General features: G+C 47.9%; 1 protein-coding gene across 1 annotated transcript; it reads right to left on the bottom strand.

Moving 5' to 3' along the window:
- Positions 1-32,484: 32,484 nt before the first annotated feature.
- Positions 32,485-119,961, bottom strand: LOC130106647 (protein-serine O-palmitoleoyltransferase porcupine-like). The gene is made up of 13 exons (XM_056272830.1): positions 119,399-119,961; positions 117,346-117,520; positions 116,247-116,439; positions 112,713-112,756; positions 109,895-110,076; positions 107,237-107,367; positions 101,033-101,158; positions 95,609-95,709; positions 70,837-70,913; positions 59,534-59,597; positions 56,947-57,032; positions 55,212-55,322; positions 32,485-33,165 (listed from the first exon to the last, which is right to left on the bottom strand). Exons 2-13 carry the CDS (start codon positions 117,479-117,481, stop codon positions 33,064-33,066), a joined length of 1,353 nt encoding a protein of 450 aa, XP_056128805.1. The 5' UTR covers positions 117,482-117,520; positions 119,399-119,961; the 3' UTR covers positions 32,485-33,063.
- Positions 119,962-129,604: the final 9,643 nt, after the last annotated feature.

Below are 129,604 nucleotides of genomic sequence, written 5' to 3' on the forward strand. Positions count from 1 at the left end.
TAAGACTTGGCCAACCTTTTATCCAAAAAGTGAAAATTGTCATTACCATCACGTGTCATGACCATCACACAACCGGCAGTCATGGTAATGACAATTAACTATGGTAATGACAACTTATCTGTTTATCACCTTAAAACTATAACTTACATAATTGATAAATAACTGAACAGTGGCCAACACCATCCATCCATCCACCCATCCACCCAAGCCACTTATCCCAATTGGGGTCGCAGGGGTGCTTGGAGCCTATCCTAGCAGTCATTGCCTATCACAGCAGTTGGGGAGACACCTTGGACAGGCTGCCAGTCCACCCCAGGGCCGAGAGACACACACACACACACACACACACACACACACACACACACACACACACACACACACAAACACACACAAACACACACACACAAACACACACAAACACACACACACAAACACACACACACAAACACACACACACACACACACACACACATACACACACACACACATACACACACACACACCTAGGGACAATTTAGTACGGCCGGTTCACCTGACCTACATGTCTTTGGGAGGAAACCGAAGCCCCCGGAGGAAACCCACACAGACATGGGGAGAACATGCAAACTCCACAGAGGATGACCCAGGACAACCCCCAATGTTGGATTACCCTGGGGCTCAAACCCAGGACCTTCTTGCTGTGAGGCGACTGCGCTAACCACTGAGCCACCGTGCCGCCTAATTGGCCAACACCAATTTACATTATTTTTGTTTGAAGTTGTCAACATGGTCCCAACAAAATCAGCTCAACAGTCAAAAAAATATAGAGACAACATCAAGGAAGACCCTGAGAAATATCAGCGGTATCTTGAAGGAGAAAAAGATGGATACAAAAAAAGAAAAAAGACAGGAAAACTTGAAGCCACCTCACAATTATCAAAGCGGGAACTAAGATGCAGAAGATGACAGTAGAGAGTCAACCAAAGAAACAAGAGGGCCAGAGATAAGAACAGAGAGACAGTACAGAGTTATACAGTTGGAAACACACCTCCAGAACCACCTGTAGGCAAGGAACCACATGAGCCTTCTGACAGTTCTCACTGCCAAACACCAAACATTCATATGAGAGGACGCACAGCAGTTAGTGACCAGAACCAAAGCTTACCGTGACCTTGCTGAGTCCCGTCTGAAGCTTGAAGATGCACTGAGAATGGTGGAGAAGTATGAAAAAGATAGCAAGAGGCTCACTGAGAAGGTGAATGCTTTAGAATCCCCCCAAATTAAAGTAAAGCAACAAAGGCCGTTCGAAGAACACTACTGTCTCACAACGTAGTGCTCTCTGAGTTGTGAAACAAGTATCAGGATTCTGGCACAAAAGAAAAACAAGTAGTGTCAAAGATTCTGGCTGGGTGGATTCTAAAGTACCGCTTGGTGAAAGAAACGCAAAACCAACTTGGCTTCTCAGCCAAGATGGTGCAGAAAAACTGAACGGCCTGCTGGTCTTCAGTTTCATAGGAAACTCTACAAACAGTCATTGTGGAAACCAGTAAGAAAATCAAGACATTGTTGGAACGAGACGATAACAGTAGAGCGACAACAGGGAAAAGGGAGGCACTCACCCGAAAGAAGGTGAAAAAGCAGAAGTCTTTTCTAAATGACACACTTTATAACCTTTACCTGAAGTTCAAGAGGGAAAGTGAAAGTTCTTTTTTTTTTTATTATTGGCCTGGGTGAGGCCTACCCTGCCTCCCCTGCCTCCCCTGACTGCACATCACCATTGAAAACAATATGAAACTCTCAGAGACAAAAGCACAATGAACCAAAGCTCGGTTGACTGATAACCTTCAAATGGCGCAACTGGCACAGTTCCAGACTCGCCAGAGCACCAACAGAGGCAGAGGGAGAAGCAGGACCCCGCAGTGCAGGCCTCCGAGACGAGGGGTGTTGGAACTGTGGGGCCCCTGCTCATGGGGCAAAAGACTGTACCGAACCAAGAAAGAGACTGGAGCCCACTGGCCACACGCGGTGTGTACACCGAAGATGACGCGTGGCTGGCGGCAGGGACGGGGGAGATTCCGAAGTCTGGTGAATGCACCCCGACATCACACCACACACACACACACACACAAACACATTAACACATGACAGCCAAAGCATATTCAATATGACAAAGGTGAGCACAGTTGAGAATTTACCTGAAATGATTTTAGAAATGGCAGAGAGGGGGAAAAACACTTACGTTTTGGTTGACTCTGACGCAGGTACAGTCTGCTCCACGCCTGCTGCTTGCTGCTGGGACGGTTCCAGCGATCTGCCATGCTCTAGCAGTTCATCCAGGCTGCTACCAGGTTCCCTGAGCACTCGTCTGTGTGGCCTCCTTGAAGAGCAGCTATGAATCAGTTGCCCTTTAATCTCCTTGTCGACGTCGTTAAACTCACATTTCCTCGCTAGCATGCGTAGTCTTGTACAGTGTGTGTCTAAATGTTCACCTGGCTATTGCACTGCCTTTCTAAACATGTACACGTGGTATTGCGCGAAGTACTTTCCTAGCTTCTGCTTTACCTCAGCAAACATGTCTGCCTCTGCTGGTAGCGTGTGTAACCCACTCAAAAATAACCTATAAGCAGGGTTGGGTTATTTACAGTCTAATTTCTCATTTCTATGTATATTTTAATTATATGTTTCACCTGCATATTATTTTAGCCCAGCAGAGGGAATAGTGGTGCTGCAGATAGAGAAATCTACCGCTGTGGGAGTGCAGGAATGAGGAGACGGAGAGATCGAGTCAAGTCAATTCCGTTTACTCGCCACACAAAACAACCCCGATACAGCACAATCTCTCCTGGCAACCAGCTAACCACTAGACTGCTGCAAACATGGCTCCACCCCGGAAACTCTAAGCAGTGCCTATGTCAGCACTCTAAAATGTCTGCCTTAAAGGAGCAGCAGCCCCTGGTGGATCTACCCTCAAATGTGTATCTGCACACAGGCCCCCCCCAGAATTCACCATCACGAAAACACGCAAAACAGTAATGCAACACAAAAGCACTCAGTGAAACAGTCAACGTCTCGGGGGGCGGACCAGGCGGCCAAAACGGCTGCGCTGAATGGGTATGGGGGCGGGGGCAGGGGCAGGGGACAGAGCCGGAGCCCGGGCAGGGGCCGAGGCTTGGCCAGGGGCCTGAGAAGGGGGGCGCCCACGCCGCGAGGGCAGGGCCAGTTCGACCGGCCCACCCAGGTCCAAAAGGGCAGGCTTGAGACGGTCCACCAAGACCCGCTCTGGCTTGCCCCCCCATGTCCACCACAAACTTCTTAGGCCCCGCTTCCAGGACGCGGAAGGGCCCGTCATAGGGGGGCTGCAGGGGGGTATGGTGGCTGTCATGGCGGATGAAGACGTACCTGGCCGACAGCAGATTCTTGGGGACGTAGGACTGAGGGAGGCAGTGGTGAGATGTAGGGATCGGAGCGAAAGCATTGGCACTCTCCCGGGCCACAGCCCGATGAGAAGCTGCTGACCAGGGGGCCACAGCGTCCGGGAGAAACTCACCCGGGACACGCAGCGGCTGGCCGTAAACCAGCTCGGCAGACGAGGACTGGAGGTCTTCCTTGGGGGCAGAGCGAAGGCCGAGCATGACCCACGGAAGGTGATCAAACCAGTTGCTGTCCATGAGGCTGGCACGAAGAGCAGCCTTCATAGACCGATGAAACCGCTCACAAAGTCCGCTGCCCTGCGGGTTGTACGCTGTGGTGCGGTGGAGCTTCACCCCCTCCGCGACTGCAGTCCAGAGCTCCGACGTGAACTGCAGGCCCCTGTCAGAGGTGAGGTCAGCCGGCATGCCAAAACGGGCCACCAAGGACACGATGAACGCCCGGGCCACCTCAGTAGACGTGGTCGATGACAGGGGAACAGCTTCTGGCCACCTGGTGGTCCTGTCCACCATGGTGAGAAGGTGAGTGAACCCGTGGGAGGGGGTTCAGGGGGCCCACCAGGTCCACATTCACATGGTCAAAACGCCTATCGGGCACCAGAAATGGCGCCAAGGCGGCTTTGGTATGACAGTGTACTTTGACTTTGGAACACTGGTACGCCATGCAGGAGTCAGCCCAGGCCTTGACGTCCTTCCTGAGAATGGGCCAGATGAACTTGGCCCCCACCAGCTTAGTGGACGCCTTCACACCCGGGTGGGAAAGGCCATGTATAACGTCAAAAACACGGCGCCGCCAGAAGGTGGGCACCATGGGGCGGGGCTGGCCTGTGGAAACAGGTGTGGTGTTTCCTCAGGAGAGCATGGCGTTGGCACTGTCAAACACCACATCCTCCAACCGCAGCCCCATAGCGGCCGTCCGATAGGCCTGGACGTCCGCGTCAGCGGCTTGGTCTGCAGCCATGGCAGCGTAATCGAGTCCCAAGTGAACGGACCCTGCCAGCACCTGGGTGAGGCAGTCAGCGACCAAGTTGTCCTTGCCAGCCACGTGCCGGATGTCCGTGGTAAACTCCGAGATGGCAGAGAGCTGACACTGTTGGCACCCGGACCACGGCTCGGAGGTCTTGGCCATGGCAAAAGTCAGCGGCTTGTGGTCGACGAAGGCAGTGAAACGGCGGCCTTCCAACAGGAACCTGAAGTGTCGGGAGGCGAGGAAGAGACCCAGGAGCTCCCGGTCAAAGCTGCTGTACTTCCACTCGTTGTCCTTAAGCTGTTTGCTAAAGAAGGCAAGGGGCTGCCAGGCGCCGCCCACCCACTGCTCGCACACCGCCCCGACCGCATAATCAGAGGCGTCGGTCATGAGGGCAATCGGGGCAGTGGGGGACGGGTGCGCCAGCAAAGCGGCATTGGCCAGCGCAGCCTTGGCGTCGTTGAAAGCTACGTCCATCCCTGGGGACCAGTCTACCTCGCCCTTGGCTTCCTTGCCCCGCAGGGCCTCATACAAGGGCCGCATGCGGTGAGCTGCTTGGGGAATTAACCTGTTATAAAAGTTCACCATGCCCAAGAACTCCTGCAGGGACTTCACAGTGCGGAGGCGTGGAAAACTGGCAACGGCGTTCACTCTGGCAGGAAGCGGAACGGCTCCCTGCGGGGAGATGTGGTGGCCGAGGAAGTCGATGGACGACAGGCCAAACTGGCACTTGGCTGGGTTGACTATGAGTCCATGCGCACTGAGCCGCTCGAACAACTGCCAGAGGTGCATCAGGTGCTCCTCCGCGGATGTGCTGGCCACGAGAATGTCATCCAAGTAAACAAACAAGAACGGCATATCCCGTAGCAGAGTCCATCAGCCGCTGGAACGTCTGCGCTGCCCCCTTGAGACCGAAGGGCATCCGCAGGAACTCGAAGAGTCCAAATGGCGTGATGACCGCTGTCTTGGACACGTCCCGAGGGTGGACCAGTACCTGGTGGTAGCCCCGCACCAATCTACTTTGGAAAAGATGGTGGCCCCCAGTGCGGGACGGGGTACCGGTCAGGGGTTGTGGTGTGGTTCAGGCGACGAAAATCGCCGCAGGGACGCCAACCGCCGTCGGCCTTAGAAACCATGTGCAGGGGGGAGGCCCACGGGCTGTCCGAGTGGTGGCAAACTCCTCCCTAGCGATCGCGAGCTTAGCAGAGTCGAGGCGCCGAGCACGTGCGTAGACCGGGGGCCATCGGTGGCAATATGGTGCTCCACCCCGTGCTTGGCCACCGCTGACGAGAACGTGGGTGTGGTGAGGTCAGGGAACTCTGCGAGCAGTCGTTGATACGTGTCTCCGGCGGCGAGCATGTTTGACAGGCCGAGCGTCCCTGCACCTCCCAGTGTGCACGGGTATGTAGCGAAAGAGACAGCATCAATCAAGCGACAGTTCGTAACATCCACCAGCAGCCTGAAGGCGCACAGGATGTCCGCGCCCAGGAGGGGAACCGACACCGCGGCCATAACGAAGTCCCAGCCGAAACGCCGCCCGCCGAATCACACCTCCACGTACCTGGTGCCGTAGGTACATATGGGCGTGCCGTTCGCGGCATCCATCCGGGGGCCTTGACCGCCGGCCATGGTGTCCGCAGCTGATGCAGGCAGGATGCTACGCTGAGCGCCCGAATCGACCAGCAGCCGTCGGCCAGATGAGGCGTCCTTGATAAACAACAGCCCGCTGTTCTCGCCGGCGCTCATAGCTGCTATTGAGCGCCGGCCCTGGCACCAGACCTGCTGTGGTAATAACACAACCCGCTGTCACGCTGGCGGCTGGCAGCCACCGCAGCCGCGGTGCCCGCTGCGTCCTCCAGAGGCGGGGGCGAGGTCTGGGTTGGGAGCATCGCATGAGCGAACTGCTGCCGGTTGGCGAGGAAAATCCTGTCCGCTCCCGCACCCAGAGCGCGGTAGTCTTTGGTGGAGGAGAGGGGGGGGGCTGGCTAGCGCTGTGCGTACAGGCGCTGGTAGCTGCCGTAGAAAAATACGGGTGAAAATGAAGGAGAGGTCCGCCGAGCCCAAAATGGCCAACATCTTCTCCAGCAGCTCAGAAGGTTTGCTATCGCCGAGTCCGTTGAGTGACAACAGGCGATCCGCCTTCTCAATCTCCGACAGCTCGAAGAGCTGCAAAAGGAAGCCTTGAGTGCGCCGTATTTCCCCACAGCCGGGGGGCTTCCAGTAGCCCCATAGCTCGGGCCGTCGTCCGGGCATCCAACACCGCCACCACATGGAAATACCTCGTACCGTCCCGCGTTATTCCTCCCAGCTCGAACTGGGCTTCAATGTGCTGAAACCATGGCCGGGGACTGTGCTGCCAAAACTCGGGCAACTTCCCCGTCGCTGCTGAGATGCTAGCGCTAACATGAGCCATACCGTTAGCATCACTCGGAGCCGGAGCGGTGTCGTCATCGCTTTGGGTCGACATGTTCGTTGTCAACGTCCGGGGTCACCAAGGTGGGAGTGCAGGAAAGAGGAGACGGAGCGGTCCAGTCGAGTCAATCCCGTTTACTCGCCACACAAAACAACACCGATACAACACAATCTCTCCTGGCAACCAGCTAACCGCTAGCTGCTGCTAACATGGCCCCACCCCGGAAACTCTAAGCAGTGCCTACGTCAGCACTCTAAAATATCTGCCTTAAAGGAGCAGCAGCCCCTGGTGAAGCTACCCTCAACTGTGTATCTTCGGGGTCCTCCCTATGTTCCCCGGGTCCTATAGTCCCCGGGTCCTATGTTCCCCGCTTTGTATGAGACCGGGGAATATCGGACCTTTTTGTATACAGAGGGCCCTATATTCCCCACTTTTCCCCAAAAGGGTCCTATGTTCCCCGTTTTGTATGTGCAGGGGAACATAGGACCTTTCTTTATAAAAAGGGTCCTATGTTCCCCTAGGGCACCCGGGGAACATAGGACCCTTTTTATAAAGAAAGGTCCTATGTTCCCCGGTCAGCAGGTTTGACGCTGTTTGGCGCAAAAAGTGCATTTTCAATAATGCATTATTTAGGGCAGATTATTAAGAAGACAATGAATCATACGATTTCTATTTTTATATCACAAAAACGAATTCACAAAGTCCAGGTTGGCTAAAGTATGTGGAAACTTTAGACACTACACCAATTTCAATTTATTAGGCTATAGCTTACATTTGGGCGCATAACCCACCGCGGTAGTTCTCTGATATTTATGCGCGAAATGTGTCACTTACCGAGGAAACTGCGCCTCGCCGAGTAGGTGAGCTGGCTCGTCTGTGTCTGAATGTAATACAGTAAGCCTATGTTCCTTGAGCAACTGTACCCGGGCATAGCTCAGTCGGTAGAGCTCTCGCCTATGGATCGCAAGGTCGTGAGTTCGATCCCGGGTGCCGCCAACTCAGCGTATGAGTAGCACATTGTGCGAGAAGTGCTGGGAGCTGAGGATAGGTGTTGTGTTCCGTCCTCAGCAGTCCTAGCGCATTGTACCAGGGATAGACTCCTGCAAAAGCTGGCTGATACCGACAAGAGGCCAATTCCGACCCACTTCTTCTATGTTCCCTAGAAAGCCGTCGTTCCCATTATAACCACACCAGCTTATTGGGAAAAGCATCTGACAGATATTAGATAGAAACCATCTGCTCAGTAAGGCCCTTTAAGCATCATAATTGTAATGATAATAATAATAACATAATAATAACAATAATTGTCATGTACCGGTTCTGCATGTAAGGGCACCCGTATGTATGTGACGTCACCTGTTGACGTGGGAGAAGCGCGAGGAATATTGTTCGGGCAGTCTTGCAATACGGTGGAATAAAGCAAGCCACGTTAGGCATTGTGTAATAACGGTGTGCCTGATCATTTATAATCAATGACACCTAAATAAGCATATAGGTGGGAATAACGGATCAGAACAATAATAATGATAATAATAATAGCGTAATAATAATGATGATGATGATGATAATAATAATAATAAGGATAATAATAACAATATAGCCTTATATTAGAAATGCTAAAAATCGGGTAATTGAAATATTTATAATTATAAAGTAGGCTAATAAGGCATGGTAATAACAATAAAATAATAACAATATCTGCCTGGTCTCTTAAGATTCTAAGATGCTGTATGCTACAGAAATAACGGGACATGGGCCTAGGCTAATGAATACGCCTTTTTGACAAAATATGAATGAAAGGCTAATCAACAACGCTAAAGCTGAATCACAAAACACATATTGCTCGAAAAATAATTTATAAATAGCCAAATGCACACATGATTTCGAGTTTGGAAATATTTAAGACTTGTCGTGGATGTGTGGTCATCTGCACGCAAGTTTCCTGGCGTTCTAAACCACATGATCAAAATTCACCAATGTCTAAACCGCCCGCCAACTTGCAACAATTTGCAACAATCGGTTGTTATCGGTGATAACTCGTGGACTCACTGTCATGTGCTTACTAGCCTACAAGAAGACAAACAATGGCGATAGTTATGGATGGTGATCGAGGGGGCAAAGTGTTGGTACATGAGAACTTCAGATATCAGAAGCACCGCACCAATCAAGACACCATTAGATGGAGGTGCTGGAGGTGGAACTGTAGAGTGCCACTGATCACAAATAGATTTGAAGTGGAGGACGTGGATGCTAACATTATTGTGCACGATGTTGGGGAACACGTGCATCCCCCTGACGGAGAAATGGTGCACCGTGCAGAATTCCGACAGGGGGTGATTGCAGAAGTTGCGAGGGAGCCAACAGTCCCAATAAGAAGGATCTATAATGCGCAAAGGGTCCTGCAGCGTCGGCAATGTCAAATCCAGGGTTTTAGCCCCTCTTTGTTGAGTAGCCTAATGGACTAGGACTACTCATTTTGATTTTTTGAAGAAGAAAAAAGCCTTAACGTTAGGCTAGTTAGGCCTTGGAGATTTTTGTTTTAGACCATGCCTTTTCTGGGGGGCTTCTGCCATAGACCAACCCTTTTTCAGCCAAGCTTTTACTAGAAGCATTTTGTTATTAATAGCCTATTATCAGCATTACTATTGATAGTATTGTGCCTGTAATTGTTATTTGTTATTAGGCCTCTTTTATAATTAGGCTATTATTATTATTATCATTATTAGGCTGTTATTATTATTATTATTATGTATTATTTCTTATTATTATTATTATTGGTATTATTACTATTACTATTATTATTATTATTATTATTAAAGAAGAACATCAAAGGATGTAAGGTAGCACTCATCAAATGAAAAAAAAGACACAATTCTCTATTTTACCATTTCATTGTTTGGCATCAGTCATTAACTTGGCCGGGTGGTCTTCTTCAGAAACCTTAATGACTGATGCCAGACGATAAAATGGTGAAATAGAGGACTGCCTCTGTTATTTTCTTACCATTTGGTGAGTGTTACCTTACATCCTTTGATGTTCGTCTTTGATTCATGTTTTTGGTTTAGCACCTCCACAAGCCTTTAGTTTTTTTGAGAAGCACATATTATTATTATTGGGCAATTAGCCTATTGTGTAAGGTAGGTGGCCCCCGTTGATGGATACTTTGTGCTGGTCCTAAATTTCAAGTCCTGGTCTAAGTTCTCTGCCTAAAAAGTTCATCATTAAAGTCTTTTTGAAAGAAAGTCTGCCACGTGATTTAATATGGAAAACGAACTGCAAAGTAACAAGAAAGTGGCTGAAGTGTCCAGTGCTGTGCAAATTGAACTTTGAGCGAAGGTGGAAATGGCTAGGTTATACTGGTAGGCGGGCCTACTGCAAGACAAACTTGCGTTGGTTGCCGACTGTCCATGCTGAGCCGGAGAGCCAACTAACTAGGCCTACTGCAGTAAATATTGGTAAGAAATAACAATAAAGCAAATTACAGCCTCCTCTATAGGCCGAATTTGGATACACACTCAAGGTGGCCTGCGATATACAACAGCCAACAATGGTAATACGGCCTAATTTAATCAGCGGAGGAATAGATTATCGTAGCCTACATCTCAGCCTTGACCCCAGTTTTTATTATTTTGGACCCGTTAAGGAAATTAATTTGCAAAAAGGGTTCTAAGTTCCCCGGTTTGTTCCTCGATTGGCAATAGCGGGGAATATAGGACCCTTTATTTGGAAAAAGGTCCTATGTTCCCCTGGAAACAGCGGGGAATATAGGACCCTTTTTCCAAAAGAGGGTCCTATGTTCCCCGGTGTCTATTGCAACGGGGATTATAGGACCTTTTTAGGGGAAAACGGGGAATATGGGACCCTTTTTTTTCGAAAGGGTCCTATGTTCCCCGATCGGGGAACATAGGACCCTTTTTATAAAGAAAGGTCCTATGTTCCCCTGCACATACAAAACGGGGAACATAGGACCCTTTTGGGGAAAAGTGGGGAATATAGGGCCCTCTGTATACAAAAAGGTCCGCTATTCCCCGGTCTCATACAAAGCGGGGAACATAGGACCCGGGGACTATAGGGAGGACCCCCAATGGGGGATCATGAGAGCCCCGGATAGTTCCAAACTGTGCGCATAGAATATGTGTCATGTTGGGATATATCTATATCTATATATTGTAGCGAATTCGGGGGAACAACGAAACCACAGGAACTGCCGCGGCCGGGAAGCGAACCTGTATCGCCCACACCGCAGCAGACATCGCTAACCGCTAGACTAAAGGGTCAGATCCACCAGCCAGCGGCCAGCGTGTCTACTTATCCATGCACGTTACAATATCAATGTAGAAATCTGAAAATATTGGTTAGTAGTTACCAGAAATCGCGGCTAAGCAGTTCATTTAAATGACCCGCCAAGCTTCGTTTGGAACTATTCGGCGGCTACATGAACCACGTGACCCTCTCGCGTTCTGACCCCTCATTGACGCAACTCTCTCTTTCGAGGGCTCTGGCCACACTGCAGCGTTTCTCGGGGAGAGGAAGAGCGAAGTGGGGAAAACAGCAGGGAGTAGTAAGATGAAGTTGAAACGCGAGCTCAAAGAAAAAACGGAATTAAAGAAATAGTTAGAGGGTTTTCTCCACAGAACCCACCTCTAAGCAAGTAACAAACAGAACGGGGTAGAAATTCTGACGGGGATTTTCCAGAATTGTATTCTTTTCTCCGGTGAGTGTCTTACTAAGTGTTCGCCATGTGCGTTGCTGGCAAACATAGCATAATGGATTTGTTTCACAAGTAGATGAGATGTTCCAACGTAAGCAAAAAGCCAGTGGGAGTTCATCTCAAGTTAAACTAACGGAAGTGTTATTAGAAGCTGTTTCACATGTGCAGCGATTGAGAGAATCGGATGTATACCAATTGTAAGCTGCTGTATGTTCATGAATATGGATTTTTGAGAGATATTAGTGTCAGATCTAGTCATGTTTAGTTGATAAGTCATTGAGTGTTGCCCTGCTATGCAGGTTGGTGTTTTTCTTGAGACGATTTGGGACAGTCCATTGGACAAATCGCCAACGGACCCGCGGCAGACGAACAGAGGGCGTGCAGAGGAACATCTCACCAGCAACCGGAAGTGTTCTGCTCCACGTGTCTTCATTTCATCGGGCAGATAAGCGCTGAGATCTCGCCACACTTAATACAAAAACATACTACCCGGGGAGACGAACGTTGTTTACTTTTATTTTTGGGGGGTTATTTCATCAGAGCTCTGAAAGGTTTTTTCATTTTCTATTTTTTCCTCAACTCATGTTGTTTAAAGACTAAAAAGAGAAAACATTGATTTTCACAACTAAAAGGATAGTACATCACACAAAAAAAGAGAAAACAGGATAACAATATGTTTAAAGTTACAGTAAAATAAATGCCGGCTGTTTGACTAAAACCTAATAGGTGTTTTGGTGTTTTCATTCCTCTACTCTTCTTTCAAAAGTACCTTAAACAAGTACTTGCAGTTTATAGTATATCTATCAAGTGCCCCCTTATAGGTTTGGCGAGCCAGCCAGGAGGAGTAGGTGGGGGGGGGGGGTTGAGACAGGTTTTTTTTTTAATTTTATATTGTCGGTTGAACCTGTTTATTCACACTGTAGTATTTTTTGTCAACACTTTGTTTACTTTTGTAAATTGGGTGACATTCTATGCAGCCATGGACACTGAACAAGTCTACGGTATAAATTTGAATAAGTCTGTGTATGTTGAGGGTATTAGCACGGCTGATACTGATGAACAGATAACCGAAATCTGTTCAACTTTTGGGGGTGTGAACAAAGTTCTTAGGGTGAGACAGACAGGACAAGAGAATGGTGTTAAAGCTCTAGTGGAATTCTAATCCGAGGAATCAGTCACAAACCTGGCACCTGACCTTCCACAGTATCTTCCTAGTGCTAGACAACCTAACATGTGGCGTGTGGATAAGGCTTATAAAGTGGCTCCTACTCTTAAGAAATCCCCGTCCACAGTGCGGGCAGACCTCTTAAACTCGAGTGACAGTTCAAACTCTGATAGGTAACCAGATTCTGATGATAGTAGGACTCCTTTAGTCCATAAACCACGCACCAAGATTGATCAAACTCAGCATGCTTCCCCCAAATTTACCACTAAAGCCAAAAACAAAAAAAAAACAAAAAAAACAGACAACAGTAACACAGTCAGCTCTAGTAAACGGAGGAGCCTCAGACAATGACATTTTTAATCCACCTGAGGTCCAGAGGATAATTGTGGAACATGTCATTAAAAACGACAACTCTAGCACATCAAGTCAGGGATCCAAACGGCTCCGTCCTTTTTCAGGCAAACTTCCTAAGCCTCCAAATGAAGCGGACTTTCAGACATGGTCTTTCCATGTGGAGCTTATGATCCAGGACAAAACCCCTGTCAGCATTTAGTGGCGTAAAAACCTAGCAAGCCTGTTTCCACCAGCGTCTAATTTAATCAGGCAGCTAGGCCCACATGCAGCTCCTCACGATTATGTGAAACGTCTTGATTCAGCATATGGTTTAGTTGAGGATGGGGAAGAGATCTTTGCAAGGTTCCTTAGCACTCATCAAAATACAGGAGAGAAAGCCTCAGAATACCTGCAGCGATTGCAGGTGCTGCTCGCTACAGCTATAAAGAGGGGTGGCATTGCAAAAGCAGATGCTAATAAGCAGTTATTGCGACAGTTTCAGAGTGGATGCTGGGATCAGTCTCTCATCCTGGAACTGCAGTTAGTAGTCCATGGGCCAGAGCCCAAAATTTCCTATTTCGGTACACTCAAGGTGGCAAAACTTACTTATAATTTTTGAAAGGATCCATGTCTGTAGATGATATTTTGGTATGATAACCATTCCTGAGTGGCAGCTGTATCACAGTTATCAGCTCATGAAGTTAACCACCCCCTAAAGTAAATTGCATTTTAGACGCTGGTGCATATCCTGGTTTAGCCTCATGGTCAGGACATTTTTCAATGTTCTATAATATTGTCTTTGGTATCATTGTAAAGGGGACCTTCTTAGCTTTCATTCAAGCCCTGTTGTGGATATTTCTCACAAATATAGAGGTCACTTGAGCTCTTCAACCCGTCAATAACACACATCTTTCTGCAATGTTCGCCTAAACTATATACTTTCTTTTAGCCCTGTGGCATCTAGGAATATCAGGGACACAAAACTCAAAAACTGGAATACTCACAGGACTGTAAAGATTCAGGAAATGTATAATATACCCATACTATTTCATTGTGTTAGGTGATTGTGAACCTTAAATTAGAAGGGCATTATTACTAAGAAACTAACTAGACCAAAGCCAGTTAGTCCATGGGTCAGACCAGATATCGATATAACCCAAGGTGACACAACTTCACTGGTGCCATTTTATTTGGTACACTAACAGAAGTAAAATAATACATGATAACCTTTCCAAATGAGCAGCTATTTCATTTTTCTTTCAGGAAACCTGTTTCTGTGCCTCTCACGATTGTGTATTTGTCCAGATTTTTACAAATATAGCATTTCAACACCCCTGGTACTGATTAGCCTAGCTTAAACTCTGGGACAGTTCTTAGTTGGCCAACAACCAATGATAACCAGTACTGTGTACTTCCATTCATTGTGCTAAGATAGGCTAACGTGCAGCCAGATAGCTTTCTACTAACCACATATAGAGGAAACTGGTATCTATCTTCTTGTCTCACTCTGGAGAAGATTGTAAGCTAATTTCCCATAATGTTAGCATGTTCTTTTAATGTATATGTTAATATGATTAGTTAAAGTGGCTACGAGGAACTTTCATCTTGTGTTGATTTTAGCGGCCTCATGTGGACAAAATACAGCTGTTGCATAGCAACTAGGTAATGTATCTATTTGTGGCTATGTAAGATAAATAATGATAATATGACGCTGGTGAAGCAAAGTAAACTTTGTTTTAGTAGTGTTCATACACCTAAGTTACATGTATTTGTTTGTATGTGGCAGGTGAAAACTGACTGAATATGGCCACTGGTGAACAAGCAAGTTTTTACCCAATACCAAAGCGCCCACGGGTGGAGTGCATTATCCACTGTTCTGATGATACAGATAAGCTGGTTTCACTACAAAGTGTCGACTCATGGAGAACTCTGCTCAGGGCAGCTCAGATACGAAATCATGCACCAGTTTTGAAACTGGCAAAAGACATTCCTGAGGGACAGATTCCAGCAATCTACTACCACAGAAAGTGTCGCAGTATCTTCACTATGCAGCAAATTCTTGTTGGCCTCCTTGCAAAAGAAAAGAAAAGTTGTGTCTCTGCTGAAGAGAAACAATCTAAGAGAGTAGCTCGACATGCTCCAAGTACATCTAGGACTTATGATGCAGAGTGCATATTTTGTCAGAAAAACAGCAAATATTCCAAGAGACAGAATACGAGAGAAGTACTGGTGCAGTGTCGAGAACTGCGAGCTGATGCAAAGATCAGGAGTGCAGCCACAAAGAAAAGGGACAGCAGAATCCTTGCCATTGTGAGTAGAGACCTTGTAGCAGCTGAAGGGCACTACCACAGGTCATGCTATAGACTTTACACCAAAGAAGAGGTTTCCAAAGGAGAGGTTGCCAGCAATGAAGATGATGATGCTGCAGCCCAGTATGAAGCTGCTGTGAATAAGGCATACAATGAGCTGTTCCTCTTCATCAGGATGGAGCTTTTTGGCAATCCTCAAGTGATGACAATGACTGATCTCTCTTCTAGACTGGTAGCTTCAATGAACTCCCAAGGCATTGCCCAAGTCAAGGAATCAACCAAGAAGCACATAAGGCGAAACCTGGAGAGTGAGTTTGCTGGAGCCTTGCAGATATTCCCTGATGAGAAAGGAAAATTCCTCCTCTATCCCGATAACTTGTCCATGAGGGAACTTGCCAAAGAAAATCAGTCTCTCAAAAGGGAGCTGCAGACCCTGAAAAGTGTCAGTGCACAAGATGTTATAGCCAAAGCAGCCATCAAATTGAGAGCAGACATTAAAAGTCAAGATGTTCCTCAAACCTGGCCGCCTGAAGTCAAACCAGAAGCAGAATGTCCTACCATTCCAGAGTCGCTCATTATCTTCCTGTACTCTCTACTCACAGGCTCAAATGATCCTGATCATGCATCCCAGAGAGTGCAGTGCCTTCTGCAGTCATTTGGCCATGACATAGTATATGCAGTGACATGTGGAAATACCAAGCCTTCCAAGCACATTGTTCTGCCATTCAGTGTCAAATCGTTGACAGGAAATGTAGAGTTGATAAACATCCTCAACCGACTTGGTCACAGTGTGTCCTATTCACAGATGGAAGAGATCAACACTGCCCTGTGTCTCCAGAAACTCTCATCATCAGGGAGTGGCATTGCCCTTCCAGCTAACATCCATCCTGGCATATTCACAACTTTAGCCTGGGACAATATCGACCGTCTTGAAGAAACTGTCAGTGGTGAGGGAACATCTCACAGAGTCAATGGGATTGCTGTGCAAGCAAAGCCAGTCAACCCACTTCCTGTCCAACCCATGCCCACTGTTCCCAAAACAAAGAAGAGAAGCATTGATGGACCCCCACCAATGTTACCAACTTACAATGCTGGACAACGGGTAGGGCCACCACAAAGCAAAAAGTCAGATGCCGATACTGCAGCCAATACTAAGCTTGCCAGAGAGAAAAACCTTCTTTGGGTCCTAGCACGCATGTCACAACAAGAAGAACAGTCAGTCAGCAGCTGGACAGGCTTCAACATCCTGACTCGAGGAGAGATGACGGTCATCCCCGACAATATAGGCTATCTGCCTACCATCAATGCTCCAGCGACACAAATGTCTACTGTCAACGAGGTGCTTAACCAGTCACTGAGCATCATGCAGTGCTTAGGCCTGAGGAAGATTGTCTGTGTCTTTGACCAAGCCCTGTATGCGAAGGCTGTCGAGATCACATGGAAACACCATGACAAGTTCCATGATATCATCGTTAGGCTTGGGGTATTCCACACCATCTGCACACTGCTGGCAATAATAGGAAAGCGTTTCCAAGATGCTGGACTCAAAGACCTCTGCATTGAGTCTGGCATGATTGCAGAAGGCTCAATTGCTGGTGTTATGGATGGCCGCAAGTACAACAGGGCAGTGCGACTACACAAGCTCCTGTATGAGGCTCTCATGCGACTGACCTTGAATGGTTTCCTGTCCTGGTTGGAAGAAACTCACAGGAATGACATGGTTCACCTGAATGAGACACTGAAGACCATTGACAGCCTTGGGAAAGAAGTCTCACAACATGCTTTGAAGGAGGTCCTCGAGAACAGCTCTTGTACACGCATCATGGATCTATTTGAAGTCTACCGTGAGTTCCTTAGAGGTGGAAACGGCAGCCTCTCGAACTTCTGGATGTCCTATTTGGACATGGTTGAAATCTTGTTGGGGCTCATCCGAGCATCCAGAGAGGGAGACTGGATGCTACACTTGGCTAGCATTCGAGCAATGATCCCATGGTGCTTTGCTTATGACAGGATGAATTATGCACGCTACCTCCCCTACTACTACGCCCAGATGTCTGAGCTGCCCATCACACACCCAGATGTGTACACAGAATTCATGGAAGGAGGCTTCTCAGTCAAACTGGGCTCCACCAATCCCTTTGGCCGAATCCCTGTTGACCAAGCTATAGAAGAAACGGTGAACAAAGACACCCAAACAGCTGGAGGGACAAAGGGATTCAGCTTGAAGCCAGGAGCTGTGACCAAATATTATCTCACAGCTGAGTATAGAAGCATGTACCTCAGACAGCTGAGAGACCTGACAGGTCAAGGCAGGTGCAAATGGTCTCATCCAGATCTACAGAGTCCAAGAATCAAGAGAGATGAAGCAGATGTCCAGTCTCTCATGGACCTTATGGAGAATAACTGGCTCAATCCTATGTCCTCTGATGAGATTGATTTGGTTAGCCTCTCCACTGGCAACATGGCTCCACCTGATGTGACCATAGATCTCTTGAGAGCTCTTGAGAAAGGAGAAGAGGCCTACCAAGCATTCCAGCAAACAAGGTTAGATGCAGACCCACCACCTGTGAAATTCCACGACAAGATGACCAAGCAAAGTCTGAAAACATTCTCCAATGTCAGCACAAAACAAGCTCATGGAAAGAAAGCACAGGATGTGGTTCTGAAGGCAGATAGAAACCTTTTCAGTCACATGATCCTGGTGGCTGAAAGCAGGAAGGTGAATCTGAAGGATGTCCTTGCCTACCCATTGGGCCCACTACCATGGGCACTGGCAAATGCTGATGGGTCCTTATGAAAAACAAACAAGGCTGCACTTGCCAGAGAGCTTGAAAAGAATGTATCTCCTGCAGAAGACATCCCAATCCCATCTACTTCCATCATTGATGGGATGAGCCTGGTCCAAAAAATGAATGGCAACAACAAAACCTTTGCACAGGTGGCAGAGTCAGCCTTGACCCAGGTCCTCCATGAGGGAGCACAGAGTGGGAGGATTGATGTTGTTTTTGATGTCTATCACCAGACTTCGATCAAAGATGCTGAACGACTGAACCGGGGTGGAGACATCACTCTCCAGTACAAGAATCTTGCAGGGGGACACCACGTCCAGCAGTGGAGAAAATTTCTGTGCAGTTCCTCCAAAAAGACCAGTCTCATCAAGTTTCTGGTGGAAGAGTGGAAACTCCCACGATACAGAGCTATGCTGCATGGCAAGGTGTTGTACATGACCTGTGAGGAAACCTGCTACAATTTGACAGAAGATGGGTGTGAGGAAGCAGCAGAACTGCACTCCACACATGAAGAAGCTGACACCCGTCTGCTCCTGCATGCATTGCATGCAGCAAATGCGGGCTCAAAGTCAGTTATCATCACAGCTGAGGACACTGGTGTCATGGTGCTTTGTCTTGGCTTCCAGAAGGACATCACCTGTCCCATCTACCAGAAGTGTGGGACTCAGAACCGCACACGGTTTGTCGACATCACCAAACTGGCAAGTTCACTTGGAGACAGCATCTGTGACAGCCTAATTGGCTTACATGCCTTCACAGGCTGCGACACTGTCAGTGCATTCGCTGGTCGAGGGAAGCTGAATGCCCTGAAGATAGTGAGAAAGCACACTTCCTGCCAAGAGACTTTTAGTCAACTGGGACAGACATGGAATGTGAGTGATGAGCTGTTCCAGAAAATTGAGCAGTTCACCTGTCGGATGTATGTTGCTAATAGCAGCACTGCTGAGGTGAACAAACTGCGTTACCAGCTCTTCTGCACCAAAAGGGGAGAGGTTGAGTCCAGCCAGCTGCCACCATGTAGAGACTGTCTGTTTATGCATGTTCAACGAGCCAACTATCAGGCAGCAATATGGAAGTGCTGTCTGCAGGCTAACCCTGTGGTGCCAAGCCCTACTGAGTATGGATGGACAGACGATGAAGGATAGCTGGCCATTTACTGGATGCGCTCCCCACCTGCACCAGATGTGGTCTTGGAAATGCTAACATGCAAGTGTGTGCATTCATGCAAAATGCCAAGCTGCATGTGCCTGTCAAATGGACTTCCATGCACAGACATGTGCAGGTTACAGACCTGCAGTAACCAAAAACAGCAGGATGGTCCAGAACTGGACTTTGAACTTGGGGAGTCAGATGATGAGAGAAACGAACAGTTTGATGAATGACAGTGTGATGATTCTGATGGTATTACTGTGGTAGTAGTCTATTGATGCACAGGATGTTGATTCTGGACTTGGTTACCCAGAGCTTGATAACAATAATGTAACCATATTCACATATTCCCATTACCCTACCCATTACCATTACATATACCCACTAATGATATGGGATTACATGTATCATTGACTAAGTATATGTAAATGTCAATGTTGTTTAAAATATTAAAATAGTTCATTACCTCACTATGGTATTCCTTTGTATCATGTATTTTGATTGTGTATTTAAACAAATGTATAGAGACCAGTTTGTGACCTAACTGGCTTTGGTCTAGTTCTCATTTAAGGCTCACAATCACCTCACACAATGAATAAGTATGGGTATATTATACATTTTCTGAATCTTTACAGTCCTGTGAGCATTCCAGTTTTTGTGTTTTGTGTCCCTGATATTCCTACATGCCACAGGGCTAAAAGAAAATATATAGTTTAGGCGAAAATTGCAGAAAGATGTGTGTTTTTGACGGGTTGAAGAGCTCAAGTGACCTCTATATTTGTGAGAAATATCCACAACAGGGCTTGAATGAAAGCTAAGAAGGTCCCCTTTAAAATGATACCAAAGACAATATTATAGAACATTGAAAAATGTCCTGACCATGAGGCTAAACCAGGATATGCACCAGCGTCTAAAATGCAATTTAGTTTAGCGGGTGGTTAACTTCATGAGCTGATAACTGTGATACAGCTGCCACTCAGGAATGGTTATCATACCAAAATATCATCTACAGAAATGGATCCTTTCAAAAATTATAAGTAAGTTTTGCCACCTTGAGTGTACCGAAATATCGTCTGGCCCATGGACTATAGGGCTTGAATCAGAAACGCCTCCCGATTTCTCTGACTTCTTACTACAGTTGAGGACAGAGGAAGGCATGAGGGCTGCAAAGCAACATCACATGCAGCGTCATTTATGGAGCACAAAGCCCAAATCTGTGAATATGCAACTCGTGCATGAAGTGCCTTTCTCTTACAATGCAAGCACAAATGTGCTCCAAACATACATCACAGAGACCGAGGATTTACGGAAGCAGGTCGCTGAACTAAAAATGCAACTTACCAAAAAGAGAGAGCAAAGGAGGCAGAAACATGCTAACAAAACAAATCCATCCTAAGAAACCCCTTCAGCTAGGGCAGTCGAAATTCAAGCCCAACAAACAGCACGAAAACCCAAGGCCAAAGGCTTGGTTCTGTTTCAAATGTGGTAATGATGGCCATCTAGCAAGGCAGTGTGAAAATCCTCCAAATAAACGTTTGGTGGATCAGAAATATAAGGAACTGAAAGCAAGACAAGGTGAATGGCAAACCAAATATGGACATTTAAACTGGACAGCGTGGCAGTGGAGGGACTAACTGCACCCGGAAGTAAACCAAAACGTCCCACGCAAAGCCAAGAAACCAAACCAGTCATCTGTAAAACTCATTCTCCAGCTGGGTCATTTGATGGTGCTCTCCTAAGAGGGTCATCATTGGGGGAGTTCAGTGTTATAGCCTTCTAGATTCAGGTTCCCAGGTTACCACTATTTCAAAGTCTTTCCATGAGAGTCACCTTTCACATCAGCCAATTTTCCCCATTCAAGACCTTTTAGTGGTGGTCAGGAAGTACCCTATTTGGGTTATATCCAAACCCATATTGATTTTCCAGAAGACATCATGGGAAAACCTGTAAAGATTCACACCCTTGCGCTTGTTGTGCCTGACCATAGAACAAACATGGATGTCCCCTTGTTGATAGGCACCAACACACTGGACCCTCTGTACGAAAAGTGTGCACTCATCCAAGATGGGTGTGTAAGACACATGGCCAAGAGCGGTTATTGTTCTCCACTTGTGAAACATTTGTATCACAGATTCAAAATAAACCAACAAAATGGCAGAGGTGGGACTGTGAAGCTGCAGATAAAAAAGAGTGTCATCATTCCTGCAGGGGAAAGATTGGCTTTAAACGGATATGTAAGAAATATCCCGGTAGCAGCCGATATGACCCTCTTAGTGGAGCCTCCTCAATCAAACCTACCTGCTGGTCTCTTTTTTTTTAGCTACGTTATGATAAGTCCCCCATTTCCATCCTTCAAGGTGCCTGTTTTGGTCAAAAATGAGACTGCCCATGACATCAAAGTATCCAAAGGCCACAACATTTCTAAGCTTTCTTTTCCTAAGGCTGTGTCATCCCTGCCAGCTCATGATGCCAAAGTCATGTCGAGTGAACCACCCCACTTTACCCCATCTTTTGTAGTGTGCAACTCCATGCATGTATCTGATTCTGGTAAGCTCACTTTTGACTTTGCTGAGACTCCCTTGTCTGAGGAGTGGAAGGAAGGAATCACCAGGAAATTAAACTCAGTCTCAGATGTTTTTGCATTAAATAACCTCGACTTTGGTCATACCACTGAAACTAAACACCGAATACGACTGTTGGACCCATCTCCATTTAAACAGAGGCCCAGACCAGTCCATCCTTCTGACTATGAGGCTGTCAGACCTCATCTAAAGGAGCTTCAAGAGGCTAACATCATACGTAAATCAGAAAGCCCCTTTGCCTCTCCAATTGTTGTGGTGAAGAAAAAGAACGGTGACATAAGGTTATGCGTTGATTACCGAAAACCGAACAGACAAACCATCAAAGATGCATATGCCTTACCCAACATTGAAGAATCCTTTCCAGTTTTGACCGGGTCAAAGTGGTTCTCTATTATGGATCTTAAGTCTGGCTATTATCAAGTGGAGATGGAGGAGGAAGACAAATGCAAAACAGCTTTTGTGACACCAATGGGGTTCTGGTAATTTAATAGAATGCCGCAGGGCGTTACAAATGCCCCCAGTACTTTTCAGAGGGTAATGGAGAAGTGCATGGGTGGACTGAATTCGCGTGAAGTCCTGTTTTTTTTTTTACGATGTTATTGTTTTCTCAGCTACACTTGAAGAACATGAAGACCGATCACTCAGAGTTCTCCAGAGATTAAGGAAATTCGGTTTAAAGCTTTCACCTGAGAAATGCCCGTTCTTCAGAACATCTGTTAAATATCTCGGTCATGTTCTGCTAATGGTGTAGAGACTGACCCAGCCAAGATAGCTGCCCGTACAACGTGGCCCAGGCCTAATAATATCAAGGAGCTTAAATCATTTCTGGGATTAGAGGAGGTTCATAAAGGACTACTCCAAAATTGCAAGGCCTCTGAATGATTTAACAGCTGGGTACCTGCCACCGAAGAGGAAGTCGGCCTCCTCACACAGCAGCTCAAAATGTCCCTCAAGTGTAGATTTCAAAAAGCCCTTCAATGACAAATGGACATCAGCCTACAAAGATGCATTCAAGACTCTCGTCCAAAAGCTCACAACAGCTCGGATTCTTGGGTTTGCAGACCCGAAGAAACCCTACGTTGTACATACAGATGCGAGGACCCATGGCCACCCACGGCTCTATATCAAGAGCAGGAAGGCAAATTGAGAGTAATAGCCTATGCGAGCAGGGGACTCAACCGATGTGAACGAAGATACCCTGCACATAAGCATGAATTTCTGTCTCTGAAGTGGGCGGCCACAGAGAAGTTCTTTGATTATCTCTATGGAGCGAAATTCAATTGTGACCGACAACAATCCACTGACATATGTATTGATGTCTGCCAAGGTGGATGCAGCAGGGCACCGCTGGCTGGCTGCCCTTTCCAGCTTTGACTTTAATAACCAGTATAGAGCTGGGAAGAAGAACCAAGATGCAGATGGTGTTGTGGTTACACCGCCCCGAGCTGCCTCCCCGGCACGTTCAAGCCACTCCCCCAGCTCGGACGTGCCGGAAACATCCGAGCGCTCGGCTCGCGCTCTGAGACGAGCGCTGCACTGCACCAGGTGTTTGCCATCATCCATCAGGCACACCTGTGGCAATCAGGCAGCCTTCTACAAAAAAGCCTCCCAGAACGTCTCTCAGTGCTTCGACGTACTGAACCCTGCGGTAAAGTTCTGACAAGCCCTCCAGCGTTCCTTGCTTTCTGTTTATTCCCCAGTGTCTTATCTTCGTGTCTCTGTTTCCTCCCAAGACTCTCCCTCAGCGATTTCCACGGCTCCCCGCGTCTCCCTCGTCCCCAGCGACCTTCACGTTTCTCCCCGGACCTCTCCTGCGATCTCCCCCCTTGTCCCTCTACCTGGACCCCTCCTTTTCGGACTCGACTTCCCGGATCTCGGACCTGGACTTTCTCGGACAACCCCTCTTGGATCACGGACTGGACTTTCTCGCCAGGTGCACGCACATTTCTTCAACACCTCCTGGTCATTTACATACCGCACCACACATTGGCTAAAAACACTCACACATAGTTATACACGCAAACCACGGGACACCACACATAGTTTATTCACACATCCCACTAACAGAACGCCTTTTTTCACCATACATTTCCCTCCCACAATAAAAACCCCCTTTGTAGACTTAGAAGTCATCTCGTGTCTGTCTGTCTTGGGTTTCGCCACACGGGTCAGGTTCTGGTGCGCGAGCATAACTGAACGTCGAAGCCCTTATGGACCCAGGCAAACCCAAGGAGCGGACGGTCCCTGTGACGCCCCTGAGCCCCGTCCCCCTAGAGGCAGTAGTAAGAAGTCACAGTTGCCAACTTGCCTCTCTCTGCTCAGAGCTTACTACTGCCTTCACCCGTGTCACCGGAGAGATCAGCGATCTTCAGTCCGGCTCCCAGGCCGCGACGAGCACGTTAGATGCCCTCACCGCGCAGATCGCTGCACTCTCCACAGCGATCTCCAGGATGAGCGACCACCCTGCCCTGGCCTCGGTCTCTGCCCCCAGCTCGGCCTCCGGTTTCCCCGTTCCTGGTCCCGACGTTCCCCCTCCGAGTCAACCCCCGGTGCGAGCCTAACCTCCCCTGCCCCAAGGCCTTCGGTGGGGAGTTAGAGCTGTGCAGGGGTTTCCTTGGTCAGTGTGAGCTCCTGTTCAAACACCAGCCAGCTAGGTATAGGACAGGAGAGACCAAGGTAGCCCTTGTCATGTCCCTCCTCACCGGCAAAGCCCTCAGCTGGGCCATAGCGGCGGTAGGCCATACCGAGCAGCTCGCCTCGGACTATGGTGCCTTCCGCAGCGAGTTCAATCTGGTGTTCGACCACCCAGCTGACGGGCAGGACGCTGCCGGCCGCCTCCATTCCATCCAACAGGGAGCCAGGTCGGTGGCAGAGTATTCCCTGGAGGTAAGGATACTCGCGGCAGACAGTGGGTGGGATGACACTGCGCTCAAGAGCGCGTACAGGAGGGGGCTGAGCGAGCCCATCAAAGATCTTATCGTTCGGGACCGCCCGGCCTCCTTCAACGAGCTAGTCACCCTCGCCCTCCAGATGGACGAACGGCTGCGGGAGCGGCGCCAGGAACGCGCCCCGCGCGCTGGCCCCTCCCATAGACCAACCCCCGTCCGTCCTACCGGTGCCTTCCCTGGGTCAGCGTCCCGTGGGCTCTCTCCACCCTCACACTCCACCTCGCAACCCTGGGTGGCTTCTGGATCCAGGCCGGAGGAGGAGCCCATGCAGTTGGGTCGGTCACGGCTCCCGCTGGAAGTTAGGGAGCAGAGGATGCATGGCCACCTCTGCCTCTACTGCGGGAGGTCGGGCCACTATATCAAGGCCTGCCCGACTCGCCCAAAAAGACCCGGCTCACTAGTGAGGGGTGTCCTAGTGAGTCTGACGACCCTTCCTCAGCCCCAGCCCAAGAAGGAGCACAACCACCTCTTTCCGGTCACTCTCACCTGGGGTAACCGCTCACTGTCTGTTGGTGCACTCCTGGATTCGGGGGCGGACGAGTGTTTGATGGACACCTGTCTGGCCCGGCAGGCCGGCATTCCACTCGTCCCCCTAGACACACCCCTCACAGCCCAAGCCCTAGATGGACGTTCACTAGGTAAAATCACACACAGCACTGCTTCCCTCACCCTCACTCTTTCGGGTAATCACGTGGAAGCTATCCGTTTCTTGGTTTTGCGCGCCCCTGGTGTTAGGAAGACCGTGGTTGGAACGGCACGATCCCTACATCTCTTGGTCTACTGGGCGGATTTTGGGTTGGAGCGTTGCGTGTCATGCCAACTGCCTTCGCTCCGCCCACTCCCTGTCCAGCGGCCTCAGACCCGTGCCTCCTCCCACGGATCTCACTGGTGTTCCTTCCATTTATCACGATTTAGCCCCTGTATTTAGTAAAGAAAGTGCACTTTCCCTCCCCCCTCACCGTCCCTATGATTGTGCCATAGATCTCTTTCCCGGGGCCGCCCTTCCCACCGGTCGGTTGTATAACCTCTCCGTCCCAGAGAAGGAGGCTATGCGCAATTATATCACAGAGTCCCTGACCTCAGGAATCATAAGGCCCTCGTCTTCCCCGGTGGCGGCGGGCTTCTTTTTTGTGGCAAAGAAGGAGGGCAGCCTGAGGCCTTGCATAGATTATCGAATGTTAAATAATATCACGGTGAAAAATAAATACCCACTCCCCCTTATGAGTTCCACGTTCGAGCCACTCACTCACGCCAAGGTGTTCACGAAGCTGGACCTGCGCAGCGCGTACCACCTGGTGCGCATCCGGGAAGGGGATGAATGGAAGACGGCCTTCAACACCCACCTAGGGCATTTCGAGTACCTCGTTATGCCCTTCGGCCTCACCAACGCCCCGGCCGTCTTCCAGGCATTGGTCAACGACGTGCTCCGGGACATGCTGAACACGTTCGCGGTGGTGTACCTGGATGACATACTCGTGTTCTCCAGGACTGAGGAGGAACACCACCAGCATGTCCGCCTGGTCCTCCAACGGCTGCTGGAGAACAGGCTCTTCGTGAAAGCCGAGAAGTGCGTGTTCCACTCCGCCTCCGTGGAGTTCCTTGGCCACATCGTGGAGAAGGGGCTCGTCCGCACTGACCCCAGGAAGACCCGAGCGGTGGAGGAGTGGGCACGGCCCACCAACAGGACGCAACTCTAGCGCTTCCTGGGGTTTGCAAACTTCTACCGGCGCTTCATCAGGGGGTTCAGCCGTGTGGCCGCCCCCCTCACTGCACTCACCTCCAACCTCCGCCCCTTCTCCTGGAACTCGGAGGCGGAAGCCGCCTTCTTGGCCCTGAAGAGGCTGTTCACAACGGCTCCGGTGCTCGCGCACCCGGACCCGTGCAGACAGTTCATCGCGGAGGTGGACGCATCGGACACGGGCATCGGAGCCGTCCTCTCCCAGCGGTCGGAGGAGGACCAGAAGATCCACCCGTGCGCCTTCTCCCGGCGTTTCAGTCCTGCGGAGAAGAATTATGACATCGGCAACAGGGAGTTGCTGGCCGTCCACGCCGCCCTAGAGGAGTGGAGACACTGGCTGGAGGGAGCAGGGCAGCCGTTCTTCGTATGGTCCGATCACAAAAACCTGACCTACGTACGGACGGCTAAGAGGCTCAACCCCAGGCAGGCGCGCTGGGCTCTCTTCTTCAGCCGGTTCGACTTCACCCTCACCTACCGCCCGGGCACCAAGAACGTCAGGGCAGACGCCCTCTCCCGTCTGTTTCCCGAGGGGTCCCCTGACGCCCCAGACACCATCCTTCCCCCGGCCCGGGTGGTGGGCGCCGTCACCTGGGCCATCGAATCAGTGGTGAGAAGGGCCCAGCGCGCCCATCCCGACCCAGGCAATGGACCCCGGAACCGGCTATTTGTGCCTCCCTCTGTCCGGCCCCAGGTGCTGGAGTGGGGCCACTCCAGCCATCTTGCCTGCCACCCCGGTGTCTACCGAACGGCGGCCTTCATCCGCAGGGGTTTCTGGTGGCCCACCATGGAGGCAGACACCAGAGAGTTCGTGGCAGCCTGCACCACCTGCGCCCGCAGCAAGGCTCTCCATCGCCCTCCAGCAGGTCTCCTGCGCCCCCTTCCTGTCCCCGGCCGACCTTGGTCCCACATTGCCTTGGACTTTGTAACTGGCCTCCCCGTGTCCCAAGGCAATGACACCATCCTGACCATTGTCGACCGGTTTTCCAAGGCCGTCCACTTTGTTGCCCTCACCAAACTCCCCTCTGCAGCCGAGACGGCGGACCTTCTCGTCTCCCACGTCGTCCGACCCCATGGGATTCCCCTGGACATTGTCTCTGACCGTGGTCCCCAGTTCACTTCGAAGGTATGGCAGGCCTTCTGTAAGGGGATTGGGGCCACGGTCAGCCTCTCCTCCGGGTATCACCCCCAGACCAATGGGCAGGCAGAGCGGGCCAATCAAGCCCTGGAGGCGGCTTTGCGTTGCGTTACCACCAGCAACCCCGCCTCCTGGAGCAAGTACCTGCCCTGGGTGGAGTACTCGCTCAACTCCATGGAGAGTTCGACTACCGGTTTGTCCCCCTTCGAGTGTTCCCTGGACTATCAACCCCCTCTGTTCCCCCATCAGGAGTTGGAGGTGGCGGTCCCGTCCACGAGGGCCCATCTCCGCCGATGTCGGCGCGTTTGGAAGACCGCCCGGGCCGTTTTGTTGCGAGCTACAGAGCGGGCCCGGCGCAGCGCCAACCGGCGGAGAGTGCCGGCCCCAGCTTATCGACCTGGCCAGAGGGTATGGCTCCTGGCCCGGGACCTGCCCCTCCCTACCCTCAACCGGAAGCTGGCTCCCCGCTACGTCGGTCCCTACACCATCGACCGCATCGTCAACCCTTCGGCGGTGCGTCTCCATCTCCCTACCTCACTCAAGATCCATCCCGTCTTCCATGTCTCGCGCCTCAAACCGGTAGCCACCAGCCCCCTGTCTCCCCCTGTCCAAGCTCCTCCACCCCCCAGGGTCCTCGACGGTGGTGACATGGTCTGGGATGTCGACCAGCTGCTCGCCGTACGCCGCCGGGGGCGTGGGTACCAATACCTGGTGGACTGGGTTGGCTATGGGCCCGAGGACCGCAAATGGGTTCCCCGGTCCTACCTGACCGACCCAGCACTCCTGGAGGAGTTCTATCGGGCCCACCCCAACGCCATCGGACGGTCGCCCGGTGTCTCCCGTAGGAGGGGGGGGGGTCCTGTTGTGGTTACACCGCCCCGAGCTGCCTCCCCGGCACGTTCAAGCCACTCCCCCAGCTCGGACGTGCCGGAAACATCCGAGCGCTCGGCTCGCGCTCTGAGGAGACGAGCGCTGCACTGCACCAGGTGTTTGCCATCATCCATCAGGCACAAGAGAGGCGAGATTGAGATGGCTTGGACATGTGTGGAGGAGAGATGCTGGGTATAGTATTGGGAGAAGGATGCTGAATATGGAGCTGCCAGGGAAGAGGAGAAGAGGAAGGCCAAAGAGGAGGTTTATGGATGTGGTGAGGGAGGACATGCAGGTGGCTGGTGTGACAGAGGAAGTTGCAAAGGACAGGAAGAGATGGAAACGGATGATCCGCTGTGGCGCCCCCTAACGGGAGCAGCCGAAAGTAGCAGTAGTAAAGTAGTAGTAGTAGTTGTACAGCTAATAACCCAGCCACTGAGGATGCACAAGCCAGTGCATCCTTAGTGCCGGTCCCAAGCCCGGACAAATGGGGAGGGTTGCGTCAGGAAGGGCATCCGGCGTAAAATCTTTGCCAAATCAAATATGCGGATCATAAATAAGACTTGCATACCAGATCGGTCGAGGCCCGGGTTACCAACGACTGCCACCGGTACTGTTAACCAGCAGGGTGTTGGTGGAAACTATGCTACTGTTGGGCGAAGGAGAAGGAGAGGGGGAAAGCATGTCCAGAGGCAGCTAGAGAGGAGGAAGGGTAGGCATGTGGAGGTGAGAGTTGGAACTTTGAATGTTCGCACTATGACTGGTAAAGGGAGAGAGCTGGCTGACATGATGGAAAGAAGAAAGGTAGGCATACTGTGTGTGCAAGAGACCAGGTGGAAGGGGAGTAAGGCCAGGAGTATCGGAGGTGGGTTCAAACTCTTCTACCATGGTGTGAATGGGAGGAGTAATGGGGTAGGGGTCATTCTGAAGGAAGAGTATGTCAAGAGTGTGCTGGAGGTGAAGAGAGTGTCAGACAGAGTGATGAGTATGAAGCTGGAAATTGAAGGTTTATTGCTGAATGTTATCAGCGCATATGCCCCGCAAGTTGGGTGTGAGATGGATGAAAAAGAAGAATTCTGGAGTGAGTTGGACGATATGGTGGAGAGGGTATCCAAGGAGGAGAGAGTGGTGATTGGAGCGGACTTCAATGGACATGTTGGTGAAGGGAACAGAGGTGATGAGGAGGTGATGGGAAGGTATGGAGTCAAGAAGAGAAATGTGGAAGGACAGATGGTGGTCGATTTTGCGAAAAGGATGGAAATGGCTGTGGTGAATACATATTTCAAGAAGAGGGAGGAACACAGGGTGACGTACAAGAGTGGAGGAAAGTGCACACAGGTGGACTATATCTTATGTAGAAGGCGCCATCTAAAAGGGATTGGAGACTTCAAGGTGGTGACAGGGGAGAGCGTAGCTAGGCAGCATCGGATGGTGGTCTGTAGGATGACTTTGGAGACCAAGAAGAGGAAGCGAGTGAAGACACAGCCGAAGATCAAATGGTGGAAGTTGAAGAAGGAAGACTGTTGTGTGGAGTTCAGGCAGGAGTTAAGACAGGCACTGGGTGGTAGTGAAGAGTTGCCAGATGGCTGGACAACCACTGCAGAAATAGTGAGGGAGACAGCTAGGAAGGTACTTGCTGTGTCATCAGGACAGAGGAAGGAAGACAAGGAGACTTGGTTGTGGAATGAGGAAGTACAGAAAATTATACAGAGGAAAAGGTTGGCAAAGAAGAAGTGGGATAGTAAGAGAGATGAAGAAAGTAGACAGGAGTACAAGGAGATGCAGCGTAAAGCAAAAAGAGAGAGATGGCAAAGGCAAAGGAAAAGACGTATGGTGAGTTGTATGACAGGTTAGACACTACTAAGGAAGGAGAAAAGGACTTGTACCGATTAGCTAGACAGAGGGACCAAGCTGCAAAGGATGTGCAGCAAGTTAGGGCGATCAAGGATAGAGATGGAAATGTGCTGACAAGCAAGGAGAGTGTGCTAAGAAGGTGGAAGGAATACTTTGAGGGGCTGATGAATGAAGAAAATGAGAGAGAGAGAAGGTTGGATGATGTAGGGATAGTGAATCAGGAAGTTCAGTGGATTAACAAGGAGGAAGTGAGGGCAGCTATGAAGAGGATGAAGAGTGGAAAGGCAGTTGGTCCTGATGACATACCTGTGGAGGCATGGAGATGTTTAGGAGAGATGGCAGTGGAGTTTTTAACTAGATTGTTTAACACAATCCTGGAAAGTGAGAGGATGCCTGAGGAGTGGAGAAGAAGCATACTGGCACCGATTTTCAAGAACAAGGGCGATGTGCAGAACTGTAACAACTACAGAGGTATAAAGTTGATCAGCCACAGCATGAAGATTTGGGAAAGATTAATAGAAGCTAGGTTAAGAGGAGAGGTGATGATCAGCGAGCAGCAGTATGGTTCCATGCCATGAAAGAGCACCACAGATGCGATGTTTGCTTTGAGAATGTTGATTGAGAAGTATAGAGAAGGCCAGAAAGAGTTGCATTGTGTCTTTGTAGATTTAGAGAAAGCTTATGACAGAGTGCCGAGAGAGGAGGTGTGGTATTGTATGAGGAAGTCAGGAGTTGCAGAGAAGTATGTAGGAGTGGTGCAGGATACGTATGAGGGAAGTGTGACAATGGTGAGGTGTGCGGTTGGAATGACAGATGGGTTCCAGGTGGTGGTCGGATTACATCAAGGACCGGCTCTGAGCCCTTTCTTGTTTGCAATGGTGATGGACAGGTTGACGGACAAGATCAGGCAGGAGTCTCCATGGACGATGATGTTTGCGGATGACATTGTGATCTGTAGCGAGAGTAGGGTGCAGGTTAAGGAGAGCCTGGAGAGGTGGAGGTATGCACTGGAGAGAAGAGGAATGAAAGTCAGTAGGAGCAAGACGGAATACCTATGCGTGAATGAGAGAGAGGACAGTGGAATGGTCAGGATGCAAGGAGTGGAGGTGACAAAGGCATTTGAGTTTAAATACTTGGGGTCAACTGTCCAAAGTAATGGGGAGTGCAGTAGAGAGGTGAAAAAGAGAGTGCAGGCAGGGTGGAGTGGATGGAGAAGAGTGTCAGGAGTGATTTGCAACAGAATGGTACCAGCAAGAGTTAAAGGGAAAGTTTACAAGATGGTTGTGAGATGGTTTGGAGACAGTGATACTGATGAAAAGACAGGAGGCGGGGGCTGGAGGTGGCTGAGTTGAAGATGCTAAGATTTTCACTGGGAGTAACGAAGAAGGACAGGATTAGGACTGATTATATTAGAGGGACCGCTCAGGTTGGACGGTTTGGAGACAAAGCAAGAGAGGCAAGATTGAGATGGCTTGGACATGTGTGGAGGAGAGATGCTGAGTATATTGGGAGAAGGATGCTGAATATGGAGCTGCCAGGGAAGAGGAGAAGAGGAAGGCCAAAGAGGAGGTTTATGGATGTGGTGAGGGAAGACATGCAGGTGGCTGGTGTGACAGAGGAAGACGCAGAAGACAGGAAGAAATGGAAGCGGATGATCCGCTGTGGCGACCCCTAACTGGAGCAGCCGAAAGTAGTAGTAGTAGTAGTAGTAGTTGTACAGCTAATCTACCCAGAACTTGATATGTGCCCTTGTTTGGAGATGATCAGCGTAATTCAGTTACCCTGTGAGTGATCATAATGTTTTGGCTCTTCAGTGTAGCAGAAACAATGCCAGGCAACATAATTGTAGGCATCAAGTGACTTCTGTAATTTCTTCATTTTAAATGTTTGATCACTTGTTTGGAAACCAATACAAGTCCAGCCACTGGGACATGGCCTTTAGTGTGGTCAGTGAATGTTAGAGAACAACACATCCACAAGGTTTAGTTTGTCTGGGTTACATTTCCTCATCTGTAGTTGACAAGTTACCTTCTGGTCAGAAAACTCTTTGCTGTTTGGTACTTAACAGTTCAGAAACGAGTAAATCTTTGTGGAAAAAACAAACAAGGTAATTGAAATTTTTTTTAATGTTGAATAAAAACAAACCCATCACATACAAAAATATAACACTGTCGTGGCACGAGAACACGAGTATACAGTTAAGAACTTTAAAAAAGTATTTCTACATATACAAATGACTTGAAACAATTTTAGTCATCAAAGATAATGGTCAAAGCATACAAAATCAACTCGATATCAATACATAATCCCAACAACCCCTTGTTCAGCTTGCTAAACCCAAAGACCACTGATAGATGAAAACCAAACAAGGGCAGCTGTTGGAGCTCTGGAGAGCTTGATCAGTACCTTAGTCCCTACCAGCTTTACAAAACTATCCTCCACCAGTGAAGATGCAGACACCAGGGATTATACCTCAGTGAAGCTCCTGGCAGGAATTCTGTTCTAGTTTTCCGTATCTCCTTCCCTGTGAACATTTTATAAAAACACTGTCTTCTACCCTTCTATACAAGTGATCAGAGAAAAGCAACAGAGTCAGTCAAAACTAGACCGCTTTCTGATCTGGTCTACGTAACACCTGCTCTTTCAGTAAACTGATCCTGGTCTCTGCCAATCCGCCTCTTCAATTAATAAAATCACTGCATTAAGCGGTAGAAGATCCAACTGAAGAGGACCACCCAGTGACTCGCCCAGTTCAGCTCGGACCACTTCTGGATGGTGTGGCTGGTCACGTAACCCTGTGCATAGAGGACAGTAGACAAAACCTGAACGGAAGACACCCCCATCCCAGACAAATACACAGGCACACCACTAGGGCAAACTTGGAGCTAAATTTGCTGGCAAGTGAAAATAAATGTGTGTGATTTGAACAATGAAGGAGTGAATACAATAGAAATAATGGATACTATTCCCATAACTGTAATCTGAGCTTCCTTCATTTCTTGTCTACTGAAACTGATCATTTAATTATCTTATCAAGGTAATCCACTATCATTTCAAATGATGTAAGGATTATGTATATATCTATTTTTTTGGGGGGGTTCCTCCTTTTTCTCCCAGTTGTACTTGGCCAATTACCCCCAATCTTCCCGAGCCGTCCCGGTCTCTGCTCCATCCCCTCTGCTGATCCGGGGAGGGCTGCAGAGTACCACATGTCTCCTCTGATACATGTGGAGTCACCAGCCGCTTCTTGTCACCTGACAGTGAGGAGTTTCAACAGGAGGACGTAGCGCGTGGGAGGATCACGCTATTCCCCCCAGTTCCCCCTCCTCCCCAACAGGCGCCCCGACCGACCAGAGGAGGCGCTAGTACAGCGACCAGGACACATACCCACATCCGGCTTCCCACCCGCAGACACAGCCAATTGTGTCTGTAGGGACGCCCGATCAAGCCGGAGGTAACACGGGGATTCGAACTGGTGATCCCCGTGTTGGGAGGCAACGGAATAGACCGCTACGCTACCCGGACGCCCCCGTATAAATCTATTTACCAGAAAAAAAATACTGTTCTGCGGGATCCAAAAGTTGGCAAATGTACTAGATTATCACAGCGTTTCTTTCCTCGTTGTGCTGAATATTTCAGAAGTTGCAGTTCATCTGCTAATTGGCGAGGTGTCTTACAATGTTTACAATGTTACAGTTTAATTTAGCAGACACTTTCGCCCAAAGCTGTGTACCCCTGAGAGGTAGCTGGCTCGTACAGCATGCGGAGTGTAAGCCACAGACTCCTACTGGAGACTCATCCCAACCAAGGTTTGAACCGCCGATCTCTGGTGAGAAAGACTTACTTAGCTGTCCAACTGCTACATGAGTTCATACTCAGTCAACAGTTATTAAATCCACATTGTTTTGAACATGTCCTAAGCTGACGTCACATGACCACTTTCTTTGTGTCTGATTGGTGACACCTCATCATGTTCATCCTGCTTATTCATGACGTGGCTTCTGAGGAACGGATGTGAACCGCGTTTTTTTTTCATTTTCCCTTTGCCATTACACGACGTGATCAAAAGGATTTTTTTTCTGCCTTTATTTGATAGTAGAGAAAGACACAGGAGATGACATGCTGCAAAGGTCCCGGGCCGGATTGGAACCCAGGCTGCTGCGGTAAGAACTCAGCTTTGTGTGATACCACTCTACCAGCTGAGCCACCGGGGTGCTCGATCAAAAGCAATTTAATGATATTTTAAAACCACACAACTACCAAAAGACACTTAAAAACACAGCAAGCGGACCAGCAAACAAGAAAAGACCGAGGTTTAAACCAGACAGACGAGACATACATGCAGATAGAAAAGAGACTGACAGGCTGCTACCTCTCCCGCCCGCAGACGCTCACACCTGCTAACCTATAGAAATATCCTGGGAGCATTTTGCAGGATACGCATCCTCATAATACGTCCATCATTATGATGAGGATACTCATCCTCATAATATGTCCACCATTAGGAGGATGAGGATACTCATCCTCATAATACGTCCACCATTAAGAAGATGAGGATACTCATCCTCATAATACGTCCACCATTAGGAAGATGAGGATACTCATCCTCATAATACGTCCATCATTATGATGAGGATACTCATCCTCATAATACGTCCGCCATTAGGAAGATGAGGATACTCATCCTCATAATACGTCCACCATCAGGAAGATGAGGATACTCATCCTCATAATACGTCCATCATTATGATGAGGATACTCATCCTCATAATACGTCCGACATTAGGAAGATGACGATACTCATCCTCATAATACGTCCACCATTAGGAGGATGAGGATACTCATCCTCATAATACGTCCACCATTAGGAAGATGAGGATACTCATCCTCATAATGCGTCCATCATTATGATGAGGATACTCATCCTCATAATACGTCCACCATTAGGAAGATGAGGATACTCATCCTCATAATACGTCCACCATTAGGAGGATGAGGATACTCATCCTCATAATACGTCCACCATTAGGAGGATGAGGATACTCATCCTCATAATACGCCCACCATTAGGAAGATGAGGATACTCATCCTCATAATACGTCCATCATTATGATGAGGATACTCATCCTCATAATACATCCATCATTAGGAAGATGAGGATACTCATCCTCATAATACGTCCATCATTATGATGAGGATACTCATCCTCATACGTAACATGATGTGTACAACTTGAAACGTTTCACCCGTTTGCTGGGAGGTGCAGGTGAAAGTGTGTGGACAGTTGTGTGCACTTCGTTGACATTTATCCATGGTAAATCTTGCAGGCATCGCCATAAACACGCCATTGTCACTAGCACACGCCAACAAACAGGAAACTGGTATGACCGCTGCAGTAGAAACCGGGAGTCAGAGGACTACAGGTATGCACAGAAGCCATTGCAGCCAAGTAGCAGAGGGCCAGTGGAGTGGCGGAGGAGTGATATGCAAAAAGATTTCCATGGGGTGGCAGGTCTGCAAGTGGCTGTCTTAGCTTTCCTCTGCGAACGGCCATACCTTTAAGTGGCTCACTTTCTCAGAGGCAACCACAGTTACGCTGTGTGCTCACAGCACTCAACATTTATTTCTGTGCTGGGTTTTGTTTTTCATCAAGACTGAACGCTTTCACAGTCAGCATTTCTGTTCAATCCCGGCAAATGACGTACAAATAACACTAGAAAATGTCTTCCGCTGAACATGCAACAGCTGATATTCGCCAGGTGATATGCATTATTTCAATGCCCTCATCACAACCCCACAACCCGCCGTGACCAATGCAACGGCAGCGACGGTGATGAAGCTGAATAAGTTGCGACAGTTGTCAGCAGTCAGTACTGCTGAACATGCGAGGCACCAGGACACCTCAGCTGGAGGCACCAGAAGTCACCTGGTCTCTTCTGTGGAGCAGACATGATGTAGTTTCTGTCCACTTATGGCGCTCACATAGTCTGTAAGTACAGGGGGCAGACACTGTGTGGACGGACCACGCCTTTTCATAGTCTTTTCATAGGCCAGGCGTACCAACGCATACCCAAGGCCTACATTTCCCACAATCTTTGCGCGTCGTTTTCCTTTTCCGCCGGAAGTTACAGACTGTAAGCAACACGGCGCTGTCCGAGGATGAGGAAGAAGAGCTGCTCTGTTGCCAGGCTGTGATGGAAAGAAAACTCTCACGGCGGTGGTATGTTGCACCACTTAAGTAGAGAGCGGAGGTAGAGAGGGGGCGTTCAGCATGTTGGGGAGGGATAGCAGAAGGATGGATGAGGAAAAACATCGTCTCCATACTGCATAAAAGTTGTAAAGCCACAAAGAAGAAACTAAAGAAGGTGTCTGGTGCCACACGAAACGCATGTGGATGTGAAACAGTTTCGTGCCGAGCCATGTTTTGTGTGACACCGGTACGTGAGCGTTGGGTACGCGCGGTCACAAAAACGGAGCTTCGCGCTGACATGGGCAGGCAGACGGGCGTACGCTGAGGTCAGCTATTGCGTCATTGTAGTCCGCGCGGACCCCGGCGGGGTAGGGTCCGTGTAGGGTATGTCAAGCCTCTGAACTAGCCTTAACAGTTAGCTGTCAGCATCTTCTCATGCTGGAAGATGCTGACGGAGAAAAAAGGTGGACCTCTTTAACGAAGTCTAAAAGGAGTCCATTCTAAAAGGGGTCTGTTGATTAAAACAACAATAACAGCTCGACAAGACCGTGGACCGTGGAATTAGAGACAGAGGGGGCAGAGGGGGACAGAGAGTTCTTTTAAACAAAAGTTTTTTTTTAGTGAAGCGTTTGCGTCACTGTTCATGTACACATGCAGAACTCGCTGACACAGAAAATTATCTGAACAAGAACTGAAAAATAACCAAACACTCCCAGAGGGAGTCACTACAGAAGGAGGGTACGAAGAGCAACAGCTAGTGGTTTCAAAAATAAATGCAGGCTATGCAATATACTGGTAACTCTCTAGATTACATGTTAAACATATACTATATTGAGAACATGTTTTACAACTTGGGTCTTATGTTGTACTTTTGGCCACCCTGCGTACATCATTTACATAATTTTACTCACTGGCTTCGTTTTGGAGATTTTGGATACGAGATCAGCGCTACACGCAGCTTTACAGCTGCAGCTTATGGGGCAAATGGCCAGCAGCCATACCAACATGTACCCTGGCTCTGCCAAATGACAGAAGCTAAGCAGGTGTGGGCTTGGCTAGTACTTGGATGGGAGACCTCCTGGGAAAATGAGTTGCTGCCGGAAGTGGTGTTGGTGGGCCAGTAGGGGGCAGTCTTCCATCTGGTCCTGAAAAAAAAAATCCCAATATCCCAGTGTGGTGACGGGGACCCTTGTGCTGTAGGAGATGCCGTCCTTCAGGTGAGACGTTAAACCGAGGTCCTGACTCACTGTGGTCATTAAAGATCCCGTGGCACTTATCACAAAGAGTAGGGGTTCCCCGGTGTCCAGGCAACATTCCCAACCTGGCTCTCTCCATCTGGCCACCTAATCTTCCCCCAAGTAAGTGGCTATATGATTCCTCTCTCTCCAGCTCAAGCTGATGTGGGGTGAGCGTTCTGGTGCAAAATGGCTGCTACACATTGGTGGTGGTTGAGGTGACTTACGCCCCCCGGGGAGCGCTGTGGGTGTCTGATAAAGCGCTTTAAAAATTTAATCTATTATTATTATTATTATTATTGTTATTATTATTAATGAACAAGACTTAATCCTGTCCTTTCAACAACAAAGAAAAAACGCGGTGCCTCAGACTATGAATGAACATGAGTTCACATCATCAGTAACTTCTCCATCAGTTCACCAAGTCACTGCCTTCTTCTAACGGTGACTGTGAATGGACTGGCTGGATGTGATCAGTCACCTCCCAACATGACGTCACTATGAGCTAGATTTTGAAATGCTTGCATGGCTTGTTCTCTCTGCACCTGGTGGCAGCACACTAGGTCTAGTTTTTACTCACAGTGTAACACTGGTAGTAAAAAAAATTCTAAAACATTTGGCTTTTGAGAAAGTGATCAGTTGTTTTCAGGCACATGGAGAGCTGGTCACAGCTTCTCTCTCTTCTCCTGTCACAATATTTATTTACAGCTGCTAGTAGAAAGCAACTCCATCACTCATTCCCACAGAAGAGATCACGTGACTTCCAGTCTCGAGGTGTGAGGGGCTTCCAGCTGAGCTGTCATGGCGCCTTGCATGGTCCGCCATACTGACCGCAGCCTGCTAGCATTGTTAGGTAGTGGGAGGTGAGGCTGCCATGCAACTAATCAACTATTTTTGTCCATGTGTTCTCAGAGTGTCCATGGAGACTGTTCCACCAGTGGTCAGCAGAACGTCAAGCCACAGAAGAGAGGAGAAGCCCAGCTTCCTCTGACCTCAGATCAGTTTAACATGAAGCCAGCCATGACATGAACGTTGGTCATTCAACATGAGTAATCACGCCCTCTCGCCATGAAGCTCAGGAAACACATTTTACCAACCCAGCTGTTCAAAACGTCGTGCTGGCACCCATTTACCAAGATATTTTTGAGATCATCGTGTTTATATTTTTATCTGTGAATTGCTATTATGCATGCACTGCATGTTTTGTGAAATAATTCAATAAATATTTTTTTTAACAAAATCAGCGCATTCAGAAATTAGCAAGAATTGTGATCTCAATTCAAAGCTCAAGAGTTGTGATTACCATTTATTCCAGAATTGTGCAGCCCTAAATATGAGTCACTAATTGCAACGGCAGGACATATTGCCCCCACCAGCTCCCAACCCTGGAACCCTGGCAATGTTCTCTTTACTGCCTGCTTCGCCAAGCAGTGCTGGGGGTTGAACTCTGAACCTCAGCATTGGGACACCAGCGTATTAAGTCCATTTACAAGTTTCTAACGAGCCACATTTGATGTTTGTTTTTTTTTGGGGGGGGAGGGTTCCCCCCTTTTCTCCCCAGTTGTACTTGGCCAATTACCCCCAATCTTCCCGAGCCGTCCCGGTCTCTGCTCCATCCCCTCTGCTGATCCGGGGAGGGCTGCAGAGTACCACATGTCTCCTCTGATACATGTGGAGTCACCAGCCGCTTCTTGTCACGTGACAGTGAGGAGTTTCAACAGGAGGACGTAGCGCGTGGGAGGATCACGCTATTCCCCCCCAGTTCCCCCTCCCCCCCGAACAGGCACCCCGACCGAGGCGTTAGTGCAGCGACCAGGACACATACCTACATCTGGCTTCCCACCCGCAGACACGGCCAATTGTGTCTGTAGGGACACCCGACCACGCCAGAGGTAACATGGGGATTCGAACCAGCGATCCCCATGTTGGTAGGCAACGGAATAGACCGCTACGCCACTCAGATGCCCGTAAGTATAGTGTTTAATTTCTACAGATTTTTGCTAGCTAGCACTGAGCTTGACCAACGTTTGTTTCTTTTATGACGGTCTTTGCTGACGTCTTTACTTTTAGCTCCTGTTTTCTACTGATCCCTGTGTTGGTAGGCAACAGAATAGACCGCCACGCCACCTGGACGGCCCTGCCACATTTGATTTTTTACAGAAAGTTTAGGCATCCCACCTGTGGCAAAGCTCGGCCACAGCTGGGGTTCTCCAGCAGTGACACGGACAGAGATTGTCGTTGAGGGCCCAATAGCCCATTTATCAAAAGACAAAAGCTGAAAAACACTGAACTACAAACACGATGCAGAGGGTGTGGTTAGAGAGAGACGATGCAAAGGGTGTTGTTAGGGAGAGATGATGCAGAGGGTGTGATTAGGGAGAGATGATGCAGAGGGTGTGGTTAGAGTGTGGTTAGGGAGAGATGATGCAGAGGGCGTGGTTAGGGTTGTGGTTAGAGATGATGCAGAGGGTGTGGTTAGGGAGAGATGATGCAGAGGGTGTGGTTAGGGTGTGGTTAGGGAGAGATGATGCAGAGGGTGTGGTTAGGGTTGTGGTTAGAGATGATGCAGAGGGTGTGGTTAGGGAGAGATGATGCAGGGGGTGTGGTTAGGGTGTGGTTAGGGAGAGATGATGCAGAGGGTGTGGTTAGGGGTGTGGTTAGGGAGAGATGATGCAGAGGGTGTGGTTAGGGGCGTGGTTAGGGAGAGATGATGCAGAGGGTGTGGTTAGGGAGAGATGATGCAGAGGGGGTGGTTAGGGAGAGATGATGCAGAGGGGTGTGGTTAGGGAGAGATGATGCAGAGGGGGTGGTTAGGGGTGTGGTTAGGGAGAGATGATGCAGAGGGGGTGGTTAGGGAGAGACGATGCAGAGGGTGTGGTTAGGGGTGTGGTTAGGGAGAGATGATGCAGAGGGGGTGGTTAGGGAGAGATGATGCAGAGGCTGTGGTTAGGGATAGATGATACAGAGGGTAGGGAGAGATGATGCAGAGGGTGTGGTTAGGGAGAGATGATACAGAGGGTGTGGTTAGGGAGAGATGATACAGAGGGGGTGGTTAGGGGTGTGGTTAGGGAGAGCTGATGCAGAGGGGATGGTTAGGGAGAGACGATGCAGAGGGGGTGGTTAGGGGTGTGGTTAGGGAGAGATGATGCAGAGGGGGTGGTTAGGGAGAGTTGATGCAGAGGGTGTGGCTAGGGAGAGATGATGCAGAGGGGGTGGTTAGGGAGAGATGATGCAGAGGGTGTGGTTAGGGGTGTGGTTAGGGAGAGATGATGCAGAGGGTGTGGTTAGGGAGAGATGATGCAGAGGGTGTGGTTAGGGATAGATGATACAGAGGGTGTGGTTAGGGAGAGATGATGCAGAGGGGTGGTTAGGGGTGTGGTTAGGGAGAGATGATACAGAGGGTGTGGTTAGGGAGAGATGATGCAGAGGGTGTGGTTAGGGAGAGATGATACAGAGGGTGTGAATAGGGAGAGACGCCACTCAGATGCCCGTAAGTATAGTGTTTAATTTCTACAGATTTTTGCTAGCTGGCACTGAGCTTGACCAACGTTTGTTTCTTTTATGACGGTCTTTGCTGACGTCTTTACTTTTAGCTCCTGTTTTCTACTGATCCCTGTGTTGGTAGGCAACAGAATAGACCGCCACGCCACCTGGACGGCCCTGCCACATTTGATTTTTTACAGAAAGTTTAGGCATCCCACCTGTGGCAAAGCTCGGCCACAGCTGGGGTTCTCCAGCAGTGACACGGACAGAGATTGTCGTTGAGGGCCCAATAGCCCATTTATCAAAAGACAAAAGCTGAAAAACACTGAACTACAAACACGATGCAGAGGGTGTGGTTAGAGAGAGACGATGCAAAGGGTGTTGTTAGGGAGAGATGATGCAGAGGGTGTGATTAGGGAGAGATGATGCAGAGGGTGTGGTTAGAGTGTGGTTAGGGAGAGATGATGCAGAGGGCGTGGTTAGGGTTGTGGTTAGAGATGATGCAGAGGGTGTGGTTAGGGAGAGATGATGCAGAGGGTGCGGATAGGGTTGTGGTTAGGGAGAGATGATGCAGAGGGTGTGGTTAGGGTGTGGTTAGGGAGAGATGATGCAGAGGGTGTGGTTAGGGTTGTGGTTAGAGATGATGCAGAGGGTGTGGTTAGGGAGAGATGATGCAGAGGGTGTGGTTAGGGAGAGATGATGCAGGGGGGGTGGTTAGGGTGTGGTTAGGGAGAGATGATGCAGAGGGTGTGGTTAGGGGTGTGGTTAGGGAGAGATGATGCAGAGGGTGTGGTTAGGGGCGTGGTTAGGGAGAGATGATGCAGAGGGTGTGGTTAGGGAGAGATGATGCAGAGGGGGTGGTTAGGGAGAGATGATGCAGAGGGGTGTGGTTAGGGAGAGATGATGCAGAGGGGGTGGTTAGGGGTGTGGTTAGGGAGAGATGATGCAGAGGGGGTGGTTAGGGAGAGACGATGCAGAGGGTGTGGTTAGGGGTGTGGTTAGGGAGAGATGATGCAGAGGGGGTGGTTAGGGAGAGATGATGCAGAGGCTGTGGTTAGGGATAGATGATACAGAGGGTAGGGAGAGATGATGCAGAGGGTGTGGTTAGGGAGAGATGATACAGAGGGTGTGGTTAGGGAGAGATGATACAGAGGGGGTGGTTAGGGGTGTGGTTAGGGAGAGCTGATGCAGAGGGGATGGTTAGGGAGAGACGATGCAGAGGGGGTGGTTAGGGGTGTGGTTAGGGAGAGATGATGCAGAGGGGGTGGTTAGGGAGAGTTGATGCAGAGGGTGTGGCTAGGGAGAGATGATGCAGAGGGGGTGGTTAGGGAGAGATGATGCAGAGGGTGTGGTTAGGGGTGTGGTTAGGGAGAGATGATGCAGAGGGTGTGGTTAGGGAGAGATGATGCAGAGGGTGTGGTTAGGGATAGATGATACAGAGGGTGTGGTTAGGGAGAGATGATGCAGAGGGGTGGTTAGGGGTGTGGTTAGGGAGAGATGATACAGAGGGTGTGGTTAGGGAGAGATGATGCAGAGGGTGTGGTTAGGGAGAGATAATACAGAGGGTGTGAATAGGGAGAGATGATGCAGACGGTGTGGTTAGGGAGAGATGATGCAGAGGGTGTGGTTAGGGAGAGATGATACAGAGGGTGTGAATAGGGAGAGATGATGCAGAGGGTGTGGTTAGGGAGAGATGATGCAGAGGGTGTGGTTAGGGAGAGATGATGCAGAGGGTGTGAATAGGGAGAGATGATGCAGAGGATGGCGGTCTTTGCTGACGTCTTTACTTTTAGCTCCTGTTTTCTACTGATCCCTGTGTTGGTAGGCAACAGAATAGACCGCCACGCCACCTGGACGGCCCTGCCACATTTGATTTTTTACAGAAAGTTTAGGCATCCCACCTGTGGCAAAGCTCGGCCACAGCTGGGGTTCTCCAGCAGTGACACGGACAGAGATGGTCGTTGAGGGCCCAATAGCCCATTTATCAAAAGACAAAAGCTGAAAAACACTGAACTACAAACACGATGCAGAGGGTGTGGTTAGAGAGAGACGATGCAAAGGGTGTTGTTAGGGAGAGATGATGCAGAGGGTGTGGATAGGGTTGTGGTTAGGGAGAGATGATGCAGAGGGTGTGGTTAGGGTGTGGTTAGGGAGAGATGATGCAGAGGGTGTGGTTAGGGTTGTGGTTAGAGATGATGCAGAGGGGGTGGTTAGGGAGAGATGATGCAGAGGGTGTGGTTAGGGAGAGATGATGCAGGGGGTGTGGTTAGGGTGTGGTTAGGGAGAGATGATGCAGAGGGTGTGGTTAGGGGTGTGGTTAGGGAGAGATGATGCAGAGGGTGTGATTAGGGAGAGATGATGCAGAGGGTGTGGTTAGGGAGAGATGATGCAGAGGGTGTGGTTAGGGTGTGGTTAGGGAGAGATGATGCAGAGGGTGTGGTTAGGGTTGTGGTTAGAGATGATGCAGAGGGTGTGGTTAGGGAGAGATGATGCAGAGGGTGTGGTTAGGGAGAGATGATGCAGGGGGTGTGGTTAGGGTGTGGTTAGGGAGAGATGATGCAGAGGGTGTGGTTAGGGGTGTGGTTAGGGAGAGATGATGCAGAGGGTGTGATTAGGGAGAGATGATGCAGAGGGTGTGGTTAGGGAGATGATGCAGAGGGTGTGGTTAGGGGCCTGGTTAGGGAGAGATGATGCAGAGGGTGTGGTTAGGGAGAGATGATGCAGAGGGGATGGTTAGGGAGAGATGATGCAGAGGGGTGTGGTTAGGGAGAGATGATGCAGAGGGGGTGGTTAGAGAGAGACGATGCAGAGAGGGTGGTTAGGGGTGTGGTTAGGGAGAGATGATGCAGAGGGGGTGGTTAGGGAGAGACGATGCAGATGGTGTGGTTAGGGGTGTGGTTAGGGAGAGATGATGCAGAGGGGGTGGTTAGGGAGAGATGATGCAGAGGCTGTGGTTAGGGATAGATGATACAGAGGGTAGGGAGAGATGATGCAGAGGGTGTGGTTAGGGGTGTGGTTAGGGAGAGACGATGCAGAGGGGGTGGTTAGGGGTGTGGTTAGGGAGAGATGATGCAGAGGGGGTGGTTAGGGAGAGTTGATGCAGAGGGTGTGGCTAGGGAGAGATGATGCAGAGGGGGTGGTTAGGGAGAGATGATGCAGAGGGTGTGGTTAGGGAGAGATGATGCAGAGGGTGTGGTTAGGGATAGATGATACAGAGGGTGTGGTTAGGGAGAGATGATGCAGAGGGGTGGTTAGGGGTGTGGTTAGGGAGAGATGATACAGAGGGTGTGGTTAGGGAGAGATGATGCAGAGGGTGTGGTTAGGGAGAGATGATACAGAGGGTGTGAATAGGGAGAGATGATGCAGACGGTGTGGTTAGGGAGAGATGATGCAGAGGGTGTGGTTAGGGAGAGATGATACAGAGGGTGTGAATAGGGAGAGATGATGCAGAGGGTGTGGTTAGGGAGAGATGATGCAGAGGGTGTGGTTAGGGAGAGATGATGCAGAGGGTGTGAATAGGGAGAGATGATGCAGAGGATGGCGGTCTTTGCTGACGTCTTTACTTTTAGCTCCTGTTTTCTACTGATCCCTGTGTTGGTAGGCAACAGAATAGACCGCCACGCCACCTGGACGGCCCTGCCACATTTGATTTTTTACAGAAAGTTTAGGCATCCCACCTGTGGCAAAGCTCGGCCACAGCTGGGGTTCTCCAGCAGTGACACGGACAGAGATGGTCGTTGAGGGCCCAATAGCCCATTTATCAAAAGACAAAAGCTGAAAAACACTGAATTACAAACACGATGCAGAGGGTGTGGTTAGAGAGAGACGATGCAAAGGGTGTTGTTAGGGAGAGATGATGCAGAGGGTGTGGATAGGGTTGTGGTTAGGGAGAGATGATGCAGAGGGTGTGGTTAGGGAGAGATGATGCAGAGGGTGTGGTTAGGGAGAGATGATGCAGAGGGTGTGGTTAGAGTGTGGTTAGGGAGAGATGATGCAGACGGTGTGGTTAGGGTTGTGGTTAGAGATGATGCAGAGGGTGTGGTTAGGGAGAGATGATGCAGAGGGTGCGGATAGGGTTGTGGTTAGGGAGAGATGATGCAGGGGGTGTGGTTAGGGTGTGGTTAGGGAGAGATGATGCAGAGGGTGTGGTTAGGGGTGTGGTTAGGGAGAGATGATGCAGAGGGTGTGATTAGGGAGAGATGATGCAGAGGGTGTGGTTAGGGAGAGATGATGCAGAGGGTGTGGTTAGGGGCCTGGTTAGGGAGAGATGATGCAGAGGGTGTGGTTAGAGTGTGGTTAGGGAGAGATGATGCAGAGGGCGTGGTTAGGGTTGTGGTTAGAGATGATGCAGAGGGTGTGGTTAGGGAGAGATGATGCAGAGGGTGCGGATAGGGTTGTGGTTAGGGAGAGATGATGCAGAGGGTGTGGTTAGGGTGTGGTTAGGGAGAGATGATGCAGAGGGTGTGGTTAGGGTTGTGGTTAGAGATGATGCAGAGGGTGTGGTTAGGGAGAGATGATGCAGAGGGTGTGGTTAGGGAGAGATGATGCAGGGGGTGTGGTTAGGGTGTGGTTAGGGAGAGATGATGCAGAGGGTGTGGTTAGGGGTGTGGTTAGGGAGAGATGATGCAGAGGGTGTGGTTAGGGGCGTGGTCAGGGAGAGATGATGCAGAGGGTGTGGTTAGGGAGAGATGTTGCAGAGGGGGTGGTTAGGGAGAGATGATGCAGAGGGGTGTGGTTAGGGAGAGATGATGCAGAGGGGGTGGTTAGGGGTGTGGTTAGGGAGAGATGATGCAGAGGGGGTGGTTAGGGAGAGACGATGCAGAGGGTGTGGTTAGGGGTGTGGTTAGGGAGAGATGATGCAGAGGGGGTGGTTAGGGAGAGATGATGCAGAGGCTGTGGTTAGGGATAGATGATACAGAGGGTAGGGAGAGATGATGCAGAGGGTGTGGTTAGGGAGAGATGATACAGAGGGTGTGGTTAGGGAGAGATGATACAGAGGGGGTGGTTAGGGGTGTGGTTAGGGAGAGCTGATGCAGAGGGGATGGTCAGGGAGAGACGATGCAGAGGGGGTGGTTAGGGGTGTGGTTAGGGAGAGATGATGCAGAGGGGGTGGTTAGGGAGAGTTGATGCAGAGGGTGTGGCTAGGGAGAGATGATGCAGAGGGGGTGGTTAGGTAGAGATGATGCAGAGGGTGTGGTTAGGGGTGTGGTTAGGGAGAGATGATGCAGAGGGTGTGGTTAGGGAGAGATGATGCAGAGGGTGTGGTTAGGGATAGATGATACAGAGGGTGTGGTTAGGGAGAGATGATGCAGAGGGGTGGTTAGGGGTGTGGTTAGGGAGAGATGATACAGAGGGTGTGGTTAGGGAGTGATGATGCAGAGGGTGTGGTTAGGGAGAGATGATACAGAGGGTGTGAATAGGGAGAGATGATGCAGACGGTGTGGTTAGGGAGAGATGATGCAGAGGGTGTGGTTAGGGAGAGATGATACAGAGGGTGTGAATAGGGAGAGATGATGCAGAGGGTGTGGTTAGGGAGAGATGATGCAGAGGGTGTGGTTAGGGAGAGATGATGCAGAGGGTGTGAATAGGGAGAGATGATGCAGAGGATGGCGGTCTTTGCTGACGTCTTTACTTTTAGCTCCTGTTTTCTACTGATTCCTGTGTTGGTAGGCAACAGAATAGACCGCCACGCCACCTGGACGGCCCTGCCACATTTAATTTTTTACAGAAAGTTTAGGCATCCCACCTGTGGCAAAGCTCGGCCACAGCTGGGGTTCTCCAGCAGTGACACGGACAGAGATGGTCGTTGAGGGCCCAATAGCCCATTTATCAAAAGACAAAAGCTGAAAAACACTGAACTACAAACACGATGCAGAGGGTGTGGTTAGAGAGAGACGATGCAAAGGGTGTTGTTAGGGAGAGATGATGCAGAGGGTGTGGATAGGGTTGTGGTTAGGGAGAGATGATGCAGAGGGTGTGGTTAGGGTGTGGTTAGGGAGAGATGATGCAGAGGGTGTGGTTAGGGTTGTGGTTAGAGATGATGCAGAGGGGGTGGTTAGGGAGAGATGATGCAGAGGGTGTGGTTAGGGAGAGATGATGCAGGGGGTGTGGTTAGGGTGTGGTTAGGGAGATATGATGCAGAGGGTGTGGTTAGGGGTGTGGTTAGGGAGAGATGATGCAGAGGGTGTGATTAGGGAGAGATGATGCAGAGGGTGTGGTTAGGGAGAGATGATGCAGAGGGTGTGGTTAGGGTGTGGTTAGGGAGAGATGATGCAGAGGGTGTGGTTAGGGTTGTGGATAGAGATGATGCAGAGGGTGTGGTTAGGGAGAGATGATGCAGAGGGTGTGGTTAGGGAGAGATGATGCAGGGGGTGTGGTTAGGGTGTGGTTAGGGAGAGATGATGCAGAGGGTGTGGTTAGGGGTGTGGTTAGGGAGAGATGATGCAGAGGGTGTGATTAGGGAGAGATGATGCAGAGGGTGTGGTTAGGGAGAGATGATGCAGAGGGTGTGGTTAGGGGCCTGGTTAGGGAGAGATGATGCAGAGGGTGTGGTTAGGGAGAGATGATGCAGAGGGGATGGTTAGGGAGAGATGATGCAGAGGGGTGTGGTTAGGGAGAGATGATGCAGAGGGGGTGGTTAGAGAGAGACGATGCAGAGAGGGTGGTTAGGGGTGTGGTTAGGGAGAGATGATGCAGAGGGGGTGGTTAGGGAGAGACGATGCAGATGGTGTGGTTAGGGGTGTGGTTAGGGAGAGATGATGCAGAGGGGGTGGTTAGGGAGAGATGATGCAGAGGCTGTGGTTAGGGATAGATGATACAGAGGGTAGGGAGAGATGATGCAGAGGGTGTGGTTAGGGAGAGATGATACATAGGGTGTGGTTAGGGAGAGATGATACAGAGGGGGTGGTTAGGGGTGTGGTTAGGGAGAGCTGATGCAGAGGGGGTGGTTAGGGAGAGACGATGCAGAGGGGGTGGTTAGGGGTGTGGTTAGGGAGAGATGATGCAGAGGGGGTGGTTAGGGAGAGTTGATGCAGAGGGTGTGGCTAGGGAGAGATGATGCAGAGGGGGTGGTTAGGGAGAGATGATACAGAGGGTGTGGTTAGGGAGAGATGATGCAGAGGGTGTGGTTAGGGAGAGATGATACAGAGGGTGTGAATAGGGAGAGATGATGCAGACGGTGTGGTTAGGGAGAGATGATGCAGAGGGTGTGGTTAGGGAGAGATGATACAGAGGGTGTGAATAGGGAGAGATGATGCAGAGGGTGTGGTTAGGGAGAGATGATGCAGAGGGTGTGGTTAGGGAGAGATGATGCAGAAAGTGTGAATAGGGAGAGATGATGCAGAGGATGGCGGTCTTTGCTGACGTCTTTACTTTTAGCTCCATTTTTCTACTGATCCCTGTGTTGGTAGGCAACAGAATAGACCGCCACGCCACCTGGACGGCCCTGCCACATTTGATTTTTTACAGAAAGTTTAGGCATCCCACCTGTGGCAAAGCTCGGCCACAGCTGGGGTTCTCCAGCAGTGACACGGACAGAGATGGTCGTTGAGGGCCCAATAGCCCATTTATCAAAAGACAAAAGCTGAAAAACACTGAACTACAAACACGATGCAGAGGGTGTGGTTAGAGAGAGACGATGCAAAGGGTGTTGTTAGGGAGAGATGATGCAGAGGGTGTGGATAGGGTTGTGGTTAGGGAGAGATGATGCAGAGGGTGTGGTTAGGGAGAGATGATGCAGAGGGTGTGGTTAGGGAGAGATGATGCAGAGGGTGTGGTTAGAGTGTGGTTAGGGAGAGATGATGCAGGGGGTGTGGTTAGGGTGTGGTTAGGGAGAGATGATGCAGAGGGTGTGGTTAGGGGTGTGGTTAGGGAGAGATGATGCAGAGGGTGTGATTAGGGAGAGATGATGCAGAGGGTGTGGTTAGGGAGAGATGATGCAGAGGGTGTGGTTAGGGGCGTGGTTAGGGAGAGATGATGCAGAGGGTGTGGTTAGGGAGAGATGATGCAGAGGGGGTGGTTAGGGAGAGATGATGCAGAGGGGTGTGGTTAGGGAGAGATGATGCAGAGGGGGTGGTTAGGGAGAGATGATGCAGAGGGTGTGGTTAGGGGTGTGGTTAGGGAGAGATGATGCAGAGGGGGTGGTTAGGGTTGTGGTTAGAGATGATGCAGAGGGTGTGGTTAGGGAGAGATGATGCAGAGGGTGTGGTTAGGGAGAGATGATGCAGGGGGTGTGGTTAGGGTGTGGTTAGGGAGAGATGATGCAGAGGGTGTGGTTAGGGGTGTGGTTAGGGAGAGATGATGCAGACGGTGTGGTTAGGGTTGTGGTTAGAGATGATGCAGAGGGTGTGGTTAGGGAGAGATGATGCAGAGGGTGCGGATAGGGTTGTGGTTAGGGAGAGATGATGCAGGGGGTGTGGTTAGGGTGTGGTTAGGGAGAGATGATGCAGAGGGTGTGGTTAGGGGTGTGGTTAGGGAGAGATGATGCAGAGGGTGTGATTAGGGAGAGATGATGCAGAGGGTGTGGTTAGGGAGAGATGATGCAGAGGGTGTGGTTAGGGGCGTGGTTAGGGAGAGATGATGCAGAGGGTGTGGTTAGGGAGAGATGATGCAGAGGGGGTGGTTAGGGAGAGATGATGCAGAGGGGTGTGGTTAGGGAGAGATGATGCAGAGGGGGTGGTTAGGGAGAGATGATGCAGAGGGTGTGGTTAGGGGTGTGGTTAGGGAGAGATGATGCAGAGGGGGTGGTTAGGGAGAGATGATGCAGAGGCTGTGGTCAGGGATAGATGATACAGAGGGTAGGGAGAGATGATGCAGAGGGTGTGGTTAGGGAGAGATCATACAGAGGGTGTGGTTAGAGAGAGATGATACAGAGGGGATGGTTAGGGGTGTGGTTAGGGAGAGCTGATGCAGAGGGGGTGGTTAGGGAGAGACGATGCAGAGGGGGTGGTTAGGGGTGTGGTTAGGGAGAGATGATGCAGAGGGGGTGGTTAGGGAGAGTTGATGCAGAGGGGTGTGGTTAGGGAGAGATGATGCAGAGGGGGTGGTTAGGGAGAGATGATGCAGAGGGTGTGGTTAGGGGTGTGGTTAGGGAGAGATGATGCAGAGGGTGTGGTTAGGGAGAGATGATGCAGAGGGTGTGGTTAGGGATAGATGATACAGAGGGTGTGGTTAGGGAGAGATGATGCAGAGGGGTGGTTAGGGGTGTGGTTAGGGAGAGATGATACAGAGGGTGTGGTTAGGGAGAGATGATGCAGAGGGTGTGGTTAGGGAGAGATGATACAGAGGGTGTGAATAGGGAGAGATGATGCAGACGGTGTGGTTAGGGAGAGATGATGCAGAGGGTGTGGTTAGGGAGAGATGATACAGAGGGTGTGAATAGGGAGAGATGATGCAGAGGGTGTGGTTAGGGAGAGATGATGCAGAGGGTGTGGTTAGGGAGAGATGATGCAGAGGGTGTGAATAGGGAGAGATGATGCAGAGGATGGCGGTCTTTGCTGACGTCTTTACTTTTAGCTCCTGTTTTCTACTGATCCCTGTGTTGGTAGGCAACAGAATAGACCGCCACGCCACCTGGACGGCCCTGCCACATTTGATTTTTTACAGAAAGTTTAGGCATCCCACCTGTGGCAAAGCTCGGCCACAGCTGGGGTTCTCCAGCAGTGACACGGACAGAGATGGTCGTTGAGGGCCCAATAGCCCATTTATCAAAAGACAAAAGCTGAAAAACACTGAACTACAAACACGATGCAGAGGGTGTGGTTAAAGAGAGACGATGCAAAGGGTGTTGTTAGGGAGAGATGATGCAGAGGGTGTGGATAGGGTTGTGGTTAGGGAGAGATGATGCAGAGGGTGTGGTTAGGGAGAGATGATGCAGAGGGTGTGGTTAGGGAGAGATGATGCAGAGGGTGTGGTTAGAGTGTGGTTAGGGAGAGATGATGCAGACGGTGTGGTTAGGGTTGTGGTTAGAGATGATGCAGAGGGTGTGGTTAGGGAGAGATGATGCAGAGGGTGCGGATAGGGTTGTGGTTAGGGAGAGATGATGCAGGGGGTGTGGTTAGGGTGTGGTTAGGGAGAGATGATGCAGAGGGTGTGGTTAGGGGTGTGGTTAGGGAGAGATGATGCAGAGGGTGTGATTAGGGAGAGATGATGCAGAGGGTGTGGTTAGGGAGAGATGATGCAGAGGGTGTGGTTAGGGGCGTGGTTAGGGAGAGATGATGCAGAGGGTGTGGTTAGGGAGAGATGATGCAGAGGGGGTGGTTAGGGAGAGATGATGCAGAGGGGTGTGGTTAGGGAGAGATGATGCAGAGGGGGTGGTTAGGGAGAGATGATGCAGAGGGTGTGGTTAGGGGTGTGGTTAGGGAGAGATGATGCAGAGGGGGTGGTTAGGGAGAGATGATGCAGAGGCTGTGGTCAGGGATAGATGATACAGAGGGTAGGGAGAGATGATGCAGAGGGTGTGGTTAGGGAGAGATGATACAGAGGGTGTGGTTAGAGAGAGATGATACAGAGGGGATGGTTAGGGGTGTGGTTAGGGAGAGCTGATGCAGAGGGGGTGGTTAGGGAGAGACGATGCAGAGGGGGTGGTTAGGGGTGTGGTTAGGGAGAGATGATGCAGAGGGGGTGGTTAGGGAGAGTTGATGCAGAGGGGTGTGGTTAGGGAGAGATGATGCAGAGGGGGTGGTTAGGGAGAGATGATGCAGAGGGTGTGGTTAGGGGTGTGGTTAGGGAGAGATGATGCAGAGGGTGTGGTTAGGGAGAGATGATGCAGAGGGTGTGGTTAGGGATAGATGATACAGAGGGTGTGGTTAGGGAGAGATGATGCAGAGGGGTGGTTAGGGGTGTGGTTAGGGAGAGATGATACAGAGGGTGTGGTTAGGGAGAGATGATGCAGAGGGTGTGGTTAGGGAGAGATGATACAGAGGGTGTGAATAGGGAGAGATGATGCAGACGGTGTGGTTAGGGAGAGATGATGCAGAGGGTGTGGTTAGGGAGAGATGATACAGAGGGTGTGAATAGGGAGAGATGATGCAGAGGGTGTGGTTAGGGAGAGATGATGCAGAGGGTGTGGTTAGGGAGAGATGATGCAGAGGGTGTGAATAGGGAGAGATGATGCAGAGGATGGCGGTCTTTGCTGACGTCTTTACTTTTAGCTCCTGTTTTCTACTGATCCCTGTGTTGATAGGCAACAGAATAGACCGCCACGCCACCTGGACGGCCCTGCCACATTTGATTTTTTACAGAAAGTTTAGGCATCCCACCTGTTGCAAAGCTCGGCCACAGCTGGGGTTCTCCAGCAGTGACACGGACAGAGATGGTCGTTGAGGGCCCAATAGCCCATTTATCAAAAGACAAAAGCTGAAAAACACTGAACTACAAACACGATGCAGAGGGTGTGGTTAGAGAGAGACGATGCAAAGGGTGTTGTTAGGGAGAGATGATGCAGAGGGTGTGGATAGGGTTGTGGTTAGGGAGAGATGATGCAGAGGGTGTGGTTAGGGAGAGATGATGCAGAGGGTGTGGTTAGGGAGAGATGATGCAGAGGGTGTGGTTAGAGTGTGGTTAGGGAGAGATGATGCAGAGGGTGTGGTTAGGGTTGTGGTTAGAGATGATGCAGAGGGTGTGGTTAGGGAGAGATGATGCAGAGGGTGCGGATAGGGTTGTGGTTAGGGAGAGATGATGCAGAGGGTGTGGTTAGGGTGTGGTTAGGGAGAGATGATGCAGAGGGTGTGGTTAGGGTTGTGGTTAGAGATGATCCAGAGGGTGTGGTTAGGGAGAGATGATGCAGAGGGTGTGGTTAGGGAGAGATGATGCGGGGGGTGTGGTTAGGGTGTGGTTAGGGAGAGATGATGCAGAGGGTGTGGTTAGGGGTGTGGTTAGGGAGAGATGATGCAGAGGGTGTGATTAGGGAGAGATGATGCAGAGGGTGTGGTTAGGGAGAGATGATGCAGAGGGTGTGGTTAGGGAGAGATGATGCAGAGTGGGTGGTTAGGGAGAGATGATGCAGAGGGGTGTGGTTAGCGAGAGATGATGCAGAGGGGGTGGTTAGGGAGAGACGATGCAGAGGGTGTGGTTAGGGGTGTGGTTAGGGAGAGATGATGCAGAGGGGGTGGTTAGGGAGAGATGATGCAGAGGCTGTGGTTAGGGATAGATGATACAGAGGGTAGGGAGAGATGATGCAGAGGGTGTGGTTAGGGAGAGATGATACAGAGGGTGTGGTTAGGGAGAGATGATACAGAGGGGATGGTTAGGGGTGTGGTTAGGGAGAGCTGATGCAGAGGGGGTGGTTAGGGGTGTGGTTAGGGAGAGACGATGCAGAGGGGGTGGTTAGGGGTGTGGTTAGGGAGAGATGATGCAGAGGGGGTGGTTAGGGAGAGTTGATGCAGAGGGGTGTGGTTAGGGAGAGATGATGCAGAGGGGGTGGTTAGGGAAAGATGATGCAGAGGGTGTGGTTAGGGGTGTGGTTAGGGAGAGATGATGCAGAGGGGGTGGTTAGGGAGAGTTGATGCAGAGGGGGTGGTTAGGGAGAGACGATGCAGAGGGTGTGGTTAGGGGTGTGGTTAGGGTGAGATGATGCAGAGGGGGTGGTTAGGGAGAGATGATGCAGAGGCTGTGGTTAGGGATAGATGATACAGAGGGTAGGGAGAGATGATGCAGAGGCTGTGGTTAGGGAGAGATGATGCAGAGGGGGTGGTTAGGGAGAGTTGATGCAGAGGGGTGTGGTTAGGGAGAGATGATACAGAGGGTGTGGTTAGGGAGAGATGATACAGAGGGGATGGTTAGGGGTGTGGTTAGGGAGAGCTGATGCAGAGGGGGTGGTTAGGGAGAGACGATGCAGAGGGGGTGGTTAGGGGTGTGGTTAGGGAGAGATGATGCAGAGGGGGTGGTTAGGGAGAGTTGATGCAGAGGGGTGTGGTTAGGGAGAGATGATGCAGAGGGGGTGGTTAGGGAGAGATGATGCAGGGGGTGTGGTTAGGGGTGTGGTTAGGGAGAGATGATGCAGAGGGTGTGGTTAGGGAGAGATGATGCAGAGAGTGTGGTTAGGGATAGATGATACAGAGGGTGTGGTTAGGGAGATATGATGCAGAGGGGTGGTTAGGGGTGTGGTTAGGGAGAGATGATACAGAGGGTGTGGTTAGGGAGAGATGATGCAGAGGGTGTGGTTAGGGAGAGATGATACAGAGGGTGTGAATAGGGAGAGATGATGCAGAGGGTGTGGTTAGGGAGAGATGATGCAGAGGGTGTGGTTAGGGAGAGATGATACAGAGGGTGTGAATAGGGAGAGATGATGCAGAGGGTGTGGTTAGGGAGAGATGATGCAGAGGGTGTGGTTAGGGAGAGATGATGCAGAGGGTGTGAATAGGGAGAGATGATGCAGAGGGTGTGGTTAGGGAGAGATGATGCAGAGGGGGTGGTTAGGGAGAGATGATGCAGAGGGAGTGGTTAGGGAGAGATGATGCAGAGGGGGTGGTTAGGGAGAGATGATGCAGAGGGGGTGGTTAGGGAGAGATGTTGCAGAGGGTGTGGTTAGGGAGAGATGTTGCAGAGGGTGTGGTTAGGGAGAGATGTTGCAGAGGGTGTGGTTAGGGAGAGATGATGCAGAGGGTGTGGTTAGGGAGAGAGCTATGAGGGTCTGCGTCTGTGGTTCTCTCTCCCAGTCTGTGGTGTTTGTCTCTGCCAGGGTGAGGACCATAAGGAATCTGCCCTGAGCTGGTTAAGATGAGTCATGGAAGCTCGTCCACACCCCGCTGCATCTCATCATGATCTCTCGGACCATTGCAACGCATTAAAACGTCCACTGTTCAACTTCTCAGGTTATTACATTTAGTGGGGCAGCAAAACTTTTATATTGTCTTGTGTTGTATTGTGTCATGCTTATCTTGTCTTGCTGTCTTATACTCTGTTGCCTTGTACTTGTTTGACTTATGTGTCTTACCTCTTCTAATGCTTGGTTGTCAACATCAGCATCAAACATGGAGCCCAGGTATGCAAGATGGAAGATGGTCAGCAAACTGAAGAGCAGGTTGAGCATCATCACCCAGTGCTCCTGAAGACGGAAGGGAACAGTTTTATAGTCGCCGCTGATCAGAGGACAGTGTACTGAGACAGTTGACCAGCGACAGTAGCTGCTAGTGTTGTAGCTGTTTCCATGTCAGTAAGGCCTGGCGCCGCACACTGCAGCATAACTGATTGTGAGCGTCTGATTGGCCCCTCTTCAGAATTGGTGAGGCTCTGAGCCAATTATCTTCCCGCATTATACTGCAGTGTGTTCAAGATTCAATCTTGTGCCTCGCCATCTCATCAGCCAATCACCACTCACCGATTAACCTCAAACATTTTTGATATCTACGAGTGGAAATCCTGTAGTGTGACGGCACCGACGATGGACTCTCCAGCAGAAACCCAGAACGGCTGATGAGCGAGAGCGAAGCGGAGGGGGGAGTGGACATTTCTGCAGCCAGCCGTCTCTCAAAACTTCCCCCGAACCGCTTATCCTGCTCTCAGGGTCGCGGGGATGCTGGAGCCTATCCCAGCAGTCATTGGGCGGCAGGCGGGGAGACACCCTGGACAGGCCGCCAGGCCATCACAGGGCCAGCACGCACGCACGCACGCACGCACGCACGCACGCACACGCACACACACGCACACACACACACACGCACACACACGCACGCACACACACACGCACGCACACGCGCGCACACGCGCGCACACGCGCACACACACGCACGCACGCACACACACACGCACACACACACCGAGGGACAATGTAGTACGGCTGATCCACCTGACCTACATGTCTTTGGACTGTGGGAGGAAACCGGAGCACCGGGAGGAAACCCACGCAGACATGGGGAGAACATGCAAACTCCACACAGAGGACGACCCGGAACGACCCCCAAGGTTGGACTACCCCGGGACTCGAACCCAGGACCTTCTTGCTGTGAGGTGACCGCGCTAACCACTGCGCCACCGTGCAACCGCTTCCCAAATCAAAACAAAACATTTTTTCCCCCTTTTTCGCCACAATTGTACCTGAACAATTACCCCACTCTTCCGAGCCGTCCCGGTCTCTGCTCCACCCCCTTTGCTGATCCGGGAAGGGCTGCAGACTACCACATGCCTCCTTCCATACTTGTGGAGTCACCAGCCGCTTCTTTTCACCTGACAGTGAGGAGTTTCACCAGGGGGAGGTAGTGCGTGGGAGGATCACGCTATTCCCCCCAGTTCCCCCTCCCCCCCGAACAGGTGCCACGACCAACCAGAGGAGGCGCTAGTGCAGGGACCAGGACACATACCCACACCCGGCTTCCCACCCGCAGACAAGGCCAATTGTGTCTGTAGGGACGCCCGACCAAGCTGGAGGTAACAAGAGGATTCGAACCAGCGATCCTCGTGTTGGTAGGCAACAGAATAGACCGCCACACCACCCGGACGCCCATTTCTACAGTGTTGTGCTCTTCTAGCTGGCACTGAGCTTGACCAACGTCTGTTTCTTCTACGCAGGTCTTTGCTGACATCTTTCCTTTCAGCTACTGTTCTCTACTGTGTGTTTCTGGCCTTGGATTGTGTGTCATTGTGTTGTTATAATGTTGCTGTTTTACTCAGCTAATTTTGCCACGATGCCCAAATGTCACTGTGTGCAGCATATACACGAGAAGGAGCTGTACCTTCTTGTTCTGGTGTTTGCAGCCAGAAGAGCATGGTCTGGAGAGGATACACGCACTGAAAATGGACGCAAGCCTTTTTCTCAGAACTAGAGAGGAAGGGATGAGAAAGAACTTGATGATGGTACCTTACAAGGGTAACTAAGCCCCAGACAACTGTAGTGAGGTTGCTGACACCTACAGCTTAAACACCGTGGTAAGGTTTAAAACAGGTCAGGCAGGTCTTGATACTATGATGTAATCATAGCAGCATAAACACAGCTGCAGCTAAGAACATTAATAATGGTCCATGTTATTTAGCCGTCCCAGCACACCTACCAGCACCGACAGAGCCAACACTACCAATCCCCAATAATGCTGTTAAAATACACTTTGAATATGCTAAATACACTTTAAATATTACATATGTTAAAATACACTTTACATATATTAAATACACTTTAAATATTACATATGTTAAAATACACTTTAAATATGTTAAATACACTTTAAATATTACATATGTTAAAATGTACTTTAAATATGTTAAATACACTTTAAATATTACATATGTTAAAATACACTTTAAATATGTTACATTTTAAATATTACATATGTTAAAATGTACTGTAAATATGTTAAATACACTTTAAATATTACATATGTGAAAATACACTTTAAATATGTTAAATACATTTTAAATATTACATATGTGAAAATACACTTTAAATATGTTAAATACACTTTAAATATTACATATGTTAAAATACACTTTAAATATGTTAAATACATTTTAAATATTACATATGTCAAAATACACTTTAAATATGTTAAATACACTTTAAATATTACATATGTCAAAATACACTTTAAATATGTTAAACACACTTTAAATATTACATATGTTAAAATGTACTTTAAATATGTTAAATACACTTTAAATATTACATATTTTAAAATACACTTTAAATATGTTAAAATACACTTTAAATATGTTAAACACACTTTAAATATTACATATGTTAAAATAAACTGTAAATATTAAATATCTTAAAATACACTTTAAATATATTAAAATACACTTTAAATATTACATATGTTAAAATACACTTTAAATATTAAATATGTTAAAATACACTTGGAGCTTTGGCTCACGTTGATACACAGATCCAGGATTACATTGTTTGCCCTGTAACTTTGACGAAAATGTTTTATTTCAAATAATTTGCTATAGTTTAATTATGTAAATATAAGTTATGTAATAAATTATGTACTAATTTAATGTTAATTTGATTTAATGTTTAATTTTAAATTTAGTTACTTAATTTAATGTAATAAATTATCCAATAAATTAATTTAATTATGTAAATAGTTTAATTATGTAAGCATGATTTTGATTCAAAAATATATGTTCCAGCAACACCAAACAATATCTGATTGTGAATTGGAACATTACTGGATGTGAACTGGAACATTATTGGATGTGAACTGGAACATTACTGGATGTGAAGAGAGAGAGAGAGAGAGAGAGAGAGAGAGAGAGAGAGAGAGAGAGAGAGAGAGAGAGAGAGAGAGAGAGAGAGAGAGAGAGAGAGAGAGAGAGAGAGAGAGAGAGAGAGAGAGACTCAGCAGCAGCCGAAAGTTGGCTGTTAGCTCTGTTAATGTAGCCTAGAATTGTGGTGTTCACGATAAAACCACAAGCTTTTACTTTGAAAGGTCGGACCCTTTAGTCGACTGGTTAACGTTGTCGCCCGCGGTGCGGGAGATATGGGTTCGCGTCCCGGACTGCCCCCCCCCCCCCCGAATTCGCTGCATTTAATTAATCTTTTTTTATATTGTAATTAAATCTACTCATATTAGATGGATAACTTTAAATTATCTTATTTAATTAACATTTACTCAATTCCACACATAATTATATTATAGCAAATTCGGGGGGCAGTCCGGGAGACTGTCGCCACAGCCTGGACGCGAACCCGTTCCTCCCACACCGCAAGCGTCAACGTTAACCAGTCGACTAAAGGGTCCGATCCGTTAGTAAAGGACTCAACGTGTCGATTTATCCATGCACGTTACACTACCCCCCTCCTTCGGGAAGCGCGTCCCCGCGCTTCAGTATATCAGCTCCTTCACGCCTCTGGGCGCACGCGCTTCCGATGACCTCGCGGTCTCACCATCCCGCTTCTGACACCAATGTAGCGAATTCGGGGAGCAACCACAGGAACTGCCGCGGCCAGGACGCGAACCCGTATCAACGCCACCGCAGGAGACATCGCTGACGGGTATGACCCTTTAGTCGAGCGGTCAGCGATGTCTCCTGCGGTGCGGGCGATACGGGTTCGCGTTCGGGCCGCGGCAGTTCCTGTGGTTGCCCCCCGAATTCGCTAGATTGTTTAATTAATAGTATTGCGTGCAATCTGTTGCCTCAGTTTTCTTGAGGAGATATCGTGCATCTTTCTTTACTGCGTGCGATGTGCTCCGGTGGTCTTTTACTGCAGGCACTCCATTCTCACGTCAACCACTGTGGAAACACTGGCAGGTTTTACAACACGGTCAGTAGCTCAGGTCACCATTTTCAGGAAAGGAAGTTTTAGCGAGAACTTATTCATACCGTGTTCAACATATGTGATGAACCCCAAAGACAGGAGAACGGCTCCGAGGTGGAAACTCAGACCCTGAGAAGCACAAACATGGACTTGACCACAGTGGTGCCAGCAACACACTCATACATGACAAGCAGAGTGTCAACACATTTCCAACACATCAATATTCGGACTCCTCTGCAGCCCTGTTTGGACAGGATTACTGCATGACATCTGGGATATATTTACCGAGTAGGACATCTGTCTTCTCATTTACTCACTGGGCTGGGACTGGAGATGCCGTGGTCTCTCCGATATTACTGAAGTGGAAGTGGCTAGTTTCTGGATGTGTGAGTCACACACTTGTTATCATTTGTGTTGTTCTTGTTTATAACTGCTTTTGCATCATTTGTTTTGGCTGTGATTAATGTATTATTATTATTATTATTATTTATTTTTTTAAATCAATAATGTTTTATTTTTGAAAAAAAATCCAAAATATTATTAATTAGTGTTATTATTATTATTATTATTATTACATGTCACTCTGATCACTTCTCTTAATTTCTGCTGCCTCACGGGCGCTGGGTCGGAGCCTGGAGGCTGCGTGCATGTGCAGTGCATGCTCTCTGCAGGGCTCCACGGAGCTGAGCGGGTTGCAGTTATTTTTTATTTTATTACTTATGGAGCCCCATGGGGGAATTCCTCCTCTGCGTTTAACCCATCCAAGCTGTGTAGCTAGGAGCAGTGGGCAGCCGCCGTGCAGCACCCGGGGACCAACTCCAGTTCGTCTTGCCATGCCTTGCTCAGGGGCACAAACAGGAGTATTAACCCTAACATGCATGTCTTTCTGACGGTGGGGAAAACCGGAGCACGTGGAGAAAACCCACCACAGACACGGCGAGAACACGCAAACTCCATACAGAAAGGACCACCTGGGATGACCCCCAAGGTTGGACAACCCCAGGTTTCGAACCCAGGACGCTCTTGCTGTGAGGCGACAGCGTTAACCACTGCGCCACCCATTATGTTATGGTTTGTTATGCAGGGTTATGTTATGGTTGTGTTATGCAGGGTTATGTTATGTTTGTGTTATGCAGGGTTGTTAAGGCTGTGTTATGCAGTGATGTTATGGTTGTGTTATGCAGGGTTATGTTATGTTTGTGTTACGCAGGGTTGTTAAGGCTGTGTTATGCAGAGTGATGTTATGGTTGTGTTATGCAGGGTTATGTTATGTTTGTGTTATGCAGGGTTGTTAAGGCTGTGTTATGCAGAGTGATGTTATGGTTGTGTTATGCAGGGTTACGTTATGTTTGTGTTATGCAGGGTTGTTGAGGCTGTGTTATGCAGAGTGATGTTATGGTTGTGTTATGCAGGGTTACGTTATGTTTGTGTTATGCAGGGTTGTTGAGGCTGTGTTATGCAGAGTGATGTTATGGTTGTGTAATGCAGGGTTATGTTATGGTTGTGTTATGCAGAGTGATGTTATGGTTGTGTTATGCAGGGTTATGTTATGGTTGTGTTATGCAGGGTTATGTTATGGTTGTGTTATGCAGAGTGATGTTATGGTTGTGTTATGCAGGGTTATGTTATGGTTGTTTTATGCAGGGTTATGTTATGGTTGTGTTATGCAGAGGGTTGTTATGGCTGTGTTATGCAGGGTTATGTTGTAGTTGTGTTATGCAGGGTTATGTCTGTGTTATGCAGGTTTATGTTATGGTCGTGTTATGCAGGGTTACGTTATGGTTGTGTTATGCAGAGTGATGTTATGGTTGTGTTATGCAGGGTTATTAAGGCTGTGTTATGCAGAGTGATGTTATGGTTGTGTTATGCAGGGTTACGTTATGTTTGTGTTATGCAGGGTTATTAAGGCTTCGTTATGCAGAGTGATTGTCACAGCCCCTCTCCCTTGACACCTGCTGACCCCTCCTTCACCCCGGCACGCCAGCTGACACCTGCTGACACCCCCTTCACCCCGGCACACCAGCTGGCCATCAAAGCAATCGCCCTCTCTCCGTTGACACCTGCTGACCCCTCCTTCACCCCCCCGGCACACCAGCTGACACCTGCTGACCCCCCCCCTTCACCCCGGCACACCAGCTGGCGATCAAAGCAATCGCCCTCTCTCCCTTGACACCTGCTGACCCCTCCTTCACCCCGGCACACCAGCTTGCCATCAAGCAATCGCCCTCACCCTTAAAAAGCCTCCACTGTGGACCAGTCTTCGCTGGAACGTAGCCATTCATGGACTTCTGCCTGCCAGTCTACCTGCCACTGAGCCAACTCCTGCTCTACCCCTGGGATCGGCCACTTCAATAAAGACTTGATTTCTTCCCTTACCTGGTTGTCCCGTCTGCTTTTGGGTTCTTTCCAGATACGTGACAGTACGTTCCAGCCACTATGGACCCAGCAGACCATTCCACCACAGACCTGGCCACGGTCTGCCAGGCTGTAGCCAACCAGGAATCGGTCCTCGGCCAGCACAGCCAGGTGCTACAGGAGATGGCTGACGTCCTCCGTGAGCTCAGCTCAAAGGTATCCGGAATCCAGACCCAACTTAGTGCCTCCGCTAGCCCGGGACCCGCCCCTCCAGCTCCGCCACCCTCAGCGCCATCAACTTCGGCTAAGGAACCATGGGTTGCCCCGCCCGATAAGTATGATGGAGGTTTTGGACTTTGTCGCCCTTTTTAGATGCAGTGTGAGATTGTGTTTAACCAGCAGCCCCAGTCATATTCCACGGATGGAGCCAACGTCGCTTACATCATGGGTCTTCTCCGGGGAAGCGCTCTGGATTGGGCTACAGCGGTGTGGGAGATGTGGGCCTCCGCTTCCTCATCCTACGCTGAGTTCACCACTGCTTTTCGCCAGGTTTTTGATCATCCCGTGCGGGGAAAGGATGCTTCAAAAAGACTGTTCTCTCTCCGCCAGGGTTCCCGCAGCGTCGCTGACTACTCAGTTGAGTTCCGTACGCTATCAGCGGAGAGCGGATGGAACAACGAGTCCCTCCAGGCCGGCTTTTCAAATGGTCTAAGCGAATCCATAAAGGACGAATTGGTTTCCTACCCCGAGCCTGGAGGGTTGGAGGAATTGGTTACCCTGGCCATTCGTGTGGACAACCGTCTCCGGGAGCGGAGGAGAGAGAGGACGCGCCGCTTTCCTGGTCACAACAACTTACCACGGGCCACACCTCCAAACTCTGGGGGCCGAGCTCGCTCGACTGAGGCTGACGTCCTCCGAGAAAGCCCGAGGCGTGACTCTTCCCAGCTTCGGAGCCGATGCAACTCGGCCGCTTCCGGCTCAACCTGGAGGAGCGTCAACGCCGCATCACCGAGAACAGCTGCTTGTATTGTGGTCAGCCTGGTCACTTTCTTGCCTCCTGCCCTCACCGTCCGTCAAACTAGCAGGCTCACGAGGGACGGGGAGGATCCTCGTGAGCTCCTGGCGGTGAAATTGGCACTGGAGGAACGGCGATATTTTCTGGAGGGGCCTGAGCTTCCTTTTATAGTGTGGACTGACCATAAGAACCTGGAATACATCCAGTCAGCAAAGCGACTCACCGCGGGCCAAGCCAGGTGGGGGCTCTTTTTTGGTCGTTTTAATTTTTCTTTGACGTACAGACCTGGCTCCAGGAATGCCAAGCCCGATGCTCTGTCTTGTGTGCATGGGAAGGAGTCTGAGCCCAAGCTCCAACCTGACACCATCGTTCCCTCTACCTGTGTGGTTGCGGCTGCGGCTGTCACCTGGAACATTGAAAGGGAGGTCATGGCAGCACAACAGACTCAGCCTGACCCAGGTAACGGTCCCCCTGGGCGCTTGTTTGTTCCAGATGCTGTTAAATCTAGTGTGTTGCAGTGGGCTCACTCTTCCAAACTTACCTGCCATCCTAGAGTAACCCGTACCCTAGCCTTCCTCCGTAGGCGGTTCTGGTGGCCTTCCATGACGGTGGATACTGGGTCTTTTGTTTCTGCCTGTCCAGTTTGGGCCCAGAATCAGCCCTCCACTCGGGCCAGTGCCGGTCTGCTGCGCCCCCTGCCTGTTCCACACCGTCCCTGGTCGCATTTGTCCTTGGATTTCGTCTCTGGTCTGCCCGCCTCCGACGGTAACACCATTGTACTGACTGTTGTTGATCGCTTCAGTAAATTTGTTCACTTTTTGCCCTTGTCTAAACTGCCTTCGGCCCGAGAGACTGCGGATCTGCTGGTCAGGGAGGTTTTCCGGGTCCACGGTCTTCCCCGTGATATAGTGTCTGACCGTGGCCCCCAGTTCACTTCTGCTGTCTGGAAGGCTTTCTGCTCTGCCATTCAGTGCCACCGTCAGCCTGTCATCGGGGTTCCATCCTCAGACCAACGGCCAGGCCGAGAGGGCCAACCAGGCATTGGAGACTGTTCTCCGCTGTCTGGTGTCTGCCAACCCATCCTCTTGGTCCTCACAACTTTCCTGGGTAGAATATGCCCATAACACCTTGCCATCGTCTGCTACTGGGTTGTCCCCTTTTCAATGCCTTTATGGCTATCAGCCTCCCCTTTTTCCTTCTCAAGAGGTAGACATTCCGGTTCCGTCTGTCCAGGCCCATGTCCGTTGGTGCCGTCGGACCTGGCGGCAAGCCCGTGCTGCACTGCTCAGGCCCTCCGGCCGTTACCAGCGCTTGGCGGATCGTCATCGCACCCCTGCTCCAGACTACTCCCCCGGTGACCAGGTATGGCTCCCTACCGAGGACCTACCCTTGAAATCGGACGCTAAAAAACTGTCCCCCAGGTATATTGGTCCCTTTTCCATTGTCAAAGTCATTAACCCCTCTGTGGTCCGTCTGAAGCTGCCCTGCACTCTCCGAGTTCACCCTTCCTTCCATGTGTCCTGCCTCAAACCTGTCTCTACCAGCCCTCTAGTTCCTCCGCCCCCCCCCCCCCCGCCCCTGCCTCATCGTATGATCAACGATCATCCTGCTTACACTGTTAGTCGTCTCCTGGACTCTCATCGCCGCGGTCGCGGCCTGCAGTATCTCGTTGACTGGGAGGGATATGGCCCGGAGGAGAGGTGTTGGGTCCCTCGTCGCCTTATCCTGGACACGAACCTCATCCGGAACTTCCACAGGACACACCCTGACGGGTCTGGTAGGTCGCCCGGTGGCGCCCCTTGGAGGGGGGGGTACTGTCACAGCCCCTCTCCCTTGACACCTGCTGACCCCTCCTTCACCCCGGCACACCAGCTGACACCTGCTGACACCCCCTTCACCCCGGCACACCAGCTGGCCATCAAAGCAATCGCCCTCTCTCCGTTGACACCTGCTGACCCCTCCTTCACCCCCCCGGCACACCAGCTGACACCTGCTGACCCCCCTTCACCCCGGCACACCAGCTGGCCATCAAAGCAATCGCCCTATCTCCCTTGACACCTGCTGACCCCTCCTTCACCCCGGCACACCAGCTGGCCATCAAGCAATCGCGCTCACCCTTAAAAAGCCTCCACTGTGGACCAGTTTTCGCTGGAACGTAGCCATTCATGGACTTCTGCCTGCCTGTCTACCTGCCACTGAGTCAACTCCTGCTCTACCCCTGGGATCGGCCATTTCAATAAAGACTTGATTTCTTCCCTTACCTGGTTGTCCCGTCTGCTTTTGGGTTCTTTCCAGATACGTGAAAGTGATGTTATGGTTGTGTTATGCAGGGTTACGTTATGTTTGTGTTATGCAGGGTTGTTAAGGCTGTGTTATGGAGAGTGATGTTATGGTTGTGTTATGCAGGGTTATGTTATGTTTGTGTTATGCAGAGTGATGTTATGTTTGTGTTATGTAGGGTTATGTTATGGTTGTTATGCAGGGTTATGTTATAGTTGTGTTATGCAGAGTTATGTTTGCGTTATGCAGGGTTATGTTATGGTTGTGTTATGCAGGGTTATGTTATGGTTTGTTATGCAGGGTTATGTTATAGTTGTGTTATGCAGGGTTATGTTATAGTTTGTTATGCAGGGTTATGTTATGGTTTTCGTTATGCAGGGTTATGTTATGGTTGTGTTATGGTTGTGTTACGCAGGGTTATGTTATGGTTGTGTTATGCAGGGTTACGTTATGGTTATGTTATGCAGGATAACGTTATGGTTATGTTATGGTTATGTTATGCAGGGTTATGTTATGGTTGTGTTATGCAGGGTTTTGTTATGGTTGTGTTATGCAGGATTATGTTATGGTTGTGCTATGCAGAGTGATGTTATGTTTGTGTTATGCAGGGTTATGTTATGGTTGTGTTATGCAGAGTGATGTTATGTTTGTGTTATGCAGGGTTATGTTATACAGAGTGATGTTATGGTTGTGTTATGCAGGGTTTTGTTATGGTTGTGTTATGCAGGATTATGTTATGGTTGTGCTATGCAGAGTGATGTTATGTTTGTGTTATGCAGGGTTATGTTATGGTTGTGTTATGCAGGGTTATGTTATGGTTGTGTTATGCAGGATTATATTATGGTTGTGTTATAACCCAGCCACTAAGGATGCACAAGCCAGTGCATCCTTAGTGCCGGTCCCAAGCCCGGACAAATGGGGATGGTTGCGCCAGGAAGGGCATCCGGCGTAAAATCTTTGCCAAATCAAATATGTGGATCATAAATAAGACTTACATACCGGATCGGTCGAGGCCCGGGTTACCAACGACCGCCACCGGTACTGTTAACCAGCAGGGTGTCGGTGGAAACTATGCTACTGTTGGGCGAAGGAGAAGGAGAGGGGGAAAGCATGTCCAGAGGCAGCTAGAGAGGAGGAAGGGTAGGCATGTGGAGGTGAGAGTTGGAACTTTGAATGTTCGCACTATGACTGGTAAAGGGAGAGAGCTGGCTGACATGATGGAAAGAAGAAAGGTAGGCATACTGTGTGTGCAAGAGACCAGGTGGAAGGGGAGTAAGGCCAGGAGTATCAGAGGTGGGTTCAAACTCTTCTACCATGGTGTGAATGGGAGGAGTAATGGGGTAGGTGTAATTCTGAAGGAAGAGTATGTCAAGAGCGTGCTGGAGGTGAAGAGAGTGTCAGACAGAGTGATGAGTATGAAGCTGGAAATTTAAGGTTTATTGCTGAATGTTATCAGCGCATATGCCCCGCAAGTTGGGTGTGAGATGGATGAAAAAGAAGAATTCTGGAGTGAGTTGGACGACATGGTGGAGAGGGCACCCAAGGAGGAGAGAGTGGTGATTGGAGCGGACTTCAATGGACATGTTGGTGAAGGGAACAGAGGTGATGAGGAGGTGATGGGAAGGTATGGAGTCAAGAAGAGAAATGTGGAAGGACAGATGGTGGTCGATTTTGCGAAAAGGATGGAAATGGCTGTGGTGAATACATATTTCAAGAAGAGGGAGGAACACAGGGTGACGTACAAGAGTGGAGGAAAGTGCACACAGGTGGACTATATCTTATGTAGAAGGCGCCATCTAAAAGGGATTGGAGACTGCAAGGTGGTGACAGGGGAGAACGTAGCTAGGCAGCATAGGATGGTGGTCTGTAGGATGACTTTGGAGACCAAGAAGAGGAAGCGAGTGAAGACACAGCCGAAGATCAAATGGTGGAAGTTGAAGAAGGAAGACTGTTGTGTGGAGTTCAGGCAGGAGTTAAGACAGGCACTGGGTGGTAGTGAAGAGTTGCCAGATGGCTGGACAACCACTGCAGAAATAGTGAGGGAGACAGCTAGGAAGGTACTTGCTGTGTCATCAGGACAGAGGAAGGAAGACAAGGAGACTTGGTGGTGGAATGAGGAAGTACAGAAAATTATACAGAGGAAAAGGTTGGCAAAGAAGAAGTGGGATAGTAAGAGAGATGAAGAAAGTAGACAGGAGTACAAGGAGATGCAGCGTAAAGCAAAGAGAGAGATGGCAAAGGCAAAGGAAAAGACGTATGGTGAGTTGTATGACAGGTTAGACACTACTAAGGAAGGAGAAAAGGACTTGTACCGATTAGCTAGACAGAGGGACCAAGCTGCAAAGGATGTGCAGCAAGTTAGGGCGATCAAGGATAGAGATGGAAATGTGCTGACAAGCAAGGAGAGTGTGCTAAGAAGGTGGAAGGAATACTTTGAGGGGCTGATGAATGAAGAAAATGAGAGAGAGAGAAGGTTAGATGATGTAGGGATAGTGAATCAGGAAGTTCAGTGGATTAACAAGGAGGAAGTGAGGGCAGCTATGAAGAGGATGAAGAGTGGAAAGGCAGTTGGTCCTGATGACATACCTGTGGAGGCATGGAGATGTTTAGGAGAGATGGCAGTGGAGTTTTTAACTAGATTGTTTAACACAATCCTGGAAAGTGAGAGGATGCCTGAGGAGTGGAGAAGAAGCATACTGGCACCGATTTTCAAGAACAAGGGCGATGTGCAGAACTGTAACAACTACAGAGGTATAAAGTTGATCAGCCACAGCATGAAGATTTGGGAAAGATTAATAGAAGCTAGGTTAAGAGGAGAGGTGATGATCAGCGAGCAGCAGTATGGTTCCATGCCATGAAAGAGCACCACAGATGCGATGTTTGCTTTGAGAATGTTGATTGAGAAGTATAGAGAAGGCCAGAAAGAGTTGCATTGTGTCTTTGTAGATTTAGAGAAAGCTTATGACAGAGTGCCGAGAGAGGAGGTGTGGTATTGTATGAGGAAGTCAGGAGTTGCAGAGAAGTATGTAGGAGTGGTGCAGGATATGTATGAGGGAAGTGTGACAATGGTGAGGTGTGCGGTTGGAATGACAGATGGGTTCAAGGTGGTGGTCGGATTACATCAAGGACCGGCTCTGAGCCCTTTCTTGTTTGCAATGGTGATGGACAGGTTGACGGACAAGATCAGGCAGGAGTCTCCATGGACGATGATGTTTGCGGATGACATTGTGATCTGTAGCGAGAGTAGGGTGCAGGTTGAGGAGAGCCTGGAGAGGTGGAGGTATGCACTGGAGAGAAGAGGAATGAAAGTCAGTAGGAGCAAGACGGAATACCTATACACGAATGAGAGAGAGGACAGTGGAATGGTCAGGATGCAAGGAGTGGAGGTGACAAAGGCATTTGAGTTTAAATACTTGGGGTCAACTGTCCAAAGTAATGGGGAGTGCAGTAGAGAGGTGAAAAAGAGAGTGCAGGCAGGGTGGAGTGGATGGAGAAGAGTGTCAGGAGTGATTTGCAACAGAAGGGTACCAGCAAGAGTTAAAGGGAAAGTTTACAAGATGGTTGTGAGATGGTTTGGAGACAGTGACACTGATGAAAAGACAGGAGGCGGGGGCTGGAGGTGGCTGAGTTGAAGATGCTAAGATTTTCACTGGGAGTAACGAAGAAGGACAGGATTAGGACTGATTATATTAGAGGGACCGCTCAGGTTGGACGGTTTGGAGACAAAGCAAGAGAGGCAAGATTGAGATGGCTTGGACATGTGTGGAGGAGAGATGCTGAATATATTGGGAGAAGGATGCTGAATATGGAGCTGCCAGAGAAGAGGAGAAGAGGAAGGCCAAAGAGGAGGTTTATGGATGTGGTGAGGGAAGACATGCAGGTGGCTGGTGTGACAGAGGAAGACGCAGAAGACAGGAAGAAATGGAAACGGATGATCCGCTATGGCGACCCCTAACGGGAGCAGCCGAAAGTAGTAGTAGTAGTAGATGTTATGGTTGTGTTATGCAGAGTGATGTTATGTTTGTGTTATGCAGGGTTATGTTATGGTTGTGTTATGCAGAGTGATGTTATGTTTGTGTTATGCAGGGTTATGTTATACAGAGTGATGTTATGTTTGTGTTATGCAGGGTTATGTTATGTTGTGTTATACAGAGTGATGTTATGTTTGTGTTACGCAGGGTTATGTTATGGTTTTGTTATGCAGAGTGATGTTATGGTTTGTTACGCAGGGTTATGTTACGCAGGGTTATGTTATGGTTGTGTTATGCAGGGTTATGTTATGGTTGTGTTATGCAGGATTATGTTATGGTTGTGTTATGCAGAGTGATGTTATGTTTGTGTTATGCAGGGTTATGTTATGGTTGTGTTATGCAGAGTGATGTCATGTTTGTGTTATGCAGGGTTATGTTATGGTTGTGTTATGCAGAGTGATGTTATGTTTGTGTTATGCAGGGTTAGTTATGGTTGTGTTATGCAGGGTTATGTTATGGTTGTGTTATGCAGAGTGATGTTATGTTTGTGTTATGCAGGGTTATGTTATCGTTGTGTTATGCAGAGTGATGTTATGGTTATGTTATGCAGGGTTATGTTATGGTTGTGTTATTCAGGGTTATGTTATGGTTGTGTTATGCAGGGTTATGTTATGCAGGATTATGTTATGGTTGTGTTATGCAGGATTATGTTATGGTTGTGTTATGCAGGTTTATGTTATGGTTTTGTTATGCAGGGCCCTGATGGCTCTTCATGGCATCTGTGGGGCTGCCTGATGTTTTGGATTGTCACTGATTCACCAAATACACTTTGTACTCTTCTTACAATGTTTACTACACAATACTTTTTCACTTGTTCTAGTAGAATATGTGTATTAACTGTAAATATTCTACATTAACTAATATACTATTAATATACTATTTATTAACTGTAACTATTCTACATTAAGTAATATACTATTAATATACTATGTATTAACTGTATATATTCTACATTAACTAATATACTATTAATATACTACGTATTAACTGTAAATATTCTACATTAACTAATATAAAATTAATATACTATGTATTAACTGTAACTATTCTACATTAACTAATATAATATTAATATACTACGTATTAACTGTAAATATTCTACATCAGCTCGCCCGTGTGTAATCTCTAATTTCATCATCTCTGGTGGCACATTAGAATTCTGTTGCTTCTTTTTACTCTGCATTTGAACCTTACTGAATGTCTGTGTGTCCTGGAAAAGCAACCTCTCCTCTGTTGCTCTGGCTGATGTTCCTCCCAGCCCCCCCACCCCCCGGTCAGGTTTTTATGTGGAGTTTTTCCTCATTTGAGTCACGGGTCTAAAGATAGGGGTGAGGTGTACTACACTGACTATAAAGCCCTTTAAGACTATCTTGTGATTTCGGGCTATACAAATAAACTTGACTTGAATTGACTAATTTTATTCCTGTCCAGACGGGCGATGTCAGTGTTTTCCCCAAGCAATAATTCCAGCCTTGGAATGTCAGAATTTCTTGGTTGGTTATTATTTTACATAATTTTTCAAGGCATTCTAAATTAAATTTTAAATCTCTCTGAACGCTCCACGGAGATGTCTTCATCTATATGGTGACCATAATCACTTGCTTGATCTTTAATACCACTGGGTCACCCATGCTAAATCAGGCACTCTGGATAAAAACATCCACCAATATGTGTAATATAATCTTACATGCAGTAAAGCACTTGCTGTGTACGTCACAAGGATAGCAGGGAATGTCCCAAGACTCAAGGCAGTTTTGAAGACATCTGGGGAAGTTAAACAAAAACAGTGAACAGACAACACAATGAAATTCAAGTAAAACACCAACCTTCTGGCAAATTAATGTACTTATTCATATCAAATGGGTTATATTCATAAAAGGGGATGTGAAAAGATGGAGTTTTATCTGTCTTTGTCCAGTATTCTGAACACTTATGAGCATCCGCTAAAGATTTTGAGATGAATGCTTATCTTGCTTGTACAGTCTGAATAATACTAATACTACTAATAATAACAATAATAACTTATTTATATAGCACTTTTCAAAAACAGTGTTACATAGTGCTTTACAAAAGAAATAAAATCACAAGGCAAAAATAACAATAAAACCAAATAAGTAGGAGTAAACATATAAACACTATAAATAAATATAATCTAATATCAAAAATTTGCAAAAGATTTCCCAAAGATAAGTTTGAAGAAGAGGTGTGAAAGAAGCTAGAGACTGGATTTGTCTTAGTTTAACAGGAAGAACGTTCCATAGTGTGGGGGCTCTAACAGCCAAAGCCCGATCACCTTTTGTGACAAACCGTGACCTGGGAATAACCAGCAGGGCTCCATCTGCAGGTCTTAATGGATGACAGGGCATATACCAGGTCAATAAATCAGAAATGTATGTAGGAGCAAGACCATTTAAAGCCTTAAAAGTGAGCAAAAAAATTAAAAATCAATTCGAAATCTAACAGGGAGCCAGGGTAGGAAGGTACGCACAGGAGTGATATGGTCATACCTCCTTGTCCCGGCAATGAATCAAGCAGCGGTATTTTGTACCAACTGCAGACAGCGGAGGGAGCCCTTGCTGATACTCAAGTAAAGTGAGTTACAATAATCCAACCGAGAATAGATAAAAGCATGTACAACTTTTTGTAGATCAGCAATTGATACAAATGACCTAATTTTAGAGATTTACCTTGAGCTGGGAAAACATGACTAACCATTTTTGATTTGATTATCAAAACCGAGGTTAGCATTGAATATTACCCCAAGAATCCTAGCAGCTTGCTTAAGACTATTTGGCAGGCCACCAAGATTAGTACCGAAAGGGCTGACGGAATTTGGGGACCCAACAGAATGACTTCAGACTTATCATCATTAAATTTTACATAATTTTGGGACATCCAGGATTTAATGTCAGAGAGGCAAGTTGTGAGATTTGCTAGACTGCTAGGAACTGTGGGTTTTGTGGCATGTATAACTGAGTGTCATCAGCATAAAAATGGTAAAATACATCATGATTCTGAATAACCTAGTCAAGAGGAAGCGTGTATATAGAAAACAGATGACGGCTAAGAACTGAGCCTTGAGGGACACCACAACTCAACTGAGTCATCGAGGAAGTAGTTAACCAGAACAACAAAAAAGTTCTATTGGAGAGGTAAGAGCGTAATAAACTAAGAGCCCTTGCTGCCAACCAAAGTCTCTAAGCAGTTTAAGAGGATGTTGTTACTTTGAACAGCTGACCCCAAGTATTTAAACTCATCCACCTTCGCCACCTCTACTCCCTGCATCCTCACCATTCCTGTCATTCCCTGTCATTCAAGCATATGTATTCATTCTTGCTCCTTCTGACTTTCATTCTTCTTTTCTCCAGTGCATACCTCCATCTCTCCAGCCTCTCCTCAACCTGCTCCCTACTCTCACTACAGACCACAATGTCATCCGCAAACATCATAGTCCAAGGAGACTCCTGCCTGATCTTGTCTGTCAACCTGTCCATCAGCACTGCAAACAAGACTGGGCTCAGAGCAGACTCTTGATGTAATCCCATCTCCATCTTGCACCCATCCATCACTCCTACCATACACCTCACCACTGTCACACTGCCCTCATACATATCTTTCACCATTCTTACATACTTCTATGCCACGCTCAACTTAAGGAAATTAAACTGGTTGCCGAACAGAAAGGACACTTGCAAAAGACATGCTGCAAGGCCTGGTGCAAGGGACTAGGAAGAGAGGGAGACCAAGAAAAGCCTGGGTAAACAACATCGGAGAATGGCGACAGATGAGCGTAGTGGAGGCGGGAGAGCTGTGATGGATAGGGAACGGTGGAAGAGACTTGTTGAGGCATCAGTTGTGCTCCACGACCTCAATAGGTCACGGAACTGATGATGATGATGATGACTCTTGACTTACTCATACAATACCACACCTCCTCTCTCAGCACCCTGTCATATGCTTTCTTTAAATCCACAATGTAACTCCTTCTGACCTTCTCTATACTTCTCCATCAACATTCTCAAAGCAAACATCACATCTGTAGTGCTCTTTCCTGGCATGAAACCATACTGCTGCTCGCTGATCATCACCTCTCGTCTTAACCTTGCTTCCCATATCTTCATGCTGTGGCGGATCAACTTTATACCTCTGTGGTTACTACAGCTCTGGACATCACCCTTATTCTTGAAAAACTGTACCAGTATGCTTCTTCTCCACTCCTCAGGCATCCTCTCACTTTCCAAGATTGTGTTAAACAACCTGGTTAAAAACCCCACTGCCATCTCTCCTAAACACATCCATGCCTCCACAGCTATGTCATTTGGACCAACCACCTTTCCATTCTTCATCCTCTTTATAGTTGCCCCCACTTCACCTTGCTAAGCCCCCACACTTCCTGATTCACTATCCCCATACCTTCCAACTGTCTCACTCTCTCTTTTCCTTCATTCATCAGCCCCTCAAAGTACTCCTTCCACCTTCTCAACGCTCTCCTCACTTATTAGCTCATTTCCATCTCTATTCTTCATAACCCTAACCAGTTGCACATCCTTGCCAGCTCAGTCCCTCTGTCTAGCCAATCAGTATGTCCTTTTCTCCTTCCTTAGTTTCCAATCTCTCATACAACTCATCACGCCTTTTCCTTTGCCTCCGCCACCTCTCTCTTCACTTTATACCGCATCTCCTTGTACTCCTTTATACTTTCTTCATCTCTCTGACTATCTCGCTTCTTCTTTGCTAACCTCTTCCTCTGTATACTTTCATGTACTTCCTCCTTCCACCACCAAGTCTCGTTGTCTTCCTTTCTTTGTCCAGACAGACAGCTAGGAAGGTACTTGGTGTGTACCAAGTACCTTCCTAACTGTCTTCTTCACTATTTCTGCAGTGGTTGCCCAGCTATCTCGCAACTCTTCACTACCACCCAGTGTCTGTCTTAACTCCTCCCTTAACTCCACACAACTGCCTTCGTTCTTCAACAGCCACCATTTGATCCTTGGCTCTGCCTCCACTCTTTTCCTCTTCTTGATCTCCAAAGTCATCCTACAGACCACCATCCGATGCTGCCTAGCTACCTTCTCCTTATCACCACCTTGCAGTCTCCCATCTCTTTCAGACTGCACCTCCTGCATAAGATATAGTCCACCAGTGTGCACCTTCCTCCACTCTTATACATCACAGCGTTCCTCCCTCTTCTTGAAATATGTATTCACCACAGCCATTTCCATTCATTTCGCAAAATCCACCACCATCTGTCCTTCCACATTCATCTCCTTGACACCTTACCTACCCATCACCTCCTCATCACCTCTGTTCCCTTCACCAACATGCCCATTGAAGTCCACTCAAATCACCACTCTCTCCTCCTTTGTTACACTCTCCACCACTTCATGCAACTCACTACAGAATTCTTCTTTTTCAGCCATCTCACATCCAACTTGCAGGACATATACACTGACAACATTCATCATCACACCTTCCATTTCCATCTTCATACTCATCGCTCCTTCCAACGTTATCTTCATCTCCAACACACTTTTAACATACACTTCCTTCAGGATTACTCCTACCCCATTTCTCCTTCCATTCACACCATGGTAAAAGTGTTTGAACTCACCTCTCATGCTCCTGGCCTTACTCCACTTCCACCTGGTCTCTTGCACACAGTATATTTAGCTTCCTTCTCTCCATCATATCAGCCAGCTCTCTCCCTTTACCAGTCATAGTGCCACCATTCAAAGTTCTGACTCACCTCCACACTCTTACCCTTCCTCCTCTCCTTTTCCAGCAACATTCATAATCCCAAGGTCTTATTCAGTACCATAAATTGTCATCTACCCAACCCCCAGTACCAGCTTAGATGTGTCCCCTGCTAAATGTGAAGAATTTTGAAAAAAATTCATTAGCAAAATTGAGGATTTAATAATGAAAATTTCCTCACAACCCATGGCTTAACTGTCTCACTGGTCAGTTCTTCTAAATTGGACTACTTCCAACTTATCATGCTACCAATCCTTACAAAGATTGTTTCCATCATGATAGCTACAATCTACCCCCATGACATTGTCCCCACTGCCCTCCTCAAGGATGTCTTTGACATAGTCAGGCCTAGCATCCTCTCCATTATCAACAGCTCCCTGGCCACTGGCAGCATAACCCGTTTCAAGCACGCAGTGGTCCCTCCTGAAAAAACCCAACTTAGACCCTACCATACCTAGTTAACTACAGACCTATTTCTAAACTTCCTTTCTTGTCAAAGGTTCTCAAAAAGGCTATTCTCAGTCAATTGCTGCCCTACTTACATCAAAACTTTACAACCTGACTGACAACTCTTAAAACAGCTCTTAAAACCTGACTGAAAACTTTACTTGTTAATCATAGCACAGAATCTGCCTTGCTGAAAGTGTACAATGTCCTGCTCCTCTCTATCAACTCTGGTGACTGTGCTATTCTAATTCTTCTTGAACTCAGTGTGGTGTTTGATACCGTGGATTGTGACATTTTAATAGACTACCTCCAGTATGGGGTTGGTGTTGATGGCCCTGCCTTGAAATGGTTCATATCCTACATCAAAAATAGAAGCTTCCCCATTAGCATAGGCAATTTCTCCTCCCCGGCAGCTAGTCTGTCCTGCAGGGTCCCACAAGGTTCTATCCTAGATCACATTCTTTTGTCTATATGCATGCTTCCCCTCAGTCATATCATTCAAAAATAAATGTCCTTCCACTGTTATGCTGATGACACTCAGCTTTATCTCCCCCTGAAACCAAATGATCAGTCTAATATAGTTAGCCTCTTGAACTGCCTTGAGGATATATAGAGTGCTGGATGGTGCAAAACTTCCTAAAGCTAAATAAAGGCAAACCTTAAGTTGTCCTATTTGGCTCCCCTGACTCCATTAAAGTGTTTACCAACAGCCTTGGCAACCTTTCCACCTTTGTCAAACATCATGTAAAAAATCAAGAAGTTGAATCAGTTCATCTGGACACAACATTTATGGAGAGAAATGTTTCATCACACCATCTAAGTGACCACTTCACTCTAAATTGACTGCGGGCATCCTCACCCTCATAAACAATACAGTTGAATAACGACTGAAACCAATGATCAGTTTCATATGCAAATAGGCGTTACCAATAACTAGCGCTTCAATGGCCATGTGTACTATTCACAGAGGATTTGGGAATGTTTGCAATCACAGCATTGTAAGATGGTGACAGATGTACTCTTAGCGCCCCCCCCCCCCCATTGTTCAGAGATGGTCATTATCTCTTCACATAGATGGCCTCTTTGACTCCCCGTTCAAACCAGCATTCCTCCCTATGAAGGATGTGCACATCTTCATCCTTGAAAGTGTGAACACTGGCCTGTAGATGGGTTTGACTGCAGAGTCCTGGCCTGACTTGTTAGCTCTTGTGTTGTGCCATCCATTTCAACTGGTTTGAACGGGGAGTAAAAAAGGCCATCTATGTGAAGAGGGAACTACCATCCCTGAACCGAGGGAGGGAGGGGCTAAGAGTACATCTGTTGCCATCTTACAATGCTGTGATTGCAAACATTCCTAAATCCTCTGTGAATAGTACACATGGCCTTTGAAACTCTAGTTAATGGTCACGCCTATTTGCATATGAAACTGATTGTTGGTTTCGGCCATTATGCAACTGTATTGTTTATAAGGGTGGGGATACCTGCAGTCAGTTTAGACTGAAGAGGTCACTTAAATGAGTGATGAAATGTTTCTCTCAATAAACGTGTTCAGATGAACTGATTCAACTTTCTTACCTGGATTATTGAGCATGCATAAGGACATTATGTCAAAAACCTTGGTTTGATAATTGATGATGGATTACATTTACTATATAGTGCTTTATCTAGACACCCAAAGCGCTTCACATTGAGAGGGGGAAACTCACCTCAACCACCACCAATGTGTAGCACCCACCTGGGTGATGCATGGCAGCCATTTCGCGCCAGAATGCTCACCACACATCAGCTTGAGGTGGAGAGGGAGAAATCACTGAGCCAATTACACGGGGGATGATTAGGTGGCCAAATGGAGAGGGCCGGGTTGGGAATTTTGCCAGGACACCAGGGGGGGGACCCCCCACACTCTTTGCGATAAGTGCCATGGGCTCTTTAATGACCACATTGAGTCAGGACCTCGGTTTAACATCTCATCCGCATGACGGCATTTCACAGCAGCGTCCCCGTCACTGCATTGGGGCATATGGACTTTTTTCTTTTTTAGGACCAGAGGGACAACTGCCCCTTACTGGCCCACCAACACCACTTCCTGCAGCAACTCGGTTTCCCTGGGAGGTCTCCCATCGAAGTACTAGCCAAGTCCCTACCTGCTTAGCTTCAGTCATTCGGCAGAGCCAGTGCACATTTTGGTATGGCTGCCGATTGGTTGGTTATTTGACTCCGCCCTCAAGTTTGACAAGCAAGTTAATGCAGTAGTGAAATCAAGTTTTTTCCAGCTTCCTACTACTGCCAAAATCAAGCCATTTCTCTCTTTTAGAGATCTCCAGAAAGTCATCCACACTTTGATATCCTCCCACTTGAACTACTGCAACTCCATGTATATGGAGATTAGTCAGTCATCCCTATCCCGCCTGCAACTGGTCCAGAATGCCGCAGCAAGGCTCCTGACAGGCACCTGGAAGAGAGACCATTATTAGCCCTGTACTGGCCTCTCCCTCTCAGAACTAGTTTCAAGATTTTCCTGTTTGTCTGTAAAGCCCTAAATGGGCTCCTATATCGCAGACCTTTTAACCCTCTATCCCACCTCCAGGTCCTTCAGGTCGGCTGACCTGGGACTCCTGGCTGTCCCTTGATCTAAATTTAAGCTCAGCGGTGACCGCACCTTTGCTGTTGCAGCTCCTAGGCCTAGATTGTGGAAAAGCATTAATCTCCCTATAAGATCTGCCTACCCCATCGACTCTTAAATCCTGGCTCAAAACTTACTTTTATTCTCTAGCATTTGAATCGTCCTGATGTGACTGCTTTCTGACTTGTGCCTATGTCCATGTGTTGTTTATTCGTGCCTACCTGTTATGTGCCTTGTTGTCTATGTTGGAGTTTCTTGTATTTGGGTTTTATCTACCTGCACTGGTCTATACAGCACTTTGGTCAGCGTGGGTTACTTTTAAATGACATGACTCCCGCTACCTCTGTACACACCTTCCCCCTCTTTCTCTACTACCACTTATCTACTACTAACATTGATGGAATAATTAAATCAGTCTCATTCAATCAGTCTCATGAATCAGTCTCATAAAATGTTTAACCAAATAACTTTGGTGTTCAGTAGATATAATTGAACCATTCAAGTTGAAAGACTAATCAATGTTGCACGGATTGGAGTACTTTAATTGGCAGAGGAAGGCTTCAACAAATATTGTCACAAAACAGGCAGGACGATGACTTACTTTAATGAAAACAATTTATTTGACCAATCTATCAATAAATAAAAATCAACACTAACTAATATTGATCAGGTGCAATCAACGATGAGCAGCGATGTAATGATCAAAGCACAAAGTGTGCTATGAGGTAGTGAGGCTGTGCAAATATTGTATGTGTGTGCGCGCACATGTGCATTATTGCACGCGGCGATGAAATGGCGACAAAAGAACAAAGAAAATGTGTGTGTGTGTGTGCCTTTGTGTTCGTGCGTGTGTGTTCGTGGTGCCGCACACAGGAGAAAGGAGAAGTGTGTGCGATCACAGAAAAGCGTGTACTACACCAGCTGGTCCACCATGTCAGTGTCATGGTTTGCCTCGCTCAGGCGTGAGACATATACGTGTGTATAAAGGTGCAGTGCCAGCAGGGGGCGATGATTAGGGTTCGACTGTACCGCCAAATGAAATGTAATTAACATGACAACACACACAGGCAACATAAAACATTTTAAATTTTAAAAAATATAGCAGCCATGTATCGTCATCTTACCTGATGGGGAGGGATTTTGGAAAACGCCGTATGCTTCTCTTGCTCCATGGGGAGTTGCCGGCATTGGGTTAATCATCGCCCCCTGCTGGCACTGCACCTTCATACATGCGTGTACTTTTCACACTTGAGCGAGGCAAACCATGACACTGGCACGTTTGACCGGCGGGTGTGTTACACGCTTTGGCATGATACTGAGCTGCTGAGGAAGGCTGCGCGTGGCCACATAGGCAAGATGGCACGCAGCGAAGAATGTGGTAAGGTTAAGACAAGAAGAGAATTAGTGAGAGAGAGACTGAATGCACAATCTACCTACCAAGGTAGCAAACAAACGGACCCAAAATGAAAGCAGCAAAGGAGCAAAAGAAAAGTAGACAGTCCGTCCATACGGATCAGTGGGGATGGGCCACTGAATAGCGAATGAATTCAACCAATAGTACTTTTCTCAAGTAACAAGGGGAGATTCGAACAAAATAAAAATCAAAGAAAGCGGGGATCGCTGGTTCGAATCCCCGTGTTATCTCTGGCTTGGTCGGGCTGTTGTGGTCCAGACGCAAGGCGCGTCTCCGCCTGAGTCTACCGTCAGGGTTCAATCAGCGCGCTCATTGAGAGCGCAGCCACGCACCAGAGGCTCATCGGAAATCAGCGCACCTGAAGCCAATCTAGAGCCAGCTACAAGAGAAGACGCTGACGTGCAATCGGTGCCAGATTGTGCCATCTAGTACGGTAGTTACCAAGTAGATCGCTAGACACTTTGGCTGTGTTTTTCTCCTACAATTCCTGCGTTGTGATTCCTGAGTCTAATTCCGTGTCTCTCTCCCCCGTCGTCCCAGAACCTCCGGTGCTTCTCTGGCTCAGTCTTCCTCGCGTCCCTTGTGTTCCTCGGACCCCTCCCTTGTGCTCCCACGCTGCCTCCCGCAGAACCCCTACTTCTGAACTTGCGCTTCACCAGCACGCACACGCACAAACACCCTGCAGTCATTTACATTCCTGCACACACGCACCACACTCGCCCTGCACACAAACACATAGTCCTTTACACACCCCATATTCAGGACTCTAGTTGCACCATACACATCCCGCTTTTCCCTTCACTGAATATAAATAAACGTGCCTACGGGCTTGACCCTGCCGGACCCCTGCACTGGTTCCTTTCCGACGCCCAACACGGGCGTCCCTACAGACACAATTGGCCGTGTCTGCGGGTGGGAAGCCGGATGTGGGTATGTGTCCCGGTCACTGCACTAGCGCCTCCTCTGGTCGGCCAGGGCGCCTGTTCGGGGGGGAGGGGGAATTGGGGGGAATAGCGTGATCCTCCCACGCGCTACGTCCCCTGGTGAAACTCCTCACTGTCAGGTGAAAAGAAGCGGCTGGCAACTCCACATGTATCGGAGGAGGCATGTGGTAGTCTGCAGCCCTCCCCAGATCGGCAGAGAGGGTGGAGCAGAGACCAGGCCGGCTCGGAAGAGTCAGGTAATTGTACAAGTACAATTGGGAGAAAAAGGGGAGGGGGGGTACTTTAAAAATTAAAGAAAAAAAATAAAACTAATGATCGACCTATGTAACAACTCCTACATGAGTCACAGTGTGCATCTTGATCACGGATGATTTTAACACTATTCTCATGTGAGATTAATTTGACCAATTGCTAAAAGTAACTCTGCCACTAAAATTCTAAGGCTAACTCTTGTAACGACTTCATTAAGGCCAACTATGCCCAGATACCAGCCTTATTTAAAATTGCTCTTCCTTGGCGATCAGAGGTGCATCCTTTCTTGTCTGCCGTCGAAGTGCCAGTCCGCGGAAAACAAAGTCTCTTTCCTTCTGGCAGCTCTCCAGCTGAAAATTCTTAATGCCAGGTCTGTCATCTGAGGATTTTGAAGAAGTCTTAGTTGCGATTGGGTCAACATTTAAGAAATAAAAAGGGATTTACCTCTTTATCAATACTACACAGTAAAATAACATGTTTTCCCTCAGGGATGGAAGACACAAAATCAATGGAACATTATTGTGTGGACATGAAGGGTCAGAATGTTCGCGGGTGGAGGCGGGAGTGGGCACACACATTGTGGGAGCGAGGGGTAATGGTCAGAAATCCAGCAGAGTGGGATTAAGAAAACAGCCCCGCTCAGGGCTCTACTGTGTTTTTTCTTGAGTAATTGATTCTTTCTAGACACCTCCTATACAGGCCAGTTTTATGCAGAGCTCTTGATGATGATGATGAATTGATATGGTTGACTTGTGCACCTTCACTCCACTCAGCCAAACAGACAAAGTCCCATCAGAAGAAACCCTAGCAGATGTTAACACAGCTCTGCTCACTATCTCCACTACCAACATCACAGAAACCAATGGGCTTGTATATGCCACTGCAACAGTAATCCTGGAGATGCTTGGGTGCAAGATTAAGCCGCAAAGAGTACCCTCCATGGAGGAGAAGGCTGAAGGCCAAGATCAAGGCAGCCTGAAGAGACATTAGCCAGCTAAGAGAGGTGCAGAAGGGAGCGATGAAAGAAATTTGGCAAGTTGTCCATAAGTGAGGCCCTGGAGACTACAAAACAAAGACTCACAGCTCTAGCTGCTAGGCTGAAGGGATTTACTAGAGAAGCAGAAGCCAAGAGAATAAATGGCCTGTTCCTCAAAGAACCACCAGAGTGTACTCCGGGCTGTAGAGGAACAACAGCACAAGAGCATACCCACCCAGAGCTGAGACTGAGTGATACTGGAAGGATATATGGGAGAAGGTGGCATCACAAAACACCAATGCCTGATGGCTGGTGGACCTATGAGCAGACTACAGCAACTTGACCCAGTCATTGTCACAACAGAAGGCATCCAAAAGTGAGTCTCAAGCATGAAGAGCTGGACAGAACCGGGGCCAGAAATGATCCACACCTACTGGCTAAAGAAGTTTACCTGAAAAACTGTGACTAACTTGTTGAACAACAATTCATTGTTGATGAATCTATTCTGTGCTTTGTAAAGACATGTAATCTATTAAGGGCCTGTAATGTAATAATGGCTCATAATGTAATAATTTAAATTCTAATAAAACCCATAAAATGATACAATGTCAATAACATAAAATGTTCAGTGAGTCAAGGAAATTTCTATTTCAAAAATGCCAATTCATTCCTGTGTTGTACTGCCTGATCACAATGAACATGACACCAAAATCATATAAAATGGCGTGGCAGCACAAATTGCTGCTTGGTTCCAAGTGAAATAGTCACTCTCTCGAGTTGAAAACTGTTCACTAAATCTGGTCAAAATCAAAGACAGACGTATTGTCTCCAAATGCACCTAACCTCTTCTTTCAGCTTGTTCCCCGTTTCTCAGGGGTCAACACAGCAGATTTTGTTTCCATCGGTACCCTGTGAGGGGACAGCACCAATGGCGGCTTTTGCTAACTCAGGCCTTGACAGATCCGGTGTGGTCTTCTCAATCCGCATACTGATATGGCAAAATTTTACATCGGAGGCTCTTCCTGACACAACCACTAACCCTATGGATGGGGGCACAGGTAAAGCACTGGATGCCATGCCAGTATTCACGGACTTGCACCCATGCCTGTCGCCATATGCATCTACCTCGAGTTACAGAAAATCATTACAACATTTACGTACGTCTTATTCAAACAATGGCCATGAAAAAAGGTCAAAAGGCAGCTGGAGTTCCTGGTAAGTACCACATGCTCACCTTGAAAATAGAGACTTGGATTTGGTATGTCAGCTACAAGAACAGCTCTATACCTAATGCTGTGCTGTAGCATGTTTTGGAGGAAAGATTAAAGTGAGCTAGCAGGGTAGTGATCAGGGTAGTGAGCTAGTAGTGTAGTGATCAGAGTAGTGAGCTAGCAACGTAGTGATCAGAGTAGTGAGCAAGCAGGGTAGTTATCAGGGTAGTGAGCTAGCAGGGTAGTGATCAGGGTAGTAATCAGGGTAGTGAGCTAGTAGGGTAGTGAGCTAGTAGGGTACTGATCAGGGTAGAGAGCTAGCAGGGTCAGGTTGTATAGGAATGCAAGTAACAGTGCTGTGTATTCAGAATCTGTAGTCAGCCTACGTTATGTTTTGAAACACCAATATTCAAATTACAGTTACTATATCAATTTTGAGGAGAATACTTTCCTCCTAATCAGGACTGGTGTTACAGGTGGGAATATATGGTCACATTTCATTGGCAGGTAAGCACAAGATCACACAAAAACTGAAAACCAAGGTATGGAAATTGTCTTTTAAACGGCAGGCTTAGACTGCAGTCTGCAATGACAAAACACATGGAAAACATTAATTTGTCACAATAGACTTACAAGATGGTTGTGAGACCAGCTATGTTATATGGTTTGGAGACAGTGGCACTGATGAAAAGACAGGAGGTAGGGCTGGAGGTGGCACTGTTAAAGATGATAAGATTTTCATTGGGAGTGATGAAGAAGGACAGGATTAGGAACGAGTATATTAGAGGGACCGCTCAGATTGGACAGTTTGGAGACAAAGCAAGAGAGACCAGATTGAGATGGTTTGGACATGTGTGGAGGAGAGATGCTGGGTATGTTGGGAGAAGGATGCTGAATATGGAGCTGCCAGGGAAGGCCAAAGAGGAGGTTTATGGGTGTGGTGAGGGAGGACATGCAGGTGGCTGGTGTGACAGAGGAAGATGCAGAGGACAGGAAGAGATGGAAACGGATGATCCGCTGTGGCGTCCCCTAACGGGAGCAGTCGAAAGAGGTAGAGATGGATACCTTACCAACTACGATACAAGTTTCAATAATTTTTGCTTTGACACTACCTGGTTGTAAACGAGTGTAAGTGGCTTAAGAGCATTGCGGAGGTCATTTGGTGGGAGGGACTTAGCACAGTGATTACGAGACAGCAGAGAGAAAGGTGGAAGGATTTGTACTGGAATGTTCAACCTTACCTATTGCAGATTTAATACAACATTACATTACAGTCATTTAGCCAATGCTTTAATCCAAAGCGACTTACAATAAGTGCATTTAACGTAGGAAATCAGGAGAACTACCAGTCATCAGAGGTCATAAGTGCATCTAAACAAGCATCTAAGAGCAAAACCAGTGCTAAAATAAAAGCGCGAGATTTTTTTTTTAAATGAGTGAATACAGTAAGTGCTAAGAACAAGTAACAGGGTAGTAGTTCTTGAAGAGGTGAGTTTTCAACCTGCGCCGAAAAATGGGCAGCGACTCCGCTGTCCTGACATCAGTGGGGATCCAAAGGAGTTGAATCAAGTGCAACTAGACTTGGTATATATCCGTGAAGACGTTTCGCCTCTCATCCAAGAGGCTTCCTCAGTTCGTGCCTTTCTGACTAGACCAAGCTAGTCTGACTGGCTGGTGATGATACTCAGTATTTATCCTCAAGGAGTCGTTGTCAGAGCTATTGATATGCGTGGCTCTTTGTGATCCGATGTTTACCAACGCCCGTTGCTACCAGAGCCATAGATATGCGTGGCTCTTTTGTGTACCGATGTTATGGCCACGCCCGTCGTTATCGGAGCTATTGATATGTGTGGCTCTCCTGTGCTCCGATGTCCAGCCGCGCCCGTCGCCATCGGAGCTGTTGATTTGCATTTGTTTAGCAGCGACGGTCGTTGGGGGTGTTAGTTTCGACTTCATTATTAGGTGGTCATGAGAGTCGTTGGAGCTGTTAGTGACTGACTGTTGTTCTTGGAGGCTAGGCTTCTTGAGTCTCCTGGGTAGAGATGAAAGGACAGCATTGTAAGTGGGAGATACTAGGTGGTGTCACAGACCTCCTCCTCTGTTGAGGGATGGTTTTTCCAGTTTGGCATAGATGGCTTCCTTCACCCCTCTTTCAAACCATCTATCTTCTCCATCCAAAATGTGTACGTTGCTGTCCTCGAAGGGGTGTGTCTTCTCCTTTAGGTGAAGATAGACTGCTGAGTCTTGTCCTGAGGAGTTTGGCCTTCTGTGTTGGGCCATCCGTTTGTGTAGTGGTTGTTTGGTTTCTCCTATGTATAGGTCAGCGCAATCCTCATTGCATTGTACAGCATACACCAGATTGCTTTTTCGGGTGTGTGGTACACGGTCTTTGGGATGAACCAGTCTTTGTCGGAGTGTGTTGCTGGGTTTGAAGTATACCGGGATGCGGTGTTTGTTGAAAATTCTCCTGAGTTTCTCGGAGACCCCAGAAACATACGGGATGACTGTGTTATTCCTTCTGTTCCTTTTCTCCTCCTCGCTCACCTGGTTGGTCTTTTTGGAACGTGTTGCAGTTTTCACAAAGGTCCAACTGGGGTAGCCGCAGGTTTTTACAGCTCCCCTCAGGTGTTTTGTGTTCTTCTCGTTGGGCCTGAGTGCTGCTGGGCACACTGTCAGCTACGTGTTGCAAAGTTCTGATGACGCTCAGTTTGTGTTCCAGCGGGTGGTGTGAGTCGAAAAGTAGATATTGGTCTGTGTGTGTAGGTTTCCTGTAAACCCCAATGTAGAGACTCCTGTCTTCCCCAATGTGGACGTCACAGTCCAAGAAAGGCAAACTGTTGTTCTTGACGTCTTCCCTTGTGAACTTAATGTTCATGTCCACTGAGTTGATGTGTTTGGTAAAAGCTTGCACCTCTTGTGTTTGGATTTTGACCCATGTGTTGTCCACATACCTGAACCAGTGGCTCGGAGGTGTTCCTCTGAAGGAGTTCAGGGCCCTGTGTTCTACCTCTTCCATATATAAGTTGGCCACAATGAGCGATACTGGTGAGCCCATTGCACAGCTGTGTTTCTGTCTGTAAAACTGGCCCCTGAATTGGAAATATGTAGTGTTCAGGCAAAGGTCCAGTAGTTGGCAAATCTGGTCTGGGCTGAGGTTGGTCCTATTGTGGAGAGTGTCATCCCGTAGCAAACGTTGCCTCACAGTTTCCAAAGCCTCCATGGTTGGGATGCAGGTGAATAACAAGGTCACGTCGTAGGATACCATGGTTTCATCCGGTTCCAGTTTTACGCCTTGGACCTTGTCCACGAAGTCAATGGAGTTTTGGATATGGTGAGGTGTTTCGCCCACTAAAGGGGTCAAGATGTTGGCTATATGTTTGGCAATGTTGTACGTGACCGGGTTTATGCTGCTGACGATGGGCCTGGATCTTAGGGAGTCCATATATGCATGGAATGTTATCTTGTGGGTAGAGATGGTGGTATTGTATCCAATCAATGGTTCCTCCTTTCTGTAATTTCTGTAGGTACTCTATTATTCTCCTCTTGTAACCACTAGTAGGATCGCGTCTCAGAGGTTCATAGGTGTCGGTGTCGCTGAGTAATGACGTGACCCCTCTGACATCATAACGTCTTCACGGATATATACCAAGTCCAGTTGCACTTGATTCAACTCCTTTGGATAACCATGACCTGGATGAATAAGAACATTCACAGGCATCAGTTGAGAGTTCATTCCACCACTGTGGGGCCAGGACAGAAAAGAGCCATGACCGGGTCGATCGGCAGCAGGGGCCTCTGAGCGACGGGGCAACCAGGCATCACGTGGCAGCAGAGCGAACTGGTTGGGTGGAGGTGTAGGGCTTGACCATGTCCTGGAGATAGGAAGGAGCTGTTCCTTTCACTGACCTGTAGGCTAGCACCAGAGTCTTAAACTGGATGCGATCAGCTACTGGGAGCCAGTGTAGGGACATGAGATGGGGACTTGTATGGGAGAACTTAGGGCGGTTGAACACCAGACGAGGATCACACCCAGATTCCTCACAGTCCGAGTTGGCGTCACCATGAAATTGTCAAAGGTGATGGCCAGGTCTTGGTGCGGGCAACCTTTCCCCAGGAGGAACATCAGTTCTGTCTTGTCCAGATTGAGCTTCAGGTGGTGTGTCGCCATCCACTCGGAGATGTCAGTCAAGCATGCAGCAATGCGTGTCTCTACTTGTGTGTCAGGGAGGAAAGGACAAGATCAGCTGGGTGTCATCAGCATAACAATGGTAAGAGAAGTAATGCAAGTGAATAACAGAACCCAGAGATGTCGTGTACAGGGAGAAAAGGAGAGGACCCAGAACCGAACCCTGTGGAATGCCCGTAGAAAGTCTGCGAGGCTCCGACACAGATCCCCTCCATGTCACCTGGTAGGAGCGACCCGTCAGGTAGGATGCAAACATTGAGAGTGCAGAGCCTGTGATACCCAGCCCCTCAAGGGTAGAGGAGGATCTAGTGGTTCACTGTGTCAAATGCAGCTGACAGGTCCAGGAGTATCAGGACAGAGGAGAGAGTTTGCTACCGCAGAGTGCAGCGACTCCGTCACTGCGAGGAGGGCCGTCTCTGTCGAGTGACCCCACTTGAACCCAGACTGGTTGGGGTCCAGCAGGTTGTTCTGGTGGAGGTACAAAGAAAGATGGTTAAATACAGCACATTCGAAAGTTTTGGATAGAAAGAGTAGAAGAGAAACCGGTCTGTAGTTTTTGATGTCAGAGGGGTTAAGTGATGGTTTCTTGAGAAAGGGGGTGACTCTAGCAGTCTTGAAGGCAGATGGAAAGCATACTGCCTGGAGGGAGGTGTTGATGAGGTAGGTTAGAAAGGGAAGGAGTTCAGGTGCTATAGAGTGAAGAAGAGGGGGGGGGGACCGGGTCAAGGGAGCATGTGGTGGGGCGACTGGATGTGATGAGGTTGAGGACCTCGTCGGGGGAGAGGGGAGCGAGGTGGGATAGGGTGGGACGTGCAGAGGTGAGGGCGGGTGCAGAGGGTGGGATAGTGCAAGCAGCACTAACCGGGTGGTGAGAAAAGGAGGATCTAATGTCATTTACCTTCTTGTCAATGAAGTTAGCGAAGTCATCAGGGAGAAGGGAGGAAGTAGGAGGAGGAGGTGGGGGTGGAAGAAGTGTAGAGAAGGTTTCAAAGAGGTTCTTAGGATTAGAGGCAGAGGATAGGATTTTAGAGCGATAGAAGGCAGCCTTAGTAGCAGAAAGGGAGGAGAAGAAAGTGGAAAGAAGAGATTGGAAGTTGAGAAGGTCCTCTGAGAGTTTGCCTTTTCTTCATTTGCGCTCTGCCACTCTTAGGCTCCGTCTGTCAGTACGTACTGAGTCGGACAGCTAAGGGGCAGGTGGAGTTGGGCGTGCAGGCCTGGAGGTGAGGGGACAGAGATTGTCCAGAGAAGTGGAGAGGGTAGAGAGAAGATCAGTAGCAGTGTCACGGGGTAGGAGAGAGAAAGATTCAGGTGTAGGGAGGATAGAGGTAACAGAGGAAGAAAGATCAGTGGCAGAGAGAGAGTGGAGGTGTCTATGGGTGGAAACCATGTGGGTAGCGGGAGGGGCTGAGGGGGGGTGAAGAGAGGGAGAGAGAATAGGACATGAAATAGTGGTCAGAGAGCTGGAGGAGAGTAACAGAGAGATTGGAAATAGAACAGTGTCTAGTAAAGATAAGGTCCAGCTGGTTGTCGGCCTTGTGGGTAGGAGGAGAGGGTGAGAGGTGAAGGTTAAAGGAGGAGAGGAAAGAGAGAAGAGGATCTAGCTTGTCAGTGTGGATGTTGAAGTCACCGAGAAGGATAAGTGCAGAGTCATCAACAGGGAAGTGTGAGACAAGTGTGTCAAGCTCATCCAGAAACTTATCAAGGGGGCCTGGTGGGCGGTACACAACCACAATGGTGAGTTTGAGGGGATAAGAGACAGTAATAGGATGAAATTCAAAAGAGGGCAGAGAAAATTGTGGAATGGAAACAAGAGAGTATTTTCATTTCAGGGAGATTAGCAGGCCAATACCACCACCCCTCCTCCCAGCTCTGGGAGTGTGAGAAAAAGAGTACACATCACACAGAGCTGCGGGTGTGGTAGTGTTTTCTGGCATGATCCAAGTCTCAGTTAGAGCAAGAAAGCTGAGGGAGAGCAAGGATGCGTAGCCAGAGATAAACTCAGCTTTCAGCACCACAGACTGGCAATTCCAGAGCCCTCTCGTCACCATCTGCTCAACGTGAGTGGAGAGAGTGGGATAGATGAGATTGGTAGGGTCACAGCACCTAGGAGTGGCCCAACGTCTATACCAGCCCCGGGAAGAGGACAGGACAGGAATGTGAAGGAAACACATAGTCTATACTAGGTACACAAAATACAGATGACAGACCGGATCTAAAAAGAGCAGTCCGTGCGTGACGAAGTCTTGGCTTGAAAAAGTCGCGCTTGCCTTTGTTTACTCTAGCCTTTGTGACAACCCCGGGGTCAGCCCGGCTTCAGCACCATGGCCAGTGACCCAACACAGCCCAGAAATGCACCTGGCCTCAATGAGAGGGAGGCTGAGCGACACACCTGGCCCCAATTGGAGGCTGATGAGGAGCCCCAAGATAAAAGGGAGCCAGAGACAGGGGCTGCCACGCCGCCTGTGAGTTCCGCTAGCCCCGCGGCTGCCACGCCGCCTGTGAGGTCCGCTAGCCCCGCGGCTGCCACGCCGCCGGTGAGGTCCGCTAGCCCCGCGGCTGCCACGCCGCCTGTGAGTTCTGCTAGCCCCGCGGCTGCCACGCCGCCGGTGAGTTCCGCTAGCCCCGCGGCTGCCACGCCGCCTATGAGTTCCGCGGCTGGCAGGCCGCCTTCGAGTCCCGCGGCTGGCAGGCCGCCTGCGTGTCCCGCGGCTGGCAGGCCGCCTTCGTGTCCCGCGGCTGGCAGGCCGCCTTCGAGTCCCGCGGCTGCCAGGCCGCCTGCGTGTCCCGCGGCTGGCAGGCCGCCTTCGTGTCCCGCGGCTGGCAGGCCGCCTTCGTGTCCCGCGGCTGGCAGGCTGCCTTCGTGTCCCGCGGCTGGTAGGCCGCCTTCGAGTCCCGCGGCTGCCAGGCCGCCTGCGTGTCCCGCGGCTGGCAGGCCGCCTTCGTGTCCCGCGGCTGGCAGGCCGCCTTCGAGTCCCGCGGCTGCCAGGCCGCCTGCGTGTCCCGCGGCTGGCAGGCCGCCTGCGTGTCCCGCGGCTGGCAGGCCGCCTTCGTGTCCCGCGGCTGGTAGGCCGCCTTCGAGTCCCGCGGCTGCCAGGCCGCCTGCGTGTCCCGCGGCTGGCAGGCCGCCTTCGTGTCCCACGGCTGGCAGGCCGCCTTCGTGTCCCGCGGCTGGTAGGCCGCCTTTGAGTTCCGCGGCTGCCAGGCCCCCTTTGAGTCCCGCGGCTGCCAGGCTGCCTTCGTGTCCCGCGGCTGCCAGGCCGCCTTTGTGTCCCGCGGCAGCCAGGCCGCCTTTGTGTCCCGCGGCTGCCAGGCCGCCTTCGTGTCCCGCGGCTGCCAGGCCGCCTTCGTGTCCCGCGGCTGGCAGGCCGCCTTCGAGTCCCACGGCTGGCAGGCCGCCTTCGAGTTCCGCGGCTGCCAGGCCGCCTTCGAGTTCCGCTAGCCCCGCGGCTGCCACGCCGCCGGTGAGGTCCGCTAGCCCCGCAGCTGCCGGGCCGATTTTGGGTCCCGCGGCTGCCAGGCCGCCTTCGTGTCCCGCGGCTGGCAGGCCGACTTCGTGTCCCGCGGCTGCCAGGCCGCCTTCGAGTTCCGCTAGCCCCGCAGCTGCCACGCCGCCTTCGAGTCCCGCGGCTGCCACGCCGCCTTCGAATCCCGCAGCTGGGAGGCCGCCTTCGAGTCCTGCGGCCATCCAACCGCCTCTGAAGCCTGGGCGCCCTCCCGATCGGTCCCAACCCTCGGGTCCCCCACCGGAGATGTTCTGCCTCCGGCGGCCTGGTCGCCCGCCCGACCGTTCCCAGTCCTCGGGCCGCCCGCCTGAGATCCTTGACCCGGGCTTCCTTCGTGGGAGGGGGAGTTGTGACAACCCCAGGGTCAGCCCGGCTTCAGCACCATGGCCAGTGACCCAGCACAGCCCAGAAATGCACCTGGCCTCAATGAGAGGGAGACTGAGCGACACACCTGGCCCCAATCGGAGGCTGATGAGGAGCCCCAGGATAAAAGGGAGACAGAGACAGTCCCCCGGGGGAGAGAGAAAGCTAGAGTTGTGTTGGCTGCCCAGCGTAGGAGCCAACGAAGACGGGAGTCAGCCAGCTCAGATGAGGAGCAGTACTCGTGTTGAACGTTTTTCTCGTGTGTCTTTTGAATAAATGCCCACAGCGGGCTCAACCTCTGTTTCGTTGCTGGGTCGGGTGCTAAGTTCCCCCGTGGTTGTCACACCTTCATTCAACCTAGGCTTGTTTGCCTGACGCTTCCAAGTAGCAGCAGAAATTTAAAGAACACTGATTGCTAATTGTCTGCCAGGAATGCAGGCCAAACCCTGGCCACTTAACACCCAATTGGCCAAAGAGGTACACTTAAAATAGACCTATTGCCCAGAAACTGGTCACTTATGTAAAGCTCTATCAAACCTCACACAATACTATTAAAACTGCAAACAGCAAGTTACCAAAGAAGTTAAACGGATAACTAAGTCAAAACAGCTAGGCAACAAGAAATATTTAAGGACACACTAGGTGAAAAACAGCTACAGCTAAAATAAGACAGCTGCAGCAAGAATAAGATCCCACTAGTTCCAACTGGGAACCAGCAGCAGATGTATAGAGAAAATGACTAATACTCAAGCAGCAAGAATAAGACTAACAGCAACTTGTTAAGCAAGAAAGATGATACTTACTCTATTCTAGATGAACCAGCAATTCAGAATCACTCCAGAAGTTGATTGAAACTGAACCAGGCCAGACTTATAAATCCCTGTGATGTTCTGGCCACACCCTGGCCACTTAACACCCAATTGGCCAAAGAGGTACACTGAAAAATAGACCTATTGCCCAGAAACTGGTCGCTTATGTAAAACTCTATCAAACCTCACACAATACAATTAAACCTGCAAACAGCAACATAACTTTGCCTTTCAAGATGTATTCATTTTTTTAGACGGGGGGGGGGGGGGTTCCCCATTTTTCTCCCCAATTGCATCCAGCCAATTACCCCAGTCTTCCGAGCCATCCCGGTCGCTGCTCCACCCCCTCTGCCGATCTGGGGAGGGCTGCAGACTACCACGTCTCCTCCGATACATGTGGAGTCACCAGCCGCTGCTTTTCATCTGACAGTGAGGAGCTTCACCAGGGGAACGTAGAGCATGAGAGGATCACGCTACTCCCCCCAGTACCCACCCCCCAAACAGATGCCCCGACTAACCAGAGGAAGTGCTAGTGTAGCGACCAGCACACATACTCACATCCGGCTTCCCACCCGCAGACTCTGCTAATTGTTTCTGTAGGGATGCCCGACCAAGCCGGATGTAACACGGGGATTCAAACTGGCGATCCCCGTATTGTTAGGCAACAGAATAGACCACCACACCTCCCGGACAACCTGAAGATGTATTGTAAATGTAATATAAATAAGTTGATCTTTTCATATGTTGTAAGTATATATGCTACAATTTACATTTAGGACAATGTAGCAGTAATCCAGGCACTAGATACTTTTCCAGAGTATTCTGAGCAAACCTGTGTGTTGCAAAACTGCTACACTGTCACCATGGGGATGCTCTCGTTATCTTCATGCTATCCATGCAATGTTCGCTTTTGTTCAGGCAAATAAAGTTGACGCTGAATTAGGCAGTGTGTTGGTGTGAATGCAATACAAATAAGGGGTAAAAAACTTGGGGTAAAAAAACAAGGGGTAAAAAACAAGGGTAAAAAAGACAAACAGAGAGCGAGATCACATTTCCTCCAGCCTGACAACCAACCTACTGTTTTGTTTAAATATTATTCCTCATGGATGACTTTGCCAACAATGTGTGCTGTAAACACAAAGGATCTCCACACACAAACACAAACACACACACACACACACACACACAAATAGGTCTCAAAACTCTACCAGGGTACTGCTGATCCTGGCTGACCTTGGAAAAGTAACATAAAACAATCAAAATTGCACATATAAGAGTGGCATCCACTCATGAACAGCTGTAACTTTACATAAATCATCATCATCATCATCATCATCATCATCATGTTTTTATCATCATCAATCATATTGTCCCCCCAACATGTGCTACAATATGCAGTTTGCAGCTACTATGCATCCTAGTAGAATTTATATTCTAAATACTGGACAGAGAGGAAAACTGTTTTTGTTGTAAGTACGGTAGTTAGTTCATCAGCAGCTTCCAGGACAGGCTTACATCTAATCACAAGACCAGTGGCACCACCACAGGGACAGATGGTTAGGTGACTCCACCCAGCACTGGAACCAAAGAAGCCGTCCAGATGAACCGTGAACCGCTTTCAATCTGAACACTGACATCCACTGAATAGATTTAAACCTCCCCCAGATATATCTACAAACCCCAATTCCAATGAAGTTGGGACGTTGTGTAAAACGTGAATAAAAACAGAATACAATGATTTGCAAATCCTTTTCCACCTATATTCAATTGAATACACTACAAAGACAAGATATTTAATGTTCAAACTGATAAACTTTATTGGTTTTTGCAAATATTCACTCATTTTGAATTTGATGCCTGCAACACGTTCCAAAGAAGCTGAGACAGGGGCAACAAAAACTGGGAAAGTTGAGGAATGCTCAAAAAACACCTGTCTGGAACATTCCACAGGTGAACAGGTTAACTGGAAACAGGTGAGTGTCCTGATTGGGTATAAAAGGAGCATCTCCGAAAGGCTCAGTCGTTCACAAGCAAGGATGGGGCGAGAGTCACCACTTTGTGAACAACTGCGTGAGCAAATAGTCCCGACAGTTTAAGAACAACGTTTCTCAATGTACAGTTGCAAGGAATTTAGGGATTTCGTCATCTCCAGTCCATAATATCATCAAAAGATTCAGAGAATCCGGAGAAATCTCTGCACGTAAGCGGCAAGGCCCAAAACCAACACTGAATGCCCGTGACCTTCGACCCCTCAGGCGGCACTGCATTAAAAACCGACATCATTGTGTAAAGGATATTACCAGGTGGGCTCAGGAGCACTTGGGGAAAACCATCGTCAGTTAACACAGTTCGTCACTACATCTACAAGTGCAAGTTAAAACTCTACCATGCAAAGCCAAAGCCATATATCAACACCACCCAAAAACGCCGCCGGCTTCTCTGGGCCCGAGCTCATCTGAGATGGACTGACGCAAAGTGGACAAGTGTGCTGTGGTCTGACGAGTCCACATTTCACATTGTTTTTGGAAATCATGGACGTCGTGTCCTCCGGGCTAAAGAAGAAAAGGACCATCCAGATTGTTCTCAGCGCAAAGTCCAAAAGCCAGCATCTGTGATGGTATGGGGGGGGGGTGTTAGTGCCAATGGCATCATGGGTAACTTGCACATCTGTGAAGGCACCATTAATGCTGAAAGGTACATACAGATTTTGGAGCAACATATGCTGCCATCCAAGCGACGTCTTTTTCAGGGACGTCCCTGCTTATTTCAGCAAGACAATGCCAAGCCACATTCTGCACGTGTTACACCAGCGGGGCTTCGTAGTAAAAGAGTGCGGGTACTAGACTGGCCTGCCTGCATTCCAGACCTGTCTCCCATTGATTATGTGTGGTGCATTATGAAGCACAAAATACGACAACGGAGACCCCGGACTGCTGAGCAAGTGAAGTCGAATGGGAAAGAATTCCACCTACAAAGCTTCAACAAGTAGTGTCCTCAGTTCCCAAACGCTTATTGAGTGTTGTTAAAAGGAAAGGTGGTGTAACACAGTGGTGAACATGCCCCTGTCCCAGCTTCTTTGGAACGTGTTGCAGGCATCACATTCAAAATGAGTGAATATTTGCAAAAAACAATAAAGCTTATCAGTTTGAACATTAAATATATTGTCTTTGTAGTGTATTCAACTGAATATAGGTGGGAAAGGATTTGCAAATCATTGTATTCTGTTTTTATTTACGTTTTACACAACATCCCAACATCATTGGAGTTGGGTTTTGTATATATATATAGATATATATATATATAGATATATCTCTATATACCCCCCCCCCAATTTTTCTCCCCAATTGTACCCAGCCAATTACCCCACTCTTCTGAGCCGTCCCGGTCTCTGCTCCAACCCTTTGCTGATCCAGGGAGGGCTGCAGACTACCACATGCCTCTTCCCATACATGTGGATTCACCAGCCGCTTCTTTTCACCTGACAGTGAGGAGTTTCACCAGGGGGATGTAGCGCGTGGGAGGATCACACTATTCCCCCCAGTTCCCCCTACCCCCTGAACAGGCACTCTGGCCGACCAGAGGAGGCACTAGTGCAGCGACCAGGAAACATACCCACATCCGACTTCCCACCCGCAGACACAGCCAACTGTGTCTGTAGGGACACCCAACCAAGCCGGAGGTAACACGGGGATTTGAACCGCCGATCCCCGTGTTGGTAGGCAACAGAATAGACCGCTAGGCTACCCGGATGCCCCATCTCTCCTGGATATTTTACTACCTGGATGACAAATGAATCTACAGAGGCATCAACAGCTGATCTGTAAACAACCAGCATGTTGTGTATGTGATGGAGCTGGGTGTAGTTAGTCAGGTTAGTTACCCGGCCACATCTACACACTCTGTCCCAGGAGGAGTTGTGTTGTTCATTCTGAAGTCACACACAGGCAGACACACCGGTGACCTGAATACTTGCTTACATGTGTTCAGCCAGCGAGACATGGGCATGTTCCAGGAGGTCACCACCAGCACCATGGACCGAGGCAGCTCCACGTGAAGGGGCTTCACCACTGTCATATCCCTACAGGAGCACACACACACACACACACACACACACACACACACACACACACACACACACACACACACACACACACACACACCAGCAAATGAGACGGGACTGCATCACCTTCACTTCACTTTTCATTGCCAGTGCTGCTTCACAGAGCTGAACCTGATTGATCCTCCAGCATGGACCCACATCATGTCACCATGTGAGCCCCATCTGTCCAAAGGGTCAAATCCAGCATGGACCCACATCATGTCACCATGTGAGCCCCGTCCCCCCTGCTGGTCAAATCCAGCATGGACCCACATCATGTCACCTTTTGAGCTCCACCTCCCCTGCTGGTCAAATCCAGCATGGACACACATATCATGTCACCATGTGAGCTCCGTCTCTCCTGCTGGTCAAATCCAGCATGGACACACATCATGTCACCATGTGAGCCCCACCCCCCCTGCTGGTCAAATCCAGCATGGACACACATCATGTCACCATGTGAGTTCCGTCTCTGCCAGTGCTGCTTCAAAGAGCTGAACCTGATTGATCCTCCAGCATGGACCCACATCATGTCACCATGTGAGCCCCGTCTGTCCAACTGGTCAAATCCAGCATGGACCTACATCATGTCACCATGTGAGCCCCATCCCCCCTGCTGGTCGAATCCAGCATGGATCCATATCATGTCACCATGTGAGCTCTGTCTCTCCTGCTGGTCAAATCCAGCATGGACACACATCATGTCACCGTGTGAGCTCTGTCTCTCCTGCTGGTCAAATCCAGCATGGACCCACATCATGTCACAATGTGAGCTCCGTCTCTTCTGCTGGTCAAATCCAGCATGGACACACATCATGTCACCATGTGAGCCCCGTCCCTCCTGCTAGTCAAATCCAGCATGGACACACATCATGTCACCATGTGAGCTCCGTCTCTCCTGCTGGTCAAATCCAGCATGGACCCACATCATGTCACCATGTGAGCCCCGTCCCCGCTGCTGGTCGAATCCAGCATGGATCCATATCATGTCACCATGTCAGCCCCGTCCCTCCTGCTGGTCAAATCCAGCATGGACCTACATCATGACACCATGTGAGCGCCGTCCCTCCTGCTGGTCAAATCCAGCATGGACCCACATCATGTCACCATGTGAGCTCCGTCTCCCCTGCTGGTCAAATCCAGCATGGACCCACATCATGTCACCATGTGAGTCCCGTCTCCCCTGTTCGTCAAATCCAGCATGGACCCACATCATGTCACCAAGTGAACCAAGTCCCTCCTGCTGGTCAAATCCAGCATGGACCCACATCATGCCTGGCAGTGCAAAACAAAAGTTCTCACATGTTTTGTCCCACTTTCCTCCAGTTGACTTTGTTACTGTCTTTATTCCCCTTCAGAGCTGGACATGGCTGCTGAAGTCCTCCCTCAGTCTGCTGAAGAGCCAGGTGTGCTTGGTGGTCTCCAGCTGCATCGCCCCCTACCTCTTCCCTTATTTCATCCCCATCCATGGAAACAGTTTCACGCGCAAGTGAGTACAGCTTGAAAAATTAGTTCCTGAGTTTGTTACTGGACAGATAGCAGGTAAGTTCTCCTAGTTTTGTTGCATCTGCAGTTCCACAATGTCCGAGCTTGGAGGCAAGCTACAACACCACCACTTCATTCTCCGTCAGTCTTTGTTTGCATTCACAGAGTCAGGATCCTGGTTGAAACATGCTTGTCACATACCTCTGGACTTGATTTTTGCATTATAAACCCCGCTGTGCACACACTGATGAGCCAGAGCACTACTCACCCTTTACAGTGGTAAACAGTGGTCACGATTTGGCTGCCAAAATGCGCGCACGTACTACGTGTGACGTAGGTCATAAAAGGGTCTGACCTTCAGTTTAAGCAGTGTTATAAAAGTGTTACTGTCTTATAAACTGTGGGAAAAAAAGATGTTTTAGACACAAGAATTGTCAAATACCCCTGCCTGGAGCTGTGCCCAAAGAGGTAAAACCAAGGGTGGTCTGACAGGACGCGAAAACGGGGCTAACTGCTAACCCATGTAGACCAGCAGTTCCAATAACACCGAGGGCGGTCCAGCGGTGGCCTCCCCTAGCCTTGATTCTGTTTTAGTGTCTTTGTGTGGAGTGCAGGGAGGTGTGTCGAAGGTGTCTGGCTGGGAGAGCTGGCGTTGGATCGGCTGAGGGAGCCTGGTCTGCTGCATCCTGTGGGCCCAGGGACCACGGCCCTGACCGGAGCTGCGCACAAAGAGGAAACACCTAAGGGTCTGCGGTGGTGTAGCAGTCTAAGCATCGGCTTTATGTCGATGCAGTTGCCCACTGGGGACCAGGGTTCGTGCCCCGGTCTCGTCAGATCCGACTTTGGCCGGACTTGATGACGCAGCAATAATTGGAAACGCTGTCTTCGGGAGGGGGCGGGGTCAGCTTGTGTTCGTCACATGAATGCGTCTCTAGGTGTGTCGGAAAAAGCAGTGGTTCGGCCTGGATTCGCCTTGTCACAAAAGCGGCGAGGCGTCTCTTTCGAGACTGCCGGCCAGAGAGATGCAGTTGGCAAACACATGCAGTACGAGGGTGGGTGTTTGAACTAAAATAGGGATCGACTGGCCACTAAATTGGGAGAAAAAGGGAGAAAGCAGAAATAAAATTATAAAAAGAGGGAACACCAAGGGTGGTCTGACAAGATGTGGACGTGGAGCAGGCTAAGCTAACTGCTAGCCCATGCAGACTGACAGTTCTGACAGTAATCACTGGCGTTTGTTCTCCTGGACAGTGATTTTTTTTTTTTAGTTTAGATATATGTGTTAGTTTGGATACACGTGTTCTTGTAGTTCTTGCAGTTTTTGGATATGTGTTTTTGTCTTTGTGTTGCACGGCCGGGGGAAACCATGTTTTGTTTCATTTCATGTGTGCAAGTGCATGAAATGAAATGACAAAGTGTTTGATGTCAGGACAGCGGAGTCGCTGCCCATCTTTCGGCGCAGGTTGAAAACTCACCTCTTCAACAACTACTACCCTGCTACTTGTTCTTAGTACTTATTGTATTCACTCATTTAAAAAAAAGTCTCTTTCTTGCGCTTTTACTTTAGCACTGGTTTTGCTCTTAGATGCTTGTTTAGAGAGAAGATGCACTTATGACCTCTGATGACTAGTAGTTCTCCTGATCTCCTACGTTAAATGATGCACTTATTGTAAGTCGCTTTGGATAAAAGTGTCGGCTAAATGACTATAATGTCATGTAATGTTTCTGATTTTGATGTGGAAGAACTAAGATCTGACTGTAAAAACACTGAAAAGTGTCTTGATGCATGCTCAATAATCCAGTTAAGGAAATCCCAGAAAGTGGAATAAATTCATCTAGATGCAAGGTTTAGTGGGAGAAACATTTCATCACTCATCTAAGTGACTTTATCAGTCTCAGCTGACTGTAGGTGTCCCCACCCTTATTAACAATACAGTGGCATAACGACGCAAAACAATGCCCAGTTTCATATGCACATGCTATGATCATTAATTCGAGTTACAATGGTCATGTGTACTATTCACAGAGGGTGTGGGAATAGTTGCAAACACAGCATTGTAAGATGGTGACAGATGCACTCTTAGAACCTCCTCGATTCAGGGATGGTCCTTTCCTCTTCACATAGATGGCCTCTTTGACTCCCCATTCAAACCAGCGTTCCTCCTTATCAAGGATGTGCACATCCTCATCTTTGAAAGAGTGGCCACTGGCCTGTAGATGGTGTAGACTGTGGAGTCATAACGACTTCTGTGTTGTTTCATCCGCTTCACCAGATTCTGTTGGGGTTCCCTGACATACAAGTCACGGCAATCCTCCTGTCACTTAACAGCGTACACTATATTGCTCTGTTTGTGCCAGGGGAAGTGATCCTTAGGGTGAACCAATTTCTTGCGCAGTGTGTTTGAAAGCAACTGAGACGCGGTGTTTGGAAAATATGCATCTCAGGTGTTCCAACACTCCCGCCACATACAGAATCACCACTGGTTTGTGCTTAAGCAGCTGTTGTCCTTCTCCTCTATTTCATCAGCTGGTGCACTGTTTGGGTGTCTTCCTGGCTTTGACAAACACCCAGTTAGGATTACCAAACTTAACCAGGGCCTGTTTAATGTGGGATCTTTCCCCTTCCCCAGCCACTGTGTCGGTGGGGACGTTGTCAGCTCGGTGGGACAGCATCCTGATGACTCCTAGTTTGTGCTCCAGTGGATGATGAGAGTCAAACCTTAAGTACTGATCAGTATGTGTTGGTTTACGGTGAAGATCAACAATCAAATGTCCCCCATCACCAATATCAAGTTCACAGTGTAAGGAGACTACCCTCTCATGTGCCACATCCTCCCTGGTGAACTTGATGTGGTGTCCACAGAGTTAATGTGGCCAGTGAATAGTCATGGAATATGAAACCGATTGCCAGTTTCGGTCATTATGCAGCTGTATTGTTTATAAGGGTGGGGATACCTGCAGTCAGGTGAGACTGACGAAATCACTTCGATGAGTGATGAAACATTTCTCCCACCAAAACCCTGCGTCCAGATGAACTGACTCACCTTTCTGGAACTCAAAAGTTAAATTCATTCAGAACTGTAGAAAGACGTTTTAAGAACATCAGAACACAGCACGGCATCCATATGCACGGGCTCTGTATGATGAAGAAGATGGAAATTGACAGCGCAGATATCAACAAATAACTCCAAGAAACCCACATCTCTTAATGAACACGTCTTCAGAGGCATTTTCTCTGTGCCTTATGCATACTGACATTCTGCCATTCTTTTTTCAGGGAGCTCCTACTGGAACACAACATGGCACCAGTTAAAACTTCTTTTTTGGGGGGGGGGATTCCCCCCCTTTTCTCCCCAATTGTATCCAGCCAATTACCCCACTCTTCCAAGCCATCCCGGTTGCTGCACCACCCCATCTGCTGATCCGGGGAGGGCTGCAGACTACCACTGATACATGTGGAGTCACCAGCTGCTTCTTTTCACCTGACAGTGAGGAGTTTCACCAGGGGGATGTAGCATGTGGGAGGATCACACTATTCCCCCCAGTTCCCCCTCCCCGCTGAACAGGCGCTCCGGCCAACCAGAGGAGGTGCTATGCAGCGACCAGGACACATACCCACATCCAGCTTCCCACCTGCAGACACAGTCAATTGTGTCTGTAGGGACGCCCGACCAAGCCAGAGCTAACACAAGGATTCGAACCGGTGATCCCCCTGTCGGTAGGCAACAGAATAGACCGCTACGCTACCCGGACACCTGTCAAAACTGCTTTTCACATTTCATGAATAAAACTGATCGAGTTGTATAAAACAACTTACCACTTGGTGTTTTCTTTGTCATCGGTGAAGCCTGCTCCAGCCAGCATCGCCGTGCTCTCGCTGAGGTGACCCACAAAGTAGTTGCTGAAGTGGAAGGACACGGCGTTTTCATACGCATGGAGCCATCTGTAGAGTCACAAACCATGTAGTGGTGAAACCTAACAAATATACCTCCAACTCCAACTATAACTGTACTGTTATACATTAAGACTTCAAATGAGTTACACAACTCCAAGGTGGCACGCAACCAAAACCATCTGAGGCGTATGAACTAGGTAATAAAGATCTGGCAGTAACCATGCTGGTAGATCTGCAGTGTGTGCAGATATTTTTCAGTTTGTTGTAAGGTTCATATTCTAGGTAGCTTGTAAGGCGAGTTACTGAGTATTTTTTTCTATGATGAGAATTATTCCCAGTTTCTGACCAAAGTCGTTTTGTATCATATGTTCTCAGTGAGGAACACTGGCTGTAGGTTAACTGCTGCTTGGCATGAGCAATCAGCAGCCAAATATCCATCCATCCATGATCCAAACTGCTTATCCTGCTCAGAGATGCTGGAGCCTATCCCAGCAGTCACTGCGCAGCAGGTGGGGAGACACCCTGGACAGGCCGCCCGGCCATCACAGGGCCCACACACACACACACACACACACACACACACACACACACACACACACACACACACATTCATACCTAGGGACAATTTAGCAGGGCCGATTCACCTGACCTACATGTGTGTGTGTGTGGGAGGAAACCGGAGCCCCTGGAGGAAACCCACACAGACATGGGGAGAACATGCAAATTCCACACAGAGGATGACCCGGGACGACCCCCAAGGTTGGACTACCCCGGGGCTCGAACCCAGGACCTTCTTGCTGTGAGGCGACCGCGCTAACCACTACGCCACCGTGCCACCGTTATGCAACTCCAATGCAAAATAATGAATGAAGGCTGTTTCCACAGGAACTGGTCTTCGCTAAACTATTACAACAGCATATAAGGACACCGGTGTTCCACCACATTGACTGTTTTGGTGCCGGATACCACAGAACACCTTCAGGGGTCTTGTCGAGTCCATGTCTTAGCAGGTCAGCACTACTTTGGCGGCACATGGAGGCCAACAGCATATCAGGCAGGTGGGTATAGACCCTTTCATGACCTACGTCACACATAGAAGTTATGACCGTACTTCCACCATTTTTTGCTGCCAAAATGTGCATGCATACCAAATCACATGATCACTGCTTACCAACTGTAAAAGGGTGCATAAACAAGTGGACTGGACCGAAGACAATTAACGAGGTAATTAACAACTTCTATAAAATACTGGAAAACGTGTTACTGAGCTGTTATTTGTTTCGCCTTGTGTTTTTAGACACGGCCGCAAGGTAATCGGTAAACTACGCCAGAAGAAGTGGCCCGTGGACACGGCCACAGGGTAATCAGTAAACTAAGCCAGAAGAAGTGGCACGTGGACACGGCCGCAGGGTAATCTGTAAACTACGCCAGAAGAAGTGGCTCGTGGATACGGCCGCAGGGTAATCTGTAAACTACGCCAGAAGAAGTGGCCCGTGGACACGGCCACAGGGTAATCAGTAAACTACGCCAGAAGAAGTGGCCCGTGGACACGGCCACAGGGTAATCAGTAGACTACGCCAGAACAAGTGGCCCGTGGACATGGCCACAGGGTAATCAGTAGACTACGCCAGAAGAAGTGGCCCGTGGACACGGCCACAGGGTAATCAGTAAACTACGCTAGAAGAAGTGGCACGTGGACACGGCCGCAGGGTAATCAGTAGACTACACCAGAAGAAGTGGCCCATGGACACGGCCACAGGGTAATCAGTAGACTACGCCAGAAGAAGTGGCCCGTGGACACGGCCGCAGGGTAATCAGTAGACTATGCCAGAAGAAGTGGCCCGTGGACACGGCCGCAGGGTAATCAGTAGACTACGCCAGAAGAAGTGGCCCGCGGACATGGCCACAGGGTAATCAGTAGACTACGCCAGAAGAAGTGGCCCGTGGACACGGCCACAAGGTAATCAGTAGATTACGCCAGAAGAAGTGGCCCGTGGACATGGCCGCAGGGTAATGGGTAAACTTGGGAGAAATAACCAGTCATATCGTTAAGATTAATACTCATCCCACATCTTCTGGTACTGGGAAATCATCATCATTGAACAAACAAAAAAAGAAAGAAAATGTACAAGCAAGAATGGATGAGTTAAAAACACAAATGTCATAAGCCAGTAATGCCTCACAACAATCTTCTTTCTAAAACGAGTTGAAAGAGAGTCTGGAGAAGTTCACCATGGAATTAAAACAGTACAAGCTGAAGAAATTCAGGAGGGATGAGAGAGACTACATTGAAGGCAACATCTACCAGTGGAAGGAACTCACAAAGTGACAACCTCGCAAGCGAATGGTGTCTTTCAATCTAAGCACAAGTGAAGAGGAGTCTGATGCCACACAAGCAACCACGTCTGCAGGTTTTTTAGGGACCCGTTCACGCAAGACCACCAAAAATCACCAGCAGAAACAACAAAAAAGAAGAAAATCAGGAGGGGGAGACATCGAGCCAGGTCCACAAATATCAAGGGACAGTCTACGGAGTCAAACGAGAAATCAACGGTAACCAATATCTCTAAATGTACATTGACACAAGACTGTGTGAATATGCTATCAAAAGGACTAACCTTTGCCCCTATGTGTAATGCTGGTGAATTTAAAACAAAAGTGGACCTTTTTAGATTCTATTTGGAATCTTCACTTAAAAGTGTCGTACCATCAAAATAATAAACACTTAAACAACACACCTAATGTGAACTCTAATTCCACTTGTGGTGCCAAGACACTCTTTAAACCCAAGTCTAATTTCATGCGAATGTGCACCAATCCCACTTTGATTGCTTTTACCAAAAAAGTCTCACATGATATGGATGAAATGTTTTGTAATAGACAGAAAAAAGTGAAAGACAACCTTACAAGAAATGAGAGAGAAGCACTTGAATCTTTGACAAAAAATGAACAAATTATTATCAAGCCTGCTGATAAAGGCGGTGCAGTGGATAAAAGTTACTATGTCACTGAAGCTCAGAGGCAATTGGGCAATAGTGTCTACTATGAACAACTGAAAAGAAACCCAATTGAGGCAATGAAAACTGAGCTAAGGGCCATTTTATCTCATGGTAAAGACCAGAATTGAATCTCAGACAATGAATTTGCATTTCTGATGAATGAGAATCCACAAATGCCATGCTTTTACATGCTGCCTAAGATCCACAAAGGAATCTGGAGCACCCTGAGGGGAGACCAATCATCTCAGGCAATGGATCATTGACAGCCATGTTCCCAGTTTGTGGACTTTTTTATAAAACCTTTAGTGCGGGATCTCTCGTCTTTCATTGAGGATACCACTGATGTTTTATGCAAACTGATGAATATTAACAATGCTACCGACTGTTTCATGGTGACTTTGGATGTAGCCTCTTTATACTAATATTGACCACCAGGAAGGCCTGTTAGCTTTACAGCATTATGTGTCATTCCGGTCTGATAGCGTACCACCCAACCAATTTTTACTCACTCTGACAGAATGGACTTTACACAAAAATGTCTTTCTTTTCCAGGACTCTTTTTACAGACAGCTTAAAGGCACAGCTATGGGTGCGTGTTTTGCGCCGAATTATGCAAACCTTTTCTTGGGTCACTGGGAAGAAACATTCATATACAATCAACTAAATAATCATTTTTGTGATAAGATTGTATTTTGGGGTCGCTTTATTGATGACATCCTTTTAATTTGGTCAGGAAGTGAGGGTGAACTCTTACAATTCCATGATTATATCAATGTGACAAATTCTAACATCAAGTTGTCAATTGACTACTCCAAAATGTCTGTAAACTTTCTAGACTTATCGATTTCTATTGATGGGAGGAGTGGCTCTCTACAAACCACAATATATAGAAAGAGTACAGACAGGAACACTTTACTCAGATCTGACAGTTTCCATGCCAAGGGACTTAAAAACAACATTCCCTTTGGACAGTTTCAGCGTTTGAAACGCATTTGCAGCAATGATTCAGATTTTGAAAAACAGGCCAAAGACATGAAATTGAGATTTTGTGAAAGGGGTTATTCCCCAATTTTGATTGATGGTGCAATAAAAAAAGCTCAGTCTCAAAATAGGTCGGACCTCTTAAAGAAAAAGAAGAAAACTATTATGGTTAAAAACAATCACAGACCATGTTTCATCACACAATAAAGCCGCTGTGCCTTCAGGATGAAACAAATAATCAGGTCCAATTGGAAAATGATTCATAGTGATCCACTTCTAAAGGAAATTTTCCCAAATCCACCTATGACAGTGTTCAGAAAAGCACCTTCTATAAAAGACAAACTTGTCAGGAGTTACCTGCTAGGCTCAAAAGAAAAAACATCGTTGCATAAAGACCTTTGGGGAACTTATAAGTGCGGGTCATGTAAACACTGTGAGGGTGTCATTCAGTGCAAGACATTCCTTGACCTGAAAACCCCAAAAGAATACAAAACCAATGGTATTATCAATTGTAATCCTGAGTTTGTTGTATATCGCCTACAGTGCCCATGTGGGTGCTTTTATGTTAGTAGGACAAAGAGAAAATTAAAAGAAAGTTTTTCTGAACACAAATATGCAATAAGGATCAACAATGAAGATTATCCAATGGCCAAACACTATAGAGAAATGCACCATAGCAACCTTTCATCCTTAAGAGTCCAGGGTATTGAGATGATAACGAAATCTGTACATGGGGGGATAGATTGAAAAAGTTGCTGCAGCAGGAAACTTTTTGGATCTGGAATTTTAAGGCAATGGAATATCCAGGTTTGAACGAGGAGATAGACTATAGGCCTTTTTTGTAAAAATGTCTAATTTAAAGTCTACTGTTTTTCTGAGTCACTGTGAACATGTACTTTTATTGTGATATAGTTGTGGGTGTGTGTACACTTAATCAGTGTTTTTGTTTTCTTTTTACAATGAACTGTATTTGGCGTGTGATTGCTCTCTAGGATCTGTGTGAGAGGCGGGTCTTAGTAATTGGTTGCTTCAGATCCAATCAAGGATAGGTCCAAGTTTCAATAAAAACATTTTTAATTACACGGAGTGCCTTGGTCAGAGAAATTTGTTCTCTTTTTCTCATCTGAAACTACTAACCTTGGACCAAAGAGCACCCAACAAATATATTGCTTAACTAGAGAGGACCGAGCACGCCACAGACTCCAAACATATGCAGCTTGTAGCTTGTGTTCTGTTATAACAGCTTCTGTTCTGTTATATTAGCTTGTAGCTTGTGTTCTGTTATAACAGCTTGTGTTCTGTTACAACAGCTTGTGTTCTGTTGTAACAGCTTGTGTTGTTATAACAGCTTGTGTTCTGTTGTAACAGCTTGTGTTCTGTAATAACAGTTTGTGTTCTGTTGTAACAGCTTGTGTTCTTTTATAACAGCTTGTGTTCTGTTGTAACAGCTTGTGTTCTGTTTTAACAGCTTGTGTTCTGTTTTAACAGCTTGTGTTCTGTAATAACAGCTTGTGTTCTTTTATAACAGCTTGTGTTCTGTTATAACAGCTTGTGTTCTGTTATAACAGGTGTCTGAAGTTCAGATCTGACCATAAATGTAAATCGCTGCGAGTGGCTACTGCAGCTGGAAAAGCGCTGTATAAAATTAAACTTGATTGATTGATGGGTTGCTTGATTGATTGATTGATTGACTGAAGACATCATTAAAAATGCACGCGTATGTGGCGCCCATTTTATATCGGGGAAGTTAATTCTGATTTTGTTAACTTAAACTTGTGTTGCTTAAACTGAAGTTCAGACCCTTTTATGACCTACGTCACATGAAGTACGTGCGCACATTTTGGCAGCCAAATCACGTCACCACTGTTTACCACTGTAAAGGGTGAGTAGTGCTCTGGCTCATCAGTGTGTGCACAGCGGGGTTTATAACGCAAAAATCAAGTCCAGAGGCATGTGACAAGCATGTGTCAACCAGGATCCTGACTCTTTGAATGCAAACAAAGACTGACGGAGAATGAAGTGGTGGTGTTGTAGCTTGCCTCCAAGCTCGGACATTGTGGAACTGCAGATGCAACAAAACTAGGAGAACTTACCTGCTATCTGTCCAGTAACAAACTCAGGAACTAATTTTTCAAGCTGTACTCACTTGCGCGTGAAACTGTTTCCATGGATGGGGATGAAATAAGGGAAGAGGTAGGGGGCGATGCAGCTGGAGACCACCAAGCACACCTGGCTCTTCAGCAGACTGAGGGAGGACTTCAGCAGCCATGTCCAGCTCTGAAGGGGAATAAAGACAGTAACAAAGTCAACTGGAGGAAAGTGGGACAAAACATGTGAGAACTTTTGTTTTGCACTGCCAGGTTTTCAGTTCACAGTCAACAGTTTTACTGTGTGACCACGCAAACGTCAGCTGCACCAAACATCCACCCATCATCCATCCATCCATCCATCATCCAAACCGCTTATCCTGCACTCGGTGGCGGGGATGCTGGAGCCTATCCCAGCAGTGACTGGGTGGCAGGCGGGGAGACACCCTGGACAGGCTGCCAGGCCATCACAGGGTCTATGTAGACTATGCAGGGACTTCTTATTCCAGTTCCACATGATAACTATGTTTGTGAAGACAACAGTATACACACACGTGTGTGAATACGTAGTTACAACCAGGTACACATTACATTCAATGAAAGGGAAAGCCTTCAATCAAGTCCATGAAGGACTCCAGGTCAAAGTGAAGTTTTTGTGGGTTTTACATATTTTACATCACAGCATTTCTAAAGATAGAAAGGACAGCACCTCCCTTACCCACTGCAACAGTGACGGGGTGTTATTCAGCTTACCCGCTGCAACGGCGATGGAGCGTTATTCAGCCTCCAGTCAAACAGAACAAGTCTGTGAGCCAGCAATGAAGCAAACGCTAGAGGGGAATCAGTTCCTCACAACATGCAAACTCCACACAGAGGACGACTCGGGACGACCCCCAAGGTTGGACTACCCTGGGGCTCAAACTCAGGACCTCATTGCTGTGAGGCGACTGTGCTAACCACTGCACCACCTTGCCGCCCTTATTTCAATCATCCATTCATCCATTGTCTTAACCGCTTATCCTGCTCTCAGGGTCGCGGGGATGCTGGAGCCTATCCCAGCAGTGATTAGGCGGCAGGCGGGGAGACACCCTGGACAGGCCGCCAGGCCATCACAGGGCCGACACACACACACACACACACACACACACACACACACACACACACACACACACACACATTCATTCCTAGGGACAATTTAGTACGGCCGATTCACCTGACCTACATGTCTTTGGACTGTGGGAGGAAACCGGAGCCCCCGGAGGAAACCCACACAGACACGGGGAGAACATGCAAACACCACACAAAGGACGAACCACCAAGGTTGGACTACCCCGGGGCTCGAACCCAGGACCTTCTTACTTTGAGGCGACCGCACTAACCACTGCGCCACCATGCTGCTTGTTTTGTTTCAGTCAATCAATCAATTTTATTGAACATGTTAAAGAAAACATATATAAAACAAATAAACTATATAAATAGCGTTTTTTGCAGAAACTGTCAATGGTGTTGATAAAAATGCTCAAATGAGGAGCAGAATATTAAGACACATGTAGGAAAAAAACTAATTCATAGCAGTACAGGCCTGTTTCGTGTGTTACGCACTCATCAGCTGCTAATGATATATATATATATATATATATATATAGTCAACTTAGCAGCTGATGAGTGCGTAACACACGAAACAGGCCTGTACTGCAATGCATTAAAACTTTTTTTCCTGTATCCATGTTGATATACACTCACCGGCCACTTTATTAGGCACACCTGTCCAACTGCTCGTTAACGCAAATTTCTAATCAGCCAATCACATGGCAGCAACTCAATGGTTCGAGCTGATAGAAAGGCAACAGTAACTCAAATAACCACTCATTACAACCGAGGTATGCAGAAGAGCATCTCTGAACGCACAACACGTCGAACCTTGAGGCAGATGGGCTACAGCAGCAGAAGACCACACTGGGTGCCACTCCTGTCAGCTAAGAACAGGAAACTGAGGCTACAATTCGCACAGGCTCACCAAAATTGGACAATAGAAGATTGGAAAAACGTTGCCTGGTCTGATGAGTCTCGATTTCTGCTGCGACATTCGGATGGTAGGGTCAGAATTTGGCGTCAACAACATGAAAGCATGGATCCATCCTGCCTTGTATCAACGGTTCAGGCCGGTGGTGGTGGTGTAATGGTGTGGGGGATATTTTCTTGGCACACTTTGGGCCCCTTAGTACCAACTGAGCATCGTGTCAACGCCACAGCCTACCTGAGTATTGTTGCTGACCATGTCCATCCCTTTATGACCACAGTGTTCCCATCTTCTGATGGCTACTTCCAGCAGGATAACGCGCCATGTCATAAAGCTCGAATCATCTCAGACTGGTTTCTTGAACATGACAATGAGTTCACTGTACTCAAATGGCCTCCACAGTCACCAGATCTCAATCCAATAGAGCACCTTTGGGATGTGGTGGACCGGGAGATTCGCATCATGGATGTGCAGCCGACAAATCTGCAGCAACTGCGTGATGCTATCATGTCAATATGGACCAAACTCTCTGAGGAATGTTTCCAGTACCTTGTTGAATCTATGCCACGAAGGATTAAGGCAGTTCTGAAGGCTAAAGGGGGTCCAACCCGATACTAGCAAGGTGTACCTAATAAAGTGGCCAGTGAGTGTATATATACATGTAAACAATTAATAGCTCAGCACTGCGGTCACTCACAAGCGTCTTGCTCTCGATGGCATCCTTGTAGCTGCAGAAACTAATCCAGGGACCAAAGACAGCTGTGCCCACAAAGAAAGTGTAGCCCAGAAACTCTGCTGGGGAGGGCAGGGTGGGCACCACCCCTCTGTCGAGATCGAAGGCTAGAGAGATGGTCTTCATGGCCACCACCATCTGAGAGCCTGGGGGAAAAAAGAGCCAAGACTGGACTGCGGCTAGACCACAAGATACAGGACTTAGACTCATACTGTAAAACAGACTAGCTGGCAGAACAACATGCCCAGACTGCTGTGGGGCAGAACAACATGCCCAGACTGCTGTGTGGCAGAGACTCAAACAATGACCTGATATTTCACAACATCAGAAGGTCATGTACCCTCAACTGCTTCAGCTTGTTTTATATCAGTATGTCAACCCTATATATCAGAATGTAAACCCTATATATCAATATGCCAACCCTATATATCAGTATGTAAACCCTATATACATCAGGATGTCATCCCTATATATCAGTATGTCAACCCTATATATCAGTATGTCAGTATGTCAACCCTATATATCAGAATGTCAACCCTATATATCAATATGCCAACCCTATATATCAGTATGTAAACCCTATATACATCAGGATGTCATCCCTATATATCAGTATGTCAACCCTATATATCAGTATGTCAGTATGTCAACCCTATATATCAGAATGTCAACCCTATATATCAGTATGTCAGTGTGTCAACCCTATATATCAGTATGTCAACCCTATATATCAGTATGTCAGTATGTCAACCCTATATACCAGTATGTCAACCCTATATACCAGTATGTCAACCCTATATATCAGTATGTCAACCCTATATATCAGGGCTTCACAATGTAAGACAGTGAGCAAGTCACCCTCCCCCCCGCATTTTAATAAAAGGCATAATAATAACAATAACTCTGTTTTAAAAGAAAGGCTTGCTCCCATTAAGAGTTTGAACATCTTTATTCTGAACACTCAGTCCTAACACAAACTCCCACACTTTAATAAAAGTCATAACAGCGGTTATTACAGGCAATGCCTGTTTGTGCATGTTTCTGGCGTAGCGGTCTATTCCGTTGCCTACCAACACGGGGGTCAGCGGTTCGAATCCCCGTGTTACCTCCGGCTTGGTCAGGTGTCCCTACAGACACAATTGGCCGTGTCTGCGGGTGGGAAGCCAGATGTGGGTATGTGTCCTGGTCGCTGCACTAGCGCCTCCTCTGCTCGGTCAGGGCGCCTGTTCAGGGAGAGGGGGAACTGGGTGGAATAGCGTGATCCTCCCATGTGCTATGTTCCCCTGGTGAAACTCCTCACTGTCAGGTGAAAAGAAGCGGCTGGTGACTCCACATGTATGGGAGGAGGCATGTGGTAGTCTGCAGCCCTCCCCGGATCAGCCGAGGGGGTGGAGCAGAGACCGGCACGGCTCGGAAGAGTGGGGTAATTGGCCAAGTACAATTGGGGAGTAAAAGGGGCAAAAAAAATCCACACAAAAAAAAAGTCTTTCTGCATGATGCCCTCCCTTCCATTAGTCATCTTGCATGCACATATAATTTCATCACTGCCATCTTTCACGCTGAACTACCCGCACTGGGTAACATCTGTTACACCACCTCCAAAGGAGTTGAATCAAGTGCAACTGGACTTGGTATATATCCATGAAGACGTTTCGCCTCTCATCCAAGAGGCTTCCTCAGTTTGTGCCTTTCTGACTAGACCAAGCTAGTCTGACTGGCTGGTGATGAGACTCAGAATTTATCCTCTAGGAGTCATTGTCGTTGGTAAACATTGGAACACAAAGAGCCACACATATCTATAGCTCTGACAACGACTCCTAGAGGATAAATTCTGAGTCTCATCACCAGCCAGTCAGACTAGCTTGGTCTAGTCAGAAAGGCACGAACTGAGGAAGCCTCTTGGATGAGAGGCGAAATGTCTTCATGGATATATACCAAGTCCAGTTGCACTTGATTCAACTCCTTTGGATAACCATGACCTGGATAAATGAGAACATTCACAGACATGTTACACCACCTGTTACACCAGACCTTTTCTCTTTTTCTTCCCTTTTTTTCTTTTCTCCCCAATTGTATCCGGCCAATTACCCCACTCTTCTGAGCCATCCTGGTCTCTACTCCACCCCTTCTGCTGATCCGGGGAGGGCTGCCGACTACCACATGCCTCCTCCCATATATGTGGAGTCACCAGCCGCTTCTTTTCACCTGACAGTGAGGAGTTTCACCAGGGGGACATAGCGCATGGGAGGATCACACTAATCTCCCCAGTTCCCCCTCCCCCCCAAACTGGTGCCCCGACCAACCAGAGGAGGTGCTAGTGCAGCGACCACGACACATACCCACATCCGGCTTCCCACCCGCGGACACGGCCAATTGTGTCTGTAGGGATGCCCGACCAAGCCTAAGGTAACACAGGGATCTGAACCGACGATACCCGTGTTGGTAGGCAACGGAATAGACTGCGACACTACCCAGATGACCCTGCACTAGAAAATTTAGAAAAAAGATATCCAGACCAGAGATGCACAAGAGAAAAACAACACAATACTGTAATTACCATGTGTACGTTCAACTAAAATGAACAGCCGTTTCCATCACTTCATAAGTACAACCAGAAGTAACTGCCCCTGGACTGAACTACTGCCCCTGGACTGAAATTAAAGAGTAAATACACATTTGTCTCTTGCCTGCCTCCTGACACTCAAATGTTGAAAAAGGTGAAAAACGGGGATTCATGAGTGATGTGGCGTGCAAAAGGTGCTGCAGTACATGGATATGTTACCTCTCATGTGATGCCAGGTCACCGGGTCGATGAAATGAAGCTCCCTAGAACAACAACAACAAGACAGGTCAGTCAGATTACCAGTCTGTACAAGCAGTGTCTCACCAGGCTGGTATAATCAGCAGAGTCTGTAGAGTTGTGTCTGACCAGGCTGGTTAGATCAGCAGAGTCTGTACAGTAGTGTCTGACCAGGCTGGTTAAATCAGCAGAGTCTGCACAGCAGTGTCTGAGCAGAGGTTAGATCAGCAGAGTCTGTAGAGTAGTATCTGACCAGGCTGGTTAGATCAGCAGAGTCTGTACAGTAGTGTCTGACCAGGATGGTTAGATCAGCAGAGTCTGTACAGCAGTGTCTGACCAGTGGTTAGATCAGCAGTCTGTACAGTAGTGTCTGACCAGTGGTTAGATCAGCAGAGTCTGTACAGTAGTGTCTGACTAGGCTGGTTAGATCAGCAGTCTGTACAGTAGTGTCTGACCATGATGGGTAGATCAGCAGAGTCTGTACAGTAGTGTCTGACCAGGCTGGTTAGATCAGCAGTCTGTACAGTAGTGTCTGACCACGCTGGGTAGATCAGCAGAGTCTGTAGAGTAGTGTCTGACCAGGCTGGTTAGATCACCAGTCTGTACAGTAGTGTCTGACCAGTGGTTAGATCAGCAGAGTGTGTACTGTAGTGTCTGCTCAGGCTGGTTAGATCAGCAGAGTCTGTACAGTAGTTTATGACCAGGCTGGTTAGATCAGCAGAGTCTGTACAGTAGTTTCTGACCAGGCTTGTTAGTTCAGCAGAGTCTGTACAGTAGTGTCTCACCAGGCTGGTTAGATCAGCAGAGTCTGTACAGTAGTGTCTGAAAAGTGGTTAGATCAGCAGAGTCTGTACAGTAGTGTCTGACCAGGCAGGTTAGATCAGCAGAGTCTGTACAGTAGTGTCTGACCAGTGGTTAGATCAGCAGAGTCTGTACAGTAGTGTCTGACCAGGCAGGTTAGATCAGCAGTCTGTACAGTAGTGTCTGACCAGGCTGGTTAGATCAGCAGAGTCTGTACAGTAGTGTCTGACCAGTGGTTAGATCAGCAGAGTCTGTACAGTAGTGTCTGACCAGGCTGGTTAGATCAGGAGAGTCTGTACAATAGTGTGAATAGTGTGTACTGACAGAATAGCGTGTACTGACAGAATAGTGGGTAATGACAGAATAGTGTGTACTGACAGAATAGTGTGTACTGACAGAGTAGTGTGCACTGACAAAGTAGTGTGTATTGAGAGAATATTGTGTATCACAGTTGACATTTTTATTAAATAATTTTCAAGGGATTGTTAGCTGATAACAGATAAACTGCATGTACTGCATCATAACAGATAAACTGCATGTACTGCCTCATAACAGATAAACGGCATGTACGGCATTATAACAGATAAACTGCATGTACTGCATCAAAACAGATAAACTGCATGTACTGCATCATAACAGATAAACTGCATGTACTGCATCAAAACAGATAAACTGCATGTACTGCATCATAACAGATAAACTGCATATATTGCATCATAACAGATAAACTGCATGTACTGCATCATAACAGATCATGTACTGCATCAAAAGCCTCCTCATGGTCAAATCTGGATTCCCTGTTAGGATTCCTGCAAAAACAATGATCAGTAAGTAGAGGCACACTGCTGACACACACCCCACACACACGCGCACACACACACACACACACACACACACACACACGCACCCCACAGACAAGCACACAAACACGCACGCACGCACGCACACACACACACACACACACATTGCACAAAGCATGTGTGTACATGTCAGTGGTCCTCCGAAGGTGATAACATATGCTTCAACTACTACCACTACTACTACTACATCCACTACCACTACTACTACTACCACTACTACCACCACGACCACTACTACTACTACCACCACTACTACCACTACTACTACTACCACTACCACTACTACTACTACTGCTACTACGACCACTACCACTACTACCACTGCTACTACTACTACTACTACTACATCCACTACTACTACTACCACCACTACCACTATTAATACCACTACTACCACTACTACCACCACTACCACTACTACTACTACTACTACTACTACCACTAATACCACCACTACTACTACTACCACTACTACTCCTATTACTACTTTTGGCTGCTCCCGTTAGGGGGCGCCACGGCAGATCATCTGTTTCCATCTCTTCCTGTCCTCTGCATCTTCCTCCGTCACACCAGCCACCTGCATGTCCTCCCTCACCACATCCATAAACCTCCTCTTTGGCCTTCCTCTTCTCCTCTTCTGTTCTCCAGGCTGTCCTCCACCCCAACATGCTTCATCTATTACAGCTTACAAGTATTATTATCCCCAAAAATAGGAACTATACACAATTAAGATGAAAAATGCAAACATTTGATCAACCTTTTTATTTTCAGCAAATCTAGTGATAAAGAGCATTACTGAAGTATACTTGCCTGTCAAGCTACACGGTTGGAGTAACAGCAAACAGCAAGGATGCAAACCGTTTGTGAGTACTGCATTACAAGTTAATGTAGTACTTGTCTTCATCTTGTTTCTGCCCAGTATAAAAATGCTGATTTATGTTGTTGACAGGGAGGTGGGAGAAGAGGGTGCATGTTTGAAACCAGAGGTATGGACATGTACCTCTTACATCCATCCATCCTTATCGAAACTGCTCATCCTGCTCTCAGGGTCATGGGGATGCTGGAGCCTATCCTATCCCAGCAGTCACTGGGCGGCAGGCGGGGAGACACCCTGGAAAGGCCGCCAGTACAGCCGGTTCACCTGACCTACATGTCTTTGGACTGTGGGAGGAAACCGGAGCCCCCGGAGGAAACCCACGCAGACACAGGGAGAACATGCAAACTCCACACAGAGGACGACCCGGGACGACCCCCAAGGTTGGACTACCCCGGGGCTCGAACCCAGAACCTTCTTGCTGTGAGGTGACTGCACTAACCACTGCGCCACCGTGCTGCCCCTGATAAAATATGATGGCTTTAACTATGTCTATTGTATGGTGCTTTGCTGGCCAGCTAGCAGGCTGTGGCTCCAGAGGCTCTGTTCTCAACAATGTAGTCATCACTCTACACCATGGTTAGTTCACTCTCATTTATCTACTTCTTCCAGTCAATCTTTAACCCACTGAGTCAGACTACCTCCAAACCTGCAGTACCGTGCCCCAATTTGGGAGGAGAGGGGGCAGCAATGCAAGAGGATAGAACACTTGGTGACGCAGCATGACTGTTTTCTTCTCTGCATACAGTTGTCTCGGCCAGCGCTGAAGTTATGACTGGTCTGGACAGGTTTCATAGGAGAACGCAGACACGGCCACAGCTTGAAAACTGGGAGTCTGAGTCTAACGGCAGGTTTACACTGACACAAGCTGTTATGAAGCCCCTGATGAGTGTGTACTGCATGTTTGGAAATGGCTGTAAACACGACTAAACCATTTGCAAGTGAGAACAAAACTACTCAATTCATAATAAGCTTTCTCACCCCATGAGGAGGTAGACAAGGATGGTTCCTGAGAGGAAGAGCCCTCTTCTGCTGGAGCGGCAGTTGAGAAACAGGACCAGGTAGCACAGTATACTGAGCGAGAGCACCCAGAGCATCTGAAGCTCAAAAAACTGGTAGACGGCGTACATCCCAGTTGCCACGGAGACCATGTGTTTTGCAGTGGAAGGGATTGCTGATGAGGAAACAGCAAAGCAACGCAAGTTTAAGGACAAAAGATAAAAATAAACCACAAACACAATGTTTTGAGCGGAAATACAGCATGAGCAGCCTGACCCAGAACCACGCAGCACTGTGAAAACACAAGGAGCATCTTGGGAAATTAACTGTCCAATTCTTGGAACAAGACAATGGCTCTCAACTGCAGTCCGCATGATCCCCGATAGGCTCTGTGCATACCTGTAGTCCACTGACTCCCGGTTTCTACAGCAGCAGTCATACCAGTTTCCTGTTTGTTGGCATGTGCTACTGACAATGGTGTGTTTTTGGCGACACCTGCAAGATTTACCATAGATAAATGTCAACGACATGCACACAACTGTCCACACACTTTCACCTGCACCTACCAGCAAACGGGTGAAACGTTTCAAGTTGTATATATCACATTACGTCCACAGTTGAGGACGAGCGGACGGACTTGTGGACGTAACGTGACAAATCTTGCAGGTGCCGCCAAAAACACACCATTGTCAGTAGCACACGCCAACAAACAGTAAACTGGTATGACCACTGCAGTAGAAACCGGAAGTCAGTGGGCTACAGGTATGCACAGAGTGGATTCATGGCTGGGATTCTTTTGTGTCAGTTAGTCATCCACTTTCACCTGGTGTGCCAGGTGTAAGAAATTCATGACTAGACAACCAGCAGAGGAGGAAACAGGCAGCACTGTGGGAGCTGACGTGCACAGCTAATTAAAGCTCCAGAGTACACTGAGTACCATGACTGTCAAGCCTGTCATTTAAGTTGTGGTACTTTCCTGTTGACTTAATGTCTTTTTTGTGTTTGGTACTGAACATGTATGGAGTAGACATAGGCACTTCTGCACACTTCAGTAAGGACTGCGGTGCTACTGTTCACTCACGTAGCCTGAGACACAGGCGGCAGAGCACACAGAGCAGTAGCAGCAGCCAAACTTGCTCTACTGCCTGCTGGATGGTGGTGAGGATGCAGTTCTCTGCCAGGTGAAGCCATAAATCCAGCCTGCTGAAGTCCTCCATTGTGCCACTTGGGTACAGCCTTCCCCAGTCTCGGAGTTTCTGTGGAAACAGAGGCTCGTTTTAGGTGGACTGTGTACAAGATAATGTTTCAATCTGTCCCCTCTGTAAAGGCATAACCCCAGTAAGATGTACAATTCCTCCAAAAGCAAACATCATTACTGACATCACTACTGACAGTCCTTCTTCTAGCTGCTAAGAAGATGATCACAGCCTCCTGGCTGAGGCCACAGCCCCACGCTAAAACAATGGAGGAGAAGGTTAAGGTTATATAATATATATTTACATGTTATCTGTGTTCATGTACAAATGTCACTACTCATTCCTGTTTCCCTTTTCTTTTTTGAGAATGGGGACTATATATGGACGTTGAGAGGATGCCAAAATCCATGGACTGCTGTGTAAGACATCTACATGTGTTGTGTATTTGCACATGTGACTGTACTGTAAAACTGCACCTGATAAACATAAATAAAAAGAAGCTCAAACAAAATTCGTCCAAAAGGTATATACAAGTAAAATCTATACAGGCATGTGTTCCAGTGTTTTCAGAAACAAGAGCAGTGCCTTGTGTCACTGTGTGTGGGCTCAGTTAACAGCATTATCATTACATTCTTAGAATCAATTAATCGACACATACATTTGTACATAAAATCCCTCAACACAGCATGAAAAGTGGGAACATTACTAGTCACAACACTTGACTTGCACTTGTCCATCTTGGGAGCTTGAGCAAGATCCTGAACGCATGCTACCAGCAGCGTCTTCATTGTTGCTTTGCTATAGTCGCACCACAATTGTCATCATCATCATCATCATGAGAGTTTGTAGGGTTGGCCGCGAGGTCAGCTCAAGTTAACCAAGGTTATTTTAAAACAGCTGATTTTTCAACCAGGTACGCCAGACTAAGTATACCTAGTTAGCTTGATAACCTGGTCTGAGCTAGTTAACCCGATAATGTGATCTGATGTAGTTAACCTGATATCCTGGTCTGATCTAGTTAGCCTGATAACCTGGTCTGAGCTAGTTAACTCGATAATCTGGTCTGATCTAGTTAACCTGATAACCTGGTCTGATCTAGTTAACCTGATAACCTGGTCTGAGCTAGTAACTTCATAACCTGGTCTGATCTATTAAACCCGACAATCTGGTGTGATCTAGTTAACCCGATAATCTGGTCTGATCTAGTTAACCCGATAATCTGGTCTGATCTAGTTAACCTGATAACCTGGTCTGATCTAGTTAGCCTGATAGCCTGGTCTGTGCTAGTAATTTGATAACCTGGTCTGATCTAGTTAACCTGATAATCTGGTCTGATCTAGTTAACCCGATAACCTGGTCTGATCTAGTTAGCCTGGTAACCTGGTCCGTGCTAGTAATTTGATAACCTGGTCTGATCTAATTAACCCGATAATCTGGTCTGATCTAGTTAACCTGATAATCTGGTCTGAGTTAGTTAACCCGATAATGTGGTCTGATCTAGTAACTTGATAACCTGATCTAGTTAACCTGATCTGATCTAGTTAACCCGATAACCTGGTCTGAGTTAGTTAACCCGATAATGTGGTCTGATCTAGTAACTTGATAACCTGATCTAGTTAACCTGATCTGATCTAGTTAACCCGATAACCTGGTCTGAGTTAGTTAACCCGATAATGTGGTCTGATCTAGTAACTTGATAACCTGATCTAGTTAACCTGATAACCTGGTCTGATCTAGTTAGCGTTAGTTTAGACTGAGGTTACTGCCCATGTTGACTGCGTCCTAGTATCCAAGTGAGCGCTGCACGTTAGCTGGTGCGACCCTGACTGGTTCATCAAAACTCTCGTGTTTGATAACTAGTTGTACGGATTTACAGCAAATATTTGATGTAGCTGCACTAACAGGACACTTGGCGTTAGTTCGCGAAACCGAACATACCTGTCCGAAGTTCGGAGGTGGAATCCTCTGACAAAAGATCAGATGCAGAATTCAGCTCAAACTGGTATTACTGAATAAAGCCGCTCTGTCGACAAAAAAAACAGACAACTCCTCATGAGCTGGTCCAGCTCAGACTCGGCTGTGCGAGTCTCTCACAGCGTGGCACTAAAGCGCCGGTAAACATCCCGTCCCCTGAACGAGCTCAGACTTCATGTCCCGTAGTTCACTCTCAGAGCCTCCGAGTCTACGTGGAGCCTTTCGTCACGTTACGTTTTACACCAAGGCACCGGAAACGCGGGTCTAACTCGCTAGGCTAAATTAGCGCGCAAAGGCTTTGGTCCTAGAATAGTCACGTGACTGATGACGTCAAAACCACTTCATTTGGGCACAAATCAAAGTAGGTTGAATCAGTTCACCTGGAATCGGATCCAGATGAACCGATTCCAGATGAACTGACTCAACCTACTATGATTTTCTTACCGGGATGTTGAGCTGCGTCAGCCAAATCACCCGACGCGTTATTATTTTTCCCACCTGGATTCCGGGAAGACCCGCCCCTACTCTCTCTGATTGGCTAACCCTATCCCTAACCCCACCCTAACCCTAACTTTAACCAACCTAACCAACGGAGGCAACGAGTACTAGCCAATCAGAGGCAGAGTTCCCGGAATGCGGGTGGGGAAAAAAAAACAGGCTCACCCGAATGGTTGTTGTTGTTGTTGTTGTTATTCTTCTTCTTCTTCTTCTTGGTGGTTTTATTGGCAGTTGGCATCCGAAATGATGCATTACTGCCATCTACTGAAATATAAGAACTTCACAGTACTGTACGCCCACCGTGATCCCATTCAAGACGTCCATTCTCTAACCTAGCCCCAGTCCGAGTCGATGCAAATCCTTCCCGCAGTGTAACATCCAGATCTTCTCCTGATATTTCCCCTGGCAGCGTCTGTCGTGTTTTGTTGCTGAATCTTAAAAAATATGAGACGACTAAAAGAACCTTTAGTCTCCATTTATCGCCCAACTCCCAAAACCTGCGACTGCTTTTACCAAGTAAGTCACGTGATACGCAGATCACGTCATTACTGGGGCTCCTGTCAAGAACAGTGTTTACATTTTGTCTGTAATGAAAAACAAACCATAGGCGAGCAATTACCTTCTGCAACAAAGGCAGGGTTACAGCAATATGTTAAAACTTGTAACTTTTTTCTTTTCCATTATTTAACAACAATTACACTATTATTTATTTCCCTTGATTCAATTTAATGAATACATATCTTGTCTGTTTACATTCTTTTCCCTCTTGAAGGCAGCTGGTAGCGTTCTCTTTTTAAATATCTGTTTAACTCTTTGGGAGCCATACATAGCCTAAGTGAGTCATCCTTTTTCTCTCCTAGAGCGAGTGAGTGTGCTCACTCAGTAGGTGCCTCTCTTTTTTCTACTATGTCCAAGGATTCTAGTCTGTTCAACTCTGCTTTTAGTTTTCCCCGTAGAGCTAGTGGCACCTTCCTAGCTGCATGAATGACTGGTTTGTTCGGCTGTTCTAGCTCAGTTTGGTGAGTGACTTTAAGCTTCCCAATACCCTGAAAACATCAGCATAATCATCCTCTACATTTCCTGTGCCCTTGTCACTTTCATTTTTTACCTCATGAACATGTTTTACTAGACCTAATGCATTGCATGTTTTAAGCCCAATTATGGGTGGCTTGCTACCTTGCACAATTACAAAAGGCACACCAAATCGCTCACTTTTTATGGACATTACCCAAGTCCACATACCCATTGTAAGGATAGCCTCCCCACTGTATGCTTTCAGTTTTACTCAGTCCTTGGTGTTCACAATGGCTGGAATCTCCAACTTGGCCAGGTCAGTTTCAGCCATTACGTTGGCCTGCGCGCCTGTGTCCAGCTTGAAACAGATGTTTGTTCCATTTACAGTGTCCTTGGCAGTCCAGTCCTCATCCTTCACCGCACTGTAGACCATTCCCACGAAGAGGTCACCTGCAGAGTCACTGTCGCCGTTGTCGATACAGTGGATCTTTCTCTGGATCTGTTTGCAGACCCTGGCGAATTGGTTCTTTCTGCCACACTTTCGACATTCTGTCCGAATACCGGACATTGTTGTGGTCTGTGTTCCCACCACAGCGCGAGCATTGCCTCGTCTCCAGACTCTGCCACTTGCTCTTTTCGTGCTTTTCGCCACTCTGCTGCTTTGCTTTGTGCTTAGTTGCACAGTCTATTTCCATGACTGCCTTTCAGCTGACTATGGCCCATGCTTTTTAGTCTATTCTGTGTCAGTTCTCTTGCCTGGCACACTTGCATCGCTTTCTCTAGCGTCAAGTCAGTTTCTCCAAGTAATTGTTCTCTCAGACTCTTGTCGCCCACCCCCATCACTATCCTGTCACGGACCAGCGAGTCAGATAAACCTCCAAAGTTGCACGACTGACTTTTCAACTGAACGTCCATACTAAATTCTTCAACAGTCTCTGACTCAGTCTGTGACCTGCTATGAAAACATACCTTTCATATGTCTCATTTTCCTTTGAGATGCAAAAGGCCGCAAATCTCTCCACCACCACCACCACCCCATCCAAACCCACCCGTTCCTCCTCCGTCAGCTGCATGCTGCTGAAGACACCCCATGCGCCTGCACCAGCCACCGTTAGCAACTACGCAACCTTGAGTCTTCCATTTTGTCGCCCCCAACTGAAGTCACATACAGGTCGAACCGTTGCTTGAACGTTCTCCATTTTTCTTCAACGTTCCCCGTCAACTTTAGTTCAGGCGGAGGCTTTAAGAGATGCTCCATCTTCTCCAGGCGCGCTTTCCGCACCCGCGTGCCGTGACTAGCATAAGCTACACTGATAGCACTAGCGGCTAATGTCAGTACTTGACGTTAGTCGTCCAATTGTTGGCCACTTAACTCGTCTCTTCACGAGTCTAACATGGGTTCGACAACTCCTGGTACCATGTCGTGTTTTGCTGTTGAGTCTTAAAAAAATATGAGATGACTTAAGGAACCTTTAGTCTCCATTTATCCCCCAACTCCCAACTCCTGTGCCCGGCTCCACGTGTTATTATTTTCCCACCTGGATTCCGGGAAAACCCGCCCCTACTCTATCTCTGATTGGCTAACCCTATCCCTGACCCCACCCTAACCCTAACTTTAACCAACGTAATCAACGAGTATTAGCCAATCAGAAGCAAAGTTCCCGGAATGCCGGTCGGAAAAAAAACAAGGCCGCGGCTCCCCGAGCCGCGCACATCACGTCATGACGTTGGACACGCAGACCACATCATGACGTGATACAGAGACCACGTCATGACGTGTGACACAGCGTCCGACACCATCTTGATTCGTCCAACTTCCCCTTTATTTCAATAGCGCAGTTTATGACCTTGGCAATGAATGTCAAATCTTCTCTTGTCCATGCAGCTATTCTGGTCAGCTCCGTTCCCTGTCTGTTCTGGTTCTTTTTGCACTGCCACCATCTCGTCTTTTCTCTCCATTCTCCTAGCAGCATCCCACTTCTGCTCTCGTGTTATTCACTTTCTTTGCGTTAACTCTTTTTGGGCACAGTGCTGATCCTGTACCAGGATTTCCTTTGCAGCGCAGACACTTTGCTTGTTCTTTGTCAACTTACTCTCCTCCACTTTGCATTGTCCTTCCCACATCTCCCACATCTTCTGACTCCCCTACAAACTGCAGCAACATGTCCATATTCTCAGCAGCCAAAAGGTCTGAGAGAAACTCTCTCATATGGCCTGAGGCCATACGTATGACAGAGTGTTAAGGGTGAGGCCACTCAGTTTCCCTTCAAAAGTCAAACACACTGGATTACTATCCTCCTTCTGCCCTTCGCGGAATAGTCATTCTTCTCGCCTCAAACCATTAGCGCAGGAAGGGAGGGCTGGTGGGCTGCACCCACCACTAGGGGGGCTGCAACCCCCCCCCCAAGTAGTGGCAGGTGGCTGTGTAACGTCTTAGACTCAACAGTATGCATTGGCGCCGTAGTGGGTATAATGTTATGAAGATTCTAAGGGCGCCAGACTAGAGGGGGCACCACAACGGTGCTCTAAAAATATTGAAAAGAAAAATAATTATCCCACCCGATTACCCAATGGCATATGGCCAGATCTTGTGGAAGACCTCTCTGATCGCGATCCACGTGAAGGAGAGATCCACAGGAAAGAGCCCACAGGTTCAGTCTGGATGGTATCACATTCATTTTTGTTAAGAGCATTTTATATGTATATTTGTCAAACTAAGAAGATGGGTCCCTTATTGGAGAAGCTGTTGATGAGGGGATTATTGGACAAGCTGGTAGCATGGGATGAAGGTAGAGGGAGGGGTTTAATGTTTAGAGAAGTCAGGAAAATAATAAAATAATTATTTGATTAATTAGATAAATAAAGGGCGCTGAGTCATATTATTTATAGGGGTGCAACATCCCTGGCGGCACCCCTGACAGTATGTCTAACTCTTCCTAACATACAAACGCATAAAAGATATAGAATATAAAATATATAATGCATAAAAGATATTTTATAAAAGATCTCCTTTTATAACATCCATGACAATCTGCGCCAGTATTGGTTGTGGTTGCTATAGTTACCAAGCCTCCCTTCCGGTCTGCCTGTGTTGCAGGCTCGGGTGTTCTTCCTGTGTTAACTAAATGGCCGCTGTCGCACGTTACCATGTGCGTTGTGTGATTCATTGATGTCGTCTCTCATTACTGGCGCTGCATCAATGAATCAGTCAGGCAAAACTTTATTTGCAGAGTAGATTCCACCGACAAGAGAATAAAACCATGTTCTATAGTATCTGAGATGCCAACTGATATAGATCACCTTCAACGCTATTAAACACAATTTACAGTTTAGGAACTCAGTCACATCAATGTCAGAAAGGAACCCAGAAACACAATTTGTATGCCATTTTACCGGGGTTAACATTAGATTAAGATAAAGTAATGTTAAAATGAGGGTTAAGGATAGAGCCAGGGTTGGGGTGGGGTTCAGATTAAAAGATTTGTTTTTAACCAGGGCTTATTGTTATTGACAATTTTGGTGGGCACACATACGTCATCACAAAAGCAGATGTAAGATGTCACAGTGTCAGTAAGTTTGTCCAGGTCTGTAGATGCTGCCTCAGAAACACTCCGGCAAGTGCAGTCGAGGTAGGCCTGGAGCTCCAGTTTTGGCTCATTGGTCCATTTCCTCAGTTTTAGCCACAGGCTTTGCAGATTTTAGTCTCTGCGTGTAGGTTGGGATGAGATGAATCAGACAGTGATCAGAGGTCCAGGGCTACACGGGGGACAGAGTGATAAGCATACTTTAATATTGTGCAGCAATGATCCAGAGTGTTTTTGTCCCTGGTGGGACATTTAACATGCTGTCTGTATTTTGGTAGGTCGTGGCTGAGGTTTGCTCTGTTAAAATCTCCAAGGATAATGAGTAGGGGGCCTGGATATTTGAGATCCATGTTTGTAATTTGGTCAGCAGGTGTTTTAACACCTCTTTACCACAAGTCTGGGGTAGGTATAGACACCCACTAGAATAAATGATGAAATACAGCCTCTTTAACACAGGTCTGGGGTGGGTATAGACACCCACCAGAATACATGATGAAATACAGCCTCTTTAACACAGGCCTGGGGTGGGTATAGACACCCACCAGAATAAATGATGAAATACAGCCTCTTTAACACAGGTCTGGGGTGGGTAATAGACACCCACCAGAATACATGATGAAATACAGCCTCGCTAACACAGGCCTGGGGTGGGTATAGACACCCACCAGAATACATGATGAATATTCCCGTGGTGAGTAGAATTGTTTACAGTCAGTGATAAAGGTTTGTAAGTGAGGCTGCATGACTTCTTCAACACTGTCACATCTATACATCAATCTTCGTTTATATAGAAGCATATGCCCCCCCCCCAGTTTTTAGTTTCTGTACCAGTCTTTCCGGAGGAGTTAGAACTGTGTCAGATGAAGTGTTCTGTCCCTGATGTGGTCACTGAACCAGGGTTCTGTGAGGCACTGGGTGGCGGATCTGGAAAAGCTCGAGTTTTTGTTTTGTTTTCTTTTTGTTTGTTTGTTTGTTTGTTTGTTTGTTTAGAAGCAGCAGGTCGTCCGTCATGTTGGTCAGAGAGCGGACATCTGCCAAGTGGGTTGACGGGACGGGGCGCATTATGAACTCCCCGCTGTCGCATGTCAACGAGCGCTGCGGCTCACTTCCTGCTGCGCCCCCCCCCTCCCCCCGCCAAAAGCTCGGCAAGACTTCCATTAAAACGTCCAGTTAAAGTCGGTAAAAAAGTCTGTTCAGTTTGTCCAGTGGACAACTGGAGGCTTAAACGTCCTTCCCTGCTGTGGTCAGTGAGTGGTCAGTGAGCGGTCAGTGAGTGGTCAGTGAGCAGTCAGTGGGTGATCAGTGAGTGGTCAGTGAGTGGTCAGTGAGCAGTCAGTCAGCAGTCAGTGGTGGTCAGTGAGTGGTCAGTGAGTGGGCGCTAGACCATAAACAAATAAACAAAAGCACCATCTTGTCGCCAAGTTTCTACCCACTTTCTTCCGTCTGATTTTTTTTTTCTTGGCACTTCAGATGCTTCGCTTCTGGTTATTCTAATTTTTCTCTGGTCTGGCCAAAATTGACAATTCCTGCCCTTTGTGTTTGTCTCTCTCTCATCTTTCCCACATTTGACATATCTTTCAAAAGTTGCCTTGCAGAGTTGACACTTATGCTCAGCACATTGTGCGTGATCTTTGGGTAGTTCATGAATATTTGTATTCTTCTGTGGCTGTGCAGTCAACACATGATGTAAAATGGTTGCAGGTAGCATGGCTAAGTCAGCCATCTCAGGGGAAGAAAGTCTTGAATGACATCAGCATTTGTCTCAAATGCTGTAGCTGTAACCTTCATGCTTCCCCTAGGTCCATGGTCTGGCCCTTGACTGTTTCCTAGGTCCATGGTTTGGCCCTTGACTGTTTTCTAGGTCCATGGTCTGGACCTTGACTGTTTCCTAGGTCCATGGTTTGGCCCTTGACTGTTTCCTAGGTCCATGGTCTGCCCCTTGACTGTTTTCTAGGTCCATGGTCTGGCCCTTGACTCTTTCCTAGGTCCATGCTGAGGCCCTTGACTGTTCCTAGGTCCATGGTCTGGCCCTTGACTGTTTCCTGGGTCCATGATCTGGCCCTTGACTGTTTCCTAGGTCCATGGTCTGCCCCTGACTGTTTCCTAGGTCCATGGTCTTCCCCTTGACTGTTTCCTAGGTCCATGGTTTGGCCCTTGACTGTTTCCTAGGTCCATGGTTTGGTCCTTGACTGTTTCCCAAGTCCACGGTGTGGCCCTTGACTGTTTCCTAGGTCCATGGTCTTCCCCTTGACTGTTTCCTAGGTCCATGGTCAGGCCCTTGACTGTTTCCTAGGTCCATGGTCAGGTCCCTGACTGTTTCCTAGGTCCATGGTCAGGTCCTTGACTGTTTCCAACTGTGTCTTGCGCTACATGTTTCCAGGTGGATTGGTTCCAGGCACACACTGTCAGTGCAGGCTGTGCCTGTGAAGCCTTGGGTCACAGCATCTTTCACCTTGTAAAGTAGGGCTGCTGTATGACTGCAGCACTTCCCCCTTCTGGCCATCCAGACACAGCTCACACCTACAACTTTGCCATCCTTTCTCTGCAGTTAATCCAGTATTATGATAGTTGTTAATAGACTGTGTATCGGACAGGTCCTTAATGATGTGTTCATCATCTGGTAAAGTGTGCATACCTGCAGTCACTATATTTTTTATAAGGGTGGGTTAGCTACAGTCAGATGAGACTGAACAGGTCACCTAGATTATGATGAAATGTGTGTTAGTAAAGTTTGTGTCCAGGTGAACTGATCCATCTTTCTGTGATGTTCTTACCTGTATATCTGAGCATGCGTCAGGACGTTCATTTGAAATGATTGAAATTATTTTAAATACGCGATGATTTTGTGTTATTTTTGTTAATAGACAAGCCGACATCCCCGCTTGATATCGCTTCTAAATAATAGCTTTATTATTATTCAACATAGTCCTTCTCTAAGAATAGACAGCCCATTCTGGGGTTGTTGTTTTTTTTAATTTTTCAATATTATTATACCGACATCAGTAATCGAAAGTAAATAACAAGAAGAAAAGGGTCGTTGGAAAGTTTGAAGTTTATGTCTGCAATTCGTGTTCACTGTTGATACAAATTTCTTTACCCTTTAAAACATTGCAAACACAAGTTGGAGTTGACATAAAAATGTGCACCCAGCCACCGTGCAGGATGCGCCGCACGTCTCCGTGCCGGCGGCCGCACTGCAGACGAGGAGAGGCTTGAATGTGCCCCATCACGTCCAGCCAGACCACACCCGTCTGCACACGTGCACGGCAGGGATGTGAAAAAATAGTTCAGCTGGTTCCGATCAAGACCTGAGCCACCTTCGAAATGTTGTGTGACAGCACCTTGTAAGTATATTAAACAATGATTACAACATATTAAACAATCATTACAACATATTAAACAATGAATATAACATATTAAACAATGATTACAACAATATTAAACAATTAAACATATTAAACAATGATTACAACATATTAAACAGTGAATATAACATATTAAACAATTATTACAACATATTAAACAATGATTACACCATATTAAACAATGAATATAACATATTAAACAATGAATACAACATATTAAACAATGATTACAACATATTAAACAATGAATATAACATATTAAACAATGATTACAACATATTAAACAATTAAACATATTTAACAATGATTACAACATATTAAACAATGAATATCACATATTAAACAATGATTACAACATATTAAACAATGAATATCACATATTAAACAATGATTACAACATATTAAACAATGAATACAACATATTAAACAATGAATATAACATATTAAACGATGATTACAACATATTAAACAGTGAATATAACATATTAAACAATGATTACAACATATTAAACAATGATTACAACATATTAAACAATGAATATAACATATTAAACAATGATTACAACATATTAAACAATCATTACAACATATTAAACAATGAATATAACATATTAAACAATGATTACAACATATTAAACAATGATTACAACATATTAAACAATTAAACATATTTAACAATGATTACAACATATTAAACAATGAATTTAACATATTAAACAATGAATATAACATATTAAACAATGATTACAACAATATTAAACAATTAAACATATTAAACAATGATTACAACATATTAAACAGTGAATATAACATATTAAACAATTATTACAACATATTAAACAATGATTACACCATATTAAACAATGAATATAACATATTAAACAATGAATACAACATATTAAACAATGATTACAACATATTAAACAATGAATATAACATATTAAACAATGATTACAACATATTAAACAATTAAACATATTTAACAATGATTACAACATATTAAACAGTGAATTTAACATATTAAACAATGATTACAACATATTAAACAATGATTACAACATATTAAACAATGAATATAACATATTAAACAATGATTACAACATATTAAACAATGAATATAACATATTAAACAATTATTACAACATATTAAACAATGAATGTAACATATTAAACAATTATTACAACATATTAAACAATGATTACACCATATTAAACAATGAATATAACATATTAAACAATGAATACAACATATTAAACAATGATTACAACATATTAAACATGACGTCGTGAGCCTATTCATGAATACACCATCATCACATATATAGTGGACCTACTCCACAGGGTAGGTAGCTCGACCACGTAACCAGTAAGGAGGCCTAACTATTTTAGTTTTGTACTAAACAGGTTATAGCAGCTAACACGAACTCATGATGGATTGCCCTGGACAGGTAAGTAGACAGATGTATCGTCAGTAAACCGTAGATAAAAATGCCTTCGACTGAGGTAGAGGAATCCTTGTCCAGTGACGTGTATGAGAAACAAGTGTTGGTTGTGTTGGCACACTACATCCCATGTGTATTGCCAGTGATATCATCTAGCTACTGTGCTTGTTGTCCAGCATTTCTCTGTGCATTGGATAACTTCAGATTGGTCTACTACGACCACTTCCGGCTGCTGCCGTTAGGGGTCGCCACAGCGGGTCATCCGTT

The sequence above is a fragment of the Lampris incognitus genome, chromosome 2 (genome assembly GCF_029633865.1).
Source record: "Lampris incognitus isolate fLamInc1 chromosome 2, fLamInc1.hap2, whole genome shotgun sequence".
In the NCBI taxonomy this organism is placed as follows: domain Eukaryota; kingdom Metazoa; phylum Chordata; class Actinopteri; order Lampriformes; family Lampridae; genus Lampris; species Lampris incognitus.

Coding starts and splice junctions, on each gene's coding strand:
- LOC130106647 (XM_056272830.1), bottom strand. CDS start 117,481: ATGGAGGACTTCAGCAGGCTGGATTTATGGCTTCACCTGGCAGAGAAC. Junction 112,757..116,246: donor CTTGTCTACCTCCTCATGGG/GTGAGAAAGCTT, acceptor TTGTTGTTCTAG/GGAGCTTCATTTCATCGACC. Junction 33,166..55,211: donor ACAACCAAGCATTAGAAGAG/GTAAGACACATA, acceptor CTCTATGCACAG/GGTTACGTGACCAGCCACAC.